Raw genomic sequence first — 144,179 nt, 5'->3', positions numbered from 1 at the left:
ACCCATAGTGAACCCCCATGTTTTTACAACTTTAGGGGGGTCTTACAATTTTTTTAAGGAAAAATTCGTAACTTTACGCAAATCCAACTACGGAGGCTCCCGTTTTCGTTAATTTTATATTGAATATGGGGATAAGCGGGCGCGCGCCCGATACTTTAACGCAGGTAAAAACTCCGATATGAAAGTGAAGTTAACGTTTCATATTGAATACCCCTCTTAGTGTATGTTACCCACATGACAGATTTAAAATTGGTAAAGCTATGTTCAGAAGTTATGTGTGGTACATATTCCCACCCAGTTGTGATGTCATTTTCAATGTTTCCTGCAGCAAACATATTATGCGGTTGTTTGATCATCTATACACACAATTAGATGAGAACAATATATCTGCACGGGTGTGATATAATGGATCAACAGTCAATAGGTCGACATCAATAGGTTGACAGGGACAAAAGGTCTACACAATTGTTTTTGCAATTTAACCTTTATCCTAATTCTCCCCCAATGCCTAAAGCTAACTTTTCTTGACCATCGCGTCCATCTTTTTGGCCCCTCGTTATAGCTGTGGGTGGTCACCCACAGCTATCAGGAAGGACGGCCCTGATTCAGAGCAAGCGCTCTGTCAGAGCGTCCGGCTCTGAATCAGGGCCCCAGTTCTAATGCTCACAGCTTGTCACCACATACAATAATGAGGATATCCTGTGAGTATATGGATGTGTGCCGGCATCTGGCTGGTACTTGTAGTGCGCCGAAGCTCGTTGATTCAAATGAGTATTGTAAAGGTGTTAGAATGGCTGACCGTCTGGGATAGGACTGCTGTTTGCTGGCGTCTGGCTTGTATTAATGATGTACCAGAGTTAATTGGCTTGAACGGTACTTGCAGGGACACTAAGTGTATCCAAATAAGCCACTGAGGTGGCGCTCACACGGCAATGGTGAATATAGCAAAAGTCCTCCCAGGTAGATGACATGGAGTGGCGGCTTTATTTCAAAAGACAAATGCCCGACTGACGCCGCAGTCAGATGATGGTCTCTCCTCTCCGTCAGTGAGGTGACCTTGTCCGCACTGGTGCTCGTCTTTGCTGCCAGTTAGTAATAATCCAGTCCGAGTTGGAGCCCACGCTTCTCCACGTGTTCAGGTACTCGCGGTGAGTAGCAGTTTGCACTTAGAGTTGTGAAGCCACTGATCACAGTGTATTAACCCCTTCCATGCGTTTCGCTCCCCTCTTGGAGCTTTTTCAAGATCTACCCTATAACTCTACAGCTGGGCATACACATCCAGATAAAATGGCTATCAGACCGACAGACATTTTATCTGGCAGCCTGCCAGCCGCAGATGTCCGCGGCATACACTGTGAGATATCTCAGTGTATCAGCACGTCATCTGTGCTCCGCCCCCGGGGGAGGAGACATTTCCCTGTTCCTTCCATGGGAAGTAACACAGGAAATGTCTGTCTGTCGGCCCCGGCTGGGCATACACTGCCCGATGCGGCCAACATTTTACCCCTTAAACATCGCATCGGACGGGCATGCTGAACAATCCGGCATACCCAACTGAGCAATATTTAACCCCTCAGTCGCCTGCACACACGCTACAATTATCGGGGCGATCCGCGGATATCGGGCAGATCGCCCCGATAATTGTAGCGTGTATGGCCAGCATAACAATGCCTACTCACAGTATCTGTTATAAAGTGGACCTAATCCCTGTCACTCTCACACCCTCTCCTCTGGCTACCTCTTCGCGTGTCCACCTGCAAGATGTCTCCTGCTGCGCCCCCACCTCTCTCTTCCTATCTCACTAGCGTTAAACATCCCGTGAAGACACACCTTTTCTTAGCTGCAGCCCTCTTCTTAACTCCTCTTTCATTACTCCTTCTACCCACCTAGCCGCCCCCCCCCGCCCTGGTTTCTTCCAGTTAGACCTTCAGTATTACCAACAGAGAATAATTCATTCTATTAGAGCTTATTCATGGCTGTATACAAATCACAAGAATTGTACAACAAATGCTGAATTGTGTTATTTGCCATTTATAGCAGCTGTTTATTATAGATTAATAATGTTTATATTTTGTAGCCTCTTGCCATGTACACATATTAGTATATCGCTTGCATGTTATAACAATTATATAGTTGGTATATCATTTTATACTGCTGCTGATATAGGCAGGGCTGCTTTATGACATAAGTGGGCCTCTGTACCCTAACACTAGGGGAACTGTAAGTTACTGAAGAGTCACAGATTGTAGAGAGAGATTTACCAGACAAATGTATAGAACGGATTTGGCGTTTCCCTTGGTACAACTTGTAGTGGGTAATGTGCGCTTGGATCTTGTTAGAATTTGAAGGAACTTTTTACAGGGTTACTGATAGGACTGTTTGGATTATGGATAAAGCATTACATTGCATTCTCCTTCTTTATTTGAGGGAAATCTCTTTTAAGATACCGAAGTGGTATTTTATCCTTCTAAAGCTGGGTACACACTCAACGATTTTTTTAACAATTTGTCAAGATTCCGACAGATCGGAACAAATCATTCAAATGAAATGTGTACACACTATGCGCGTTCCCGCGGTGTTGTCCCAGCATTCTTCAGGTCACCCTACATGCCGCTCAATCTGATAATCTCATCAACGATTTACAGCAAATTGTGCAGAGTGTACGATCTACTGGATAATATGTAATTCCAGCCTGGCGATGTGGACGTCACCTGAGGGGCACTCTCTGCTCACTCCTCTCCTCCATTTTGTGCCAAGAACATAAGGGAGATCTGCAGCACAGCGAGGGGATCACAATCAGGATCCATTCAGTGCATCAGGTAAGTAATGTCTACGCCTGCACCGCTCTATTCTCTCCTTTGTATTGCTGCTGATCACCAATGTAGTGATGTGCATACTTCTATTTGAAACCCTATTTTACCATGTGCTGCTGACCACATGTTACAGAAAGACACATGTGACCAGTTATGAGTTCTTACAGAGAGCAGCCTATCCATGGTTATATGTGACATATGATTGGACAGGAGTCCATGACATATTTTTTAGGTCTGTTATTTTTTAAATCAATTGGCATTTTATATTAGGTTTTAAGAAAATTTGTATAGGGCTTGAAAAAGTTATGCGGACCAAAGGGGTGTGGTTATGAGACCGCAGGCCGCGATGCCGCCGGTCTCAATAGACATTGAAATCCTGACAAGGGACTTAAGGTGTCGAAATACCGACGTCCATCTCACGATGCCGAAATGGCGAAGGACGCCAGCCCGAACAAGTCTGAGGCGCCCTTAGTGTTAGCCGCGGGGGTGGGGGTTAGGGAGCATAGCGGGGTTAGGTTTTGGGGAGGGGGGGGCAGGTTAGCCACCCCTAGGGGGGTGGGTTAGGGTACAAAAAGGGAGGGGGTTAGGGTTGGGGGGGATGATAAGTATACTCACCCGACCCGTCGGGATACCAACCATCGGGATGCTGCTGTCTGTATTCTCACAGGAGGCATTCCGACAGTTGGCATTACATACAGATTCCGGACCAAATACTATGAGTTTGTCAATGCTAAAGGTCAGCCACCATAGGAAGGAATCAGGGATGATGTACATCTATTGACGTCAATACAAAGGACTCCCAGAATCTAGGTGACAGCAGACATTTCATTGGACTCCTGAGATTTGTCCATACTTGCAACTGTTTGTTTTCTAGAGACTGTACAGCTAATGGACCAAGAGACAGAAAAAGTTTTTTTCTTTTTTTATTGCAGGAATTAGTGAAAGATACACTTCAAACTGATGCAAGCGATATTAATAACCGAGGTAACAAACAATAGTAAAGAACCAACAATAGTACAACTAAACTAAAGAATGTGGAAAGTAAAAGACAGATGGATCCAGTAGGCTACATGGCATGGTGACAATGGAAGGGGTTAGAAGCTGTCTGTGACAGTTTTGGCTCAGGAAGTACTATTGTGATATTTGTGAGGTCAGGAACCTTTGTAATACAGCAGTGTTCTGCAATGTAAGAAATAAAAGAGGACACTTGTCAGTTTTAGATTGGAAGATGGATGGAGAGATACAAAAGTACCACTCTTCATCGTACTGCCTAGGATTCCTACATATGGTCCTCTGGCAGTGACGCTGTTACAGCAGCAACAATAAGCACTTCTAGTGTACCTGTCTAATCCTTATCTGGTGACATTGGAATCAGGAGCTCATAAAATAAAAAACTAAAAGGATTTATGCAAATGTCACTAGAACGTGCAATAGGTTAGATTAGTTAGTGTGGAATAAAGTTACTGGTTTATCCCTGTCTGGTAGCGTAGAGTTTACTGGTGATTTCCTCTCAATTTGCAGCGGGATTTGAAGCAGTATATTATACATATATAACCACTTTAAATCCCGTTGAAAATTGCAGGCAAAGCGCCACTTTAACAAAATCGGACCCTACTGCATTTGGCCCTTCATCTCTTACAGCAAAAGTTAAAAGAAAGTGAAAAGAAGGTCATTTGGCAGTATTACAGTGAAATACCTCATTGTTATAGTTTGTGACTACTGTACTCTATAAACATACACGCTGTAATATAGTATGCTTCATTATAGAAATACTAAATTCTTATAGCAGTTAAACGTAAACCATATTTTAGAATGTTTTTAAAGGTCCTGAACTTGAATATTTCTGTCCCCTCAACTGAAATAGATGTACACCTAGTACTACAGTATTTCCACATTTACATCCTGCACATACATTTCTCTATATACATTGCTGCAGCTGCTCCTGGGTTAACAAACCTACAAGCAAATCCGTACTAAATACACAGAGAATATAGAGAAATATACACACAGGTCAGGGGAAGCCAATATCAATATTCACTGTTCAGATGAAGTAAACATTTCCAGTCTTCCATGGTACGTACTGATAGAATTCTCAGCAGAGTTTTGTTATTTTGGGCTCTGATGAAACCTAACATGACTTGTCTTTTAGAGAAATACGTAGGGAAAAATGGTGCATAAAATAATCTTTAGTAACTAAAATTAGGACATTTAAAATTTTCCCAATTAGAAATAATGAGGATGTTTTCAGCTTTACTTAGTCTTACTACTGCAAGGGTCAGGCATGGAAAGGGCAGGCATGGAAGGGTCAGACATGGAAGGGTCAGGCATAGAAAGGGTAGGCATATAAGGGTCGGGCATGTAATGGTCGGGCATAGAAAGGGCAGGCATGTAAGGATCGGGCATAGAAAGGGTAGGCATATAAGGGTCGGGCATAGAAAGGGTAGGCATGAAAGGGTAGGCATGTAAGGGTCGGGCATAGAAAGGGCAGGCATATAAGGGTCAGGCATAGAAAGGGTAGGCATGAAAGGGTAGGCATGAAAGGGTCGGGCATAGAAAGGGCAGGCATGTAAGGGTCGGGCATAGAAAGGGCAGGCATGTAAGGGTCGGGCATAGAAAGGGCAGGCATGTAAGGGTCGGGCATAGAAAGGGCAGGTGTGTAAAGGTCGGGCATAGAAAGGGCAGGCATGTAAGGTTCGGGCATAGAAAGGGGCAGGCATGCAAGGGTCGGGCATAGAAAGGGGCAGGCATGCAAGGGTCGGGCATAGAAAGGGGCAGGCATGTAAAGGTCAGGCATAGAAAGGGCAGGCATGTAAGGGTCAGGCATAGAAAGGGCAGGCATGTAAGGGTCAGGCATAGAAAGAGCAGGCATAGAAAGGGCAGGCATGTAAGTGAAGGCTCATCCTCCTCTAGAGTACAGATGGAATCATACAAAAATCAAATTACATTTTGATTTCTAGAATTAAAAAATGATTTCAAATCCTTCAGATACTACGATTACACCCATCAATGTCTTATTATAGTAAATTTTGACTGTGTAAAGTTTGGCAACAGGAGGTTTACAGTTGAAAAACTATAAGAAACAGATTAGATCATATTTTATATATTTAAAAAAACGCCCGATACACAGTATAGCTCCAAAGACACACGCACCGTTAAGTCACAGCACTTAATAGGTTAACAGGAAAGAACACTGCACTACTACCTACCACACAACTCCCACAAACCCTGTACAGAGAAAGCCAGATCCTGCTGACCCCATTATAAAAACAAGGTGTCATGACCACGGTCAAATGTTCCTAGAGATGATTGTGAATTTGTATGTATAAGCCAATGAAGGGTGCCACAGAGAAAGCACTAGGAATGTTAGAGATATCATTAGAGTATCCATACATAAACCCTTTGACATAAAATAAGACATGTAAGGCATTGGCCATAATTGTGTTGAATTTTAACCAAAAATGCACTGCAGTTGGCCGTCCATGCTATATTATACCACCACACAATAAAGCTACTTACGAGCCATATAAGCCAGCATAACGCACTACAGCTTGGTATGTTCTATGAAAGAGCTCAAGATAGTGCTGCTACCAAAGCAATAAAATGATGGTAGTTTGTCCCGTTGGCAGGCATTGTGCTTCTTAAGCTGCTCCTATATGTATTATTTTCAATGCCGTAAATAAGTGCACCCATTGAGACTTATAGATGTACTTAATATATGTTCCAGATCAACATTTTTGGTACTGTGACTAGCTTGGACTTTATTACTACTTCTCAATACACAGATTAGAACTTTATTTAAAGCCTAGTTCTTAATGCTGTGTCATATTCAAGATTTCAGCATGGTAAAAATATTGCTTGTTCATAAGGGCATAAGACTATTGGGATATTAAGAACCGTACAAATGTGTGGCTGGGATACAATTCATCAATATTAACGTACACTAATGCAAATTAATGTATTAAGTTTCTTTTTGAGATTTTATATACTCCTTACAGTATATTGTTTTTGTGGTGAGCACTGGGTGGAATTACTGCTGGTTATTTCTATTAACACACACCATATCCAACTAGCCTTCCACCAGGTCTTAGTAGATAGAGAACCATCATGTTTGTAGCATAGCTCACAATAGAAACACTCGAAGGTTAAACCCTACTATGTAGGGTGAATCAGCCAGTGTATTAACATTTTCAGGATTAATGCAGTAATCTTAAATATAATGCATACAATCTTAGATTAGATCTGTTGACCATGTTTTATTGATGTAAGTCATATTAATTTACTGGACTTATCTGTTAATTTGCTAGTATTGTGCGTTCATTCCTGGTAATTTCTACACCTATCCTCTTTTTCTGGTTGTAAAATTCTAACTATTGCTTCAATATTTAAACCAAAAAATAATTTTAAAATTATACATAGTAATAATTATGGCATGTATCAAAATAGTTTTTATTTTGTATCTACACACACCATCCGCTTACATATGACAATTCCCTTAACTGTTCATTCACTGGATTATTCTCCCAATAGGTTCTCCCATCTGCTGTACTTGAAGGGTCACCTTCATGTAAATATGTTTTATAGTGCACTGACTACTATCAAAGTTCAATTCTGACACTGACATTTTAATCCGCTTTATTGATTTGGAACTACTGTTAAGTGCACTGTACTTTAAAAGTTCAGCTAGGTCTCTAATGATATCTGTCTCAGACTACTTAGGCCAGCATTATTAGTTATGTAATAACAATATAAATACCTATTGTTTTAGCATAATGAAAATTACTGTAACAGACTATTTTGACTGAGGAAAAAAATCAACAGTAAAAACAGCTGCACATTCAACAATAGAATATTTTTTTTGTCTTCGATTGAATGGAAGACAGAGTAGCCATTTTGTTTTCTTGACAGCAGTGTTGATGTTGCTATAAGCAGAAGACTAACCTTCAGTCTACGTTTTTTTTTTCTTCCCATAAACCTTTTTTGGTATTGTTAACCATCTTATAACCAGTATAGTAAGTTTTTATGCCATGTTTATATTATGGCCGAAGTACTGACTTTAATCAGCCTTGCAGTTTTAATTCTGGTCTTCGTTATGTTATTTACATTTACCTGTATTTCTGATCACAGGATAGATCTTCTCACTTCATTTATTTATGTGAATACTTTTTGGGTATTGCTTTACTGTATCTGTGGAGTAACTCCTGGCTTCGTCATTTGTAGTGGGTTTAATTTACATGTAATTGGCGTTTTAGGTGACTGGATTCCCTAAATGTTTAATTCACGTGTAATGGTCCTCAGGCCAGCTACTCACTGGCATTTGTATCTTAAATACGAATGAAAATATGATTGAAACTTTGTTACAAATATTTTCACAAATTTTCATTGCTCCCACTAAGCTTTCATAGTTCATTTACAATGTAGATTAAACAAGGTGCGTTTATAAAACTGGAATGTGAAACAACACTAGTGACCATGGTCGTGGATACGGCAATACTAGAATTAATAGTTTTTCGTGTTACCTCTTCATGCATTTTATTAGGAATTACCCCTCTAAACCCATGTAATTACTAGAAGATATGAGGCCTTAGCACTATGTGCTATTAGCTGCATTATGTGGCCATTCATTTGCAGTAGCAGCAATATTACATGTGATAGGGTCACCTTCATGCCAGACCATGCTCATCTCTAACTCTTTAGCTAGGAGATAATTAATGATAACATTGGCATTACTACAAAGTGATAGAGCTTGCCCACTGTCTGACCACCTCTATAATCTCTACTGATCCTGGCTGCAGGTACATGATTTGGAGGATGCGGTTTTACATGGAAAACAATGTATATGTGAATGCTTTAGCCATATGCCTTTAATGTCTATTCTTTTACCACTGGACTTCCACTGCCTTCGTGATTAATGCACAGACAGAAATATGAGTGATAATGCACTGGATATCACACACAATAAGCAGTACGATGGAAAGAACATTGTTACATTGCTTTATTATTTGCTGGGAATGATTATTACAGTGTTGGATAACATTTTTATTTTCAGGCTTCACATTTTGCCTTTGTTTTATAAGTGGACTGCACTTTTCATATCTGTATATTCACAAAGCTGAAACCACTGGTTGATACTTCGCAGGTTGGTGACAATATATTTATATCCAGCCATGAGTGGATGCTGGAGCTTTGGTGTCAGAATCACAAAGCAGGCCAATGGTATACCTTCCAACTTGAGGGTTCTGTGCCGACAGTCGAGAATGTTGGCAGTTATGACCCACTCACCGCGGCTCTGCTTTACGCACATTGGGGAAGGTGCATCAAACCTTCTAAGGAGGACAAGTGGAGAAATTGTCCTTAGCAACCAAACTACTTCGTTATTATTTTATAGAATGTACTAGATAAAGGATATTTAGATGCAGATTGGTTGCTATGGGTAACTTTACCACTTGTCCTCTTCAGAAGGTTGGCTAAATCTTCCCCTATGTCCCAGTACATGAAGTACAACATTGGGATATATGCCAAAGAAGAGAAACTACTGCTGCTGCTTACAAAGGTTATAGGTTAGAGAAATCATTAAATCCATTAGTATTAACCCCCACTGGTATAACACTCATTGTAGCCATTAAACATGGTGCAATTAGAACACTGTGGTTCTCATTCAGAGTTGGATGTAAAACACAAGTTGTAGCTTTTTCTCCTGCAACTTGATCATTTTATTTTATTGCACCTGCACCTCTTTTTGGGATGCAGGTTTTGCCATATTTTACACTTATGGCTACCTATAACAAGGGACCTGGGACGGGGGATGGAGGAAGAATGTAAACACAGCCAAAGTGAAGTAAGGTCATGTCAATGTTAAATGCATCCATGATGGCCAAGACTTGTGGGTACTCAAACTCTGGTGCAAGTTGTTAGCCGATGATGACAGCCACGTCTGATTGCCTAACGTGTCTAAGACATACCCATTTGTGCAAATGTAGTGAAACTGCTGCGGCTGAGATCTAATAGTAGGAACATTGAGTACAGAACACTCGTTTGTAAAAATAAAATCCGATTCCTACTGTTTGGGAAGGCTGCTGCTATGTCTATTAGTGTGGCCTTTTAAGATAAAAACGTTAAAATGTTATATTTGTGTCTTGTTCAATTTACCTTTACCATTTGGCAAGTAAAGCTGGGTACACACTTGACGATATATCGTCTGTTGAATCGGCAAACTATATATCTTGACTGCATCGGTGGGTGTGTACACTCGACATTTCAGGTGGGCCCTGCAGCACAGCCGATATATATCTGAAAGATATATTGGTAGGTACGTCCGGCAGTGTGTATGGGTGAACCGTTGACCGCCCATACACTAGCTGCACGGACCGCCAACACTGACATCATAACCATATTTAAATGTCCGCCAAGTTGTGACATCAGGTCAGACATATCGAGCGGCTGATTGGCAAGTGTGTATAGCTTACAAATCGGCAGATTGATCCATAAGCATTATCTACACTTTCCTGCCATTTACAGCAATGTGTATAAATTGTGTGCTGTTTTTTTGAGTAGCTTTTGTACTCACCAAGAAGCCACACCACCTGTCATATTCCTGGTTCATCTGCACCTGTAATTATTATTACTGTAGTATTAGGGTGGTGGAAGGAATATTTGCGGCCAACTCTGCATTGCGAACAAAATGCAAATTTTTCCCTAGGCGCAGTTTACATTTGCGCTTAGATGCAAATTGCTTAGAGCTCTGAATAAGATACTGCGGTAGTAATGTAGTATCCGATCATGTTTTCATGGGCTGGAGCATTATACCGGTGAGGATTAATTGCTTAAGGTAAGCAAACCTATTTTGATGCAAGGCTATTATGTTAATCATATATAACAAACCATAACTTTCCATAGTGGGTTGTAAGATGAACATGACAGTAAGAGGAACAGACAGAAACAAAATATTTTAGAAGACTAATTGGAGCAATGTTGTAACATCATCATCACTGAATTACAAGTTAATGTGCATTTTAGGCAAAGTGCTTTTCTAGAACTGAATGACTGTTCTAAACAATATATTATAGAAACAAACCTACATTTGTAACAACAATGATGTTCCATAAACATAATGATAATATTAGCATGCTGACATAATATAAATGCCCATTAGCAAACAGAGGTGGCATCCCTTTAGGACGCAGGGCAGCTCCTCAAAGAATTCCGTTAGCAGTTAGCAGCATTAGAAGGCCAGACAAACAGCATGCTAACAATCTGAATGTACTTCTAATATGTATTAAGTGTACATATCAGTTTCAAAATAAGGCAGGTTTCTCATTAAAAAGAAATGGGAGCACCTTTCTACTCTGGGCGGATGCTCCCACGCACACTGCTAGCACCATGGTTACAGTAAACATTACAAGAGTGTTTTGTTGCAAAGATTCATGAGAGACACCACCATCAGCAGCATTTCATCTAATACGAAGTTAGTAAACACTCATTATTAAGTAAGGTACAATGCTTAGAGATACAACAATTTTTCAAATAAACCAAACATTGTTAACTGCAAACTTTATGTAACCCTCAACCAGGGGTGTATCTAGGGGTATGAGCGCCCCTGGCAAAGTAAGGGACTGGCGCCCCCTCCCCCTGTTGGAAGTTAGTAAACAGACACTGTGGTGGCTATACGGTCGGCGATTGCCCCCCTCCCCTCCCTCGTCATCTGGCACTGATGCTTCTGACTGACAGATCAGCAGCACAGACTTTTGACAGATAGAACTGTCCGCAGGTGGAACCCTCCCTACCAGCCGATGCCCCTGGCAAGTGCCATCTTGGCCAAAAGGAAGATACGCCTCTGCCCTCACTTTGTCATCTGATTCCCAAGTCCCTTTGGAGCCCTGTGTATTAAAACCACATTGTAAAAGCCATTTAGGGCAGAATATCTAAATGGATTTTGGCTTCATCATAACAGCTCACCCCATATATAAACCAGACACTATCTGTTTTACACAAATAAGTGATTTAAAAATGTAACAAAAATAGAAAAAAGTTAAATATTCACTTAGGTTCGGACCAGTGTGTGCCTGCTGACAGGGATTTGTGTGTAAACATTCCACTGTGAGGTCAGGGTAACTGGCTACTGGCACAAAATCATTACTCCAATTCTGAGCAGTAGTGAACAAGAAAGCATGCCCACACTATAGGCATTCACTCTAGCCACTGGCTGTTGCTCAGCTCACCCCCGTGAGGAGCGGCAGCTGGTGGCCATGCTGGTTGCATTAACACAAGATTACACATCTGGAAATATTTGCGGTCTATGACATTGACAATTAGTGTTACAGCTATAAACTCAAGAGGACTCATACTTTGGTTTGTTTCTATAACAAAAGTGTACAATAATTTAGTATCTTCTGTGATCTGTATATTACGGATCTATGGGTTGCAAGGTGTGTTTTTCAGGTTTTGGGGGGGTTTTTTTGTAGGCAAAAAGGCAGTGTCCTTAAACTCGCTCACATGGAATTGCATTAAAAATTATACAACCTACAAAAACATAACTGGTATGGTGCATTTAATTTAGAAAACAAAACATTATGCTATATAAATCAATAAAAATGACAAATTGTGGCTTATATAGGTAACACTATCTGGTGTAAATTATATTTAAAAGCACATATCTGTTGGCAGTGCACTTTTATACAGGTAAAATCATTTAGAGTATGGGTCCCAATATAATACACATTTCCTAATAACCACCAAAGTGATGGTATCTAAACTCATTTATTAGAAGCAATGACATCAGAACTCACTGTTTATACACATAACTGCAGTTTATACATATGACATTACTAGTGTATTATAATAACATAACACAAATGATAAATAAGATTCTGCTTCTTTGTAGGAAAAGTATAGGAACTTGTAAGACATCATTTTTATGTGCTATTCCATTTTAGGTATGGAGAAATTAAGACAGTGTTACGTGTCCAGTTAATCAATAAACAAGAAAATCCACTACTAGCAGCTAAATTAATAAATACTATGAAACTCACACATACATTTGCCATTGACAGAATATTCGTGGATTTGTTTTTTTGAAAGCTAATATAATGGACTAAAACTAAACAGCAGTTACAATTAGATAAAATACTTTTAAAGAGACGCTTATAGTAGCAAAAGGGTTACATACACATATTAATGCCCACTGTGTACAATCAATGGCTCTAGTGTCTTCTGTAAGTTACTAATATTTTTTACACTGGCTGGTGTTCTCCATGTTAGGTGACATCTACAATCTACATAGAGTACCCTAATCAAAATATAAAGTACATTATAACAAAACAATAAATATAATACAAATGATTTTTTATTTTAATGAAATATATTGCAAGGTTAATTAGATTCATTGTTAAAGCATTCTGCAAACTTTATTTTCATTTTAGAGTACTACGCTAAGTATTTAGGAGCTTATGAGAACACTGGATGTTTGAACAAAAATTGTTATCATGGGGGATTAATCAGAAAGTATGGGAACCATTACATAGGTGTATTTGTAAATGTTATTAATATCTCTTTTTAAAGAAAACATCAATTAACAATCAATTATTTTAAAGCTCGTTCATACATATAACAATGGCCAAATACAACTAGTGTGCACTTTAGACATGTTTTAGTGATGCTCTTTGCATACATTGTGCTTTCATCAATACAATCTATTGTACTGGTAACGTGTAAATTCATGAGAAATAGGACATGCTGTTTTGTATCATGTTGAATAAGCACTAAAATTTGATGATACAACGAACAAACCCATAAGAGACCATTCATCCTATATTAATGTGCTTATCAGGTGTTAAATAGCGGATGATAAAGTCATTGACCAGAGTTCTATTGCAGGATAACATACCTGCACCAGTAGGGTAGAAACAATATTTAGCTCCATACAGAATGTGATAGAATAATGTAACAAAATAGTCTCATAATTCCAAGCTTCAAGAATTTGGATTGCATTTAGTTGCAGTATACATTTGGCGTTTTATAGGTATATATCTGAATTGAAAAATGTAAGAAACAGTAGGAAAATAATAGTCCTAACAGAAAATATTCAGACTATTATTGGTTAGAGACCAGAAGGTGTTAGGGGATGTAGTCACCATCCCGGTATTCAGAATACCCGGCTCCAGAATCCCGACCACCGCCATCCCGACAGTCAGTATTAGGGTTAGGAACTAGGGTGAGGGTTAGGCTGCTTACGTACAAGCGTCGGAATTCTGACTGTCGGGATGCCACTGTTGGTATTCTGATCGCCGGAATCCCGTACCCAACCACTGTATTACACAATACATAACAAACAACAGTCAGCCTTTAATATTAATAACATGATGCTCTTTACTTTTTTTTTTTGGCTACTCCAAAGTGTTTGGCTCACCTCACTTAGCGTAAGTAACTTGCTATAAGCAGTTACAAGATCACAAACAATGTGTTTGTCCATATGTGTATGCACAAACGTTCCCCTAAGTCAGCCCCTTTATGAAATACACATGCTACAGTACAGCAGGTAATATCCTGGCCAAGGGAAATACACACAGATAAAGCCAACTCTTGTTTAGAAAATAGTGAAAAAATAAGCCATTCACAGCACACTCGTTCATATAGGCACTTTTTATTAATGGTTTTCCTTAATTTATCAAGTTGGTTTATCTGACATTTTAGAGGAGTGTAGAAGTGTTTTAACAAATGAAATTCATAAATATTAGACTGCTTCTTGTACGGCAATTATAAATATATATGACAGGAATGGGTGAGGAGTAAATGCAGCATCATTAGAAAATATTTCAGCTTCTAGGGATCATCTCTCCCAATATTACAGTGACATTAGTTATAGTATTGACAGTTAATAATATTGCGCTATATCTACATGATAATCTGCAGCACTATGATGAAGAGTCCGTGTTCTTGGTCTCTAAACATCCTCGTCATTTCATATTAGCCTGCTGCTACACTAATACCTATGGGGGGAATCCAGCTAGCCATGCGGTTTGCCGCGAATGGAAAAGCTCTGGGTTTTGATTCCAGATCTATTCAATAAAACTGCCTTTACCCTGCGTGGTAAGCCCTGGGTTAACGCACACTAACGCATTGAATCTGCATAAAATGTGGAATCAATGGGTTTCTCTGCATATTAAACCCCATCAGGGTACCTTTTATTGTGGATGTTTCCGTGCAGCTCCTGAAGCTGCCAGGAAAAGTCCATCTCTGGTCGTAACGTGTAAATCCTGCTAACTGAATCGGCCGGCTCGGGTAATTACAAGTAAAAAAAAAAAAAGGAGTGGTTACATCAGCTTCTGAAAGAGATCCCTGTTTACCTTGTATTATTCAATTTGTCTCAATTAGATGTATTTGTGGTTATTACTATTGCGGATACATACAGTGTGTGTGGTAGATAATTTAGAATATAATCTCCACTAAGACAGGGCCTGAAATGAATGATAAAACATTTGCTGTTACACTCTGCATAATATATTGGTGCTAAAAAGGATAATATTACTACTACTAATAATAATGTATATAATACTTTATAACAGTGATAATGAGTAACAAAATATTTATCTTTTTTTCACATAGTGGTTAGTATTTGAATTGCTTCTGACAAACTTTTGGTTGGTTTTAAACAGGCTATATATGGAAATTATACCTGTCAGCCTTATATAAGAGTCCTTGAAAAACTAAATTTATTATCAAACTTTAGACAACTTTAGTCTTATAGAGCATACACACGGTCAGATTTTTCTTCAGATCTGAACGATAACGATTTAAAAAATCGTTCAATCGTTCATATCTGAAGGAAAATCTGACATATCTGTCAGATGAACGATTTGAACGATGCGCGTTCCCGATGGTCAGATAACGATATCTGACATCAGATGTGTTTGCAGTCAGACTTGGACGATTCCATTCATTTTAATGCAGTCAAAAATCGTTCAGTAGTTCAAATCTTTGGTAAAATCATTCATCTGATAGATCTGACAAATCTTACCGTGTGTATGCTCCATTAGTTGTAGAGGGCGGGGCGCACATACATACTAACAAATAAAGTACATTGATTTACAAAAGTCTAATATTATACTAAGCACAGATACTTATCCATGTTGCGCTTCAAAACACAGGGCTTCATTTATTTTCATGGATATGTTACACAACAGGTTAGAAAGTTGCAGGAGGGCTTGTACCCAGTAGCAAAGTTGTATGCAGGTAGAAGACCCCTAGGTTTCATCAAGCAAGCAGGGCTAATATAGCACCTTGCCTCAAGCAGCAGATCATGCTTAGCGAAAAAGCTACTTCTTTGCCATGCTTTTAGTGCTAGCACTGCTGATCGCTGTAATGCCCGACAGCGCTAGGGAGATCTGCTGGATCTGGTCACATAAGGGAAAGGGATATTACAGACACTGTCTAGTCATTCAGACAAAGGGGTCTATGTACTAAGTTTTAGAGAGGGATAAAGTGAAAGAAGTTAACGTACCAATCAATCAGCTCCTGCCATTTTGCAAACACAGCCTGTAAAGTGACAGTTAGGAGCTGATTGGTTGGTAACTCTGTCCACTTTATCTCTCTCCAAGGCTTAGTACATAGACCATTGGGCTTCTATAGAATAACACTGTTTCATCCTCAAGAATACAAATATTTCATGAAGTTTTTACATATAGACCAAATAAACCTATTTATATCAGTTTCTATTTTGCAGCTTTACACAGGTCATAATGCAAATCTGGGGGTAGATTTATGAGGCAGGGGCTATTACAAGCTGTTTTTCTACAAGTTTGAGCGAGAAATTGTAAATGGCACTAATACTAAGTGCAAAGAGCTGTGTGTTTTGTACTTAATATTTGTGCAGCTTTAAATTTTGAACTCAAACGCGCCTAGAGGCCGCTTCAGAATTCTATCCCTTGATGCTGGTCATGGAGACTAATCGTTAATTCATATGGAATAAAATTCCAAGCGCGAGATGTGACAGACCATACAGAAAAATTGTGCATACATGATTTTTCCGCTCGTAAACAACCTTTCCCAAAATATTTGTGTGAATAGACATAACCACACTGCATAAGGATCATCACTTGCATAGAAAGGGAACTGATCCTTGTTTACATTCTGCAACTCTAGAATATACTGTACGAACATTAAAAGGTAAGTATTTTAAATAGTATATGTTGTGCAGCTCTGCAACAGCAATCACATGATGTCACTAATGCCCAGTTATGTGCATGTATATGTATACATTATCTACCTATATCATGATAAAGAGATAGCAGCAAGGGTTAAATATTAAAATATACACACTTATTTTATTACAGTCTAAAATAGAATGGTGCATTACTGAAATATATCTGTAAACAACGCTCTGTTGCCACAAAAGCCATAATAGATCTCTTATAAAAATAAAGCTTTTTGTTTAATTCTATAATAGTAAAAATGAAATGTACCATTACTCCAGGAGTAAGAGAGTCTTTATCACAAGTCATATGTTACGCATCCTAGTAGTAACGTACCGATCATCAAGATATACTTTCATATATTGTGTATGCTTGTTATTTTCTAGTATTATGCAGTCTCCGAAGGGTTTTTCATTTATTTGGGGTCATTTACTAACAAAAAGGCAAGTGTACAGTAGGCCAGTACAGACAACCATTAGCTTCATATGAGTTTTGCAATTAAAACAATATCTGACTGAACAATACAAACAGATATGATATTGTTTACTGCATTTTTGTACTTTTTAGAAAATGAAACCCACAGAGTATTCACGATGTCCTTCAAATACAATAAGTCATACATGCCGGGAGGGAGCAGCCACATCGGCATTACTGGGGGGCGGGGCCGGCCAGGTGACAAGTTGTTGCGGGCGGGGCGGAGCCTCGCGAGCGCATCATTTTGGTCCCGCCCCCGCTACACACTGCCGATATTACAGGCAGTGTGAAGCAGGGGGCGGTGCCAAAATGATGCGAATCGCGTCACCGCCCCCCTTCGCTGCCGGGGTTTTAGAAGTTATTGCGGTGGGACAGGAGGGATCCGCGGCAGCCGGGAGACTTGCCTGCCATCCCGGGAGGTCGGGAGCGGCACCCGATTTTCGGGAGGCTCCCGACCAAATCGGGAGGGTAGGCAAGTATGCAATAAGTGTTTCTTGACACACATTAATGATCACATGACTTTGTTCACGTGAGCTTATTACAGAATGACCCCATTTTTGAGGTGTATTTTAACCGCATACCCATGAGGCTGAATACACTATGAGCACATAAGAAGGGTCCATGTGTATGTACCATGAAGGCTGTATTTTTACGCACAGATATCTTTTACCTTAGTATCCTATAGCTGGCATGAGGATCACACAACCACATATGCCATCCAAGTGCAAACACACACAGGAACCTGCGACATCCCAGGCTAAACTTTGGGCACAATGGGCGGAATGCAATTCTTTCTAGCCCCTATCGCGCCCGACGGAGCTATTCAATTCTTGCTCCTGTCGGGCACGATGAGCTGCCAGCGCTACATTTCAGCTCGCAGCCCCTGGGGGATAAGAGCTGAAATGTGCGAAAAGTGACATGTTTGGGCGCCCAAACATCACTTTTCGCGATCGCGCCCAGCACTTTGGTCGGGTTTAGCTGCTTTACGCGGCTAAACCTGACCTCTATGGGCGCGATCAGCACGAAAATCTTGGACAATTGCATAGCGGCCCGCGATCTCCTGTCACTTTAGACGGGAGATGCGGGCCGCGAATACAATTGAATTCTGCCCAATGTGCCAAATTAGCAAGACATACATTATAATTCATATCTCGTCAATTAGAGAATTTAGACTGTGAATTGCAAATATAGCAAAGTGCTCCTATATTCGATTCTGAAATACCATCTAAACACAAATAAAACAAGTACAGTTTTACAACTATTGCCAATGGATTGAATCCACCTGTCCCTATAGTTTCAACACCACCATTCTGGAAAGCTTCCCTAATATAACCACCTATCACTTCCCACAAACTGCTGGCTATACATGGCTTCTCCTGGATCAGACTGCCTCTGCCAGACAGCCCATAGACACTGTAATCATTCTCTGTATGCAGCCACATGTGGTCTGCGTTACAGGTCCAATTTGGTCACACACATAGGAGCTAAATCACTTCCAGAGCAACAAAGGCTTGTTACACACCTCTCCAACGTTGGTTGCAGCACGCTGGTGGTGTAGCCACACAGTGTGTACGCTTGCCAACTTCCCTGATGGGCATTTCTTTCAGAAAATTGTTTTGTATGCTGCGTGCTTTTGAGACACCAGCCTCTAAGCAGACGGCATTAGAACACCTCACCCTCCCAAATTGCAACAAATGTCCTGATCACGACACAGTCCTCAGAAAACTACACTGTCCCGACAAAAGCAAGACGGTTGGAAGGTATGCTGTTAGCGTGGTCACGTGCCCCAAAACAATCAGCTTATCTTCAGCCACTTTGTGATATTTGGTCATTAGTCTTGAGTATGGTCTGAACAGAACAAATATTTTGATCCTGCAAATGTGCTCAGTTTATTACCAAAACTATTTATGTGCAAAACAAAAAAAACAAAAAACGTGTCGTTACGGGAACAGTATTTCTACTTACACATTTCCTCACATACAATGACCTGCTAGTTATTTTCAGACAAGGAAATATATACTCATTACTATATGTGGATCTATAATACCTTACATTTTATGTGAAAAACAAGCACAAGTCTCTGAAGAGAGACCGCAACAACTGTACTGACTGGAGTGTAAGGGTGCATCTAGTACATCGGGAATATAAGGCGCTGCCTTTGGGTGGGTTCTCCAACAAGACCCTGGCTGGTAAAGGTTAGGATACTGGTAATGGATTTACACAAAATGTAATACTGTATAGGCAAATCCTGAATAGGGTTAGATTTGCAACACTAGTAGAGAATATTGAGAAATCTCCATTACTGCAGTATATTTTGCAAGTTTATGATTTTTTTGTTACAACAGATTTATTTTGATCAATGTGACTGGTAGTCGTATGATGTAAACAGCATATAGGGGTGACAGCTGTGCAAGGTTATGAAATCTACGTGGGCCTTGAAGAACTATGTACAGTATGTTTTCACCTACACATAACTGGCTTTCTTTTAGAAGTTTGAATATTTATATGTGCTGGTCTTTGTATAACCAAAACATTGTTGTTTTCAGTTTTCCACTAAAACTTATTTAAGCTAATGAATGTATGGCTAAAATTATCACTATGCAGCTTAGGGCCATCGTAATCAGCTAAAAAGTTTTGCCTATTGCCGCTTTTTGCCTGTTCGGAACTTATTTCCAAATTCAATTCCAGCCGGAATTCGCCTAAGCGGAAACTCAATGCAATGTAATAGGTGAAAAAGTTTCTCCTAAGAATAGCAGGTGAAAAGTAGTGCAAACTCTGTTTTGGGGTGAAAACATGGGAAAACAACCCAGAACCCTTGGCGCAGTCCCCCAAAGGACAAATCTGGCAAAAAAAACCCAAAACCCAAGAACACCCCAAAAAAGTACTTTCATTTTGGGGCGAAAAAGTAAAAAGTGGGGGGACAAGCATGAAAACTAGAGAAATAGACTTCTTGGGGGTCTGCAAGGATGGGTCAGGTGTTTTTGGGATTGCAGGTGCATGCCGCAGGTGTGTTTTAAAAGTCTTTTAAAAGTTCACTTTAGAGACATAACAATAGGCTAGCACCCATTTTCAAGGGCCCCAAATTTGACTGGAATACTTGTTTTCACCAAAAAATACTGCTTTATGCCATTCTTCGCCACTTTTACAAAGACGCTAATAAGAAGCTATTTAAACAACTTAAGTACCCCAAACACTTTTATTGCGGCTTTTAGTACACATCTACATTGATTCCCTATGTTAGTGCATCTTTTTGTGGGGTACAGACTGATTTCCACACTTCTGATAGTACTTTCCGCCTGTTCCGCATTGAACAGGGCAAAAAGTGTGGACACGTCCGAAAAGTTATCTCCTCTGAAACAGGTGGAGGCGGAAAGTCGGACAGGCGAAACCTTTCCGACTTTTCGCCTCTAACTGAATACAGGCCTATATGTCTGTGTATTTGAAGGGCTATATTGTACACATTTGACTCCATATTTTATGTTATTAAACTAGTACACATGAAACAAGCAGGCATTTGCTTCTATTTTTCAAACAGCAGTTGAAAAATACTTTCTGCACTTATTTTTTATCTGCACATTTCCATTCTATTCCATTTGGTGCAGAGTGAGGTGCTAGAGAGAGTTTAGTGTTTTTGGTGTAGCACAAAATTAACCACACAGTCGTCATTTGTAATCCAACTTTTGCATTGCTGGCATCTTGCAGAATTCTCTATCTACGGCTATCACAATTAACATGTTCTAATCGTCATTGGAAAATTGTATTAGTGAAAATATACCCTACTGTCAAACAGTGTTTATTACTTTTATCTATACATGTTTTATAATGCACAAAACTGTTTAGAATTGTATTCATGCTTTGTGTTTATGTCTACCTCTCGTACGGCGCTGGGTACACCTTGTGTTGTGGCGCATAACAAATGTAAGATAATAATAATAATAATATAGAAAATGTGATCTTCAGAATATCTGCACTTCATAATTAAAACTCCCCACCTCCTGCCCCTAGTTGCTATACTACTTTAATTGTTTTAATGATTGACCTTTGAAGGAACATTCCAAAAAGCTTTACAAAAATTCTTCCAAGATTTAGGTTTCAACATTGTGTCTCTAAAAACAAAGCTCTGAATTGGTCTCCAGACTTGGAGGGGTAAGATAAAACTACTACATGAAGTTATGGGAGCATATGTCAATTAACAATACGCTACAAATATTTGTAAATGTTATTTACTACAGTAAAATACATCTTATGGATAGGAAAATGTTAAAAACATTTTTTATATACTGTGGGTGTACACATTTGAAGGAAATTAATAACAGTCAAGCACATCCACTTAAACAAGTGGCCAGAAATAGAATTCCGAAACACTTAAAAGCACAGACGAGGGAATCCTTAGAGATGAAATTCAAATAAACAACCCGATTGAAGTCGGCACACTACAGGTTTTGGTATGCTATAAGGTAAGCTTGCGCCAAATGCAGCCTTTACGTGGAGAGCCAAGACACAAAGGAGAATGCGGTGGCTTCAGCAGTCAGTCCCACTGTCCTCTATGTGTATTGAACCTAATGCATTATTGAGACCATAACCATGTATAAAATAGTGCAGCACCATAAATTACAGGTGCATATTGTACTTCTAGGTCATAAAATATTGATTTGTTTGTGTATAGTAGCTTTCAGAATGTAGGATATAAGACGATCATCCAATCCTGTGACACTTTCTTCCGCAATAAATACCCTGCTGCTGAATTTCTGGTCACTTGCCATAAATATTGTGCTGTGTAATATACAATATAATCCAATATGCATACATATTTGACATCTCTAATACATGTCAAGAGCAAAGATGTTTCAAATTGACTTTATCTAGCAATTGCAGGCTAAGTAACACAAAGTGGTAGTTTAATTTAAGCATGAGGCTCCGATTTGCTCCTGCATGCATTGCCAGATACTATGGTACTGCAAATATCGCTTATTGTTGCTTATAGCATACCATGGAGACACATTGCATGAGACTCATTGGGGCCTTGTGATTGACTGAAGTACCCTCAAAGATGACTGGAATACATAAAATGCATGATTTCCCTGTAAAGAAAACTAATGTGAAATAGCTAGTTTTAATAATTATATCTGTGTATGTTACCAGTAATAAGTATGTTGTATTGTAACTGGTTTAAGTCTGGGCAGATACCACAGAACTACCATAGACAAATTGGAGGAATACTCTAGCTTGTTACCTTAGCTCAAAGTAACACATTATTATATTAGTAAAGACACAAAAATAATCCACATCTATAAGAGGAATACACTTGTTAAAAATGTACAAATATACTTCAAGGTGGTAGTACTTAAAGATTTATAGACAGAGTATACTCATACTTGCCTACTCTCCCAAATCGGCTTGGAGCCTCCCAAAAATCGGGGCACTCCTGGCCCCCCTGGAAAAGTAGGCAAGCCTCCCGGACCCCCCCGAAATTTGCAGACAAACGCCCCCACAGAGTGGGAGTTGATGACGCGATTCGCATTATCATGACCCCGCCACCTGCTTCACAAGGCCTGTAATCTTGGCATTGTGTAGCCGGGGCAGGGTCAAAACACGCCCCTTCCGCACCTATTACCGGGTAATATCACGGCATCGCCCCCCTGTGCCACGCCACGCCTCTCCCACTTGGCTGACCTGGTTGCCCCCTACCGAAGGGGGCTGCCAGAATGTCGGCAAGCATGAGTATACATCTTCATTTCGCGTTCAAAAAGCTGCAAATAATTATCAAACAAAGCTTGTCATAGAAAACAGAGTCACACCATGAACTCAACATTTAACTTCACGTACCAAAGACAACATTTTGGGTGCAGATTCAATTACGTGTTCAGACGCTACTCCTGCTTGAATAGGCCCGTTTAGGTTAGAAGGACTCTATAAATCACAGAAAAAGATAAATGGGACTTTCCACATCTAAAACACATTGGCCCTCATCCAGACCCAAACGCGCAAACACCGTAGTGAGTGAGAAATTCAGTTGCTCCGGGGCTCGCTACAAACGGGGCGGCTGTTGATGTTGATCGACAGCTCGCCCCGTTTTGTAGGCGGGGAGGGGGGGTGGCTGGACAAACGGAGGCATTCCTGAATGAAAGCCTGCCGTTTGTGGGCGGCCCTACTGACTTCACTCGTGATGTCAGTAGTGAGCTTCCTGCTCTATTTGAGCAGGAAGCTCACTGGGGCTTGCGGCAGATGAGACCCTACCACAAGGGTCTCGTCGCGAGCCCGATGTTCGCGACCATCACCTGGCCGCTCGCAAAAGCGCTTAGCGAGCGGCCAGGAGGCCGGTTTAAAAAAGAAAAAGCGGCCGCCCTCATTCGAGCGCCTCTGAATGAGGTCCACTGTCCTTATAGCATTATTCAATCACTGTAGTCAAACCAGGGCTGTGGAGTTGGGAGACAATTTTGGGTTGTTAGAAATGTACAGACTCCAAAGCAATTCCTTCCCAGACCACAGCTCCTGCACAGCCAGGGCCAAAATGAGGGATGTGAGTGCAGTGACTGGTAGGGGAGAGTGGGGTAAGATGAGCCAGTGGGTAAGTTAACTTTACCAAACCAGGATCTGACCACTTAATCACGACAAGTGACGCAGGTGCAGAAAACGTGCCTCTGAGCTGTGTGCATATATTTGATTACATTCTTTATGTATTATGGGGAAGGTTATACTGGATGACAGAAAATAGCTGCAGGGTTAACTGAATCAATCCTTTGGGAAAAAGGGGAAAATGCATTACAGATAACAAGCTGGTATTATCCCTGGTAACATTTGCACTTCCTATCTGTAATGCATAAAGCTCAAATCAAGTAAACATGTAAAAAAATATTTGAGTGCCAGTTCACCACGCACAGGCTACAGTAACAGGGGAGAGCGAAAAAAAGCAGGTGTTTAGAGATACGGGGTGAGAATATAAATATCAATATTTGCATTAACTCATACAGGTGTTTATGATTCATCATTCCAAAATGTCACAGCCTCCAGATCAGTCTCATGTGCTTCTAAACACATGTGCCTGATCATTATCTTGCAGCAAAGAAACACCAAATGGCAGGAGAAAGTCAATAAAATGTTGTTGACTAAGTCAAAAAACAAACAAAAACAGAACTAAAAGACCAGCACAGCAGTATTTGTTCTCTGTTCTGAGAACATTTTGTTCAAAACAGGTATAAAATAGCTGCAAAATTGTTCTTACTATTCAATATACAGTTGCCATTCATGAAGGAGTCAGATTTGGACAGTAGTAAAATAGAAGGATCGTAGTTAGAAAGTTTGGCGTATGGATAGCCATGGAATAAATGATCACACTTATACATAAATAAAAATTAGAGATCCAATATGAAAAGGCATTTTGTAACATTTACAAATATGTATGTAATGTTCCCACATATGGCTGATAGTGAAGATATTACACTGATGGCAGTACCAGCTATTGTACACAGCCGTTACCGTATCAAACGCTGCTAAAACATGTGGATCATATTAGTGGCACTTCTATATAAAACAAATTGCATTTCAGGTATAGTGGTCTTTTCATTGTGCGGTGTTTCTGATACCCCTTACTCAGCATTATAAATACATATTCATTAGATTTTCAAGATCTGTTCCCTGTGAGATCATGAATTCTTAAGGGACTTATTAAATGACAATGGTGCTAAGTACTGAAATGTGCGGTGACCCTTGGAGACCAAACTAACACTGTAACAGTCTGCTACAAAAAAAAAAAAAGCAAGAGACCAGGTTGTTTGATTTGGGTTGGAGTACATATGCATTCGGTATGATTCGCATGGCCCACGGTTTAAATCCGGCAGCGGCAGCCCGACAGAGGAGGAAATCCTGATCGTCCTAAAGGTAAGTATAAACTAACCCTAACCCCCCTTCCCACGGCCTAAACCTAAGTCCCCTGGGGGGGTGCCTAACTCTAGCCCCCCCTTCCCCTAGCCTGACTAACGTCCCGGGGGTTCCTAACCTCAAGTCCCCCCCGGGAGCCCTAAACCTAATCCTCCCCCACCCCCGTGCGGCTGTCCGCAGCCAGCATCCCTTCGATCAGGATGCCGGGCGCCGGTCTCCCGGCGTCGGTAAAATGACAGGCGTCTAGATTAAGACGCCTGTCATTTAACAGTCGCCGGGATTAATTAGTCTGTAAGACAGCGGTCGGCATTGTGTCCGCCGGCTTCCTAAACGTATACCATTTGTGCATGTAACATTATTGCAACTCTAGGAAAAAGGCAGAACAACAAAATGATAAAAAGGAAATCGACCGGAAGAAATAAGGATATAGGATTTCCTCATCTGTTCTATAGTTTTCTTTAGAAGTTGTGAATAATGAAAAAAACAAAAAATATATAGATTTTTATTTAAAACAATGACGAATGGAAAGCTTATAGCAATTTGCTTTTAGATGTTGTTTATTACAGCAACTGCCCTGAAATTATTTCCGATTAGCAAGAAGCTGTTCTGTAATTTGGAGAGCAAAACATATTAACGTAATAAGGAAGTGTCAGTTATTTTCCTACAGCTGAATGTGAGTAATGAGAGATCAGTATATGGTGGAAACAAAACGCACTAATTCAGCCAACAACATCTACATTGCCACAACCATAGATGTCACAACTGACATACTGACATGTTCAATTTGGGAAATCACTTCAAATAAAAGCCAACAAGGTTTGGATCAGATTTCATCTTTTCAACCAACTCTATTGCTAATACAAAAACCATTTACTGAGATACATACTTTCATCAAAGGGGAATTATACTTGAAAAGCTGTCAGATCTGCATATCACTTGTACCATTATCTGAACAATAAATGTAGCCTAGTCATTTTTTGAATGACTGTTTTAATTAAACTGAAGTAGGACACATGTATTATGTCAATGTGGTTGAAACACTGAAGTTCGAGGTTTGTACATTTGTACATTGCCCTGTTGTTGTTGTTGTTGTTGTTGTTGTTCTGTCCTGTAGTATTGGGCCAGATTATTATCAGAGCCTGGATCTGCACCAGAGCCCAATGGAAAGATATTACCAGTGTTAAGTTACTGTTGTACCGGACTGCAAGAGATCATACAGGAGATAGCATACACGGGGTGTATTGCGATTAAAAGTATTGTCCCTTTAAATTTCGAGCTTGAACACATCAGGAAGCGGCAGCTTGCTCATTAAAAATATACCCTTTATTCTGTCTAGATCACATTCTCTTGCACAGTACACTTGATCTAATTTAATAAATGTCTGACACCATAATCGGCGGCTGCTACAAGAAACCTCTGTGGTAAGTGGAGCAGTGAGCGCTAAAGATTGCTATTACTGGAATGCCTTGAAGTCCACAGTAAGGGGTCAATCCAATTACACGCAATGTACTCGCGGGTGCGAGTAATCGCAACAATGGGCGCACTTGACGGAAGCCTGAATTTGCATGAAAGTGTTTAAAGCCCCAAAGTGCTCTGAGCAAAATTATACTAATTTGGGCTCGGTGTGGGTGGCGAGAGATGCGTGATGGTGTGCCACTGCCGGCATTTTAACGCTGTGGCAACGGCAACTCGCACCCTTCGTAAGCAATTGGATTGACCCCTTGGTGTAGCCAGTATATCTGGTAGCAGTGCAGTATGGGAAAAATGATTCTTCCAAGTGATATGATGTCATACAAACAAATTATTATTGGGTCAACATAGCATAGTAAAATATGTGTCGCTCGGGTTTTATTTTGTACCCATAGTTCAATTAAGAATAAATAATTTAAATTGCTCATCAATTTGTGAAAATTTAACATATTTGGGGACATGCAAAACACCAGTCTGCATCTCCAGTGCAGACGCACAAGCTAACACCACCATTTCCATTTACAGAAGCCTATTGCTTCAGAAGTACATTAAATGCCATAGGGGGAGAATTATCAAAACTTGGAGAGAGATAAAGTACTAATCAGTCAGCTCCTAACTGCCAATTTTCAGGCTGTGTTTGAAAAATTACAGTTAGAAGCGGATTGGTTGATGCTTTATCTACATCCACTTTAGCTCTCTCCAAGCTTTGATAAATCTCAGTTTTGTGCATAACAAAAGTGGAAGCGGTTATGTTGTCACTTAAACCATGAAGCAAAATTACTTCATTTGATGTTAGGATTTTTGTTTAAATTGACCAATACAAAATATTTTAGCATCAGTAGGACTGTGTGCTTTACACGTGCATCAAACTATGAGACCTTAGCCTTTATTAGTCTGACATTGGCTACAATGATCAGCGCTGACTTAGCTTTTGGGATCATTGTTAAGCTGGGTACACGTAAAAATTTTCTGTCCAACCATCCAACTAGTTGATTGGTTGGAATGAAAATCTGGTAAGATATGAAAGCAAATGACAATCAGCAATTTGCTCCCAAACGCTGGAAAATGGACAAAAACTGTTTGACAAAAATCTAAATAATTTGCTCAAACTTGTCTAACCACCATTTTCATCTGGTTTCTGGCATTTAGGAGCAAATTGCTGATCATCAGTTACTCCCATACGTTACCAGATTTTCATTCCAACCAATCAACTAGTTGGATGGTTGGACAGAAAATCTTTGTGTGTGTATGCAGTATTACATATAATGATTTCTAGCTCTTATGCTGGCCATACACCTGCACGATTTCGGGCCGATTGCCCAATTTTCTATGAGTCATAAGATGGATCTTGTGAAAATCGTGTATTATTTTAGTAAGATAAGATCCGATGCGCGTTACCGCAGCTCCTATAATCGTATCTTATGGTCAGATGTGCAGCCCATATGTTCCATCGTATCGTGTGCAGATCGTGCCGTTTATTTTGTTCATGCGATCCATCGTGCAGCAATTCAAGTCGCTTCAATGACTGTTTCCCTAATGAGCTTGTGAGACACAGGATCGATCATACGACAGATCCTGTGCTAAGAAAAACAACAAACATACTGCCGGGACTGCCAGGGAGCTCCGGGGAATTCAAGGGAAATCGTATGATGAATCAGATCTTATGCTGGTCGTGTAAGTGTATGGCCAGCATTACTAATCCTCAGATATTTCTGTAACTTGAAGTTATGGACAACATGTAATAAAGAAATCTGATTGGTCCATACAGGAAAATGAAACCTTTACATTTGGGCATGTAAAGCATAAGTACCAAACATTGCACAATTCACTGATGAGAACACATTACTGGGTAGAAACAACACCTTTCAGAAAGTTTCAGTGTTTACTATTTGGACACTTTGCTTTCATAATTAAGGCTTTTATCTATATTAAACACCAAGGTAGGCAGAGGGACCAGCAATGTTCAGCGTGCCTCTTACTAAGTTACGCTTATAGCATTAAAATGAAAATAAAAACCTAAAACTGTCGGCCACAAAGACGTACATATTTTCTTTGTTAAGAAAAAAAAATGGTTGCAGAAACAATATTCAATAATTAAATTAGTGTCATTATTCTAATAAATATAAAAAAATAAAAGTACTAGAAAAGCTTAACATTCCCACAAACAACCATGAAAATGTATATATTACATAGATCAAAATAAAATGTCAATTCCCCAATTCCTACTTTGTATGAAGGGTGCAATGTTGAAGAGGAGCTCTGCCTAGAGCATGGGGATATGAAAACACTTGGCAGCATACAGAATAAGGTGATTAAATCTAGTACAGAACTGCCTGGATAAAAGTCTTAAGTGGGCATTACTAAGGATGTTTCTTCCTTTTTTGAACATGAAGAAACATAACAGAGTAAGGGAGGCAGACTTTGATTCATTATACCATAATCGTTCGAACAGGACTCCAGACAAACCATGCGCTAGCTTTACTTACTCCAATGCTAACAAGGGCATTGCTGCAGTGCAAGGAATGAGCACACAATACCCTATTTAAGAAGGCTAGAGTTTATCCAGTCAGCTGCATTGGCTGATCATTGGGCACGTGCAATACCCGCTTGCGTTTTGCTACCTATAAAGATGCAGGAGGAATGAAGGGGAAGCACTGAGTAATGGGACTTGTGCATATGGATATGACATAAAAAGAAAATAAGAGGTGAAAGAAAATAGACCATGATCAGCTGTGCCACAAATCTTAACCCTCTTTTTTTGCACATCCTTCAGTTACATATCCAATACTCACATACATACGCACGCACATAAATATACATATACACATATATGTATTTCAAAAGTACACACGTGTGTATACATATATACATACCTGGACACACACGAGATAGGCTGTTTCTGGATTTCAACCCCTGTGCAGGTGGAGATTTACAAATCGCTCCAATATCACCACAAGGGGTCAAGAGGTCAAAGGTAATTAGATCAGTTTAGTCTTCCTCAATCATTTGTTGCTACAAGAATAAGCATTACATTAACTACATTTAAAAATAACTACAGCAAGTTTGGTCATACTGCTGTACCACAAGTAAATGATATTTTATGTCCTTTCCCAGCCATACTAAGCCCCAGTGTGTACAGATATGCTAACATTCTCACATAAATCCCTATATTTTGCTTTTCTTGTGTTTTTTTTTTTGCAAAGACAGCTAATGCTGCAGAGCAATTTGAGGTAAAGGCATAAAAGGGTTAAAATATTGGAAAGTAAAAGAAAGACAAAATATAAGCAGTGCATCCAAGTGGAGGCTCCAATACAACGATCTAGCAGTTGGCTGGTTTCATATTGCATAATAGTGCTGTGTTCCTCAATGATCTTCTATTCCCGGGACTAGCTCTCCCCTCAATCACTGCGCCTGGGCTTTAGTGCAAGCCAGGAGAGAAGGCAAGGGAGAGATGGGACGTCAGGAGAAAGTGAATCACCCTACAGGGCCCCGAAACCCACATGAGATCCTCCAGGTTCCTTGTAGTAAGTCAAACCTGCGCATGTTTGTGGGCAACAGTTGCTCTCATGCGAAGTACATGGTACGTAAGGTATCCTGGTGAATTTGCACAGCCTTGGCAAGGGCTTGCGGGTCCCGACCATTGCTTTGACCAGATACGTGGCTTCCTTCAGCACTAAAAAAAATGCAAAAATAAGTTTGGTTAGTAAAGCTTTGCATGAGTCTGCTGCAGATCATGCCACTGACACCGCTTGGGTACTTGTCAATTATGCCCATAAGTGTAACACATGATACTGCATGACAGTAGACAATACCTCCCTCTTGTCTCCCAAGTCTACTGTCTGGGTGTCATCCTTGAATCTACACTCTCCTTCACCCCCAACATTCAGTCCCTCTCCCAATCTTGCCACTTCCACCTCCATAATATTTACTGGATTAGGCCCTCCCTCACTAAAACTATCATCCCCACTGTGATCTATTGCCTTTATTACTGTAACCTACTACTCTCTGGCCTACCGTACTCTGTCTATTTTCCTCCTAGAACGTAAGCTCTCACAAAGCAAGGCCCTCTCTCCTACATTCTTACCCATGTAATTATTTCATAATAATTAAGTAATGTTAATCTGTAATTTGTAAACTAGTCAATAACTGTTTTTTCATATGCTATCCCCTGTGTACAGCACTACAGAACACTTGTAGCACCATATAAACAATAGATAATAAATTGCATATCTGAAAAGTAGGGAATAGTAAAAAAGTAAAATATAAAAGCCTGGAATAAATCAAAGTGAAGTAATATTTAATATACATAAGGGAAACAGTTCACAAGTTTTATGATTATTTCAGCTGCCAACATGGACTAGCCATTCCAGAATTTCAAGTGTCAACAAAAGAACTACTTTGGTTTAAGCAAAACATGTGTCTATTCCTGGAGGGTACTTTTCTTTATGCTAGTTATCAGTCTCTATAAAACAACTGACAGTCCATACAATAAATTTGATATTAAGGCTTCCGCACACCAATTATTGCTACAAGTAGAGGGAACAGACTGCTGCTAATGACAAAAAAACTCAAAAGATTATTTATGCCAGCTAGCACATTATTAAAAATACACCAGATATGATACATAAAACAGGTAATGGCATGGCATCCGGTCACACTGTTAACAGCTACTATGTCGACATTCATAATGTTGTCACCACAATGTCGACGTGGTTCAACAACACCACGTCGACATATTCACAACGTGAAACGTCAATATTCTCAGAATGCTGACACTTAGGTTTAGGTGCCGCCGGGAAGGTTAGGCACTAGGGGGAGGGAACACACTGGAACTGCCTGTCAGACATCTGCGCAGGTACTGCTCGTCACTTGGCCGCCAGGACCCAAAAGTTGCCGTTACAGGCGAAACTAGATAAGTGACTTCTGGACCACCAGGGATGTTATGTCGACATTCTACCATGATTATGTGTCAACATAACATACCACATCCAGAAGCATACTATTGTATTTCATGCTAGAATATGTAATTTTTTAATTATTGAATATTAACTGTTAAATTAATATACATATTACTTAAATTGAAATTATGTCTTTGTGCAAACTTTTCTGATATAAATATCATTGTTGCGGTATTTTGAACAGATATGGTAAGCTGGAACTTTATGGATGCTATATTATGGAGTTTTTAGAAATAGTTATACAATGGTCAAGAATAAATTTGCTCTAGTACTATATGATAAAACCCTCAGTGCTACAGGAAAGAGAGAGAAATAGCCTGAACACAAACATGTTTTTCCATAAATGACTCCCTTGCAATGTTCCCTCGTTAGTTTGGAAGACGCACAAGGCCTCAATTAGAGGGTGTCACATTCAGCTATATTTTTAGAGACGACCCAACACTCTTTTAAGGTCTGGACCATATACAGATGTGTCCTAATACATCTTTGCTGCAGTCACGCTAAAAAGCCCTTCTCGACACGCCAAGTCCCGTCAGACTCTGGTAGTGCCGGGCGTCTTTTTTTGCCGAAAATGTGTCGAAGTCGCAATGCGATGTGACTAGGACGCACTAGCAGACTGACTATTTTTTTTTTTTTAATGCAACACTTGTATATCTGTGTACGACTGAGTCTCTGAATCTGTATATAATGCTGCAATGTAGCAGACGCAGCTTCTTTCATTCCAAATTCCATTGAGGTTCATATACACACTCAGGTACACACACATATAAAAGTGTTGCAAATCAAATAATCAGCGCAGTCTGCTGGTGCGTCCTAGTTGCATTGCGAAATAGACAAATTTTTGCCAAAAAAAAGAAAAACACGACGCTAGCAGAGTAGCACGGGTCCTGGTGGCTCACGGACGCCAGGCAAGACGCGCAGCATGGCGAATTGAGGCTAGATATAGGAGTACTCTTCTGTATTTTTTGAAGGTGGCCAGGCACTAGGAGTCTCAGGAGTTCAGTGCCATTGCTTGGACAGAGAGGTAGTTCCCAACATCGTGGTCTCCAGTGCACACAAGCGCTGAAAGTTGACAGCTGTCTGATTTTTAAGTCATGCCCCCTACTACAATAAACTTGTAACTCAACTTACAATCAGTGCAAGAGGATTTATTTATAACATATAGTTAACTACTATTTCTATAATGTTACAAATGATGCGACTACCTACATGTTCTATTCTGAATATTTTTATATAACCTATATGTTATAAATAAAAAGTATATTTATTATTATATATATATATATACACAGGTTTTGGATACTTAAGATATTTTCAGCGCAGTAAAATAAGGTTTTTTTTCTGGTATATTTATGCAAGGTTGGTAAATATCTCTTTTTATACTGCTGTGATTATATTGGATTTCCCTAAGTGTTTAGCGCTGAGTAATGGGACTGAGCTAACCTCGTCTGTGTATCGGATACCTGTTACAGACTCGTGGCTTCCACTGATTACCCTTCTGTCTGCTAAACTACCCTTTGAACCTCTGTATACCAACCCAGCGCAGTTTACCTGGACTTCTGTTTATGCTATTTTTTTACATCTGTGTACCGAGCATGCTCTGTTTACCTGGACTTTTTTTTTTTTTTTAAATTGAGTACATTTTTATTGGTTTATAGAAATACATTAACAAATAACCAAACAAAATATATATACACATAAAACATATATATATATATATATATATATATATATATATATAAAAAAAATAAAAAATACCACACTATACAAATATTGGAATATTGTCAAAAATAACACCTGAAAAATTGGCAAAATCAACTAGATCCCAGCAAATTCTCAACTTATCACACAGCACATTACCTCCAACAAAGTAATAATCTACCTAATTATCCTAACAATAATATACCGGTCAATCATTAGGCAATGCACGGGCATAACAGGATTTAAGCCAACTGCTCCAGATACGTTCATACTTCTTCTCAGCTTTGCGACAAATAAACACATGTTTTTCATGTTCAACAGTGGTATGGACCAAGGACAGCCAAGCATTATAATCTGGTCCTGTAGGAGCCATCCACGACCGAGCCACACATACCTTAGCTAGTGTACACATATTGACAATGTATTGTTTAAGATATCTATCCACTACCTCATCGTCCATAGAGCCTAAACAGCACGTCAATGGCGTAGCTAAAGTGGGAGCAATACCTGTATTGGACAAAACTCTCAGAACCTTATTCCAAAAAGTGCTAACCACCGGACAATCCCATAGAAGGTGCCAGAAAGTACCGCTACTAATTTTACACTTAGGGCATATGTCAGATGCTCTACCCCCAAATCTCAGCAAACGAACAGGAGTTAAATAGGTACGGTGTAAAATAAACAGTTGAATCTGTTGAAATCTTATAGAAGTTGTGGAAATACAAGGAGCTTCTAGAGCATTATCCCATTCCGCATCACTTATAAGGCCAATATCTCTCTCCCACTTTGATCTAAGATGTGGTAAACTATCCTTATGATAAGAAGACAATATATAGGAGTATAAGTAAGAAAGCGTCTTCCGGGGACCTAAAGATAAAAGGAATGACTTCAATGGGGATATTTGAATTAGAGGAGGGCCATCTGAAAATTGAGCCGAGAGAGCATGCCGTAATTGTAAATATCTATAGAAATATGATTGAGGGAGATGATGAGCTTCTTGGAGTTGTGCAAATGATTTAAGAATTGAAGTGTCATATAAATGACCCAATGTAGTTACACCGTTAGAACCCCATGTCACCTCAAGCTGTAAAGAGGCCAGTTCAGGTAATATACGATAACTACATAGAGAAGTGTCTGGATCTAATCCCGTAAACTGTAGAATACTAGATACCAATTTCCATATCTTAATAGCTTGCATCAACAGGGGAGGGCCTTTCTGTATAATTCTACCCGCAAGCAAGGCCTGCAATGGTGTAAAGTTAGGGAAAATCTGAGAAACCAAGAAAACGTGCAGGGCATTAGGGGAGTCATCTTGAAGCCATAACCGTATATGTGCCATCTGCGCCGCATAATAATAAAATTTAAAATTTGGAAGAGCCAAACCTCCACCAGACCTAGATCGGGTCAGAGCTGCCAATTGAATACGTGGTCGACGATTCACCCAGACCAATGAAGAAAGAAGACTATTCAAACGCCTAAACAATGTATCTGTAATAAAAACAGGAGAATGCTGCAAAACGTACACAAATTTTGGCTGCACCACCATCTTTATTAAGTTAATTCTACCAGTAATGGTAAGAGGGAGCCGGTGCCAGGACAGAAGTTTGCCCTTTAAGTAGACAAACAGAGGCTCAACATTTAATACTATATAGTCCTTTGGGGAATTAGTTATCCAGATACCTAAATATTTAAATTTATTTACCCAACAGAGAGGGAGAGTGACAATGGGAACAGTCGGATACAACCCCCTAAGAGGAAGGATAGATGAATTGTCCCAGTTTATCTTAAGACCAGAAAAAATACCAAATTGTTCTATGACTTGAAGAACCACAGGCATAGCTGTTACATAGTCAGGCAAAAAAAAGTAATAAATCATCTGCATATAAAGAAACTTTGTCCATTCTATTACCCAATTGTAGACCTATAATATCATGGTGAGAACGTATAATACAGGCTAACGGCTCAATAGCCAATGCAAACAGGGTTGGGGACAAGGGGCAACCCTGTCTTGTGCCCCGAAACAGGGGGAAGGATGGGGAGATAAACCCATTCACTGACACCCTGGCAGTAGGGTTCGCATACATAAGCTTTACCCATTTCAAGAACACCGGCCCAAACCCAAAACATAACATGACCTCCCACAGAAAGGGCTACTCCACAGAGTCAAATGCTTTTGCAGCATCTAATGACAATAACAGAGGACGATTCTTCGCCATGGGAGGCCTGTAAGTGAGTGTGCAGCCTTCTAATGTTCTCCGACGTCTACTTGCCTGGCATAAATCCTGATTGGTCTGGGTGAACAATCGAAGTAATAACAGTGTTTAGCCGAATAGAAAGGATCTTAGCCAAAATTTTGGCATCTGTGGGAATTAGAGAAATTGGCCTATAGGAATCAGGGTATCTAGGGTCCTTCCCGGGTTTAGGGAGCACAACAATTATGGCTTCAGACATAGATGGAGAGAACAAATTCTCTTCATAGAGCCCATTAAACAGATCTAAAAGTCTTGGAACAAAGATACGAGCATATTTTTTATATATCTCTATGGGAATCCCATCAGATCCGGGTGCCTTGTTACCGGGAAAGGAACTAATCGCAGCATCTACCTCCTCCAGGGTCAACGGGGCATCTAAATACGCCCGAGGCTCTGATGACAATTTTGGAAGCCTAGCAGAAGCAACATATAATGACAAAGCATTCACGTCCTCAGTCAACTGTGTTTGATATAAGTTTTTATAAAATAAACTAAAAACCTCTGCAATATCTTGTGTAGATGTGACCATAGAACCCTCAGGCCCAATTAGTTCAGAGACAACAGCAGAAGGACGATCAGCTTGAACCAAGTGTGCCATAAAACTACCAGTTCTGTCAGCCTGCATATAATATAAATGAGAACGGAATAACAGTCTACGGTTCATTCTATCTGTCAAATGATCAGTCCACTCTGTCTGTGCAGTCAACCATTTTAAACGTGAAGATTCCAACCTGTCCCCCAAGTAATCCAACTCAAGATTTCTACAAGCCATCTCCAAAACACGTTCTTTTTCCCTATAAAATGTTTTTAATTCTACCCTTTTGATCAGAGACCCACGTAAATAGGCCTTGAAGGCGTCCCAAACATTAGCTACAGAGGCAGATCCCACATTGTCAGTGAAATAGCCATCCCACATAACTTCCAGCTCTGAACCTGCACCCATTTGAAGAAGCCAAGAGGGGTGTAGTTTCCATAAACGGAGACCTCTAGGACTACACATATTCAATTCTACTAGAAGTGGGGAGTGATCTGAGATTCCTCTGGCTTTATATTCAATGTTAGTTATATTAGGTACAATAGATGGGGACACCAGGGCCAAATCCAATCTAGAGAAAGAGTGATGCGCGGAGGAAAAAACAGGAGAATTGTTGTACTCCAGGGTGTTTAACTCGCCACGCATCAACCCATCCCAAGTCAGTTACAAACTTAGCAAAGCCCTCACCACCTTTAGAAAGAGAACTTGAAGACTCACGCCACTTATCCATAGACTGGTCCATTATATTATTGAAGTCTCCCAAACAGAGCACTGGCGTATCTGGAGAACGGGCCACAAATTCAGCAGCTTTTTTTAAAACGTCATATGAAAAAGGAGGGGGGATGGACACTGCTAACAATAAAATGGGCTTAGAATACAGTACACAATCCAGAAACACATATCTGCCATAAGGGTCAGTTTGGACCGCAGTAAAAGAAAAAGGGACAGATTTATTAATAAGAATGGAGACACCCCTGGATGATGAAGTATGCGAGGAGTGATAAGCCCATCCCACCCATGGTCTTTTTAGAGCTAGTACCTTACTCCCGACCAAATGTGTCTCCATTAGACAAGAAATATCAGGGCCATATTGCTTAATCATTTTAAAGACCAAAGAGCGCTTTAAACGATCATTAACCCCCCGGACATTCCATGTTAAAAGTTTCACCATTGTAATACATTGAACTATAAAGCATAATTGAAGTTACCTTAAAAATAGTGTGGTACAGAGAAAATAAAAAAAAACATTTGTAAGAAAAAGACTGGACAACCCATCCAAAACCACCCCCCACCCTGTATACCCACCCGAACTTAGGCATACTTAAACCCAAAACTAAACTAAACTACACTAAAACCCACAGGATACAACTACTCGATCCTTATAGGCGTAAAAGGCACTGGAATAAAAATAACCACCAATGCAACGGAACTCTCCGGCCATATTTTGACCAAAATATCAACATAAACAACAAAAGAAAAAGAAAAACCCTACCAGGAAAAAAAAAAATATATACCCAGTAAGGGGAGCGGGACATAGAACAATATCCAATCAATATCACAACATAAATATTATTATAGAAATATAAATATTGGAATATCAGAAAAAGGCCTATTTAATGTCGTAATGACACTAGCAATTTCTGGCCATAAACAAATATAATCAGCAAATGCAATCAGTACAGTCATTCCGGTGCCATTTGCCTGTTCCCAGGAGATCTCCGGTCCAGCCACGCCGCAGCCTCCCATGGTGTAGAGAAAAATTTTGACTCTCCATCCGCTACCACTCGCAGCTTAGATGGAAAAATCATAGCGTACTGAAGATTTAAATCCCGGAGACGACGCTTTATTGGAAGGAATTTAGCTCTGTCTTTTTGGACATCCATTGCGAAATCAGGAAACAGACATTTTTACACCGTTGCGTTCCAGTGGCCCTTTAACTCGAGCCAATCGAAGCACAGTATCACGATCCTGGTAATGAAGAAATTTGGCTATAAATGTGCGCGGTGGAGCGCCAGGCGGCAGGGGACGGGTAGGGATCCGATGCGCTCTCTCCACAGCAAATTGGTTAGTAAATGAGTCTCTGCCATATGTATCCCCCAACCACTTCTCAAGGAATGTTTCAGGTGAAGACCCCTCCTCTCTTTCCGGGAGACCAACGAACCGCACGTTATTGCGGCGCAGTCTGCCCTCCATATCGGAAATTTTATGCTGCATTGCGGACATTTGGGATGTCAGGGAGGCCACTTGAGCCTGTAGTGGGGTCTGGGAATCTTCCAGATTAGATAGACGTGTTTCTGCCTCCCCGACTCTTTCGCGGACCTGCTGGAGACCTTGATGAAGAGAAGATATATCGGATTGAACTTTCTCAATCTTATCTGCCAATTTAGTCTCGCAGGAGGTAACTGCTTCCAGCACTTGTTGCAGCGTAACTTCTGGTGATGAATCTGACCCAGATGCAGCAGGGGGAGGTGGGGTCACAGACTTGGATGTACCCTGGGGATCACAACACACTGGGGGCACAGGAGTAGAGGAACGGGCAAAGCGTTCCAGTTTTGCAGCAGCAGCATGACCTGTTTTCCCCATAGTATTAATATAATGTAGGAGAATAATGTAGGAGACTAGTTATAATATATAAATGCACAGGTAGTGACACAGCAGCAGCAACAGGCAGAGATTCCTCCAAACTTAGAAATCACTTACAAGGAAAGAAGTGTTGCTGAGTCCCACAGTTGCAGAGCTGACAGTTCTCCACACAGAGCAGGGAGAAATAGTGACTCAGAGATAACCTCCCTGACCCTGACTCTAAACACAAGCCAGGCAGGAGAAGCAGACCAGAAGCTCCCAGCAAAGCCCCCTTGTCAGGCACAGACAGGCTGCATAATACAGAAGCCAACAGGAGAGGAGAGGCCTGGGTGCAGCTCTGGAATCACAGATAGGCAGGCCCAGGGAATGCAATGGAGGCCCTCAAGAGCCACTCTCCTCACTCCACACAGCTCCAACCAAGTCAGCAGGTTCCTGGCAAGGTATGTGAGAGACAGCAGGGTAGTAACGTTGATATAGGGGTCTCAGGAGGGTTAAGCAGGATTATCAGCCGGAGAGCTCAGAGTCCCTGTGTCCTACACTATTGCTGCCGTGGCCACGCCCTCCCACCTGGACTTTTTATCCCGCTGTTCAAACCTGTCCATCAGTGTACCAGAGAATGGAGCTGTATTTGGGCTTGCTTGTCTTTTGCTTCTCTGCTCTAATCCACTCTCCAGTCCGCGATACAATCACAAATAATAATATATGTTGCAGAATTTTATTTACATTGCACAATTTACATCAAAATATAAATACACCATCTCAATCTTATGATAACTGGGACCCAGAGTAGTAATTGTCACACTACTATTAAACAGCCAAATAACGTAAAAACAAAAGTTCTTCTGTTTTCAGTAATGTCGCCATGTTTTACTTGCAGCATAGTTTCTTGTAGATACTAAAAGGTATGGGGTCTATTTACTAAATAAGCCTTGGATGGAGATAAAGTGAACGGAGATAAGGTATTAGCCAATCATCTTCTGACATTTTTCAAATACAGCCTGTAACATGGCAGTTAGGAGCTGATTGACTGGTACCTTATCTCCGTTCTCCATCCAAGGCTTAGTAAATAGTCCCCGTAATCCATTGCAGATAAAGTTAGAAAAGTAATACAGAAAGCAAAATCTGGAAGTTAAACCGGTAAAACTGAGTACTATACCAATATAGATCTTGTGACAGACGTAGATTTATCAGTATCTCGGCTGCCAGATATAAAGGGGATAGAGTTTAATGACAATACAAAGACCCAAATTCAATCTCTTCGTAATCAGCACCAGGGCTCGCTTAGTTCAGACCATCTTGAAAACCTCTCTGCAGCACAAAGTCAACTTAATGTAGTCCTGGGTAAGAAGGCTGCTAAATCATTCAAGTGGGATCAGCAGCACTTTTATGAAGAAGAAAAAAAAAATGAAGGCAGACTCTCTCCTGGCACAAAAACAACCTTGGAATGCCATCTCCTAAATGAAATATTTAAGCGGTTTGTCTATGTAGAATTAAGAGTGCAAAATATTTCCAAACCTTCTATTCAAAGTCGTATAACCTAGAAACCTCTCTCTCTCTTCCACCTCTGCCCTGGAAATGGAGACTGATGACTATGTGAACTCATGTAACTTCCCTACACTTGGCGCTGGGACAGCTGCATCACTCAATTCTCAAATCTCAAAGAAAGAGACCAGTGACTCTTCGGTTCATGAAAGTGGCTTCACAAGGGCCCAGACAGTTTGCTAGCACAATACAAAAAAAAAAAAAAAGTTGTTTTGTTACCCTCAAATAACCAGCTTTATTTCATTAGAGGGACCTTTGATTCTGCTACAACTAGAGCCAAAAATGCAGTTCTGTCTATCATAGGCATCCATCTCTCTGTGGAAGCTACTGGCCTATCTCCCAAATAAAGGTAGACTTGAAGCATGCAACTTGAATTCTAGTCAACAGACTTAACACTGTATGGCCATTCCTGATCTACTAAGATTAGGCATGTTTTGTCCCCAGCCACCAGGCTGCGGACTACAGCAGATGCAATATAGGCCTCAACCAACGTATGAAAGAGTGCAGGGAACAATCTCAATTTCTCTCTCTAGATGTACAAGAAGGCCATCAACTGCATTGGCAGGCCTATTATGGTAAGCTCTTCCCTCTCATTGTTCTCAGGAGGAGTTCCTCATTGGTATCTCAGCATTATACAGCAATTTGTGGGCCTTGTCCATGTGAATGGTTGCACTTCCACCTGACAATAGAGGCCACAGTCTCTAAGATACCGTTGAGTATCTGGGTAATAAGGGTGGTCTCCAGCAACTACCTAGATTGGCTGCATAATTCCCATTAGGATGAATATACTGCCAGGAATGTTGTATCTTTCACGTGTTGCCTAACAAGAGTCCACAAGGTGGTCCTCTAGTTTCTAAAAAAAAAAGGGTGATGTATTTTGTCTGGTCCAGGTGAAAACCTTGTATCTAATTCATGGGGCAACCCAAGCTTCTCTCCAGTCCTGACAGCCTTGATGTCTCTCCATGGTAAAAGCAGGTAATATACATCAAAGCAAAAACCATAACATTTTAAGGTTGAGCACTCCTGAATTGTGTCCTAAAACATTAAACTTTATTATTAAGAATGATTGTGGAAAAATAGGAATTATGTAATTAAAATAATTTTTACGTTAAGTATGCTCTATGTATTCTTATATGTATTTCCTTTCCTAGATTTATGAAAACAAGTTGTAGGACATTATGATGATCAAATTATTTCATGTCACCTAAACAATCTGTATTCTTGGTACTGAAAAGTCGCCTCTACAGAGGAGATTCATTGTCTTCACAACCATGATTTGTAATGTGCTCCTACTTCCATCACAGCTGGTGAAGCCCTGAGTTCAGAAGAATGGCCCAAAAGGAGTTGCTAAGTACTCTTATGTCTGTATTGAAGATTTTACACAGTTCTTTTCTGCCAAATTAGCGCAAGTTCAGATTTATCTTATTGGCTGTCCAAAACAAGTGAATAGGCAAAAACAATGTTTTTCAGATACGAACCTAACCAAGTAGAACCAAAACATTTATCTTTACTATAAATTACTTAAATTTAGGTGGGGTAATATGCGTCACGGCATGGGATGTGTGTTGGACAAATTGGGGGCAAAAGGGTGCTTTCCCGCACCTCTGGTGGAGCTGTGGACAGAGATCATCAGCCTGACAACCATTCCCACAGTAGCAGTCCTACAAAATCCAAAATTAATTTTACTTCTACTGATCCCAGAAAGGCATTCATATAAACTGAGCAGACACATCATTAGTGCAGTGCCATGTCAAATAGCATCACACTGTAAAGATCCCCACCATCCTACCATCAAAATGATGCGTGCTTGTATTTGGCATATAAAGCAAATGAAATATGTATCCAATTTCCAGGGAACTCCTCAGTCTCTTATTACAAAGTTTGGCATTCCTGAACCTCCTTCCTTAATCAGCTATAACAACTTTTAATCTTGAACTTCATCCTTAAGGGGTATCCTCAACTCTGCATTAATTCAAGTTAGTCCTACCTACCCTTCCCAGTTCTTCTCATTTGGTCACCCCTTTCCCATTTTATCCTCCTCTACCTTTTAAACAAAAAGTTGGCATTGTTTACTTAGCTTTTTGTCATCAAACTTGGGATATTTTATTTATATATTTCTTGTTATATGGAATATAAGCACAGTTGCTAACCTTTTGTGTGTGAGGCCATGCCTCTATATTATCTACAGCTCACTATAATTTCAATAGACAGTATACAAAGAAAAAAACAAAAGAAAAGAAAATCAATATATTAAACCACGGGTTGTACAGCTTATTTAACTTCCTAATGCTGGGCATACACAATACAATTATCTGTCAGATATCTGTCCAATCTGGCCGGTTGGAATGACAATCTGGTAGTGTATGGAAGCAAATTACATTTGACCGTGTGGTGCCAAACACTGAAAAACTGACAAAAACTATTATTAAAATTGGTTAAATTTGTTTGATTTAACCAGTTTGTCTGAATTACCATTTTTGTCTGTTTTCCAGTGTTTGTGAGCAAATGGACGATTGTCATTTGCTCTCATACATTACCAGATTTTCATTCCAACCAGCCAGATTGGACAGATGTCTGACAGATAATTGTATAGTGTATGCCCAGTATTAACTAGGTTGCTTTCACATTCAACCAAACTGATGTCATTTCGCATTAACTTTGATTAAAAACATGAATCAAATATTTAACTAAAATGTATCCAGTGTATTTGCTTATGAACAGATGTAAGAAGGTATTTATGTTATTTTAGCAACATGCCGTTAATATCTCTTATTTTATGAACAAGATTACTGTACACAGTCCAGACTTCTACAGAAAAGTAGATTTGGTGTTCCTATGGTTACCAGCCATTGTTTGCAGATGTTAACTCTTAAATGACAGTGGCACTATTGTTATTGACACTGACCAGTAAATCACAATGTATGTCCTAGATAGAGAACACAAAAACTATAAAATTCCGGACTGTCATAAGTAGATCTCCTATGTACTGTATATAGTGCTTTGTAAAGCGGTGGTTAATTTTTGGGGTTAGGACTGACAAGGGAGAGTATATAGATGGAAATAAAGGGAAAGGTGTATATAGCAGGAGAGAAAAATGAGGTGATGTAATAAAACGTTTAACCCTATTATATAACAGGTTAGTTTGCAAGATAAAACAACTACATAAAGAACCATCAATCAACAAATGTACCTGTCATGCTCCTTGTCCACAAGATGGTACCTAGCTCTGAATGCCACAAGATGGGCATAATAGGCTGGTGCTGGGATGGAGACTGATCTCGTGCATCGCACGTACGTGTGGCACAGCTGGTAGGTCAGCAGCTGGAGTTCATCAGCAGTGAAACAGTTATCATCCCACAAGACATGATAGTGAGAAGGCCTGCTAGTACCCTGAGGGAGAACATCCGGTCAGATATTATGTTACACTCCATGAGGGAGAATTAGAAAACAAGTTGAAATAAAACTACAGGTGATAAAATGCAAAAGAAGATCACATGCCACTTCATACACTTGTAACATTAATGTTTAAAATAGGCACACATACGAGTATAACATAGCCAGGACAAAGTATTTTCCTTATATAGATGCATCTACAACAACATTTTATAAGCTGTGCAATGTGTTTCATTATAACCTGTTCATAACCAAACAAATGATAGTAAGTGATTTCCATGACCAGACACATTTTTCACTTTTAAATTATTTTTTATTTCCTAATTTACCCACAAGTCATAAGGTCTGACAGTGATATAGAGAGAAGTCTTTTTCCTTTTAGTTTTTCTTATATTCCCCTCCCCAACACTCACACTTAAACATGTCTCACTTTTGTATTATATCTATGGTGTTACACTCTCTTGTGCAAGGTACCGCTCATCAGTTGTCTGAGTTTTAAACAGCAGTATCTAAACAAAAAAGTCAGGCCATACACTAGTCAGTTGCAGCATGAAAACACGCTCATTAGAGCTAATTTATTAAAGTAGAGCAAACAAACATTGTATCATCTTAAAAGGAGCAGACGCTTCCAGGCTAACAAATGCCCTTCTTCAAGTACAGAAAGATGTACAGGTGTATGTTTGGGAACTTAGACTGCAGAGACATATGAGAATAACAAAAACTCTCTGTATAGTGCTGAATAATAGTGTGGCGCAATATAAATTATAATAATTAGATCTCAAATATTGTATCTAGTTGTTCGTTACTATTAACAATGTGCAAAAGATGTCAGTCAGTCATTTATTTAATTGTCGATGTTGATTAAACCGAACTGACAACTGATTGTAATGAGCTAAATAGTGTTGTACCGGTAGTTTAAGTTTGGAGAGTGAAGCAGTGCCTCTGTAATATGACAGCTATAGCAGGGTTCAGAATGCTAGGGGAGATGGAGAAAGACATGTGACTATAGTGAAGCAAGCCGAAGCGACCAATCACAGAAAATTGACCAAAGTAATGCACATTTTCTTAATGCCAAAATCTAAACTAAACTGGTTTCTACTGCATTGTTCATTGAACTAATAATAAATCAAGGGTGAATATTTTAGTTTTATATAGAGTACTTATAGTATATAAATGATTTTGCTAGATTGTGCAAGCCAAGGGAATTGTGCTGCTTCATTTGCCAGCTCATGTAACAGGATGAGTAATACACAGGTGTCTGCAAGTTGGGTGAAAAGGAGAGAACACACTTTAGCTTTTGTAATGTTATTTCTAGCTAAATCAGGCCAGAAAGGTGTATTTATCATACTCAGTTACTAGGCAGTGCCCATGTCATAACATGCTGTGAGTAAATTAGTGTCACTATCAGTTGCTTCCGCCTTTGATAAAGGGAAATAGTAATCATAGATTATCAAACAATACACTGGCTCTCAGCTTTTAGGTCTCTTGCAGCAACATTTCTAAGATGAGACAGCTACCATTAATTCCTTGTTAGATTGTTTGGAGGTCATATTATAGCTCAAACCTTAAAAAGAAATGAATAAATTGTTATGGGACCTGCTAATTGTTGTCAGTGATGCAAGTAAAGCATGATGGACTGCTGAAAAGAATTCTGTTAATCTGAAAAAAGTGATAGAAAACCATAAATTTACATGAAAAATGTTTTCAATGTTTCTACAAAAAGGGAGGAGCATTGAGAAATCTGACATTTGTTTGCACACAGAATATAGGGGGGGGGGGGGTATTTGATAAAGTTGTGAGAGATAAAGTACAAACCAATCAGTTACTGTCATTTTCCAAACCTAGCCTGTAAAATATAATTAGAAGTAGATTGGTTAGTACTTTATCTCTCACAATTTTATCTCTCTCCAAGATAAATACCCCCTATAGTGCACAAGGCATTAATAAACCCTAATGTGTCAGATACTCTTTAGACACTACCAAATTATACATTTACATCCCAAACATAACATGAGAATTTATAAATATGTATTGAAAGTTTCTGCCAAGTTTTTCAATAATAAAGATTTTTTGGGACTTGGTGAAATACCCATTAGGCAGTACATCTCCTGTATGTTTCCCTCTTTATTATATCAATTTGGATGTCAGATATGATCTAATTCCTTACACCAAAGGAGAGGTGTTGTATCATGCTTTCCACAAATATATTACAGCGATTACTATACATTGTACAATTGTTACCTCTAGCTTTGCATTAAAAAAGCATTAAGCAGACTTCTCTAATCGTGCGTACACACGGTACGATAAAAATTAACAATAACGTTCACCGTTTTATCGTTCACTTTTAAGTACCAACCAACTTACCCACGACCGATGATGCACGTTCCAGCATAGACGATAACTATATCGTCCACCGGCCATGCATGCAGGCCAACCTGGATGATATCGTTATCTCTCCATTGGAGTCTGTGATCGCTGATCGTGAGTCGTTGGTGGTTCTTTGGTGTGTGGAGGAACGATAGCGTTATCACTGACTCAGAGCCAAACTACCTGTATTCCAGCATGGCTGCAGAGGTAAAAATCAAACTCATATGGATGTGTAATGTCCGTGTCTACAGTCGTTCCAGCTGGGATATTTCCACTCCTTCCAACCTGAAGCCAAGAAAGCAGAATAAATCACTAGAGCAAGTGCTTTGCAGCCTTCCAGTATGGATAATATATTGGCTTATAACACATAAGGTGATATTTTATATGTGTACAGAAATATACAGTGCCTTGCAAAAGTATTCACCCCCTTTGGCTTTTTACCTTTTTTTGCTACATTACAACCTGTAATTTAATTATTTTTTTTATCTGAATTGCATGTGATGGATCTGCACAAAACAGTCTAATTTGGTAAAGTGAAATGAGAAAAATATATATATAAAAAAGGATCTTTATAAATAAAATTCTGAAAATTGGCATGTGCATATATAATCACCCACTTTGCTATGAAGCCCCTCAAAAGTTCTGGTGCAACCAGTTACCTTTAGAAGTCACATAATTAGTGAAATGAAGTCCACCCGTGTGAAATCTAAGTGTCACATGATCTATCAGTATAAATGTAAAAGGTGGCTCGACAAAGTACTGACTTTTAGGAGGGTGAATAGTTATGCATGCTGAAGTTTTCTGTTATGTTGTCCTAAATATTAATATAAAAAAAAAAAAAAAAAAAAAACTTCACAGTTGTAGGCATGTTCTGTGAATGAAATGATGCACACCTTCACACAATCCATTTTAATTCCAGGTTGTGAAGCAACAAAACATGAAAAATGCAAATGGGTGTGAATACCTTTGCAAGGCACTGTACATCATACATGTGTATATACAAAATATGCACCAGCACATACATATAAAACCACTGACAGGTGAAGGAAAAAGTTATGGCTGATATATATATATATATATATATATATATATATATATAATGTGGGTGACTTTATACATGATCTGGATCTAGATAATGACTAGATATCCTTAGAATCTGAATATAAGGCAATAAGGCAGGGATTCCCAAACTCAATCCTTAAGGCACCCTAATAATCCAGGTTTTAAGGATATCCATGCTTGCGCATGAATCGTATAATCAAACTGACTGAGGTTTGAATGAAGTCACCTGCACTTAAGTATGGATATCCTGAAAACTTGGGACTGTTAGGGAGCCTTGCGGACCAAGTTTGGCAACCACTGTAATAGGGGATATATTATTCCTTAGGATACTTATGTGATATTAATGAACAGTGAAGTGATGACATTACTACTAGTCATTTACTTATGTATTTATATTTAAGTACCGGTAATTGACATCTAAATATTGATAGCAATAAAGTATTGTCTATTAGACTAAAATGACAATGGATATCACTTTAGAGACCCGTAGTCTGTAGACAAGCCGCTGGACAACAGGGTACAAGATTTTGAAGCCACTGACATTAGAAACACTCTGCTGGAGTATTTAATAAAATTAGTTGAATTGGTCATTTTATAAGCAAATATGACCCTTTATGTCTATTAAAACTAATTTTGAGAAGTGGAATCTGCAAAGAAGGGCAATTCCTTCAACTTGACAAATGTTCATAAAAAAGATTTCCTAACCTTGTACTGAAGAATACATCTCTAAAATGAGGGGATATTCTGCATTTTGTTCTAGACACTTTCTCTAGCATATACTGCATATTTAGTGCTTACTTGTTCTACTCTGTGGGTCTCACCATTTCAGTCCTTGTATCATAACACAGACTTTTGAAATTGTATAACATGTCATATGTACCCTTTCAGTTCGATCCGCACAGAACAGCCTTGTGTGATGTCTTTTCTGTACTACAATGTAGGTGATTCCAGGCTGGTAGTCTTTCTCCAGGCTAATGCAGGCTTCTCTGATTGCTAGCAGCTCATAATATAACACCTGCTTAAACACACAAAACAATCAAGTTTGTAATTAAAGTTTCACGATGTAAGTTACCTGGGGGGAATGACTACCAGAAAACAAACAATGAGTGGAAAAGAGAAAACTTAAGTCTTTCTTCAGCATGTAAAAAGCTGGACCTCAATATATGGGTTGATCCTCACACTGGAACTTATAAGGGTTGCAGAGTAACAATAGTCAAGCTTAAAAATTAAAGAAACAGTGCATATAGATATTTTCCACCTTAAACTTGTACACTTTATAAAACCACAGATCTGTGTGTGCAAAGACTTTTGCTGCAACCACCACCATCTGCAAACAGAGAAAGCAAACAGTCAATTAGACTAACCTGTCTGAACTGTCCTTCTGAGACCCCATCTCGATAGAAGATGATTCGAGTGGGTTTGAAGCGTGTGGACTTGTAGAACTGGATGAGAAGCTCCCGTACCATGGAAGCTAGGTCATGAATAATCTCCTGCCGCGGACGCTGCACCCTCACTGTCGCACAGTACCGGCTCGGGTGTGCATCCATACTGCCTACAACCTAATGCACATAGCAAGAGTCAAATATCTAACAAAAAGTTAAAACTTTACAGAATCAAGCCAACAGATTCAGCCCACGGTATGTATGAGATCTGTGCTGAAGCACATGATGTCCTCCTGTCTTCACAGGAATACCAGATTCCAAATTCTCCAATGCTTACACCACGCACACTCACAACAAGGAATATTAGAAGAGTCTTATACACATATACAAGTCAATTAGTCACAGTGACCAGTGCTATGCATAAGACTGATGCCCTCACTCAAATTAATCCTAATTGGATACAGCAGTGAATTCCGCACTAATTTGTATCCAAAAATGAAATTTACAATTAGTTTAAGTCATAAACAGGAGCTCTGAAACAATTGCAACTTACAGCAGCAATTGAAGGCTTTTTGCCGTCACCGGCAGGAGGGTGAGTAACGTCTGCTCCCAAGAAGATAACAGGTTGTTGGAACACAGACGGTCTACGGAAAAAATAGACATATTAAAAACATTCAATCTCAAATAAACTGGCAATTGAAGATAGAAATCGTAAATTGTATTAGGTTACTATGTTTAAAGCATTGTATATGTACACAGAATGGCTGATGCAGAGTTGATAGAAAAATGGACGTAAATTACTTAAAAGCACTAGCAAACATGCATCTGGAGATGCCAAGCATGTGCAAAAGACACTCCTCCTAATAGGCGTTTATTCAGTTAATTGCTGGTGAGCTGCATTTGCATGAACATGCTCTTACTGACATGTGCAGGAGATTTAACGCCTCTGCCCTCCTACATTCCGCCTCACAGCTGTATGGAGTCATAGGTGACACAACCCAAAGCAAAATATAGAATTGGGTGGCATTCAATGTTTTAGTATGAGCCAAACTTAAAATTACCGATATACCAGCAACAACCTCTTGCATCCCCAAAATGATTTCAATGGTTCCAGACTCAATGCCGGGTAAACGATTGGCAGACAGTTCGGCTGTACAGCCGACAAGACAGACCAATTTGTGGTGTTTGCAGGTGTGCATACACAATTCCCAACCAATATATCTGGCCACAGGAACTGGTAGTGAAGTCATGTCGGCAGATCCTGGAGCGGGCATATGGGTTGGTAGGTCAGTCTTCCACATAGGCAGATGTGCAGGATGTATCTGAAAGATATATTGCATCTGCCGTGCTGCATGGCCGAACAAGATATATCTGTGAACGTTGTTCATAGATATATCTCGTGCACACACTGGTCAATGGATGAGGTGATATATCGGTCGTCTGCTGTACGAATGATATTCATAGGCCAATATGTACCCATCATTAGGCTGTCTCAAAGAGGATGAGCAAGTGCCAAATCTCCTTATCTGTGGTTTCCCAATCTCAAGAATCTACACCTACTCAACCAGTTTGTAATAGGCTGAAAAGTAGCATCAGGCCATTGGCAGATCCAGTGAAACACACAGTCCCAGTAAATTTAATTTCATTCAAAGTTTATAAAAAAACAGGAAGACCTTTAGATCATGCAGTAAAATGAAATATATGGTCACTTAGATTTCCAGGTATACATAACAAAGTAACAAAAATGAAACAATCAAAAGACACTAAAGGGGACATTTACAAAACTGAAGTTTAAGCAAATTTCAGGTTCATGGGATTTGGTGTGTGGTTTGTAAACTGCAATTTTTAGTAAAGACAAAGCTGCTAATCAAATCATATAAAACAGGTGTCAAACTGCATTATAGATTTTGTATCAAGTGGCGGCTTGCAAACTACCACTTATTTGTCAGGCATGGTTTTAACAGGCCAAATAGCCGAAACCGCATGGTGTTTGAGTGATCTCACCTGAAACTGTAAAAAAAATAAGTAACTGATGAAATTAATAAACAGTTAACCTGCCCTTACATTACCAAACACTACATCTAATTTAGCATCAAGCCTGGTCGTCAGCAATGAGCCCCTCATAGTACTCTTAAGTATCCAACAGCCAGGGTTACCAGGAGGGGCCCTGGGCTAGTCAGCACTGTGCTAGTATGCTCTTGATGCAAATGCCAGATCATTTTCCCAGGCAACCCAGTGGAGGAGACTAATTGCTGAGTAGGGTGGGCTGTTAGAGAATGTAAGGGAGGGTTCAGATTTTTTCTTTTAATAATACAAGTGAGCCTGGCAGGTGGCACCCGCCCATAGAACAACTGAACAGGTCCTCCACCCAGGCAAAGTAAAGTAAATATTCTGCATGCGGTTTAAGGCTTCGTATACTGCCATACATTGGATGCAAGCTGCAAACTATACCGCTCTTAAGTACATTTGACCTCATGAAGTTTAGAAATTATTTTAAGTATTCAGTAAAATGAGACCATTCTGTTCTTTTTAGAATTATATTGCAAAAGTGCATCACACAGACAAGAAAAAATAGCCGCAGCTGGAGACTACAAAAATAGATTAAGTGAAATAAAGCATTTAAAAAATCTCATCTGCAGTCCCATCCCCGGAAGAAACAATTAATACAAATATCATCTTACCGTTGATGTGGGACTAGGATATTGTTAATACCTCCCAGTTTGACATTAATTTTTAGGCACAGATTTGAGAGAGTTTGAGGAGATGTTTTTATTACATTCTTCACCTGGACGCACTGTGTAGCCATCCCTAGTAACGTGTCTCCAACTCGCTTTACCTCCGCTGAGAAAACAAACAGGGAACAATGAGCAACAATAGGGAACACATTAGGACAGTGCTAGCATGAGTAGTTGCACCTGCTGAGACTTGAACAAGCCCATCAATAAATTGTTTGTTTTTATTTATAACCACATGGACACTGTGCCAGAGGTTCAGGTACAGTGCTGGGTTACAGTAATTTTGGCAATGTTTCAGAGAATATAAACTCCACCACAAGGAACGGCACTCGGAGGCTTGAAGCAAAAAAGATCTGTGTATTACCCAGTCAACACATGTTTCAGGGATACAACCGTATGCGTATTGCTCACATCACGAGCGGCAGAACTAAGTTCCCAGATTTAATTGATGTTTTGATTCAAAGGTTTTTGGTCCGTGGTTATGATCTGAGAAATTTGATGTTACAAAAGTCCAAAGTGCTTGACATGTCTAGGGAAGAGTTACTTAATCCAGCTAAAAGGACTGGACAACGGTTCATTCCTTTGACCAGCAATTATACAGTAGCCAGCCCTATTATTAAAAGAGCCACTAAAGCTTTATGGCCTATTGTAACTTCCGATAGTGAATTACCCTCATTCAAAAACATGCGACCTCTGGCAGCATTCAGAGGAGGTAGGAATCTAAGGGACAGGCTGGTGAAGACAGATATCACTGGCCGGGGTGTTGCAGATTTACCTAATTTTTACCGTAAACCACCTGGTTGCTATAAATGCAACAATTGTACCACATGCTCTTTTTCGATTGCATGTATATCATTTAAACACCCCATTAATAATAAGTCCTATGATATCCGTCATGTTTTGACATGCAGTAGTACACATGTGGTATACATGATTGTATGCCCATGTGGACTTAGTTACATCGGTCAAACAACGAGAAAATTCAGTGAGTGCATGGCAGCTCACCATTCTGCCATTCGTCTGTCACTGAGTGGCAGAACCATTGACCAACCGGTGGCGAAACATTTTAAGGAAAGAGGCCATCCACTTTCGTTACGTAGATATTTCATGATTGACCATGTACCCCCCTCTTTAAGAGGTGGGAACAGGACTAGAAGACTTCTTATTAGAGAAGCGCAATGGCTTGTTCGTTTAGGTACTATTAGTCCTAGAAGACTTAATGATAAAATCAATTGGAATAGCGTCATTTAGGTTGGTTAGTTTTCATTTTCTTCTTTCTTTATATATTTTATATATTGGTTAACATTGATTGTGTTGTCTATATAATTAACAGCATAGTAGTACTTTAATGTATTGCATGGGGTTCTCCTCGATTATAAAAGAAAAATAAGGCACTTAACTTACCATAGACTGGCGTTTTTCCTGGCAATATGACAATAATGAGCTGAAGACCAGAATATGTGTTTTTGAGGTGTCTGAACATTGGCTCCACACTGTCCGCGCCCTGCGCGTATTTACAGAAGCATGGCTGTCCCTGGATGGGCATCCCAGCATCCTTAGAGATCTTCCGCAGCTGGTCAGTGAATCCCCTGTAAAGCATACAATTACAGTCACTAAAAGCTAATAATTGGTCACATTTACAGGTACTAAAATTAACCAAAAAAAGAAGGGCATCAGAAAATTACTCTAAAGACATGTAAGAGATTCAAAACATCTATAGTCCTATTAGGGACTGATTCAGAGATGGACAGTATTGCCGTCCAACTAATATTCTAATATAGCAGGAGGTGTCTGTAGGAAATAAGACACCTCCCGCATGCATCTGTGATCCGAATGCAGCGTCTGTAGATGCTGCCTCGGATGGCCATTGCAACCATCAGTACAATGGGGTCCAGGAAGCCTGCGTCATACGAGACAGACCCTGAGCTCGGCAGGCCCGTTTTGGAGAATGGTTCCGGTCACCGCCCCCCTGACACCGCAGCATGTCAATCATGCTGCGGCTAAGGGAGGACAGAGCAATCACACAGGACCTGTCCTGCGCCTACACAGATCCAGAACCATCGGAGATGTATGCAAACCATTAGGTTTGCGTAAATCTCTGAATCAGGCCCTTAAGCCTTAAGGATAATTTCCCCTGTAATGAAAAGTAACAATGCTGGTCAGTCAAGAACAACACTATCCAATGAAAGGGCGAATTCAATTAGCCGCGAAAAGCAGAGGTCGATGATTTCGCCTCATTCGCCTGTTTAGATGCAATGTTTTCACCATGCGAGTCCCCGCTTATCTCTGTATTCAATTCCAAAACAAGGGAAAACGCGCGTAGGCGAATGTATTTAATAACGAAACTAGCGAAAAGGACAGCAAAATTTGGGGAAATCAGTATGTACCCCAAAAAAAAGACTCACTGACCTTGGGAATCAATATACAGTAGAAGAGTATTAATAGCCCTAATAAAAGTATTTAGTGGTCTTAAAATGAGTCAAAGGGCTGTTTTATGCATATTTACGTAAGTGTGGAAAAATTATATAATGCAATGATTTTTGAGAAAGATAAGTACCGTAGTTAAATTTTGGGTACATGTAAATGGGTACTAGTATATTTTGGTGTCTCTAAAGTGAAGATTTAAAAAAAAAAAACTAAAAAATACACCTGATGCAGCCTCCTGCAATCTTAAAAACACCTGTCTCATGCATACAGCCCCCCAAAATACCTAGCCCCCTACTTTTTGCCCATTTTTCCACATTTTTTTAATTTTTCACCCCAAAAATTATTTCTTTTTTGGGGTGATTTGATTTTTTTTTTTTTAACTAATTAGTCATTGTCCAAAGGGTTCTGAACTAAGGGCCTGATTCAGAGCCGGACGCTATTTGCGCTCGCTCATTCAGAAAAAGGGGCCAGATATTTAAATAGAGCGCTCGCTCTTTGCGGTCTGTTGACCCCTCTATGTCTGAGCGAGCGAACGAAATATGCGCTCGCTATTTTGTAAAAACGCCCCCTGGCCGTTCGCATCATACGTCATCTCCGCTATTTATTAGATTAATCGAGTACATCGAAAGGCGACTGAACTGCTCGCAGTGCTTGTGGTTGGATTTTCCTACCGCAATCATGCGAACAGTTCAGGCTAAGAAACAACCAAGTGACGTGGCCGATGACGCTGCTTTGTTAATTATGCACACCCTTAAAACGCCCGTTTTGACCGTTTGGCACGCCTGTGTTCGGATCTCCACTTCCCGTTTTCAAGCACCTTCCCCTGTTACCACCCACAAACGCCTCATCCTGTCACTCAAATTAGCAGGCACTCGCTATTTTGCGAACACACGATTTCCGACCGCAATGACTGGTTGGCGCATGCGCATTACGACCCATACGCATGAGCAGATGTGCGAACATCGCTCGGAGCGAACGAGCGGCCGCTTACGAGCGGCTCTGAATCAGGCCCTAAGTCCCCAAATTTTATGGATTTCGCACATCTTTTCTCCTGCCTTTTGCTGGAGAAATTTTTTTGCCTATGGAGTTTTCGCCTAGTCTAAAACGTCCTGGAATTGAATATGGTGATACTTTGAAAACAGGCGAAAAGCACAAATCGCGGCTTTTCGCCTCTGATTGAATTCGGCCCTAGGTTTACAATTTTACAAACAATCTTTCAAGCTTGAATTATAACATAATAGGCTCAAAACATTTAATTACTTGACTGCATTCTTTGTTATAAGCCTTCCCATATCCCTCTATTTTGGAGAAAAAGAGAATATGCAGTATACACAGGTCATTTAAGCCCAGCCCATGAAATGCCTTACTTCAAGATTTCTTCTCTGCACTGTCTCTGTGTTGCAAAGCATGCAATGGCCCACATCTTTATCTCCACACCAGTGTGGAACTGTTTGCCCCGCATGTCCCAAACTCCATGGCTCGGAGTTGCCACTGTGCGGTTCTTCAGAAGGAAGGAAGACGTGAGTCAGAGAAAAAGAGAATAAAAATCAGATGCATACAGTATTGAGATCATGTATTTACCAGGACATACTGTAAAATGGCCATCACGAAACCACAGTAACCTCTCTGTATATAGGACTGTGGATTTTAAAAGTTGAATATCTATAAAATGTCTAAAATATAATTAATTTTTCTTGAACTGGACAGAAATCTTAATGTATGGTAGATATTCAATAAAAATAATACAATCTGATTGTACAAAATTCAGTAAGCAGAAGATTTTGTTTTTTTATCTCAGTGACTTTAAAATATTTTGCGTGCTGTAATTATATTATTATTCACTATATAGCCCGATCTCCAAAAAACCTGTGTGTGTCTGGCAACTTTCTCGTATCTTAGCTAAAAAATAATTAATTTTGTGTAGGCTATACCGTAGGAAACTATAAGACACCTGCAATAACGTATTGGTATGTGAAAGAGCGGAACTTTTGTGGAGCACTAACAGAACCCAGAGAAGCCAGAAAATATCTTGCCGCTTGACCCAAAAACCGAATAGCAGGAACTTTGATCATACAGTGTATGGCAGCTATAACGGGTGAGTGTTTAAGATAGCAGACAGGAACATACAAAACATAAGTCTATAGATTACATTTCATATATACATTCTTTTATAATGAAATGAAAATCTTTTCCAGTTTAACTTTTTCCATTAAGAAAAAAAAACCCTTAGTGCACAACTAATTTGTAGTTAATTTTAACTCTCAAACATTAATCTTTCTCTCAATGGTTTTTATAATATTTCAGCTGATACATAAGATGAAAAGACGTGAAATATGTCATAAGTCAACATCTTGACAAAATAATACGTTTAAGCTACAAGCGAGAGAAATCCGTAATAAAAGTTTAAAACCTCAGCTTTAACATGCTGGTGTACTATGGTGCTTATGGCGGTGTCACATGGGTGCTTTCTGCACTCAGGACATATCAGCCCACTTCATGAATTTAAATGAGACCGTTCTATTGTCATTACAACTATGGCAGCCTTTATGAAACGTGCCCTGACAACATTGTGAGCTTGTGATAGCATACAGAGCGATGTTGAAGATCAAAGATGCTAACATCATACCCGATATTAAAACAAAACATGAGAACCAATGAGAAACACACATTACGACCATGTGGAAATATACATGACCAGTAAAGGTGTAATAAACATCTTACACCACCATTTTTATTTGCTTTAAATATTAAAATATACTATACATTACATACAATACTAGAAAATATTGACAGGTGCTGGTATCACATACTCTCCCTCCATATTGTAACATTGGTGCTGGAAGTACTCTCCCCGTCACGTGAGCCATTTCGTCCCGCACCTTAAATTGGAATTCTTGAACAAATGGATCAGCATCATAATTTGCACTTCTAACCTGAGTAATGAAAAGTCATTATTACACACTTCTAAATTCAAGTTTACTAACATTAAGCAAACTTGCAGCTTTATAGAACAGAGACGGACACAAACACTGATCATTTTTGCAGCAGCATTAAAGTTGTTGGACTATCCATGGCTGATCTCATCATTTTAAGGGTATGTCCAATTTTTGTTTTTTTTTGAAAGAGCAAGAAAAGCAAACATTTGAAATTGATACACAATATATCACAGGCTATGTAACATTAAGTTGAATAATACAGGTTGAGCCTCCCATATACAAATATTCCGAAATACGGAATATTTTTAGCATGACTGAGATAGTGAAAACTTTGTTTTTTGATGGTTCAATGTACACAAACATTGTTTAAGGTACACAATTATTAAAAATAAAGTATAAAATTACCTTCAGGCTTTGTATATAAGGTTTATATGAAACAAATGAATTTCATGTATGTACACAAACTTTGTTTGAGCCACAAAATTATTGAAAATATTGTATAAACTTACCTGCAGGCTGTGTGTATAAGGTGTATACAACGCATAAATGCATTCTGTGTTTAGATTTGGGTCCCATCCCCAAGGACTCATTATGGGGGGAATTCAATTCAGAGCGATGGTGAACAGCCGCGTAAGGGAGCTGCCGCAGCTATTCAATTCAATGCGCTGTGTGCCTTGTCGGGAAGCAGGTAAGTTAGAGAATGCCGGTTCTCGCGACTTAACCTGGGTGTTAATGCGCGGTAACCGGCATTCTCTGACTAAAGTGGCGGGCAAGCGGCTGTTAGCGCCGCGCTAAGCCGGCAAACAGCTGCGTACCCGCCACTGTTGTCTGATTTCTCCTCGCATCCCCAGGGGGGTGCGAGAAGAAATCCTTTGCCCGCCCAAACAGCGCACTGAATTGAATAGCTGCGGGAGCTCCCTCCCGCGGCTATTCACCAACGCGCTGAATTGAATTCCCCCCTATGATATACAAATATTCCAAAATACAGAATATTCCGATATTCAAAACACCCCTGGTCCCAAGCATTTTGGATATGGGAGACTCAACTTGTATACAATAAATAACTGCAGTGTTTATTTATAAAGTATGTACTACATGCTTTCTTTCTGTGCTCTGCAGCAGGTTGCCATGTAAGACGGGAGAAGCTTCTCTAACCAGCAGGTAGAATTTAAATGACTACTTGGCAGACTTCATACACGGGCAGGGACAGCACAATCAGCTTTATGACCTGCATCAGATCCCGTCAGGACAACCTGTCCTAAAGATGTGGAAGGAGCTTGAGCTATATGTAGTGGAGTCACTGGAGTGGGGAGGGAATACATTGCTTATGAGAGCTGCAATGGAATGTCAGAGTAACACTGAATAATAGGTTGTACTTTTAAGGTTCATATCTTAAAGTAAAATCTCCCAGGTATTGCTACTATCAGGCACACTATACCCTGAAGGAATAATATTATCTTGGCTATGCAGAGTTGCCTTCCTTATCCTCAGATAGAAGTCATTTTTGGACTCTCTGCTTAAGATTCAGGAAATAGACAACGAGTGGTTAGAAAAAGACAGGCATGTCGGACTGATTAAACACGGTTTTCTGGGAGTCCATAAATTAGCCACTGTGCTCATGCATGCAGCAGGAGAGCCCGCTGTGTGTCTGGAGAGCCGCTATGTCTGCGGCACTTTAGACTTCCTCAAAAGGCTGATGGCTGCCTGGTATGTGTTCGATGTTTCCGGTTTTGTGCGTTAGCGGCGGATGTAAGATGCTTTCAGTGGGCATCACTAAGCACTGGACAATGAGTCATTAGCATATTTTTGCAACAGCGATCCATGGGAGATCGTAGCTGCAATGGCATTTGCGTGCACATCTAAATCAGGCCCATAATACTTCTTTTTCCATAGACTTTGAACATTTAATAAACTCTGTGGGGGGGGGGATTCAATTGTTTTTTCACGGTCAATGCTCCTGTCTAAAGCGACAAGAGCTATTCAGCTGGGCGCGAGTGCCGCAGGTGCCCATTACTTATCGCGGATGTTGTGCCCAAATACACCGGGAGTGGATAGACTTGTGCAAAATACTGGACGCGCTGGCCATAAGGAAATTTTGGGCACCCAAAGCAGACTTTGGGAGTATTTCTGCTCGCCACCTCAGGAGGGTACAAGCACAAATAATGGCGTCCAGCAGCACAAACAGTTGAGTAGCTCCTAGACAGGAATTGAGGCAGCACAAAACTGAATTCCCCCATGAGTTGGATTCTCTCCCCGTTTAATGTCAATTGTAATCCTTAAACCGGGGAGAGACCCCTTAGACCAGGGGTGGGGAACCTTTTTTCTGCTGAGGGCCATTTTGATACATAACATTATTTGCAGGCCTGATGCAGGCCACGCTCCCTCCGTGTGATGTCACCCAGGGGCAGAGCCACAATCGCCGGTGATTACAGCAATGCCCGGAGCATACTGATGATGCTCCGGGGATCTGTAAGGGCAGTGGTGTGTCCGTCTGAAGCATCCTAAGGCCGCTCTAGGCAGCGCTGCTGCATAGATTCAGGCTGCAGGGTGCCGATCTAGGAACCCTGCTAGTCAGATGAGGCTAGCAGAAAAAAGCTCAGAGGGCCAGACCAAATGATTCCGGGGGTCTTATACAGCCCCCGGGCCTGAGGTTCCCCATCCCTGCCTTAGACCCTGGCTTTAATTGATAGATATAAAAGGGCACCATGGTACAAACCCTTATTCTAGCTGAATATATCCATCGGGGAGAGGATGCAGTATAGGGATGAAGGGTATAGCAAACAGCCTTACCACCACAACATTGGATTAATAGGAGTGAATTTATATAGCACAAACACTATTTGCACATAAGGTGGATATATATATATATTTTAACACAATCTGCTATGAGAGTCTGAAACAGCAGAAGTACAGTACCTGTCTAAGAGGACACCTGCTACTTCATTGTCTCCCAGGGCTAAATAAAAGGATCGCCCTCTTTAGAGGTGATGTCCACTTTTACCTGTCACATAATGGCTCAGCTACAAATTTAAGAAACTTTTAAGGGAATTTAGAGACTACCTTCTCTAGATCTTCTGACTTATTTCTTTGTTTCAAATATGAGAAAATTCAGCTGAGAAGTTGCAACAGTGGTGACATTTACAAAGCCTAAGAACTGTACTCATGAAACTAAAGACCTAGAAAAACAATCTGCCTTGAGGTAAACAGCATTTTCAATAAAACATAAGTAACATGCTCTAACCCCATGTGCTATAGAAACTATTATTCATTGCCATTGGCATAAGGGACAGGGCACCAGATGCTATCTCATGCAGTGGTCACTGAAGTCTACAAGACTGCCACAGACCTGGAAAGCATAAATAAAAGAAATGACAGTATTCAGGGAAGAACAACTACTTATCTATACATCACAAAGGAACAACTCACCAGCCTGCTAATCTCCTCCTGCCTGTCTGGGGCAGACCGAGCTGTTGCTTTGATCATAGTGGAGGTCTGATTGTCAGTCAGTTTCTTGATGCATCGCTGGCCAGCTACAATATTACAGACCTGTACGTAAAGGGAAGAAAACACATTAGTACAGGACAGATAATATTTACATTATAACGCCACTGACAAGCATGATGAGCTGTAACTATAAGTCTGCAACCTGAGTGACTTTACATCAGAATGCATTTTGTAAGTTTTCAGGCAACACTGGTGATTGGAATGAAATAAATGCCTCAAGTTCTCAAAATAACTATGAGCATTTAAAATAGCTTTGTCTGCAAGCAGGTGTTCCTTACTTCTAGAGGCAGGTATGTGTGTTTCTGTTCCTGTCCAACTTGCAGACAGGGCAAATGAGGATATTTCAGCTGGAGATTATACTTTTCCCTAAAGTACTGAGCGACTGTCCTTTCTACGGTCTGCCCATTCTCCAACTGTAAGGGGAAGCTTGAAAGGAAAAAAAAAAGAAAAGGAAATAATCATTTTATATACAGCACAATAATAAAATAGGGTTTTCAGTACAGTAAGCCACAGGTCAAGGAATATTAAAATTACGTTAAAGCAAGAATAGAAAGTACTCAGTAGCCTTGCCCTGTACAAACAGGATTTTTGTGAAATACTTTTCTCTTACACCATTTGGGGGGGGGGGGGGGGGCACTACAGTATTGGGTAATAGAGGCTCAGACAGGTTTAAATACTTGATTTGAATCTGCACAAATTCTGAATACGCTAACCTCATGCCCCCATAATCTTATAGCAGCAAATCATTTTAAAGGTGATAGGATTTAAAGTGACAGTGTTTTGAAATTCAGTGGCCAGACCACCAATTGATAACTGAACCTCTTCATCTTTCCTGAGAAGCAAAAGGAATGAAATCCAGGTTCTCTCACCTTGATGATTTTAACCAGGAGGAAAAATAATCTGCCCCCTTGTGGTGAAACCAATTATATTGTCCTGTTCAGGGCCAATAAGGACACTGCCTACAAAAGGAAGGGATTCCAGTTCTCTTGATTCTGTATCGGCTTCCCAGAGCATACACCATACCGCAACTATTCAGGCCAAAATCCTGTCTCCAAATTGTTCAGTACCAATAGCAGCCACTATCGGATTCTCAGAACGATTCTGGATATGGTCAACCAAAGTCACCATTTCCAATATTGTTTAGTCCGCAGTGGCTCCAAGAAATACTCTAGCAGCAAATTATTACATCAGTCACATTTTTAAGAGATGCTGCATTAGAATACTTAAAAGTCCATGAGAAACTTGGAACTTTTTATCAAGTCTGGTCCAAGTTTCACATAGCACAACTACTGAGTTTTCCTTTTAAACAAAGAAGTGCAAGGATCTGTCATATCTTCACAATCCTGAATATCAAGCAACTACAGAATAGCTAGTATTAAGATGTACCCATAAGATGTGCAAAAGTCTCTAACTCTAGACAAGTAGTATCTTCTATGTCTAACGACTCCTTTTCCTGAAGAAAATTTGGAATTGGATAACTCCCAGGATTGAACCAGAACTTTGGCACTGTCAAGGATTGGGATTTGAAGCAGACTGCAACATCTGTTCTACGGAGAAAGAAAATCGTACCAGGCACTGCATCAATTCTGTTAGGCTATTTTGGTGCTGTGGTTTGAGGCCCCCAAACTCCCTGACAGAGAGGTATCTGACAAAAAGGACTGTTTTCAGAGATTTCGTAAGGAGAAGAAGGAGGGAAGAGCCCCATGGTCACATCCCCGCGATTTGTAGTACGTTGAGTGAGCTCTGCTATAGAGTGGATAAACGGTTTGGTTGAGGCAATTGTGACATTTGAGCTGTGTTCCCCACAGGCGTGCCTGTTTTAGGGTCCAGAGCCTTACATGCTGCACAACAGGTGTCTGTTTCAGTCTGTCATAAGAAATATCACAGATTTTCTGCCACACAAGACTTTACAATGGAACAGTTCCCTTTATCTGATATGACAGAAAAGAATGAGAGACAGCTATAAGTGCACCTATATGAAAGAGACTGTGTCCCTACACCGACAGTCCCATACCACAACTGGATGTTAAAGCACACAGAAATTACTTCTCTGAAGGTCATCAAGAAGAGTAGGTCAGTAAAGAGCCTCTGAATTTAGCCTGTCAGTTCTGATGGGCTTTCCTGGGAGGAACAGCCCTACCAGGAGGTGCTGTTGCGGGGATCACATCTTCACCATAGAGCTCAGTCCAGATGTGGCCACTTTCCAAAAAAACAGATTCCCTCTAATGTTACTCTGTCGCTAGTGTGGAGTTGCTTAGAGAACTAGCCCCCACCTGACTGACACTGAGCCCCCGAGGTTCTGCACCAAAATCATCCATGCAGTACTCTCAACTGCAGCCATTGGATCATGATCCGTTAGTCTTTAAGCACCCGATGACACCAAGAAAGAGGGGTCACCAGTCACTACCTGTGTCAATATTGGCTGCTCCCTCTTCCAGAATTCATCCAACATTGGGAGCGAGAGTTCGGCAGTGAACCCTTCTTTCAATTTGCACCACATAGCACTGAAATTAAATAGTGAAATACATAAAAGAAACTACTATAGCCATAATGGGCATAATTCTGGTGCATAAGCATCCAAGTCCAATGGGTACTTATTTTAAAATAAAGCTCTCAGAAGGGAGATGAGTCTTTGGAATATGTTCAGGTTCAAATTAAGTGACTGACTCCAGCTTGAGCCTCTATATACAAATATGGTAGTGTCTTCCAATTGAATGTTAGAGAAGTAATTCCTGAATTTAGTAGTTATATACTCCTGATTTTCCGCTCTCTGCCTAACTGTATAGCTCTATATTGTTCCTAGTCCTGCCTCTTCTCCACAGCTGATTACAGATGTGTCTACATACATCTTACTTCCTTGCGCATTAACCGGCCCTTCTAGTCGCGCCATGCTGTGATTCGGTAGCACAGAGCATAGTTTCATGCAACTTTTTACATTTGAGTCTTATTCGTAAAGCGATGCACATAGGACGCACATGCAGCTTCTGCTGATTAAAATGATATGCGGCATGCAGACACTGTAATGTAGCATTTTGCATGCAGATACACCAGCACTCGCACACAGAATAAGGGCGTGCCAAATATTTTAATCAGCAGAAGCTGCTTGTGCGTACTATTCACAGACGCATTTCAAGGTAAAACGCTGCACTTAAAAAGACGCTTTGCACTACCGCGTTGCACGGCGCTCACGCGTTATGTTTAACATGACTTGTAGCACACTGAAATGAGATGTATGTGGACACATCTGTAGCTGTCTTAGGGGAGATATATCAAGGCTTTTAGACAGATAAAGTGATCCCATAGCAACCAATCAGCTTCTGTCATTTTATAGACTGTGCTAGGTAAGTAATAGTTAAAAGCTAATTAGTTGCTATGGGAAACCTCCACTTTATCTCGAAGGTTTTATACATATCCCTTTCAGTGTTTGAAAAGAGCTGTTCAGTAGCGATTGGTGAACCTGCAGCACAAATGCAGGGATTCATGATGGAACACAATGTAATGCTGTTCAGAGAAGCAGGGAAAGGATAGTCAGGAGACTTTAGCTTCTAGACCCCTAAACGCAAGAGTCAGGGTTTACTAGTCACAGTTTTTTATACTAAATAAGTCTATAACTTGAATGGCCTTGTAGCACTTTACGATTTTCTACACATGGTGCTAAAATACAATACAATTAATAATACAATAATACATTAGGGCAGTGGTTCCCAAACTTTTTTGAATCACGGAGCCCTAGAGTATCAGCATTGTTTTCACGGCACCCCTAAGCCAAATGTTTGTTATTGAGAAATCAGAAAAAAATGTAGTAAAGTAAATTGTGCTGGTCATCCTCAGGCTCAATTATGTGGTGGGGACAGGTTTGCACTTCTGTTTGTCCACATATTTACATTACATTGACCATAAATCATTTTATTTTCTGGTAGACCACCAACCTGATGCACCCCTGCAAGTGTCCCGGTAATCGGTATGAAATACCGCCGGCCGACTCCTGGCAGCGCCTGGCCGACCACAGCAGAGTTCCTGGCAGCGGAAGCCCGACAGCGCTGGAAATCCCGATCGTCGATAGGTATGTTCTAACCTCCCCCCCAAGTGCCTAACCCTAATTCCCCCCTTCCTCACTGCCTAAACCTAAGTCCCCCGAGGCCTAACCCTCCCTCCCCCTAGCCTAACTCTAACCCTCCCGGGGGGGTGCCTAACCCTAAGTCCCCCCCGGGTGCCCTAAACGTAACCCTCCCCCCCTCCCCCGCAGCTGCCCGCTCGCGGCGCCTGGCATCCCTTCGATCGGGATCCCGGGCGCCAGTCCCCGGCGTCGGGGAAATGTATCTACATCTAGACGCCCGGCATTTCACACTCGCCGGGATATGACAGTCGGGAAGCCGGCTGCGGGTATTAAGGCAGCCGGCTTCCCGATTGTATACCGTGTCCCGAGGCACACCAGGGTGCCTAGGCACACAGTTTGGGAACCACTGCATTAGGGGATTGTTATTAAGATGAAAGTTTACAAGTAGTTCGCAAAAAGGATCATGGGCACCCACAAGCAGATTAAGTACTATGGATATAAGCTATGTACATTTTATATAAATATATAGAAAAAAGGTAACTGTAGTTCTCATACCAAGGGGTATATATAATAGCCTGGGAACTGCAGACAGCGGTGTGTCCAGTGCGAGACTGCTCGATGTTTTAAAGTAGCAGTCATTTAAAGGTTCTCCCAGCATCTGGCTGCGATAATAAAACATTCTGAGTTTCATTTCATATTGCTATGTAATCACAATAGGCCAAACTCCTGAAAGCATTGTTGTGCAATTATAGCATTTACAACAAGTTCAAAATAATGGTCTGAACATAGAATTTTTAAAAAGTTCAGAATGGTCAAACCACACAAGGTGTAATGGAAATGTTCTTTTCTAGAAAACAAATTAAAAATCAGCAAATATGACTTTCTTTAGTAAAAATGTAAAGAAAACAAAAATGTGTGCATTTAAGAACTTAACCACTTAAATGACGATTTCTCCCCCCACCCCCAAAACAACTTAATAATTGGCGTGTTTAGCTTTATTCAGTAAAGTTTAAAATGTATTTGCCCTTGGCCAATAAATTGTAACCCCCCCCTCCCCATTGACAATAGATCCCAAACATTACCCCCCCCCCCCTCCAACCCTGTGAATTGTGCATTTTTTTTTACCTTCCCTCCCCTGCCCAAGTGACTTTATTGGGGCATTACCCCCCACCACCATGGGGCATTACTTCTCCCCCTCCCCCACATGCAGAGCGCAGTAGAGGGGGGGACTGATGATCAGGAACTGGTGGATTTACAAACACAAGGACATGCCCATGTCACTTCCATTACTACTCCATTATTTATAATGTGTTTTGGTGTAGTGGTTTCTGACTGCTGTGCACTATCCCCCAAGATGATATTTAAGAAAAAAAAAAAAAAACATTTTGCATCAAAAATGTAATTTATTTCTAGAATAAAAAAAAAAAAAAAGACACAATGATATGTTGTGGAGCACTTGAAGGGGTGCCAAGCGTTGGTGGTTCAGGATCAAATCAAGTTATTTATGGTCAATGTGATTGGCAGCCACCGGCACTGTCATAAAATATGTGGCAAACAGAAGCACAACCCTATCCGCCACCACATATCTGAGCCTAAGAATGACAGGTAAGCACGAATTACGTAATTCTATAATTTTAGCTGGTCTTCTCAATAAGAAACATTGGGCCTAGTGGTGCCGTGAAACAAGTGCTGTTGCTCTAGGGCGCCGTGGTTCAAGAAAGTTTGGGAACCACTGCTTTACCATGATGTTTTTTAGACAGAGGATAACATTATAATGGTGGCACAGTACTGTCCTTTACACCCAAAGACTGTAATTATCTACACATTGGCCCTCTGCTTGAAAAGAAACCATTACCATCATTTGATATAAATGCATAACACACAAAAGCCTATTTTAGGCTTACGTTTGATGGCTGGCAGGCCTCCTTGTCACATTGCAAACACGGTATTTCCGTCTCATTGTTCCACAATGAGTCACTTCAACCTTCAGACCTGTACCAAGCAGATATTTTGATAACCACATTAATAAGGAGTTCATGCTGCAAAATAGCTGCATAACAGTATGTGCATCAAATATATACCCAATAATAACAGAGGATTTTCCCACTGTGACAGGACGATAGACCAATCTTTGCTTATTGCTGAAAATTACGGTAACTGTACATTGCACCTCTATGGGCTACGGAGGAAAATCTGCAATGCGCATCTCCGCGAGTTGCCAGAAAAGTGGTCAGAATGCCATCAAATCGGGTGATTTCTAGTAAAACCCTTCTTGGTACTTTGGTAAATGTCTCACCTGGACCCCACCAATCGCATTAAGCAGAGTCTCATCTTCTCCAGAGCCATGCAGTATTGAAGATAAGCAGGAGAGATCCCAGTTATAAGTGTTGGGACCCTGAGAGATGTGATGAATGGTGGTCAAAAAGGAAGGCCCCCACCAAAGTGCCATTACAAAGGGAGGTACTCAAAATGTCCTTTAAAGAGGAAACTCCTTTAATAATAAAATAGATATATGGCAAACAATTTGACCATGTGGTGTATAACTAATGTGTGGCATCTCATTCAAAAGAAACTAAGGGAATACAGAATAATCCCTAACATATATGTGTATCCTGTGTGTATGGATGAATCATTCGCTCAAAGCACAAAGGAAGGGATGTAATTCTACTTTTAGGACAAATATAATTCAGATACCCTCCAAAAAGTATTTACTGATTGCCATTTAGTTTTTTTCCCCGAAGGAAGACAGAGTAAGACTACATGTAATTACCAATGCACCTGAGCTTCAGGTACTTACCCTTTATCTCTTTGGTGAATTTTACCCGGTGAGAATCAGTCAGAGGTCGCGGTTGTTCATCAATGTTATGAATATCTAGAACTTCACACATGAACTGGATTACTGGTTGTGCTTTGTAGAAGGCAGTGGCAGAAACTGTATGGAAGGAAGCATAATGTAATGTACACAAAATTGGTTTAATGAAACAGATTATTCTCTTAATGTGTAAATGTATTGCAATACATTACAGAAACTATCTCCAGTATCATAATCCCAATCATTAATAGACAGAATAGGCAGGAAATCGAAGCATTAAATGCTGGCCATACAAACTAATAATCTGCTACCATCTTGGCTACACAAAGTGGCTTAGATTGGGCCTCCCGGGATGAGCAGCCAGACCTCATCCATGCTTCACTGTAACTGTTCATGCACTGGAAGATGATCATACATAGGCCAATTGAGTTTATATGCGGTCATGTTCTGACTGCATTTACCTGCATATCAGATATTGGTCAGGTTGTTTACAATCATATCACAGGGCATACAGATAGCAGGCTAGCATAGCTTATATGGTCAGGTTGTTTACAATCATATCACAGTGCATACAGATAGCAGGCTAGCATAGCTTATATGGTCAGGTTGTTTACAATCATATCACAGTGCATACAGATAGCAGGCTAGCATAGCTTTGAAAAATGTCAACTCAGTCATTTAACATTTATTTTACTCTTTCATGTCCCTTTAGATTCTAAAAAAATAAATAAAACAAAAAGTCAAATTTAGAACATTTATTCATTCTGAATACACACAAATGAGCTGATCGGAGTTGGGAGCAAAGCAAAAAAGGAGCAACTCTACATTTCGACAAACCATGCTGAAACGTAAGAGGTGCAAATACATCTATATTTTGCATAAAAGGTAAAAAATGGCTGCTATTGCATGTAGCCCACAAATACTGGACAGCTTTATTTCTACACTGCAAGTTAGAAGAACTAAACTACTCTTAATATCTCTGCACATTTTATATCTGCTCCATCTGTAGTGCAACATGGTTTTGCCCAAGTACAAATTTGCGCTTTTTGTTTGTTTTGCTCCAAAGTCAATTGATTGATGGTTTTAAATATGCACATTTATTTTATTTTTTAAAAGACCTTTTTAGCTGTTACCAGACCCAGTTGAACACCAAGCACTGGAAAAAGAGGTGTTAAATAAGTGGTTTCAAAATAAGCCCCCTGCAATATATGTGAGATAATGCATAGGACCCACGAAAAGAAAAGGGTAAGAAACACCAAATGTCTCAGAAAGAGCCCAAACTGATCAGCATGTAAACATTTATTATATATATATTCTATATTATAAATATTATATTTATATAAGGGCCTGATTCAGCAAGAATCGCAGTTACTAATATGCACCCAATCAGCCGTTTGTTTCGTTCTGCACATGCATCGCACTGTGTGCGCGATCTAGCCCACGCAGACTGATTGACAGGAAGCACAGTTTGTGGGTGGTGACAGGGGGGTGGATGGGGAATGCAGGCATGCCAGTGTGTTTGCATACCGTTGCAGGGGCATACATAAATTAGTCACTGCGAGGCCATACGCAGTGCGAGATCTCTCAGCGTGCGTGGAAGTTAGCAATTTCTGAGTAAGGTCTGAGCTTGTGCAAGGGTGAGTATGGGTCCGATGTTAACGATTATTTCGCTATGTTGCTAAAGTATACGGATGTGAGTAAGGGGAAGTGGGCGTCCTTATGTTAGGCTGTGATCGCAATGCGAGTGCAATCATTTGCATATCACGCGTTGCGTGCGTATTAGCAGAATAGCAATCCTTGCTGAATCAGGCCCTAAGTGAAAACATTTTGGGGGGACATTTCCACATAAGAAAGTCCATGTGCTGTGGAACTAAGGGTAGATCTGTATAGAGTGCAAGATGTGCTGTCCAAGGGACCCAATACTTAAGCTGCATACACACACACAACGATTTTTTGAACGATTATCGTTAAACGATAATCATTTGAAAAAATTGTTCACTTTCTGAGTCAAACGATGAACGATTATTGTTCATGCGCGTTCACGTTTGTAGTTCAGTCAGACTTGTCAACTCAATGATTTTCATTAAGTTAATATGCAAAAATCGTTTGTAGTTCATAAAAATCGTTCATTACATTTAAATGAACAACTTTAGAAAACGATTTTAGTTCATTTTTTCAAGGTAGAAAATAGTTTACTAAAATCGTTCATTAACTAAATCGTTGTGTGTGTATACAGCTTTATACTTACCTTACCGCCAACACAGCTGTAATTTCTGGGAAAATGGTGCGTGCACCGTAGACTCTGGCACAGTAATAAAGTCTACTCGGCATATGCGTCAGCGAGAGCGCGGAGAGCCCACACTTGGGCTCCTTCCTCTCAAACTGCCCCTGTGTGGAACTGGATAATACACTGAAGTGCCAAAAGTCATGGGATAGCAGTATGTATAGGTATTGGTAGGTGGAGTCACTGTATTATGAGGTCTTGAAAATGCCCAGACCTGCATCAGTTGTAATCTGAAATCTTGTGAGTGAGTTTGAACACCGGCCGGGCTGCTCATGGCAAAGCGACGTGAATTATCGGAGTAGGAAGGGGTATGATAATGGTTGCTCAACAGATAGGACATTCCATTTCTGAAGTTGTGCGGACATTCAACATTCCTCAATCTACGGTGTCAGGTGTGTACTGGGAATACCTCATGGAAGGCATTATCACCCACCATGGACAGCACAGTGGTCGATGATGGGAGCTTAATGATCATGACCTGCAGCGTCTGGCCAGAATTGTCTATGGTAAAAGACAAGCGACACTGCTTGATGACCATTTGCAGCCCTAAAGGTGCATACACACACACACCGATTTTGTAAATGAAAGATTTTAGTAAACAATTTTTTCCCTTGAAAAAATGAACGAAAACAGGTTACTAAAATTGTTCATTTACTAAATGTAATGAACGCTTTTTATGAACTACAAAAGATTTTTGCATATTAACTTACTGAAAATCGTTCAGTTGACAAGTCTGACTGAACTACAAACATGAACACGCATGAACGATAATCGTTCATCGTTTGACTCAGAAAGTGAACGATTCTTAGAAACGATTATCGTTAAACGATATTGTTTAACAATAATCGATCAAAAAATCGTTGTGTGTGTATGCACCTTTATGGACTTCATGTACCCCCACAACATTGGAATATTCCAACAGGATAATGCACCAGTGTCATTGGTCCCAAACTGTCCTGAATTGGTTTGAGAAGCATTCTGGAGACTTCCGAAGAATGGTGTGGACACCACATCTGCCCGACATGAACCCAATCGAGCATTTATAAGACGCGGTGGAGAGGTCCTTTCGGACCCAAGATCCTGCATCTACAAATATCAGGGAGCTGTGGGAAGCTATCCAGACGGCATGGGTCAACATCGTCCACTTGTGGAATCGATATTATTTTGAGTTGCTGCATTTCGTTGGGTTAGAGGGGGTCCTACACAATACTAGGCATCTATCCCATGGAAGACGTATGACATATCACCGGACCTAAGCCTGGCAGATGAAGATCCCGACGGCACCTGATAAGTATCCTAACCCTCCCTTAGGTGTGCCTAACTCTAACCCCCCTCTCCACGCCCTGAGCCTAACCCTCCTGGGGGGTGCCTAACCCTAACCTCCCCCCGGGGGTGCCTGACCCTAACCACCCTTCCCGTAGCCTAATCCTAACCCTCCCAGGGGGTGCCTAGCCCTCAGTCCCCCCAGGAGTCCCTAAACCTAACACCCCTCTCCCTAGCGCGCGTGCGCACCTAACAGGTCCCGACACCCGGCTTTCCTACGTTCGGTACGTTTCGGCGTGGGACTGATGATAGGCGTCGGTATTTAGACGCTTATCATTAGTCCCCTGTCAGGCTTTCACAGTCGGGAAGTCAGCGATCGGCATTTCAACCGCCGGCTTCCTGACTGCATACCCTATCCCATGACTTTTGGTACTTCAGTGTATATCTGTTAAAAACGGGAAGCCGACGGACGAAATCCCGACCGCCGGCTTCCCGACTGTCTAATCCAGGCAAGTGTCTAATGACAGGCGTCGAAATCCTGATGCCTGTCATTAGACTTGCGCCAGGAGCCCGACACCCGGCTTACTGATCGAAGGTAAGCTGGGCGCGGACAGCCGCGGGAGTGAAGGGTTAGGTTAGGGGCTCCCAGGGGGGACTTCGGCTTAGGCACCCCCAGGGAGGTTAGGTGAAGGGGGGGTTAGGGTTAGGCACCCCCTGCGGGAGGTTAGAGTTAGGCATCCCCGCCCAGGAGACTTAGGGAAGGGGGGGGTTAGGTTTAGGCACTTAGAGGGGGGTTAGGGTTAGTTAATACTTACCTTTGTACGTTCAGGATCTTCACCCCATGCGGCCGGCGGTAAATTATACCGATTCCGTCAAAAACAAGGTTACTGTACTGTACCTACTTGTAGACTGAAATTTTGCTCTGTTCTTTAACAGAGCATTAGAAACAATTTCATAATTTTATAGACTTAATGATCTTTACTGTAGAATGTCACTTTTACAGAGAATTAACGCTATAAGTTACATCTAAATTGAGATGTAGCAAGCAAAAGAGAGTACACCTCCTTTCAGAAATAATGGCCCTCATTCAGAGGCGGTTGCAAGAAGCGAGAGCTCGCTCGCTCTGAATGAGGGCGGCCGCTTAACTTTTCAAGTGCGGCCTCCTGGTCGCTAGCTAAGCTGTGGGTTACCACCCACAGCTTAGCGACCGACCAGGTTGATGGTGGCGATGGTCAAGACCATCGCGACCATCGGGGCTTGCGATGAGACCCGAAGGTTGAGTCTCGGCAACCGCAATCCCCAGGGAGCTTCCTGCTCTGATCGAGCAGGAAGCTCCCCACTGACATCACTGCTGATGTCAGTGCGGCCGCCCACAAAATGGCAGGTGTTCCTTAAGGAACGCCTCCGTTTGTGAAACCACCCCCCCGCCACGCCTACAAAACGGGCCGAGCTGTCGATCAACATCGACAACTGCCCCTTTTGTAGTGAGCTCCGGAGCGAGAGAATTTCTCTCGCTCCGGCGCTTGCGCAGTGCGGCCGCTGCGCCTGCGCCGGGCCTAAACATCGACCCAGTTGCGAGCGCTCTGCGCTTCCGACCGCGTCTGAATGAGGGCCAATGGCTCTAATAGAAATGAGCATTTCGGTTTTAGCTCCGATCTTCCAGTCAAGTACGATTTTCAGAACAAGGCAAAACGTCATCTTTCACGGACAATGATGGCTTTTTGCCTCGTTCTAAGATCCGAACTTGGCGGGAAGATCAGTGCCATAACCAAAACGCTCATCTCCATTTTTTTATTTAAAGGTTTTTAGCAGCAGATATCTGCAGTTAATTTATATCACCAAAGTCTAAAAATAAACTCTTTGCTTCCAACTATCCGTTTCCTAAACTTCTAACACGCTGAAAATGTACATAGAGCAAAATTCAGTAATTTAGTGATTTTTGCCGGCTGGGATCCACGACTGATTGACGGCGGGTTTCAGGGCAAAACCACTGTATTTACTATAGGTTGTTTTGACCTGAGCTGTACCCTGCCATCGATCTGCAGCATTTCTCAAATGGGAGACAAAGTACAAAAACAATGCGATTTATATAGTGCAGCACGGTTATAAAATGTATAACTAAACTGGTACAGTAGTAGCAAAATCAGGAGCAGAAAGAGGGTGGGGCCCCCTGAAATCCCTACAAACCGGCTGTTAAAGCATATCACTAGTAGTAGCTATTGAGGCAACTCTTTTGGGGATTTTTGCAGTGGTTTTACAAGCAGTCCCTTTCGAAAATATGGCGCTATATATTCCTTCATTTAATAAAAAAAATGGGGACGTATTTTTGCTTCTAAACTGTGGTTTGGTGACAGATTTCATCTTAATAAATCACCTGGAAAGCGCTAAAATCCTTTTGGTTTTGGAAGCCTATGGCTTATTTGAATAAATGCTTTTTTCCTTAACAACTAAAGGAAATAGGCAGGCTACAAGACTCACTACAGACAAGTACAGTATCACACTTGGACTACTGCAATGCACTCTACTTCGGTCTCCCTGAAAAAGAATTGTTCTGCTTGCAGCTAGTGCACAATAAGCAGCCAGGCTGTTACCTAACCTGTCTATTCTTGAAACATAACCCCTGATCTCCAGTCTCCTCACTGGCTTCCTTTAAGATGTCAAATCTGTTTCATGATTGGCTTATTTACATACAAAGCCTTTCCAAATCAGGATCCTGTTTTGGCAGGGAATCGGTATGAAATACCGCCGAGCCCAAAAAACTGGGAAAACTTAATGACTCGAGTATAAGCCTAGGGTGGGAAATGCAGCAGCTGGTAGTGCCCCCAGTAGTAATCCCCCCCCTGGTAGTGCCCCCAAAAATGTGCTGAAAAACTTGGCTTATACTCGAGTATATACGGTATATAGTTTTACTGCTCCTACTCATTGGAACGTCAAAAAACACTGCTTTACTCAAGCACTTGATTAATGCACCATTATTTTCTTAATGGCCAATACTCAGCTCTCTTTCTATATTCTGTTAATCTTTAATGTGTTTATTTCGCATAATTGTGCTTCTGCAACTGAAAAGTATTTGAGCTAAAATATATGTTACTACTACAAACTAATGGTGGCAACACAGAATGATCAGTCTTGGAAAAGTAGTTGTTTTGAGCAAAATGACCACTAAATCGCTACATGTGGGGTTCAAGATGACAAAATTAAATGATGCAAATAAACCTATAGTCAGGTGCATAAATATTGGGACATTGACAGAATTTTCATATTTTGGCCTCTATTCACCACCACAATGGCTTTGAAATGAAACAAACAAGATGAGCTTTAACTGCAGACTTTCAGATTTAATTTGAGGGTAATTACATCCAAATCAGGTGAACAGTGTAGGAATTACCACGGTTTCTATATGTGCCTCCCACTTTTTAAGGGGCCAAAAGTAATGGGACAAACTAAACAATCCTAAATCTAACTTTCACTTTTTAATACTTTGTTGCAAATCCTTTGCAGGCAATTACAGCCTGAAGTCTGGAACGCATAGACATCACCAGACGCTGTGTTTCATCCATGGTGATGCTCTGCCAGGCCTCTACTGCAAATGTCTTCAGTTCCTGCTTGTTCTTGGGACATTTTTCTTTCAGTTTTGTCTTCATCAAGTGAAATGCATGCTCAATCGGATTCAGGTCAGGGGATTGACCTGGCCATTGCATAACATTCCACTTTTTAGCCTTAAAAAACTCTTTGGTTGCTTTTGCAGTATGCTTCGGGTCATTGTCCATCTGCACTGTGAAGCGCCGTCCAATGAGTTCTGAAGCATTTGACTGAATATGAGCATATAATATTGCCCGAAACACTTCAGAATTCATTCTGCTGCTTTAGTCAGCAGTCACATCATCAATAAATACAAGGGAACCAGTTCCATTGGCAGCCATACATGCCCACGCCATGACACTACCACCACCATGCTTCACTGATGAGGTGGTATGATTTGGATCATGAGCAGTTCCTTTCCTTCTCATCACTCTGGCACAAGTTAATCTTTGTCTCATCTGTCCATAGGATGTTGTTCCATAACTGTAATGGCTTTTTTAGATGTTGTTTGGCAAACTCTAATCTGGTCTTCCTGTTTTTGTGGCTCACCAATGTACATCTTGTGGTGAACCCTCTATATTCACTCTTGTGAAGTCTTCTCTTGATTGTTGACTTTGACACATATACACCTATCTCCTGGAGTGTGTTCTTGATTTGGCCAACTGTTGTGAAAGGGTTTTTCTTCACCAGGGAAATAATTATTTTGTCATCCACCACAGTTGTTTTCCGTGGTCTTCCGGGTTTTTTGGTTTTGCTGAGCTCTCAGGTGCGTTTGTCACACCTAGAATCAACTCCAGACCTTTTACCTGCTTAATTGATAAAGAAATTACACCTGTCCATGAAATAGCTTTTCAGTTGATAGTCCCATTACTTTTGGCCCCTTAAAAAGTGGGAGGCACATATAGAAACAGTTGTAATTCCTACACCGTTCACCTGATTTGGATGTAATTACCCTCAAATTAAATCTGAAAGTCTGCAGTTAAAGCACATCTTGTTTGTTTCATTTCAAAGCCATTGTGGTGGTAAATAGAGGCCAAAATAAGAAAATTCTGTCAATGTCCCAATATTTATGCACTTGACTGTATTTGTTGAACCATTCTGTGACAGTAGTGCTTGTGCTACATATGGTCTGATCGTTCTACACCTAGTGTACATCCCCCTGAGAGAGCAAATATCACCTACCATGTGTTTCCATTTTTCTGTCCTAAAGATACTCTGTAAACCATTTATAATTCTGAACAGAGAATCTCATCCCTTATAAATTAACATAATTGGAAGCTTCTACATTGCTTACTAGAGGCAGTAAAATAAAAATATCACATATACGCAACAGAACAGTGCCTCTAGTTACCAAAATCTACTTGTCCATTGGTATTATAAAATAATAGAATAGTTAGTTTAGCTATACCCAAGCCCTTTTCAACAAAGCTTCTATCAGACATGAAAAGTTGTGTTAGAAAAAAAAAAAAAAAAGGATCGAAGTCCAGATCAAAATACATCAGTTCTCATCACAGTATTTTTGGGAGTTATGTTCGAGCATATAGAGTGGTATAGTAACATTGCTCTGTCCAAAAGTTTCACTGACTCATGTGCTTCCTTCTCTCAGTCACACGCACCGTTGTGTTTTGCTTTGGTTTTTATACTTTACATGTGTGTGCTCAGAGTTCCAGCTGTATATAATGTTGATGCTTTATAAGTACTATATAATAACATCTAAATTATGTACAGGTTACAAATCAACAGTCAGAGAAGAGTTGACTAGGGAGGAAGCAACAAGACGGGATGAATAAAGGCCCAGGAATGCAGGGGGGCTTTATTGTAAGTCTCTTATCCAACAGTTTAGAGAAAGGAAAAAATAGAAAGAAACTGGGAGAGTTGTGAGTCATGGCCACGGATGTCACTTGTGTAGGTTACACAGGGTTTCCAATTACTTCTCCATTTAAAATGAGCCCACACACTAGAAGCAAGGAAAAACCATATCCATTATGGGTAGAATATAATACATTTAGGTGAATATTGAGGTACAGTTCAGTGTGTATGCTTTTTCAAAATAAGAGTTGCATTGCAGCACAAGTTATACTTTAGCAGAACAATCCCAAACATTAAACAAAAAGCAGAGAGTCACATTATTTATTATTTTACTAATACTATCTAAAAGGTTTAAAAGGGATTTAAAAAACCCATTAAACCTGTATGTATTATTTTAAAAATGTACTTTCCTGGCTTTGCAGGTCTTCAGAAGCCCATGGTGCTGATACAGCTCAGAGCTCAGATAACAGCTGTGACATTAATGGAGAGGCCCAATATGTGATAGAGCATTACCAAGACAGCAGTCACTCACATTTCTACACTGCCACAGGATGATGCAAGACTCTGCCATCCTAAGGTGGCATCTTGCAGAAAAGAGATGGGATATATAGTTACCTTTATAGATTTCATTTTAAACATTACATTTAAGATCTATTGTTTAACCTAGCAATACAAATACCCCCTTTTTCACCCATTTATTCTTTTAAATGAGAAACAAGTGAACAATTGTCACTTTGGTGATTGTCTCCCTATGTAGCACCGATGATCCCACAGTATTACCACTCACCAGCTTCTTCATGCCAATGATCTACCAGGGTCACAGCCTGGTTTTTAAATGCAAAATGATACTGCTGGATATGGTCAACATGATTTTTATACTCCAGTAGCCAAAGGTGGATCACTTGAGCACACGAGGAAAGGATCTTGCTAAAGGCTCCTACATACTAGACGATATTCTGAACGATTTGACCGATTCCGACGCATCGGAACGTCAAACTGCTGAAATCGTCAAATGTGTACGCACTATGTGGGATCCGTGGCGCCGTTCTTCCTACATGTACAAAAGATCTGAAGATGCGACGATCTGTCAATCTCGTTAACGATTCCCTGCAGATCGTGCAATGTGTATGCACTACCGAACGACCAGGCGATATGCTTACATTATATCTAACCTCCACACGATGCAATATACATTGTTTGGTCGTTGCACTAGGTCGTTTGCCCGGGAGTTCAATAGAAATCGTTCACAAAATCGAATCGTTTCCGAGTCGTCTAGTATGTACCTAGCTTAAGTAAGGAGGGGGGGGGTCCCACGCTGTGCATTTACTACACAGCAAGACGGTTCTTTTTAAAACATGCACTTAGACTTTAAACTTGCACTTCAGCAAAAAAAATTAAAAAATGATGTGTTTTCTTATCATATCATTCTAGTTTACTCCAAGAGGGTACTTGAGCTGTTCGGTTTACCTTACAGCTTTCTCCCAGCAGCTATAATTTATTTACTAACTTTTTTTTTTATGTAGCACCACCATATTCCATTGTGATTTACAATTTGGAAAACCTTAACAGCAGAGAGATATGAGGATCCTGGTCGCAAGCTTGCAATCTATCATTGATTTATAGATTGGTATCATTGCGATAACAAGGCACTTGCCAGTCACACGGCATATGATGTAATAGTGTCCCAGGGGGGCCTTCTTGTCAGAACAATCTGTCACATAAGAGTCTGGCAGCCATAGCATTCACCCTCGCAAAGATTTTGCAAATGTACTAAGTTAGAAGGGTAGTTTAAAACTGTATTTAAACAAAGAATATAATGTGTTTTAGGTAGGAGGAGGTTATTTACTGCTAAGTTTGCAGCTAATGAAGAATGGATTAGCACCTCTCAAATAGGAAAGCATTTAAAGAAAGGAAAGAGTAGGAGGAGTGCTGCAGCAGGAATAATGCCATTTTGGAAAGAGGTTGTAATTTCTTGTTAAGGTTCTCCACAATACTAGTCAGTGGCTATAAACTGTCTATTATATCCCCCATCACCACATACACAGCTTTCACTATTTCAGGACTGGGCTCCAACTCCACGTGGCTGACTACACAGGGACAGGATTCAATTAGTTCTCTCCACTTTCCACGGACTCTTGCCCTTTCTTAGTAAAATGGACTGATGCCCCGGAGAGGAGGGATGTAAAGGTGTCTTTAGACAGTCAGTTCCACATCACAGTGTATATACTGTGGCAATGCGCGCTGACATGCATGGACCTGCCCCCAGTCAGGGTTTGCCCGAGGCCACCACATTGCATTCATTTCAACAGACTGTCCCGAGCAGTGTGCGTCGAACAGCAAAGGAGCTCATCTTCCACCGATTCCTTGCCACTGCGAAAGCGTGCAAACCAATCGTACACAAATTTTCTACTCACAGCCTCCTGTCCATACACTGTCACCAACATTTTGTGCGTCTCCGTCGCCAATTTACCCAATTTGAAGCAGAACTTAATGCTGTGTCGTTGCTCCATTGCTGTTCGACGCACACTTCTCGGGACAGTCTGTTGAAATTAATGCAATGGCAATGCGGTGGCCTTGTTGCAAGCGTTGAATACAGATATATCAGACCATTCACCAAACTTTTTAGACAGACCTCGTGTATCTAAATCAGTGGTTCACAACCAGGAGTATTTGAAACATTTTCTGTAATGGTGGGGCAGCCAGGTCGGTGAAGCAGGAAGGAGTGACGCGTATAGAGGGGGTGTGGCCGGGGATACTACCCTGCAATGGAGGCGGGACAGGGGGCATAGCAGAAAAATCGCATCATTTTGGACCCGACCCCGCGCCTCACAATGCCGAGGTTTTCGGCATTGTAAAGCAGGGGGCAGGGTCAGGGTGATGCGATTCAGCGCTAATCGCATCATCGCCCCCACCCCCCCCCCCACTGCGGGGTGATTCGCGGGGGGTCGGCAGCTGGCCGGGAGGGTTACCTTCTTTTCCGGGTGGGTTAGGAGTGGCACCCGATTTTCGGGAGGTTCCTGACCAAATCGGGAGAGTAGGTAAGTATGAGTAAGAACCTGATGACAAAATAGAAAAGTCTATCCATGTCTAGTATAATATGTTGACTAGGTTTAATGTCAATTTATACAATTCATTCTATTCTTGTGTTTTGTTTTTTTTGTTTTTTACATCTTGAATATAGCCAGGCTTGCCTACCCTCCCGATTTTGCCGGGAGCCTCCCGAAACTCGGGTACAGCTCCCAGCCCCCCGGAAAGGCAGGCAACCCTCCTGGCAGACGCTGTTCCCCCCCCCAGCCGCCCCTGGGACCGAGCTAATATACCACCAGCACGGACTCACAGATCGACTGCCCATGCTGCATCGGTAAGAAGCACTTTACTATACAGCTCATTTAGCAATACCTATGGAATTTAAGAGAATATTTCCACTGCACAGAGCAGAGACATTGTTGCACTCTCTCAGGACAATATTTATCAGTTACCATCTATTTGCAACATATTTGGAACTTTGTATCAACAAATTATTAATAGAGGATTCATTTTGGATAATTTATCCCTGATATTGGGACTTTGTATATTTTTATTTATTTATTTTATTCATTTTTCCCTTCCTAACTTTAGGAAAGGGAGTTCTGTTATAAGTGTCTATTTTTAGATCATCATAGTAACTTATATGATGCTGGGATCCAGTCATCTATGTTAGTATCATACTATCTGTCTAAATAAATTGTTTACACTTTTACTATATATAATATATGTGTGCGTATTCAGTATCCATTGTGATTGAAATAGCGCAGTTCCTTTTTTAAAAGTTTTAAGTTTCCCTTCTTTCTGAAGAACTACAGAGTTCTTTTTGGAACAGCTGCTAATCAAACCCAATAGATCTATTTTGGCTCTATTAGCGCCGACTGTTTTTTCCCATTTTATATGCCATTCTAGGTACCCTGCTAGCCAGATGAGGCTAGCAGAAAAACGCTCAGCGGGCCATACCAAATGATTCCACATTGGGGGGCGGGGGAGAGAAAGGTATACTTACCCGACCCCTATCGGGATACCAACCATTGGGATGCCGCTGTCGGTATTGTGACAGGACGCAACCCGGTAGCCAGCATTACATACCGATTTCCACAGAACCATATATAAGCAGCACTGCTCACTGAAGATGTCAGCTTGTTCACTTCCTTCACAAATTCCTTATGGAGCTCAACAGAGGCCACTGGAGAGCCATGATCTTCTACAACTAGAAGAGTGGTCTTGGTTTTGACCGACTGCGAGCTGCTTTTGGGGAAAAAACACCATCCTGAACCACTGTGTTTAAGTGGTTTGCAGAACTCTGGCATGGGAGACGGTCCCTGGAAAACGAGGAACTCTGCGGCGACCGGTGTTCGCTATCACAGAGGACAACGTTGCTGCCATGCGGGCCATAGTTAAGGTAGACAACAGAGTGACTGTGGCCCAAGTAGAGAAGGAGATAGGCATCTCATCTGCTCGATATTCCACGAAAAGCTTGGCATGAGCAAGGTTTCGTGAGAGCAGGAGGCAGATCGGGTTACTTGGAGCTGCAACATGCTGGCCAGGTTTGATGACTGTTGCTAAAACTCTGTCTGGGAGATCATCAGTGGCAATGAATCCTGAATCTACAGTTTTGACCCTGAGACCAGACAACAGTCGGCTCAGTGGACCCCATTTGGAGGTGCGGCACCACAGAAGTGCTGACAAAACTGCAACATGGCCATGCAGATGGTGGTTGTTTTTGTGGCCAAGAATGGTCATGTAGCTGCTGTGCAGCAGCACACAGTCCCTGAGGACTGGTACGCCAACCAATGCCTGCCGCAAGTGCCAGAATCCATTTCCAGGTGCCGTCCAAGAACTCATCACGACAATGCACCTGCCCCCAAGTGGTGGACTTTCTGGCACATGAACACATCCAGGAGCTTGGTCATCCGCCGTACAGTCCAGACCTGGCCCCCTGCGACTTTTTCATGTACCCACAAATCAAGCGCAAGATGCGTGGGGATTCGTTTTAAGGTACCGGAAGTTGCAGTGGAGACCTTCATCCAGCATGTAGAAGACATACCTGCTTCAGACTGGTCCAGCTGCTTCACCAAGAGGTTTGAGCGCATGAAACTTTGCATAGGCTCCTCTGGCGAAAACTCTGAAACAATGTACTGTTCACTTTGTTTGTAAATACTTTTTGTGCATCCGGAAACTTATTGCACACCCCCTATGGTTATAACACATTCCAAAGATAGAACTTGTTTAGGCAATATGGTTTCCAGTAAATGGTGTGATTTTTGTCCCCTGCTTATTAAGATCTGGCGGCCAGTCATCTATGGCTTAGTGATTACCCAGCACATACAGTCAGGTGCATAAATATTGGGACATTGACAGAATTTTCATATTTTGGCCCCTATTCACCACCACAATGACTTTGAAATGAAACCAACAAGATGTGCTTTAACTGCAGTCTTTCAGATTTAATTTGAGGGTAATTACATCCAAATCAGGTGAACGGTGTAGGAATTACAACGGTTTCTATATGTGCCTTCCACTTTTTAAGGGGCCAAAAGTAATGGGACAAACTAAACAATTCTAAATCTAACTTTCACTTTTTAATACTTTGTTGCAAATCCTTTGCAGGCAATTACAGCCTGAAGTCTGGAACACATAGACATCACCAGACGCTGGGTTTCATCCCTGGTGATGCTCTGCCAGGCCTCTACTGCAAATGTCTTCAGTTCCTGCTTGTTCTTGGGGCATCTTCCCTTCATCAAGTGAAATGCATGCTCAATCGGATTCAGGTCAGGGGATTGACTTGGCCATTGCATAACATTCCACTTTTTAGCCTTAAAAAACTCTTTGGTTGCTTTGGCAGTATGCTTTGGGTCATTGTCCATCTGCACTGTGAAGCGCCGTCCAATGAGTTCTGAAGCATTTGACTGAATACGAGCATATAATATTGCCCAAAACACTTCAGAATTAATTCTGCTGCTTCTGTCAGCAGTCACATCATCAATAAATACAAGGGAACTAGTTCCATTGGCAGCCATACATGCCCACGCCATGACACTACCTCCACCATGCCTCACTGATGAGGTGGTATGTTTTGGATCATGAGCAGTTCCTTTCCTTCTCCATACTCTTCTCTTCCCATCACGCTGGTACAAGTTGATCTTTGTCTCATCTGTCCATAGGATGTTTTTCCAGAACTGTAATGGCTTTTTAGATGTTGTTTGGCAAACTCTAATCTGGTCTTCCGGTTTTTGTGGTGAACCCTCTATATTCACTCTTGTGAAGTCTTCTCTTGATTGTTGACTGACACATATACACCTACCTCCTGGAGAGTGTTCTTGATTTAACCAACTGTTGTGAAGGGGTTTTTCTTCACCAGGGAAATAATTCTTCTGTCATCCACCACAGTTGTTTTCCGTGGCCTTCCGGGTCTTTTGGTGTTGCTGAGCTCTCCGATGCGTTCTTTCTTTTTAAGAATGTTCCAAACAGTTGATTTGGTCACACCTAATGTTTTTGCTATCTCTCTGATGGGTTTGTTTTGATTTTCAGCCTAATGATGGCTTGCTTCACTGATAGTGACAGCTCTTTGGATCTCATATTGAGAGTCGACAGCAACTGATTCCAAATGCAAATGTCACACCTAGAATCAACTCCAGACCTTTTACCTGCTTAATTGATAATGCTTCGGGTCATTGTCCATCTGCACTGTGAAGCATTTGTTTAATTTCAAAGCCATTGTGGTGGTCAATAGAGGCCAAAATATGAAAATTCTGTCAATGTCCCAATATTTATGCACCTGACTGTAGCTGCAAGATCTGGAAGTTTCTTTGGATAGAAAGTACAAAACTTGTGATCCTTCCAATAGGTGAATTTGCAATCAGAAGCAGCTAACTAGTGCTTGCAATGATCAAGACCACCAGTGTGTGCACCAACCTGCAGACAGACACCAGACGTATATGCGTCTCTGTATGGGTTGGCATCATCATTTCTGTTAGTCTGCCCCTTCCCTCCCTGTGCCATAGCAAGTGTAAGTGAGCATATTTGCATGCAGCTTTTTAGACATAAATACTTAACATTTGTGGACTGTACATTGAGCAAACAGTTGGACACTCAAGTCCACATCAGGCCCAATGCAGCGTACCAAGGCATCCATGTAATTTAGTAATTTTATTTTATGCATGTGTAGGAAATCATACTATGTTTAGTGGACTGAGGAGCCTATTTATCAGCACCAGATAATTCACATATCTGCTGCTGCCCCTCTATTTCCGACCGACAATGAAACCCCCATAGGTTTTTATGGGCGCTGCTATGCAGTCGGATTTACCAAGCATTGGAGCTTGGCCCCAATAGATAATGCCATCTGCAGACGGCGTAAGTCCATAGTAGTCTATGGCTACTATATTGCAAATTGTTATAGAGAGGGATCCTTCAATAACTGCGCTCGCACAGTATGCTGCCAAGAACCCGATCTAGGAAGCAGCATGATAGCTTTACGCCATCACACTGCTTCCAGCTCTTCCCAGGGACAGGCTCTTATTGGAGCCCATCTCCTGGCAAGAGCAGAATGGTAAATTCACATGAAAATTATTTATCACATCCATATAAAAAATGTGGATTGCAAAATATATGCTCTTAAATGATCTGTGAAATACTGATATGACAAGTTCTTAGGGTACCCTAATTGTGCATGTTTTCCAGTTCTCCACACAGAATATAGGACCTGATTCAGCACGGATCGCAAGTACGAAGACGCACGCACTCGGCCGATTTTCACGATCTGCGCATGAGTCAAATATGCATTGGGCGTGCACAAACCAGGCGCTGCGATCGGGAATGCAGTACGCAGGCAGTACGCAGACCCATTACCCAGTGATTGACAGGAAGTGCCGTTTGTGGGCAGTGACAGGGGGAGGTCGTGTCAGTGCGTTCGAACGCCGTTGCAGGGGCGTGCATAAATTATCTACAGCGAACCCATACACAGCATGAGTATTCGCAGCGCGCAGGAAGTTTAGCAATTCCTGCTGGAGGGTCAGGTCAACCACTATTCTGCATATTGGTCTGATGGTTCTCGATTGTACCGATGTTTTCGCAATCTTGCACATTATTATGGATGTGAGTGATGGTAAGGGGGCGTCTTTATGATGTGCTGGGCATCTGCATCTTGTACTGCGCTGGCAGTGGGTATGCATTCATTAGCATATTTTTCGCAGCAGCCGAGTGCGTGTGATTGCAGACTTGAGATCTGTGCTAAATCAGGACCATAGTTCTATAAAGTAGTAATAAAACATAATCCAGTATGAACACAGCAATGGGCCCGATTCAGCAAAGAATGCAGTTGCTTATACACACGCAATCGGTCGATTGTTGCGTACTGCGCATGCATCGTAGTGCGCGAACTAGCCGCTGCGATTGCAGAGGCTATGCAGATCCATGGCAGCGTGATTGATGGGAAGTGCGGTTTGTGGGTGGTGGTCGGGCGAACGCAGACATGCCAGTGTGTTTCAACACCGTTGCACAGGCGCGCATAAATTGCAATACCAGACCCCACCTGAAGCCTCATAGCGTGCACTGAAGTAAGCAATTCCTGAGTGAGGTCTGACCTGCCTTTACTGTGCGTATGGGTCCGATGTTACCAATTGTTTAGCTATGTTGTCAAAGTATACGGATGCGAGTAAGGGGAAGTGGGCGTTCTTATGTCAGGCTGCAATCGCAATGTGAATGCAAACATTTACATATCACAGCTGATATTAGCACCTGCGTTGTGTGTGTATAAGCAGAATAGCGATCCTTGCTGAATCAGGCCACATATTAGTTTATAAGTCAGATAGGCTTTATTTTATAATGCTACATTTATGCAGGGAATTATTTGATTTACTGTATTGCTGATCAATTTGGGTTGCTACTGTAATTTGGAATAAATGAAAGAAATAACTGGAAACTTCTTTAGAGTGTCAGTTCTTGAACAAAAATGTAGTGGTGGAAGGATTTGGGTTTTAAGGAAGATATCCTTTTGGGAGCTTTTAGTCATTTTTGGATATACCCACATAACATATGATCAGGTGGGCATTATCATGACAGAACTATTGGGCCGGCCAAGAAAAGGTAGTCTACATTATAGGGTGAGGTTCCACTAGAAGAAGTTCCCACATATATACATTACAGTGTAGCAGAAAGACCAACAGTGCCAAGGATATGTACGATGCAAATCCTATAAAGTGTGATCAAAGTAAAAAATTATTGTGCCTTATGAAACACATTACAATGGTGTTCAAGCTTACTGGAAATTCTGGAAATCCTGATGACATAGAACCAGCACACAGCTGTTTTATACATGGTTAAGAATAACCGACATTCCTTAGTAACATCTAGAGCTGTGGGATTAAACAGCTATTTTGGTCCATACTGTAAGTGAGCAACACACACAAAGATGTGATGTCTGCTAACAGGTAACATAACATGGAAGGATAGCCAACATAGAAGTACCCTATATATAAAATGTACACACTATCACACACACAGTGCTAGCTGGTGTCCTATAACGCACAGTGTCATTGTGTACCTTCACGGCAATACCTGTTTGAACTCCTCTGCATTCTGCAATGTATCTTTTGGAAATGGCTAGAACTAGTTCTGGGCAATGCCAGTGTCTGGGAGCCGTGCTATATCACAAAGTGCTGCTATTGCAGCCAAAGCCACACTGTAGTGAAACTCCCCTTCAGTGAGTACAGTAACACACTTCTAGCAACAGTAACAGCATGTTACAATATTGTGTCTGTGAGCTGTAATCACCGGGAACCTTTTCTAATGGTTCTCATTAAACACAATTGAGAGGGGGCTACCAGAGCCAGTTTTTAGTGCAGAGGAAAAGAAGGACATGCTTTGGTTGCCAGGAGGCATTGCAATATCTCCATGGCAACCAAGATTTGTCCAGCCCTAGGCTACAGACATATTTTGGATATTGTAGAAAAACGTGAAAGAAATGTATTAGTATTTAAAATTAAATGCAAAAATGAATGTTTTGATGCACTGTTCAATCATAATATTGCTACTTCTTACCATCTATATTTAGCATCATTTTCCACATGGCAGGTCGGACAGATTGGTGAAATCCAAACCAGACTTCTCTTCCCCCTCCCAGAGGGTGATCATACCCTTCTGGAGCAGAGAAAAAGGAGCGTCCCACAGGGGTGTACCTTAAAATAATACAAAAGAAAATATATATAACGATACACTAAAATAAAACAATATTACCTAATAAATTCAAGAAAAACAAAAACTAAATGTTGAACAAGTGGCAAAATGAATGTTTCTAAAGGATCTACTTAACTGGTAGTCCACCACGAGTAGGAGTGCTGGCACCACAATTCAGCTTATGAACAAAGCTCCTGTGATGATTAACAATATCTTACATGCATGTGACCCCACAAAACTACTACACACCATACCAAAAAAAAAAAGTATTACACGACAGTCTTGGCCCCAATTGAATAATATTTTATCCACCCTTCCGGCAAAGGCATCTGGCTGAGAATTTTACTCTTTTATTCCTTTCCAGCATTCAGGGTTACCAATACTGCAACCAAAGTAACACTTTTCTATAGAAAACCTATGGTATAAGGACACAGGAGAGTCTAGCTGTGGCGCTAGACTAGCAAAAAGCAATGTAGAACAATATGAAGCCAGTTTAAAGCTAAGAAAAATCTAGCTACACGGTGCAAACTTCAACTGGAAAAGTCATTTTGAGCTGCATTGCATCATTGTAAAGGAGACAACATGAATTAAAGTTGTGAGGGTGGTGTGGCATAGCCCTATTCTAAAGAACAGCACAGCAAAGCTGGCCAGTATGTGTGTGCAGTAAGCAAGAGCATTCAATGTTTGCCCAGCATGTAAAAACACGTTTCCCATTTGCTCTTTTTGCAGAACAACATAGGTTTGGTGGCGGTTTTGCTATCCACAAATTTACCAAGGCCAAAACCTCTGCAAACCCGCCATCAAAACAAATTTTTAGAATAGAATAGAACAGGGTAGTCATTTAGAAACCTCCACCAAACCCCCAGGGTTTAGAACCCACCGTCAAACCGCCACTAAACAGCCGGGGTTTAGAGCCCGCCGCTTAGTAAATTTTGCCCATAGTTTGCCAAGCTAAAAAAAAAAAAGATTTTACTCACCATAAAATCTCTTCCTTGGAGTCTATCTGGGAGATGCCATTACCTCTGGCTTATGTACAGTGAGCTGTGGAGTCGGGCACTAATTATGGCTGGCTCCCACCACCCCCTATATAACCCCTCCCCTTCCACTAGAACCTCAGTCTATGTTTAATAAATCTGGAAAAAGACCCACGGAAGAACTAAGAGAACCAGAAACCCAACAGGTAACTTGTATGAAACCAAGGAAGGGAGGGATCCCTGCATCCCCCAGATGTATGAAAAATGAAATACAATTTTTACTCTCTTGAAAATCTCTTCCTTCGAGTCCATCTGGGGGATGCCATTACCTCTGGGATCTACCAAAGCAAGCCAATTTAAGGGGAGGAGCGTTGGAACCAGACGCACTTAGAATTTTTCGGCCTACACTGGCGTCCCTCTCTCCAAATGTATGGAAGCAGTAACATTTTGTGAAAGGGTGTATGAATGATCAGGTGGCTGCTCTGCACAGCTGCTCTACAGAGGCACCTTGCCGCACAGCCCAAGAAGCACGAGTCAAGTGGGCCTGAATGAAGCAGGAACCATCACATTTGAAGACAAATATGCCTGCCGGGTGGTAGAAGTGACCCATCTAGCAATGGATCCTTTGGAGGCTGGCCAGCCTCTTTTTGGTGCAATCAATCAACACCAACAAATAATCCGAAAACCCCAAAGACGCAATGCGCTCCAAGTAAATGCGTAACGCACGTACCACATCCAACAGTTCTAAGGAAGAAGCTTCACTAGTCACTGAAGCCTGGAGAAAGGCTGGAAGGACAATATCCTGGTTAATGTGGAAGGCCGATACCACTTTAGGGAGAAAGGAAGGTTTAGTGCGTAACACCACCCTATCCTATTGAAAAATGAGTAGCGGAGATTCACAAGAAAGAGCTGCTAACTTAGATAGACTTCTGGCCAAGGCAATGGCCAAAAGAAAAATAACCTTCAAAGTGAGGTATCGCAATTCTACAGATTCCAATGGCTCAAAAGGTGCCTTTTGAAGTGCCTCCAAAACTAAATTCAAGTCCCAAGGAGGAACTGGCGGGACATAAGGAGGCTGTATGCGAAGAACCCCCTGCAAGAAGGTTTGAACTTCAGGAATGGTGGCCAACTTCCTTTGAAACAGGATCAACAGGGCCGAAATTTGTCCCTTAAGAGAGAGGTCAATCTAAGGCCCTTAACCAACCCATCTTGCAGAAAAGATGAGACAAACTGAACCTTTTAAGTTTAAACTTGTGTTGTTCACACCAAGAAATATATATCTTCCATATCCAATGATAAATCTGAGAAGCGAGACTGGTTTGCGAGCCTGTATTATGGTTTTTACAACAGGTTCAAGATGTTAGAATCAAGAACCATGCCATCAAAGTCAAGCTGGAACCCAACTTTCTGCCCAATGAAGGATGTGAAAAACATCCCTCATTGCTCGCCAATTGCGTGTGCCACCCTGCTTGTTTATATCAGCAACTGCCGTGGCATTGTCTGATTGAATTCGCAATGGTAGGTTCCTTAGATGGGATTAAGCCTGAACCAATGCATACCAAATCGCCCTTAATTCCAGTATATTGATGGAAAGAGAAGCTTCCTAGATGGACCAAATACCCTGTAGAGGCATGTCTAGATCCACCATCCCCAGCCTATTAGGCTGGCATCTGTGGTGACAATGTCCAATTTATTACTGACAACTGGCAACCCCTGTTCAGATTTGCATGCTGCAGCCACCATACAAGTGACTAACGGGTCTGCAGAGATTATCTGAACATCTGCCTGTATAAACAAGGGTCTGACTTTACCCATCGATGAAGCAATTCGTTTTGCAGTGGTCGGGCATGGAATCTGGCGAAAGGAATGGCTTCGAACTAAGCCACAATTTCTCTCAGTAACTGCATAGCCCTGAGGACTGAGATATGAGGCATCTGTAAAATTATCCTTATTCTGGATTGACTATCCTGAATCTTTTCCTGCGGAAGAAACACTCTGTGACACTGGGTGTCGAAGAGAAGACCCAAAAATACCATCCTCTAAGATGGAATTAAATTTGATTTGGGAAAATTGATGGTCCAGCCGAATCTCTGGAGCATAACTATGGTAATCTGAAGATGTTGTTGCAATAGGGCTATTGAAGGTACCCTTAGCAACAAATCGTCTAGATAAGCCAACACATCGCTGCCCCCTGAGGTTGAGAATGGGACGAAACGACCCATCTGGTTTGTCTACTAAGATAGACTGGAGTAAAAACTCAGGCCTTGCTGTAGTACAGGAACCGGAATAATTACTTGGGAATCGGAATGCGCAGAAATTGCCTGTATGAGAGCCGTGATTCCACAACCATCCACAGAGTAGTGGAAAAGAATCTTTCTGGAACAGGACCCACCAAATCTAAAATGTAAACCCTGGTTACCAGTCCACTTATCCAAAAATCTGGGTTGGATTGAATTCAAGTTTCCTGGAATCTGAGTAAGCGGCCTCCCACCAGAGGTCGGCTCCCGTGTCAGTCATGTTCATGTGGATTGACCGGCTGACTTAGCAGCAGGGCAACGGGGACATCACAGTCCCTGAAAGCACCTCTATGGGGACCCCTAGGCATACCCTGAAAGATTCCCCTGCCTTAGACCAAAAGGAACGAAACCTACGAGATCGAGATTTTGGTTTTGGTGTTGATACAGGTAGGTAAGAACTTTTGCCTCCCGTAACCTGAGAAATAATTTTAATTAATTCTGGACCAAACAGAGAACCTCCTTCAAAAGGTAGTGCCTCTAAAGCATGCTTGGACTCTATGTTTGCCTTCCATGACCTAAGCCATAGAGAAATTCTGGCGGAAATAGCCAAAGCACAAATATGAGACTGTACCTGAATAGTGTCTATTAAAGTATCACCTATATAGGTCAGAGCCTCGAAATTTAATCAGCTAAAGAACTAGCTTCAGACAAATCCTCTGATTGAAACCCAGCAATCATCTTGGCCATCCAAGAATTGATAGCCTTTATCACCCAGGCGCTGGCCAGAACAGGCCACAGTGAGACCCCTGACAAAGTGAAGTACAGCCTCATTCTTCCTATCCATAGGATCCTTAGGTGTTACAGACGGTTGTGGGGATATCAGTATTCCTAACCAATCTAGCAATAGGAGCATCCACCATGGGTGGCGTTTCCCAAAGCTCGGTATCCTCTTCTGAAAAAAAATTGGAATCAGGTTTTAACCAGGCTTCTCTTAATATTTCTCCAAAATGTGAAAATTCTGGGAAAACAGATACATGTTTCTTCTTACATTTAAAGAAATAAACTGAACTAGTCACTGGAATCACTGTTTCCTGAAGATTCAAAGTCTCCTGGACCGTATCTACCAGTATAGACACACCTGAATAAGAATGGAAGTCATCCTCCCAGTTTGAGGTGTCTTCCCAGTCATAATCCAATTCCCCTTCTTCCTGGGAAGAGGCGGCTGAAGCCTCATCTCCATGAAAATCCACTGAGGACTGACCTGAACGTCTCTTAGTGGCTGTGGTCCCTGCTGACTTTATCATTTTATTTAGGGACGTTGCCATCTCAGTGAAACAGCGTCCCATATCCTGGGCCCATCTGGGCTCTACCAAGGGATCAGACAAAATAGGAGTTAGAGAACAGGGTAACATAATTTGCCTGAGAGTGACGACGTAATTCACCTATGGCCTCAGCCATAGACCTGGCCCAATCAGGCATCACCGACTGTTCAGCCGAACTTCCCGGTAATGAATTTCCTTGTGAATAACCAGCACAGAGCGACCCTGGGTCCATAAAACCTTTTGGCAACTTTTTATCACATTTTGTACAAATATAAAAAGTGACTGATCCCTGTTTTTTGGAACCCTTGTCTGATTTCTCCATACTGAGAGAGAAAGACAACTCTAACCAATACAGATAGCTAGCTACATTCCTCTCTAAAGTGTACGACTGTTTGTTTGTTTTTTACCCAGAATAACCACTGCTTCTGAAATTATAGCAAACGTGAGAAGGCTAATAAAACGCTAAATCACCTATCTGTTTAAATGCAAAAAAATAAAACCAGACTCCTTGAAGTCCACATTCACTTGCACAAAAACAAAAGGCAAATAAAGAATCTTCAGTACAAAACAATGTATCTTACTGCCTAAATTCCTAAAGAAATGGTGCAGTAAAGTTGCTTATATACACATAACAATGTTATAAGACCACCATACATCACCAGGTTAACTACCAAAAGTAATAATCCTAGTTTAACTGCTCATCTGATAAGAGACAGTCATCGCCCTGTAATATGCAGTGAGTTATAGTGAGATATAGGAATCCAGCAGCACTCAAACACCCGCCAAAATAGTGTTTGGTGCGTGGACTATGAAGCACCGTGAGCCTACTGTCACTCAACTTGCATTGCACTGCTTCAGTCAGGACGGCGGACGTCATCATAGGCGTTCCCTAGCCGTCGGCGTCTCCCTCTGGAGATCCACAGCACTTGTGTACAGCGGCTCTTAGCGATGACGTCATAGGTGGCAGGCCTGCACGTGCAGCGGCGCCTCGTCATGGGAGCGTGGCCAACGAGCTGCCCTCTCCCAAAAAGCCAGCAACATGCTCTTGTTCTGTAAACTCTCTCGGCCCAACAGCTCTCGTGGAACTGGCGCCGCACCGCCACGTGAGTGGTAACATGCCCGGCCACTCTGCTAAAGCGGTGTGCCGGTAAGCAGTAATACAGCAACCAGGTTTTCACATAAGAAAATGTATCAAGCTTACCTTTTTGCCAGCGGCCCCCTCAGATGTGCGTCTTGTATGGAGAGAGCCCCAGGGACTATGTAGTTTGGTGACTCTCCCAGAGGCCGTCTTTAGAGTGGGACACAGGGTTCACACAAACCCTCTATTTTTACCTAACTCTCACTCTGCTAGTGCTTGCCGCCTGTTGCCAGGGACTAAGCACCCAAACCAAAATAGGAAAATAAAGAAATTAAACCTAAACTAAAAGAGCTAGGACCTAGCTAGTGCCTTACTCCAAGGCCCTAAAAACAAGACTGAGGTTCTAGTGGAAGGGGAGGGGTTATATAGGATGTGGGAGTCAGTCTTAATTAGTTAGTGCTCGACTCTACAGCTCACTATACGTAACCCAAAGTTAATGGCATCCCCCAGATAGATGAAAAAGGAATTTGCCCAACCTAATTTAGAAATATATCTGCCATTGATTTCAGTTTAAAAAAAAAAATAATTTTTTCTCTGACCGGCCACCTACTTCATGGAGGGCAGATGTCGTAACACTACATCAACTGCGTGGACAGGGTTGGTGCTTATTGGCTTGTCCAGTTCCAATGGTTCAGGAAGGGACCTCCCAGTGAGTACCTCATGCAGCAGGTGCCAGCTTATCCTAGAGACAAATTTTATGGAGACCTTGAAGGGACGGTCTTTCCCTCCTTCTCCTGGTAATGTTACATCCAAATCCACCTGGCAAAAAAGTAAAAATACATATAAAAAGACGTGAAGGACAACATTTGATTGCCTTTAGCAACACATGGAGATGAACAGTAAATAGCTGGATGGAACTCAAATGCTGCTGTAGCCTCTCGACCCCCCGCTGTCTGCGCATGCCCAAAAGAAAAGGAGGCCATGGAGGGCTGGCGAGAGGTATGTATACATACACACACATATACCTAGATATACAAACATACAGTAATCTTCTGATTTTATGCCCTTTGTTCAGTGCAGTTTCAGTATAGCATTTGTCCTTTGCCCTTGCACCTTTAAAATTCGACTTTACGGTACCAACCAACGTCATTCCAGTGTTCCTTAAGTGACCTGGATGGTCTTCCTGCTCTATTATCTCCCTACACGTTTTCGAACTGCGCACTACAACATTCTCACAGATGGATCATGCACAGCATACAGAAGCAAGCACTGGACTACAGTAAACTATGCCTGGACATTCTCACCTGTACTTCCATCTGCATAGGCCCGGGGGGCTCTGCAACGCACACAATGCACAGAGTATACTTACCTGGTGTTAAGCAGGTCGCCTCCTTCTCCCCGGCACAGTCTTCCCAGAGACATTTTTGGAAACATGTTGCAGCGCAGTGAAAGCAAAGACTCTGGCACCATTCCAGAGCCTTGTTCTCCTGTGCATATGTGCCAACTTATCAAATATCACTGGGAAGTTGGTGCCATGGAGAAGGGGGGACCCGCTTGCCAGTGTGGAGGGTTTCCCCTGCCAGTTTTGGATGGGCTGGGGGGACCCACTGCTTAGAGGAAGAGTTAATACACTCATGTCCATCTATGTGTTGTCTGTAAAGTGCAGAGCTTGGGCTGATTGATTTAGACCGATGTTATGGAGAAACTAATTTTTGTTCAGTGCTGTTTTGCTTAGCACTTGAACTTTCAGGAACAAGCAGCAAAGATAAGATAGACAGACAATGCAATGCTCAATAACGGTGAGTCTTTAATTTAAGAGCAATAAATGTTGCCAAAAAAACCCCCAATAATAATAATAATAATAATAATAATAATAAAGTCAGACTTGTAGAATTTTGATTGTCATAACATTATGGTACATAAAAGCCTCAATGAAGACCTAACGAGCCCCACAGTAAAAAAAAAAAAAAATTGAAGAATCCAGTGTCAATCAAGTTTATCACTGTTCTCCCCAGACATTTTTTCCAGCCAGGTGGCATCAAGAAGTAGCTGGGTGGGGACCCTTCGCAATACTAAAATGTTTTAAACCCTGACCTTATAATGATTTAAACTTGAAATAACATTTTATATATAAATTCTCCTCTTCTTATTAGAGGTCCAGTCATCTGTTTACAAAAAAGCTGCAAAGTCTGTAGGATCTGGTCCTATTTATACAGCTTCCAGATACTGACCCCACTTGCAGGCTCCCAAAGTGCCGGGTGGTGCACCCGCCAAACAGCCTGGGGAGAACACTGTTTATATACCATTAGGGATACCTCATAATCCATTGAATTGACACGGATAGTGCAGACATATAAACAATATCTCTGATGAACTATGATACATCTTAGGCGGTTTTCATATATGGATTCTCAAATAATAAATCTGGCTTAGAAAATGAATACTGGGATACTTTAAGCCACTGCTTAAACCCAGCCCTCTCCCAAGTTGTCATGTTTACATATATATTATTGGTTTTTAATAAGTTTAGTGGAACAAAAATCAATAAATAAAGCTCAATATGAACAAGTTATGGTGATAGGGTGTTGTGATAAGGAGGGACAATCAAGTAATAAATTGTGACTTGTAACTGGTCCTCAATCTCCCCCACTGCTCGCCTACAGCGGGGGATGTGACTGAGGAAAGAGTACATTTTCCGAGGTGTTAGTGCAGTTAAAAGTTCACATTGCAGGAAATGGAAAGCAAAGAGTACAATGATATAAACTCAGCATTATTAAACTGCACTTTAGGGGAACAAGCATATCCTACTCCTATCAGCATACACTAATATCAACTAATAGCAAGTTACATAATATGATCTCCTATATGACTGTTTCAGATCAGGCATAGAAAGAAAGCAGAAAGGTGAGTGGTGGGTTCAAAAATATCCACACAAAATAATATAAATGTATCACAATATAAAACGGTGTGTTTGTTACTGAGTGCAACAAAATCATTTTGCACTTACCCCAGTAGATGCTACAGGCAGTGGATTGGCGGTGTATAGGCTCCTTTTGCCATCATAAACTGGTCGACGGTCACCAAATATGGTGACTTTGAAATGCTGGACCATGGAATCAACAACCTCCCTGGTGAAAAAGGAGAGTAAAATTAACAAGTAGTGGCAAAAAAACCCTAGTCCTCAGCTTAATTGTACAATTATGGGTCTCTATTTTGCATCTCTATCTACTTTATGACCAAGAAAGCAAAGTAACATTTGTCCAATTGTTGCTAGCCAAATACTAATGCCGGGTTCACACTAGATGACATTGTAAACTAATTTGCTGATAACGACCAATCGTTATGACAAATTTGTTAAGTCGTCCAGTGTGTATGGACAATGTTACTGACTATGTGCTCTCCCGCGCATAGTCAGTGACCTCATCCATTGAATCTACAAGTAGGTCCGATGGGCAAACTAGTCAGTGGGGGCCATGTTGCCAAATGCAGCATGGCCCCCGTCGTCGTTCCTTCGCTGCCATCATCGGCAATGGTGTATGCACTTGCCAATGTGGGCACCCCGCCAGGTCCCATCGCGAGCGAGGTCGTCTAGTGTGTACCTGGCTCAAGGGCCTGACCCTTAGTTGGATGTACAACAGTTGGCGCAGAATATTTTGCGTGTTTTTGCACAGCGCATGCTCTGGAACAAACCATACAGAGTGGTAAGCATTTCAATCACATCTTCACTTGCAACTGAAAGGATGTAATTTGGCTGTAACAGGGCACTCGCAAAGGGGAAGTTCAGTGAAGTCATGTCAACAGAATATGCAGAGTTAGACCTTTTCAGGTGTATCATTTGTACCTAGCAACAAAATCAGTGTACGGATATGGGGAGAGTGCAACATGAGAGCAATTACGGTCGTTTGTGTTTCAGGTCCCAAATCTTGGTATATAAGGTATGCTTTGGATGGGAGCATGTTAATTAACTTCACTATCTCTGGTCAGAGCTTTTCTGATAGACATTTAGGACAGTTCTCAGTTGATTTTATCATAGGAACTTGTGTGACTATTGGTGTGAGCAGACATGTAGCAATATAAACTGGGAGTTGTTCATCTATCCATCCACCCATGCACATATCTGCTAGACTGGTTCCATGGTTTAGATTAATTTATACAACTGGCTAAAAACAGACATAATTTATCTGTGCAGCCACTCCCCTAGTAATCTATTCTGTATGTTTATTTATATTGATGTCCCAATAGAACCTCTTCTATATTAAGTATTATATATATTCCAAAAAGTCTGGCACTAATTATCAGCAGGTGTCATCAGGTCAGGTGCCCTTGTAATCATTCCAGGCTGTTATATAAAATAACACACACAGTTTAAATATTTGTTTGATAGCAAGTGGCAATAATGTGTCCAGGAACATGTGATAAGATTCTTGCATGCATCAAAGAAGTTACGATAGGATTTAAAAAATAGACTTTGGGGGCGATTCAATTCAACGCGATGTGAATAGTGCCAGGAAGAATTTCCCGGGGCTATTCAATTGTCCCCATTGTACCCTGCACTTAGTTGGGAGGTGCCAGTTACCACGTGTTTTCAGACGCAGCAACCGTCATTTTCCGACAAAAGTGCTGGCCCCGATGACGTTTGCGTCGCGCTAAGCCAGAAAACAGCATCGCAGCTGGCACTTAAGCTGAACACCTGCATGCACCTCAGGAAAGTGCGAGCAGAAATCCTCTAGTCGGACTTAACAGCATGGTCAATTGAATAGCTCCAGGAACTCCATCCCGGCGCTATTCACATTGTGTTGAATTGAATCACCCCCTTTGTTTCCAATCCTTGTGAACCATCTGCTGCACACTTTTTGGAGTCGATCCCGTTAGCCGCGAAGATCTCGCCGGCGCGAGTCATTGCTGCAATGGCCGCACTTTACGGCAGCCTGGATTCGCGGAATTCCACAGATTCGGGCTCAGAGCGGGCCGCGAGGTGCCGGTCCGTTGCCGGCGTTTTAACACCATTGCAACTCGCACCCTTCGCGGCTAATTGGATTGACCCCTTAGTGTGACTGAGAAACAGTCACAGTTAGTGCACTGCGATGCAGCATCATAGCCTTGAGAAAATGATGCCGAGACCTTCTAAACAACAGCATATATGGACTTATAGGTGGCGAGATCAAAGCTTTTCATTTGGGCACTTGTTTTGATAGCAAATTATGCACTTTTCTGATATACAATGCTGATTGCGAACACAAATGTATTGCTGCTATGATCCTATGGTGCTGCATCACACTGCATTAACTTTGACTGTTTCTCATTGGAACTAAAAGTGTGCAGTTAGTTTACAAGGATTGGAAATGTGCAATTTCTCATCAGGAACGGTGTCCTTTGCTAGACATAAAATATATAAGTTGTGATGTATATCACAGCTGCTGGTTTTGTGCTAAAGTTTACAGCTATATATACACAGTATACGTTTATTACTTTATACCATGCACATTACCAGACCTATAACTGAATAGTCTATGTGCATTTGTGTAAGACTGGTCCTTTATATTAGTACACATAAAAGTATAGCTTATACAAAGGTGTGCCAAATCATTAACTCCAGACTGACTTCATTAATGAACTGTCAGGTAGAGATCTTGGACAATGCTATAGTTAATATAGAGCTCATATCTGCTAAGCTGGTACATAAAGATAAAAGTGGATTTGTGCGAAGGCTGGAGGGAGGATGGGACATTTATGAACATTACATGGAGGATGCACTTCAGTGGAGGTATAGTACACTGGCATAGCATACAGTGGGGCAGAAGTACATGGTGCAAAACAGGGAATAGCAAATACAGCAAACAGTGATGCAGTTCGGGCATGACATATATAGGTGAAAAACGTTTGTAATATGAAATGCATTGAAATAATAGATCCATGTGTTTGTTCGGTGTCTGATGAGCACCACTACCCATGGACATTATGAAGTTGGCTAAGCAGCCTGTACAGCAGGTTATAAAACATAATATAATAGGAGTGAAAGTCCTGGGGTGCCATATGTATTAACATTAGCTCTTACCGGTTAACTCTACGAGGGCATTTGTCTGGTTTAATATCCACCTCATAGAGGTAGACGTCAATCTTTGGGATTTCCACTTGAAAGCAGTTGGCCAGCAGTTTGATGGGTTTCCCCATGGTGCCATAGCCAGGCCGTCTGGGCACCACGAAGAAGGGCTGCGCCCCCACGGGTCCTGATACAGGAAAGAAAACAATTAACCATTTGTATATAAGAGAAGTAAAATCTGTCAGTTTAAAATTCTCATGACATCCACTCCTAAAATCCACTTGTGACTTTGTTCTAATATGCTGGCTTTACTTATTATTAGAGACCACATGGTCTACTGTATCACCGGTATCAGAAACTCCACAGCTGGCATCTGGGACTTCACAACGCCGTTGCCGACTTGTTTAACTGCTCAGAGACTCTGCTTGCCAAACCCACCTCACTGGGCACCAAAGGGGTCCAATCTGATTATTACTGGGCACCTCTGTACAAAGGTGTCGTGGACATTATTGCCATTCTCACTGGTTTCTATTAGTTGCATTTTCAACACTAAATTCAGCAAAAGCCGGTAGTGTATTTATTTTACATTATCTTGGTTGCTACAGCCACAGTTGCACACAGAATACATGCATGCCACATATAATTTGAATCAGCAGAAGCTGCTTAGGTGTCCAATTTACATAAATTTGGGAATAAGATGCATTTGAAGGTAAAAAGTCACACAAAAGATGCTTTGCGCTACCGAGTCACGCCACAGCATGGCGCGACTAGAAGGGCTGTTTAATGCGCAAAGTAGTAAGATGTACAGTATGTTGAGACATCTGTAATTTAGAGATACACTGTTATCCTGCTGACTTGCGACTAGCTAATACCCCTTTTACACCGGAGCTAAAACCCGGGTTTTTGAAGGGTTAACCCGGGCAGCTCCCTGGTGTAAAAGGGCAGAGGGTTGGATCGCCGGGTCGAGTGACCCGGCAATCCAACCCAGGTAACTAGCAGGGTTTAACACGGGCGTAGCCCGTAAAACCCTGCAAAGGGAACAGCGCACTCCGGGTCACGATGACCTGGAGTGCGCTGCTAGCCGGCCGATTGGTCCGGCTTCAGTGGCGCTTGGAGATGACGTCATCTCCAAGCGTTTATTTTCACTCCGCAAAAGCCGGGTCTATGCAGACCCGACTGCGGTGTGAGCGGCGCTGACTCGGGAATATCCCGAGTCAGCGCCGGCAAAATTCCGGGTCTGATCCGGATAGGAACTTTGTTCCAACTCCGGGTCAGACCCGGAATTTAGGTGGAAAAGGGGTATTACAGTGTCAGACTTTAGGAGCGTCATTTGTATTCTGGATTCTCTAATTTTATTAAGACTATTTCTTCATATAGGGATTTTGTTGTCAGCTGGCGACCTTCTTTGGAATATTTCTGACACATAAACATATGTTCTTCTGCTTCAATATTTAATTGTAATTTTAATTTTTTTTTATTGTGCTTATGGGGGGGAATTCAATTGTTTGTGCCAGTGGCTGTCAGTAATGGGCACTCAACGGAGCAATAGCCGCCGGCGTTCAAACCACGGACTTATCAGATATTTCTGCTCGCCACCTCAGGAGGCTGTGAGCAGATATGAGTGACAAGCCTGCGGTTTGAGCACCCAAACTAGGACTGTAGACGGGTTTAGTCGTTTTACACAGTCTAATAGGTCGCAACAAGCACGATAATTAATGGGCACCCAAATACAATTTAATTGCTACATTGGGCGCTCATTAATTACCGCACTTAGAAAGAAAAAAAAATTGAATCGCCCCCATTGGGCATGAATCATATCAACGCAAATCGTATTGCTCCGGGAAGGAGCTCCTCTAGCTATTGAATTCAGCGTGCTGTTATGTCGGAGAATGCCCATTCTCGCGCCTTAAACATGGTGTATAGTCGCGAGAACCGGCATTCTCCGACTAAATTGTCTGGCATGATGCTGTTTCCACAGCGCTAAGGGCAGAAAACAGCATCACACCAGGAGATTTGTTGGATTTCTGCTCGCACCCCAGAAAGTGTCCGAGAATAAATCTTTAGTCTGGCTTAACAAGGCGCTGAATTTAATAGCTCCGGGAGCTCCTTCCCGGCACTATTCTATTCGTGTTGAATTGCCCAATTGTGACATTTTATTATACTATTTGGTTAATAAATTATAATTTATCCATTTTTGTTAATTCCCTCCTTTTCTAATGCATCAGTTATTTTGTTCATGTCACAAGTGAAAGTAGATCTACTGGATCAAATTTGTTTAGATTGTAAGCTCTCAAGAGAAGGACATTCTTCCGTCATTTGCTCAGAAACCAGTTCTACATATGTAGGTATTATGACAGCATATGTAACTGTGAGCTGCACTAGGGCAGAGACTGATGTAAATTATCAAATACTCTCTGTAAAAAAGCTGTGGAATGTGTTTGATAACAATAACTTGATATATTCCTATGTTCCCCATATGGTACCTGGGAGGAGGAAAAGACGTAGAGAGGATTAAAGTAACATCTTGAAAGCCCGTGTTACCATATTTGATTCCGATTATTGTCTGCTTGAATAAGTTATCCAATTAATATGGTACGGTTTTAATTCATCATTTTAAGGACATAATTTATCATATCGTATTGCACTATTGTGGATTCTTGTCTTTATGTTTTTTGGGTGGTTCATTACGGAGCACCTAAACCTAGAAATCCTGACACTGGAGATCCAGATTTAAGCGCCAAGTGGACTGGATGATCATTCTGGTATTTGTATGTAAAACTTGATAAATAAGACTGATCATCCTCTCTCATCACTACACATCTACCATGCTACTCTGTCCCGCAGTTCCCTGTACCCTCTAGAATCCATTTCATAATACTCTCCCTCACCCCACAAAGCTTACACCAACACCTTCACCTCATACATCTCAAACCCTCTTAACTCAGCATCCAACCTTTTAAGCACATCTCACTCCTGATAAAAAGACGTGTCCTGTGCACCTCTCCACGTATGAAACACCCTACCTACCCCAACCTTCAAATACGCTTTCTTTATTAAAGTCCATCATACTACTACTTAGTGCCACTCATTGCATATAACCTACTATATCCCAATCTATATCCTACCACTCATTGTTTTTGCCACTGCATTTCTCTCGTACATCTATATAAAAGTTATGCTGGGTAACACTATGCAATAAATGCTGTTGTTCAATAAACACTCTGATCAGACAAAGCGATCAAATCACAATGAGCAATTTCTAGCCAAGTATGCACTTTATTCAGATATTTTCCATGAGATCGGAAAGAGATAGCGTGTGCAGCACATTAGGGGGGGTCATTCAGACCCGGTCGTTAGCGCCGATGCGCTCGGTCCGGGTCGATGGCCCCCCATAGAGCATGCGCACAACGGCGCCGGCGCCATCGTGCGCATGCGTGAGACCCGCTACGACCGACAGCGCCAGTCGTAGCGGGTCTCGATCCAAAGGGGGCGAGCTGTCGATGTTGATTGACAGCTCGTCCCGTTTTTAAGGCGGGCCGGGGGGGTGGCAGCCCAAACGGGGGCATTCCCATGGGAACTAGTGATGTCAGTGGAGAGCTTCCGGTTCTGACAGAGCCGAAAGCTCTCCGGGGCTTACGACAAGGGAGACCCTACCCTAGGGTCTCGTCGTAAGCCCCGATGGTCGCCACCACCGCTTACCACTGCAAAGGAGGACGTCTTGAAAATTCAAGACGTCCTCCCCTCATTCAGACCGACCGCACGCTCTGTGCGACCGGCTCTGAATGAAGTCCTAGATCCCAACCTCCCTATCTGACCACTGCAGGAGCATTTGAAGCAGTTTATTGGCTAATGCTCCCGTATACACAATATACAATTATCGGCTGATCATCCAATTATCGGCTGACCAGCCCAACAATTGGATCGTGTTCACCCAATAAGCACTCAGACATAAGTGGGTTACACCCCAGCAGATGCTGCAACTTTAAACAGATTCCCACCATTTGCCCTCTCCCCAAGTCAAGGTGCCTCATCACTTCTGGAGTCGTTGGGATTTATTAGTGTCATCATAGGATAAATGCACAAACAGGCTGAAAACGGCCAACTGTGTTTATCTACTAACCACATTTATGACAAGGACTGAAAATTATTTTAGGTGCTTAGCAGCTATTGGCTCAGTTCTACATGCAAAGCTATAATTGAGGTATAGTAAAAGAATTGGTACAAAGCCACATATTAAGCATAACAATACATGGTGCGAGTCACTATGTCTTTTGCCTTTTTATTCAGGTTCGTACAAATATGTGAAATTCCAACCTCCGTATCCTGTGTACCCTTGCAGTGTACTTGTCGCATTAGTAATTAGAAGATTATGGAAATTTTAAGAAAAAAAAAAGTCTCTGACAAGACGCCTGGCACGGCTAAATCTGATTTGAGATGTGGACATATATGGAAGATAATAGACTACTGCAAAGAGAAAGTGGGATGTATTACATAAGATCCATGAAAGATCCAGATTAAACAATAAGCTGTTTCTACAAGAAAAATTAAGACAAGACATAGTAAAAAAAAAAAAAAAAAACAGATTTATAGAGAACATCAACATAAAAAAATAAATCCTACATGACAACATAGAAAGTTAAAAAATCACACAAGGGACCATGTTTTAGATGCATTTAGATTGACTAATATGGAAAGTAAAGCAACAGAATTTCCAAAAGGGTCAAGCAGATAGTTAACAACAACGCTCGCTGATTTCTTCATGTGCAAGTGTTGTTTTAACTTTCAAAGCAACAGAAGTTTATCTGTCTTATTCCGGCTATATAGATTCAGGAGCGACTATTACAGTAAACTATGTGCAATATGTTCCTAGCTTGGAAGGCACACTGGCCCATCCAGACAAGTTATTGCTCACCTCAGTCAGATGACTGAGCTGTCGGGTCAATTTCTAATGGCATCTGCTCTGTAACTCCGCCCACTGACAGCTGCTGAGCTGCGCCCAGTGGGTTGCCCTGCTGTATCGCTGAGGAGATTCCGGATTAGTGCAGGAACTCCTCAGCAGTGTCTGCTGTGCTCCTATTGGCTGAGTGACACAGTCACTCAGCCAAGCAGAGCACATACACTCCCATCCCCACACAGTGACTGTCCAGACAGGAGACTGCTGGATTCAATTTCAGGCAAAAGTTGGTGCAAGCCGTCGCTCCGGGTCTTGCACCAAACGGGGTGTGCTGTCGATGTTGAGTGACAGCACGCCCCCTTTGGTGGGCGGGCCGGGGGGGTGGCTACCCAGACGGAGGCGTTCCCATGAGAACGCCTACCCTCTGGGGGCGGCCCCACTGACATCACAAGTGATGTCAGTGGGAGAGCTTTCAGCTCTGTTTGAGCCGAAAGCTCTCTGGGGCTTGCGGCAACGAGACCCTACCACAAGGGTCTCGTCGCAAGCCCAATAGTCGCGATGGTCAAGACCATCTTCCTGGCCGCTTGTTATAGCTGTGGGTGGTGACCCACAGCTATGCGAGCGGCCCGGAGGCCGTTCGAAAAGTTAAAAAAAAAAGGACCGGCCCTGATTCAGAGCGAGCGACCGGCTCTGAATCAGGGCCTGTGTGTATAAAGTGTATATGAAGCATAACTGAATTTTATGTATGTACACAAACTTTGAGTCACAAAATAATTGAAAATATTGTATAAAATTACCTGCAGGCTGTGTATATAAGGTGTATATAACACATAAATGCATTCTGTGTGTATATTGGGGGCCCATTCCCAAGATATTTCATTATAATATGCAATTATTCCAAAATACGGAATATTCCGTTATCCAAAATACCCCTGGTTCCAAGCATTTTGGATATCGGAGACTCAACCTGTATTGTCAACAGATAAAGAGAGGAAAGGAGGTGGTGAGGGGGTTATAGATGGGAAAGCGGAGGAACAAGGAGTTCAATAATTAAAACAAAGTTATGTTAAATGCACCATCAAACAACATTCACAAGACTGTAGTTAAATATTTTATATTCAAGTTATTTACGATATATCCAAAGAACCACTAAACCCCAAAACTGAAATTTTTAGATATGAACCCTGAAGATGAAAATGTCACGCACACAATCCACTACAGTTCTCCTTAAATTAAAGTATCGCCAACCCACTTCATTAAAGACAGCTGAATCTCCTTCCAGATCTTTAGGACCCTGTCAAAAAGCTTATACTGTGTACACACAGAACGATCATCAGCGATAACGATATCGCTGAACATTCTTCCATTAAAAATCCTGGTGTGCTGGATGAACGATATTGTTCATCCACACACCCAAAAACCACCAATGACCGACGACTAACGATCGCGGATCCTTATGGAGACATAACGATATCGTCAAGGTTTGGCTGCATGCATGGACGATGGGTCGATTTAGTTAGGAGCGCACATAGTTGGTCGGTCGTTGCATACACACAGAACGATATGAATGATATCGCTATCGTTCATATCGTTAAGATTTTTCGTTCCGTGTGTACTCACCTTTAGAATGCATTAATTGAAGTTACTGTGACATCACTGTCCCTGTCCTAGTATATGAGGAAACCAATTCACACAGTATTTCTGCAAGGCGAGAACTCCAGACAATCACTGTTTGCGTGTTGAAATGCACACACCATCCCCTCCATCTGACAGGGTGTCTGCTGCTGAGGAGTGAGCTTGGTGGATATATTTAGTGAAGTATAAATCCTTTTATTTCATGCCTGTATAATATTATTCTATATCTATAGAACAATGTTATAAATATTACCCAACTTTCTAAGTTTATACATTTTTCTACCACCTACAATAAAACTGTATTAACAGACACAATCTAAAACTTTGTGGTAAAAAAAAAATGAAGCCGCTATATTGCTAGATTTTATTACTGACAGTACACTTTAAAATATTGCTCACATTCAAACAATAAAAGTTTTTTTTCTGTCTTTATTATCGTAAAGTTTAGCGAAATGACAGAGCTCTGTGTATGAACACAAGAAAAAAAAAGTTATTTTTTCAACAGATTCAACTTTACCCTCTGCTACATGGGACTGCCCACTCTATGAAAGAAATTTTCTTAGAAGGGGCCCCAGATTTTCACGTACATATTTAAAGATCCAATGTGAGCTAGGACACATTGCTGAAAAATGAGCTCATCTATTGGGAAAGGAGGGGAGTGGGGGGGGGGAGGAGAGGTATTTTGGGTAGTCTGGAATTTCCTCTGAAAAGATCTGAGCTTATAACCTACAGTACTAATGTAAAGGGTTAGTCCCCACCCACTTATTTGGGGAAAAATACCTTACACACAACTACACAAAATCATCTTCGTTTTTAAGACCAGCAGAAATGCCCAAAACTTTCATGATCACTTGCTGCAGCTAGCAATCAAACATTTTTACAGTAAACAGTGCTGTGGTCTTTTAGGATTTCTAAAAATAATTTTAAAGAAGAAAAAAAATGACTACTTTTTTTTTTATGAATTTATGGGTACACAAATTTTGCTTGTATGAGGCAACACGAATAGTTCTATTTTTATCAAGTTTTTGTTTGTGCATGCAAATAAACATAGATATAACACAAGGTTGACATGGACGAAGATCGACAGTTACAAAAGGTTGACATAAAAATGGTTGACACATTGGGGGGGTTAGGGTAAGGGACTTGCTGGAGGGTTAGGCTGTAGAAGAGACGGCTAGGGTTAGGCACTTACCACAAAGATTAAGGTTAGGCACTAGGAGGGACGGTTAGGGTTAAGATTAGGGTTAGAAAAAAAAAAAAACATATGTCGACCATTCCAATGTCGACCTTTTGTAGCTGTCGACATATTGCCGGTCTACCAGTTGGTGTTGATCTTTTGACCGTCCATCGCATAGGTTCTCAAACTTGCTCCTCAGGACACCAAACAGTACATGTCTCCTCACAGAATCACAAGTGAAATAATTTGCTCCACCAGTACATATTTTAAAATGTGTCAGTGAGTAATGAATACACCTGTACTCCTGCTAGGTGACCTGGAAACCGTGAACTGTTTTGAGTCCTGAGGACTGAGATTGAGACCCACTGGTCTGTCTAATTACTGTAGCTCTTTTAATCCACAGATATATCTGTAGATCGAGTGATCTGCAGATGATGGTTGTTTGTACACACTGAACAACCATCATCTGTGTTCAGTGTGTAGGAAGGGCTGCATGTGTACGGGTGGGCTGCAGACCACCCGTACACACTTGCCGATGGACAGTTATGTCTGCAGACAGATCGGCTGTGCAGCACATCATGTAATAACATTAGTATATGGAGTATAATTCATGATACAGGGGAGCATTTATCAAAGCTGGGAGAGAGAGAAAATTGTGAGAGATAAAAGTACTAACCAATCACCTTCTCCAATTTACATTTTGCAGGCTGTGTTTATAAAATGATAGTTAGGAGCTGATTGGTTGGTAATTTTTTTCATTACAATTGTATCTCTCTCCCCAAAGATTATAAACGTATATTTGAGGTATGTGTAAATATAAAAATTCAGGGAAAACAAGTCCTGCAAACAATGTAGTCTTATGAAATATAGATTTATATATTTCTTTGTAATCACAAAGCAGCACTCTAATCCTTTGTCTACATTTAATAAAAAAAAAAAAAAAAAAAAGTTTAAACTTGACCTTTAAGTTTAAATAAACATTTAGGGGCCTAGGTATCAAGCCGTTTTTTCACATAATATTATGCAGAAACTACACTTTCTGCATAATTTCATGTATCATTCCTATGTACTAATACACTGTAGCACAATGCAGGAGATTTCACAGAAATTCCTGCAAAGTGCTAATTAGCACTGCAGATCCTAGTTCCCATTATTATTCATGGGGACTACGATCTGACCCCTATGTACTAAACTCCAGCCAGTTCCGGAGGCTGCGCAGTGTCAGCTTCCCCCGAGGAAGTCTTTCACTTCTGTGAAATACCTCCTAAATGCCGGGGAAATAACTCGCGGTAACTGCAACCGCTGTCCCTGCAAGTTCCCCGTAGTACATAGCCGGGATATTTTTATTAAAAATTAAAATATCCCCGGTGAGTTCGGTACATAATAATTGGTGATTAAGGGGCCTATGTATCGAGCCATTCTTTTTACTTAAAAATTATGCAGAAACTGCGCTTTCTGCATAATTTTATGTATCGATCCTATATACTAATAGCTCAGAAATCTCCTGCAAAGTGCTAATTAGCACTTTAGATCGCAATCCCCATTATTATCATCAATGTGGACTACGATCTGACCCCTATGTACTGAGCTCCAAAAAGTCAAGTTTTTCGGAGTTTAGCACCGGTAGTTTAAACCATCTTCAGATGGTGTAAACCATTGTTTGCCTATGGGTGCTCCAGGGGTAGGAGAGAGATCTTTCGATACCCCTGCAGCACCCAGCCGGGGAAGTCTTTCACTTCAGTAAAAGACTTCTCCGAAATGCCGGTGATATAACGCGTGGGAACGTTTACCGCAACCGCTGTTCCTTGCGAGCTCCCGGTAGTACATAGACAGGCTATTTTCATTAAAGGTGACAATATTCCCGGCGAGTTGGACTGTTCATAATCGCGCCAGTACCGCGAATATTAATACATAGGCCCCTTAGAAACTATAAAAAACAGTTACTACATCTATTAAGTCAAACATGTAAAAGGTGTATATTATTTAATAACAGTCCAACCATTAAAAAAAAAGAAGTTAATAATACAGGTCACATAAATATAAAATTACAGTTTTGTTTTTTGTCTTTCTTTTTAAAAGTGAAACAAATTCATGGAGCCGGAGTATGAAAGAAATGAGTATATGTGTCACAGAGCTTCTGAAGCACACAGGGAGAGCTTTCCATCACATTTTCCCCATCACACAATGCCGCACACACAGCTCATTTCCCTATGCCTTTCATAAGCACACTGAACTTTCCCTGATCCTGGCCTCAAATGCCTTCTGCACAGAGAGGCAAGTCAGTGAACCAGAGTGAACTGCATGCAGTGAAAGCAATACTTAGCAGGAGCAGGATGGAGCCACTAGCTGCAGAGGAAGAACAATGTAACCCCAAGATCACCGGGGCCATATCTGGAAAGCACCTTTTTTTTTTATCAACAACTGATTACAGATCAGACACTTTTGTAGGCAGTACACACTGAGAATGCCACTTATGCAGCCTAAGACAGATAATAATCACAAATGCTATCAAATACAAATGTTAGTATTAAGTGTAATTTGTGGTGTGTGTATATTTGAAAAACATATTTTTTATTTCCCCATATCTAGATGCTGGATTTGCGAAAATGGTCTATTTAAACTAATAATAAAAAGCAAGGGATGCTGTATGCTCAGGTTGACATTCATACATGAGATAAAATGATTTACAGCTACACCATTTTATCTATCTTTTAAGTTACCAACATTATAAAAGTTTCGTAGCGACAAATCGCCTACATCACTCAGAGTGTACAGCAAACTGCGCACTTCCGCGGTCTCAAGCAACCTGTAAGTAAGTTTATGAAGGACGGAACAGTGATTGTTCCGTTGTTCATTAGCTCATTCCACTGTGTACGGGCAATCCCAATTTAAGGGCATTCGTTCCGATGTCAGAACAAATGCTCGTTGCTCAAGTCTGTACCCAGCTTAACATTGTGATCTATATAGGAACCAGCACATGCCAGAATGAGAGAGTAAACCTGAGAGCAGTTGAATAAATCTACATCAAAATACCAAGTCCAACATACTTTTTCCAAAAACAATATACATAAACACACAACTATATATATGAGGGAGGACCTAAATAGTAAGGGAATATGTGAGGCCATGTCCTCAGTAGAATATGCACACATTTGACTTTGCAAAGTCCAGGCCTTATAGGTTATAACTTATAACTTGTATTTTTTCCCTCTAATCCATAGATTCTACCTTTGTATATTTAATATATATATGTGTACACCCTATTGTAAATTACAAGGGTGTATAAAAGACAAAGAGGCGTTCTGAGAACATCTAAAAAGGCACAGAGGCCCTGATTCAGAGCCGGACGTTCTGACCAGAGCGCTCGCTCTGAATCAGGGCCGTCCTATTTAAATGTGGAGCGGCCTTTTGGACGCTCGCATAGCTGTGGGTTACCACCCACAGCTTATGCGAGCGTCCATGATGATGGTCGCGATGGTCAAGACCATCGCGACCATCGGGCTTGCGACGAGACCCTGCGGTATCAGAGCCAAAATCACTCCCACTAACATCACTAGTGATGTCAGTGGGGCCGGACCCAGACGGTAGGCGTTCCCATGGGAACGCTTCCGTCTGGCAGCAACGCCCCCGGCACGCCCACCAAAGGGGGCGTGCTGTCAGTCACCATCGACAGCACGCCCCCTTTGGTGCGAGACCCGGAGCGACAGCTTGGCTGTCGCTGTCCGGGTCTCGCGCATGCGCACGACGAAGCTCCCTCCGTCGTGCGCATGCGCATTGGGGTAACATCGACCCTCTTGCGAGCATCTGAATGAGACCCAGAGCACAGCCTCTATACAAGTCAAGGGAATACAGAGTTAAGCTGGGTACACACCTTTGCGATCACTCTTTGGGTGTGATGTTTCGATCGGCTTCCAATCGGAAGTCCCAACCACAATGCAGATATGCGCATATACATCTATACAGTCATACTTGCAACCTTCGATCCCTAACTGCCAAAATATTTAAATAAATTGATTATACCTCCCACGGAGGCGACGCTGCTGCTGGTGTAGAATCGCAAAAACGGTGGAAGGTGCGTACACACTGCACTTCTGGTCCAGTCTGGCTCGGTCAAATCGGAATAATATTAAACTGCACATATGTGATCCTTCGATTCGACCAGTTTTTATCCAACAAAACTGATGGAAGGTGCGTACACACACTATTCGAATGAACAGGTCAAAATCTAAAGAACGGTCTGACTATTGTATAGGTGTGTACCCAGCTTAAGTTGTAATGTCTGTAATTTGTTTACAGTATGGGGCATACTGTTCCTTATAACATAATTTCTTAATGAACAGCTTCATTACATCATAGCTCACTAATGCTGGCCATACACGGTGCTATGCACCGTGTAGTGCGACTGCCGATCTGTCAGCAGACGGATCATACTGTCACTGCCGGCATTCATGCGGTCCCTGCAGACCGCACGATATGCCGGCTCCCCCCTCCACCATTTGAATGGGATCGTACATCGCATCCCAGGTCAGATGGTTTTACAGGAAGACCTGGGGATGCGATGTACGACCCCTCGGGAGCGCGCAGCACGATATCAGGTACGATATCGTGCCCATACACGACATGATATAGCACCTGTATCGTGCCGATCTGTCGGATTAGCACGTATATCGTGCAGTGTATGGCCACCTTTAGAGAGATATAGATATATATATATATATATATATATATATATATTTACACATACACACATATATACACATACACAGTCAGGTGCATAAATATTGGGACATTGACGAAATTTTCATATTTTGGCCTTTATTCACCACCACAATGGCTTTGAAATGAACAAACAAGATGTGCTTTAACTGCAGACTTTCAGATTTAATTTGCGGGTAATTACATCCAAATCAGGTGAACGGTGTAGGAATTACAACGGTTTCTATATGTGCCTCCCACTTTTTAAGGGGCCAAAAGTAATGGGACTATCAACTCAAAAGCTATTTCATGGACAGGTGTGGGCTATTCCCTCATTATATCAATTAAGCAGGTAAAAGGTCTGGAGTTGATTCTAGGTGTGACATTTGCATTTGGAATCAGTTGCTGTCGACTCTCAATATGAGATCCAAAGAGCTGTCACTATCAGTGAAGCAAGCCATCATTAGGCTGAAAAATCAAAACAAACCCATCAGAGAGATAGCAAAAACATTAGGTATGGCCAAATCAACTGAGGCCAAAATATGAAAATTCTGTCAATGTCCCATTATTTATGCACGTGTGTGTGTGTGTGTGTGTGTGTGTGTGTGTGTGTGTGTGTGTGTGTGTGTGTGTGTGTGTGTGTGTGTGTGTGTGTGTGTGTGTGTGTGTGTGTGTGTGTGTGTGTGTGTGTGTAATATATATACACATACATACATACACACACACACAGCTGTGAGGCACGTTATTCATAGGCAGCTGCACCCGGTCCCCTCTTTAAGAACTCTAGCAGCAGAGACCATATCTATATACTGTATAATCAGCACAAAGACAGGCACAATCTTCCCTGTAATTAATGGTCCAGGTGTACAGCAAGAACACAACAAAGGATAAGTTTACATAGGCAAAGAAAAGAAGCAGGCACTCAAATGGGACTTGATGAGAATTTATCTTAAATATAGTGATGGCTCAGGAGCTACATTTCGGAGAATCCAAACTTCATTTGCAAGACATATACAATTATACATACACATACACACACAGTATATATACATACAACAAAAGCTCCTGTAGTTTGGCACTCACACAGATATAGTTAACACTGCTCCGATACTCTCTTCACATGTAAAGCAAGACAAAAAAAAAAGAATTCAGCGGCACTCAAAGGGTACGATTCATTCATTCTCCGACATAACAGCGCACCTGATCTTCCCCCCTCTCTACTGACTCGTATCTCCAACTGTCTCTCTGCCATTCCTTCCTGGATGTCCCAGCGATTTCTCAAACTTAATATGTCTAATGATATCGTTATCGTTCAGTCGTCCACTTTATCGTTCATTTTTAACCCCAGAAAGATGAACGATGACGCGCGTTCCCGCGGGTCGTTCGTTATCATCGTTCATCGGGCTGACATGCAGGCCAACCTGACGATCTCATCAGGTTGCTGCATGTCAGGGAATGGGGGAGAGAGCCCGGCGCTGAACGATATCGTTAATGATATCGTTCAGCGGCTGTGCTCAATGTCATGAACGACATTGAGCACAGCCTGCCGGGGACAACACTACACGATATCGCTCAGGGAGCATATCGTGTAGTGTGTACCCACCATAAGACTGAGCTGATCGTCTTCCCACCCTCCCACATAACCTCATTTCCCACTATTTCTCTATCAATAGATGGCATAACTATCTCATCTAGTCCCCAAGTGCGCTGTCATGGAGTCATCCTGGACTCTTCCCTCTCCTTCAAACCACAAATTCAGAACCTTTCACAGTCCTGTCGTTTCCATCTCAGGAATATTTCCAAGATCAGACCCTTTCTCACCAAGGATGCCACCAAAACCCTCAAACATTCACTGGTCAACTCCAGATTGGACTACTGTAACCTCCTATCTGGCCTCCCCAATTCCCAGCTCTATCCTCTCCAGTCTGTCCTCAATGCTGCTGCTCGGCTCATTTTCCTCTCCAAACGCTCTACATCTGCCTCCCCTCTCCTACAAGCCCTCCACTGGTTCCCGAATCCAATTCAAAGTTCTCACACTCAATTACAAAGCCCTCACCCATTCCTCTCCCATTTACATCTCTGGTCTCCTCTCCCTTCACTCTTCTGTCCGCCCTCTTCGTTCACTTAATACACATGCCAATTGATTCATGCCTTTCGTGCTGCTCTCCACCTTTGGAACTCCCTCCCTCTCCCAATCACACTCTGCACCTCTCTATAATCATTCAAACAAGCTCTTAAGACCCACTACTTCATTAAAGCCTTCCAGCTCTCAACCTAACTTGCTGCTACATCTGCCTTCCTCCCCGCCTACCCCATCTGTGTCACTCCTGTTTGTCTGCCCCTCCCTTTTAGAATGTAAAGGGGGGTATCCATTAGGCGATTTTAACAAGCAATTGCATGATAACGACGTCGTTATCGTGCAATCGCTTGTAAATCGCGCATGCATCGGGCATGTTTTGGTCGGAATCGACCAGCGATGCGCGTGCCCGCTGGTCGCTTCAGACACCCGACATCGCCCGTACATGCTGGTCAACCTGACGATCTCGTCAGGTTCAGCATGTGCGAGAATATGGGATGTGCCTGGACTGAACGAGTGAACGTTCAGTCTAGGCACATCACTAGATATACAAACGAGAGCACGGCTGGAATATCGTAATCGTGCTCTCGTTTGTATATCTATTAGTGGGTTCCCGCCTTAAGCTCTTTCGAGCAGGGCCCTCTACCCTCTTGTGCTTCTCCCGACTGTATTTTCATTTATCTCTTACTCCCCACTAGGGCAACTGACACTTGGCTGCTTATGCGGGTGTAAATGTCACTAATACACAGTGTACTGCATTGTATTGTAAGTCACTGGTTGTTTGTTTATGTACTTTGTAAGGCGCTGCAAAAAACACTTGTGGCACTATATAAATGATAATAATAAAAATAAAAACAACAACATTATTATTATCATCAACAACTCCGGCAGCTCCTTCCCAGCGCTATTCAATTCTAGTTGAATTGAATCGTGCCCAATGACTTATGCAAAAGTTTTTTGTATTATGTTTCTATCAGCCATTGTTTCAGGACTCGCAGTTTGCCTTGATAAACTTGAAACATTAACTTATGGAAACATAATACAAGAAACATTATTTACAGATCATTATACATATCCTTACATGATTAATAATAATAATAATAAATCTCAATGGCAGAAAAGCTTATTTAACATAGCTTATTAACACTAAGAAATGCAAAATGAGAAAACTATATCATAAACAGTTAAAACAATACACCCATTACCAGTTAGGTCACCCATATTGGTCCTCGATGACTAAGCGCAATGAAGAGACTACTGACTCATATTAGCGATTCACCAGTGAATCATATCCCCTTTGTGTAATGGTGGCTGGTGTGTAAGGAACTTCTGCAAAACCCTCACACAGAGAGCCTATACAGAAATATGAATATTGGGGGAATTATCTGTTATGGATGTCATCTAGGTCAAACGGTCTATTCAGAGCAATTGTTTCATTGTTATGGAAACTGATTTACTCTTACATTGTTATGAGTTGCTATCAGACTGCTTTTATTACTTTATCGTACATCAGTTCACTGTTTAAAATAAAGAAGCACATATTGTTTCCAAGCAAATAACAAGTGGGGGAGCCAACAACACTAGAAAAACAAACAATAAAAAACAACTGAGAGAAAAGCAACCAGTCAATATAGCTGTTATGGCGGGTATCCACTTGTAGCTATACAAACAAGAGCACGATTACGACATTGCTCTCGTTTGTATATCTAGTGATGTGCCTAGACTGAACGTTCACTCGTTCAGTCCAGGCACATCCCCGCACAGGCTGAACCTGACGAGATCATCAGGTTGACCAGCATGTACGGGCGATGTCGGATGCGACCAGCGGCCACACGGATCGCTGGTCGCTTCCGACCAAAACATGCCTGATGCATGTGCGATTTGCAAGTGATTGCACGATAATGCTTGGTTAAATCGCTAAGTGGATACCCCCCTTAACAGATCACATTCATTTTAGCTCTATATCATGGTTCTATGCCAGCCTAATTCATCCTGAAAAGGAGTACATAAAGGAATAAAATACACCACCAAAAGTTACATTTACAGATACATGACAAGAGAGTAAGCAGCCTTCTAAGAAAATGACTGCACCCAAACCATAACAGGAGCATGTGCCCCAGAGCATTATGGGACCAGAACCCTATACTGTGGAAGAAAGCACCTGGGGTTGCAAAGTTCCTTAGGCTGACACCATGGTGAAAAGATAATGTGCCCCATCTGACCAGATCACCTTCATACACTGTTTGATAATCTACAGCCTGTGATCTGATGAGCACTTTATTCATTGCAACCAGACAATGAAAACCCACAATGAAAATTAGGACTCTTTTTAATTTGCTAAACTGGCTACTTGTACCACATGTTGATATTTGCAGGCAATTGCTTCATAGCTACTTACCTGTTTAGCTAAGCACTTTGAATAGATGCACAGGTATCATGACCCTAAAATGATGATGGCAAAACACAGTGGTCGGAGCCCCTAGTAGGTTATGTTTTCCATGGATGTATTAAAATAGGTCAGTTAGAAATTAATAAAACTTGTGCACCAGCAAGGAAATCTGGAAAACATGAACTGTTAGGTGTCCTCAAGGACTGTCCTAGATTATGCGCTTCCATGCACTATTGCTGAAAAGATATTCCCTTTGAAGTTCCATGTCAACACGGATGCTAATGTAATTTTAATAAGCTGAGCTGCCTTGTGCACTGAAGTGTAACTAATGTGCCCCAAAAATTACCCCGCCCCCCTTTTAAAGTCACCAGATGCAGCCTTGCTAATCAGTATTATAGGCAACCAGTTCAACATTTTTTACATAACCCTGACCTTGGTGGCAGGTTATATGCTTAGGTAATGCATAAGGCACACCTCTATGAAAGCTCTTCCTTTCTTACTTATGTCATTTAAACAAGTGTTTCTATTATTTCGATGCCATCTGTATAAAACCCCTCATACTTATCATGGCTTCCTATCACGTACTGATACATATGTGGCATTTGCCAAACAAAATGCTCTGAACACAGCTAAACAAAGGTACTTCTCTCATTTCCATTTAGGCTTCTAATGTCAAATGCCTTTTCTAATACATTCAAATCTCTTCTCTATCCTCCCAAACCAATCATTACCATCAATGCCCAAGTTCTAGTTACCAACATCAGACCAGACTGATAAGATCCAACATGAAATCATCTTCATCGACTAACAACCTGCTCAATTCCTTCCCTGCACCTTCTCTTCATTTGATCTAAGTGAAGATTAATGGGCTGTTGCTGAGTGAGGCCAAAGCCAGTTTTTGTATAGCATAACTTACATAATATCACTGTGCCCATGCTCAGAAGAGAAGCCGCAAGTGTTTGCACCTTTGCAGCTTTGTTCTAAGTACAGTAAAAGTAATTGCTTAACACACGCAGACTGGCACACAGATGTATGACAGTCACCAGCGAACCAATTGCAATTGTCTGATTGTAAATGCACTGCTGCCAGATGTTTTCTTGGGCATATTTTGTCTGTGTGTGTATTCTACAAGATTTTATGTTACTTAAGATGGAGATTTGTGTCGGATTTGTTTACATTTTCTATAAATTTTAATCAAAGCTTGATAGATAATGTAGATTTCACAAGTACGGGTGTAATGCCGCATAACCACTACGATATGCTCCATGAGCGATATAGTCTAGAGGTTGCCCTGCAGTGACGGGTTCAATGTCGTTAACGACATTGAGCATCCACACTGAACAATATCGTTCAGTGACGTCACCGGCCCTCATCCCTGTATTTGCAGAACCTGACAATATTGTCAGGTTGTCCTGCAAGTACATGCGATGAAAGATATAGTCAACGACCAGCGGAAGCACACATTGTTGGTAGTTGACTGCATACTCACTACACGGTATTGCGGATGATGAACGATAACAATATCATTATCGTCCAATTAATCGTGTAGTGGATACGCGACATAAGTGTATGAGATTTGGGGCACAATTAAGTCCAGCTCTGCACCCAGCCCAAACTATCTAAGCTCTTCTTGTCTTCAACCCTTCCACTTGACCCCATACCTTCACAAATCAGTCGATCTTCATATCGTGAGTTGGATTTCATTCCCTGTCCACATGTGTGAAGCCCAATAGATAGGAATCAGTCATCGCAAAATACGTGGTAATGTGCGTTTTTATGTACTACAGCACATTTTTATACACTACAGCAAGTTGGGGACCCGGTTTTTAAAACTCAGCGGGAAACGCTGGCTGAGTGTGCTGCCTGTGTGCGTGCAGCGCTGCAGCAGCCAATCACCGCCGGCAGCATTTTCTCCACCAACCACCGCTGGCAGATTCACGCTGCAGCAGCCAATCACCGCCGGCGGATTATCCTCAAGCCATAGCTGCCGGCAGTGTCTCTTCAACCAATAGCTGCCAGTCGCCTGACATCACCCACCCCTCCTTCTGTGCCTGCGGCGCCAGTGCGTTCTCCAGAACATGGATGGACTCTGCATCCACCTGTGAGACAGGGACAGCAGTCAGGAGGACTCGGGTCTGGAGCTGCTGGTAGGACTCTCAGCATGTACAGGGGATGTGCTGCTCTGACGGCTGGTGACATCGAGGAGACCCTGAGCTCAGACAAGTCAGTCACTTACAGCCTACGGTCATCACTGTGCATAGTCCCCCCTAACTCCTACTGTGTGACCATGTGCATCCCTCCTAACTCTCCCTGACTGTGTAACTGTGGCCACCCCAGTATCCGGTCATTAGGTCTACATTGTCTAGATAGACAATGGAAGATAGACAGGTAATAGATAGACAGGGTCGACACACTAGTAACAAGGTCGACAGGTACTGAAGGTCGACAGGCAGTGGGTCGACAGGATCAGAAGGTCGACACACTAAAGGTTGACCGGTAACAAGATCGACAGGTATGAAGGTCGATAGGCAGAAGGTCAACAAACTAAAGGTCGTTAGCCCTAATCTTTACCCTAACCCTCCTCCTCCCTCCTGGTGCCTAACCATCGAGGTAAGTGTCTAATCCTAACCGTCGGAGGAAGTGCCTAACCCTGACACTAGTCCTAAAAATATTTTAGATATATATATATATATATATATATATATGTCGACCATTTGACTATGAGTGTCGACCTTGATACCAGTCGACCTTTAGTGTGTCGACCTTCATACCAGTCAATCATTAGTGTGTTGACCTTCTGACCCTGTCGACCTTCATGCCTGTCGAGCTTGTTACCAGTCGACCTTCTGACCCTGTCGACCTTCAGTCCCAGTCGACATATTGCCTGTCGGCCTTCTGTACCCGTCGACCTATTGCATGTTGACCTTCTGTACCTCGTCAATCTTGTCACCAGTCGACCTTTAGTGTGTTGACCTTCAGTCCCTGTCTATCTATTGCCTGTCTATCTTCTATTGTCTACCCAAGCTATCTTGACAATGTAGACCTAATGATCCACACCCGGCCACCGCCCCCCAACCCTGACTGTGTAACAGGATGCAGCCCCCCTGACTGTGTAATTGTGTGCAGCCCCCTCTAACCCTGACTGTGTGCTGCTTCCCCCCTAATCCTGACTGTGTGACCATGTGCATCCCCCATTAACCTCCCTGAATGTGTAACTGTGGCCATCCCCCCCTAACACCGACTTGCCAACCCTCCATAACACAGACTTTGTAACTGTTCGCATCCCCCCCCCCCCGACCCTGACCATGTAACTGGGTGCAGCCCTCCCTAATCCGGACCGTGTAACTGGGTGCAGCCCTCCCTAATCCGGACCGTGTAACTGGGTGCAGCGCTCCCTAATCCGGACCGTGTAACTGGGTGCAGCCCTCCCTAATCCGGACCGTGTAACTGGGTGCAGCCCTCCCTAATCCGGACCGTGTAACTGGATGCAGCCCTCCCTAATCCTGACCGTGTAACTGGATGCAACCCTCCCTAAAACTGACTGTTAAAGCAAGGTACACACTTGACCGATATATGTGCAGATCGAGTGATCTGCAAATATATCTGCAGATGATGGTTGTTCATACACACTGATCAACCATCATCTGTCATCTGACCGCGGGTCCCATTGGCCGGGAGGCGTGTCGCACCCCCCTCCCTGCAGTCTCTGCTGCAAGTGTATGGGCAGTACAAATCGCTGGAACGCACTGGCCGATGGGCACCCGATATATTGACCGATCAATTGATCTGCCAATATATCTGCCAGTGAGTACCCAGCATAACTGTGTGCAGCCCCCCCTATTCCTGACTGTGTGAAAGTGTTTACCCTCCCTGACTGTGTAACCGTGTGCATTCCTTCCCTAGCCCTCAACTGTGTAGCTGTGTGTATTTCCCATTTACTCTGACTGTTAAATGTGTGCACTGCCCACCTTACCCCAGCACTGCCTGTCCATAACCTCCTCCTTGCCCACAATACTGCCCTAACTATCTACCTTAACTCCCTCCCTACCCTTAGTACTGCCTGCCTCTAACCTCTTCCTTGGACCCAGCACTGTCGCAACTGCTGTCTGCACTTACTCCTCCCTATCCCCAGTTCTGCCTGCCCTTATTGCCCTCTGGCTCTAGCTCTAACCCACTGGGCATGTCATCATAAATTGACATTTTAATGCTTGAATATAAACAAATCTCCCTCTACTTAAGTGGTGCATGTTTTTCTGGTCTCCTCGCAGATTCACAAGTGAAATAATTAGAACCACTTGTGGATCTTTTAAAATGCATTGGTCAGCAATGAATACACCTGTACTCCAGCAGGGAGGGGTTGGGTAATGGGTGCTGGCGCTCAGAATCCCGACAGTCAGAATCCCGTCGCTGGCATCATGACAGGGTTAGGATACAAACACCTGTCGATAAGGATCCTAACCCTACCTCTAAACTTAGCCCTCCCCGCACCCTAAACCTGACCTTCACCCCTAGTGCCTAACCCCTAACCCTCCCCCTAACCCCATTTCTTAACGTCAGGATGCCAGCTACAGATTCTGACCCTGGCATTCTGAGCATCAGCATCCCCACAACCGGAATAACTACAGTCTACAGGGAGATATGGCTAACATACAATGTTCCTGTGTCCCGAGGACTGGATTTCAGAAGCACTGCTCTACACAATGCTAGATGTTTGTTTTTATAATCTAAATTGGTCCATTTTGATTTCTTAGAAGCTCCATAATATAAACATTTTGTACGTAAATGACAAAGACTAAACAGATTCAGTAGGTTTAAAATAAGGAAAAAAACCACACAAGAAAATGTGTATCCTTGGGAAGGGGATTCTAGGCTTCTAACTAGATTTACAGCATCTATCGTGGGAGGTATTGCTGCAGCTACTACAAGGCTCAGCTTTGTCATACAGCCACAGTAAAACCTCTGGTGTTCACACTGAAGAACAACTGCAAAATATTGATGCAAGTACACTTTGAAACTAGCTGGGATACCAGATGTCGCCCAGGTTGAAAACTGGACCCTGAAGTACACCTGCAGCCTTTATTTGTTTACATTGCCTCGCCTATAACCCCATTCCATTGATCCTGAAAAGGACCCGACTGCCAACATGCATGCAAACAGTGGCGTAACTACCGTGGGTGCAAAGGGGTGCGTCTGCTATGGTGCCCAAGCTACCTCTGTGGCTCGTCACTCCCCCTGCACCCAGTCACACACAAAAGGTGTTGTGTCAGTGGTATTGATTTGGTGCCGGCCCGCCAGCTGATTACAGCTGACGCACCAGCAGGCAAAGATGGAGAGACAGCGCCGCCGGTTGCAAAGAAAGTAGAGCTGGGGGACCAGCAGCCAATTAGCAATGTAGGTTCCTAATTGGCTCGCGACCGGCACCAGATGCAAATTGCGGCGGCGCTGCCTGTCCATGTCTGCCGCTGCGCCAGCTGTAATTAGCTGGTGGCCCGGTACCAAATCCACACCTGCTGGCTGCTGATGGCACAAAGGGGGAGGCGAGAGGCTGCTGGAGGGACATGGGGAGGTGGGCATAATGTATAAGGGGCATTACTGTGTGGCATAATATGTAAGGGGCACTACTATTGTGTGGAATGTGTTATATGGGGAACTACTAAAATGTGGCATAAGATGTAAAGGACATTACTTCGTGGTACAATGTGTAAGGGGCATTGCTGTGTGGAATAATGTATAAGGTGCACTACTACTGCATGGCATATGTGTATAAGGTGTACTACTGTGTGGCATAACCTGAATGGGGTCTGTGTTGCATAACCTGAATAAGCGTTGTGTGTGTGCAAATCTAGGTATATTTTTTACCTCTAGGGGAGGGGCCTTTTTAGATCTTGCTACCTGGCACACAAAGTTCTAGTTACACCCTTCCATGCAAACACAGAAAACTGACTAATATATATGGTCACTTTAAAGAGGACTAACTCTGGATTTTATGAACTTGCATGAGTCAAAAGCTGGGTATCCAGCATTATTGGCAGCTGCGGGACCCAGCATCGGTAAAGTGCATGCACACTTGCCAATGCCGGCAACGACAAACGATGGCGGGAGCGGGGCCATGCTGCATTCCAGATTGTGCTGCAAATACAGACTACTGGGGATATCGTTAACGACCCTCAGGAAAGCGCATCGTTAACGATCAAGTGCGTACACAGTAGAGGATTAAATGAATATGTTGTAAAGATGTGTCGTTATCTGCAATATCGTTTCAAATATGGTCTAGTGTGTATGCACCTAAAGTTTGACACTTGCTCAGACTGTGGGGTTAATAGGATAGCTTTCACACAGGTTTTTGGCAGACTGTCAATTTCCACTTGAGCCATCTCCGGAACCTGTGCAATTTAAGAGTGTCCCCATTTTTAGGGATTCTGGGCCTGATTCAGACCCGCTCGCGAGCCCTGGCAAGCGGGTCGATGTTGCCCAAGTGCGCATGAGGGAGCCGGCTCCATCGTGCGCATGCGCGAGACCGGGAATAACGAAGGCCAAGCCAGAGGGGGCGTGCTGTCGATGGTGAGTGACAGCACGCCCCCTTTGGTGGGCGTGCCGGGGGCGTGGCTGCCCAGACGGAGGAGTTCCCATGGGAACGCCTACCGTCTAAGGCCGGCCCCACTGACATCACTAGTGATGTCAGTGGGAGAGCTTTTGGCTCTGAGAGCCAAAAGCACTCCTGGGCTTGCGGCAGCGAGACCCTACCGCAGGGTCTCGTCACAAGCCCAATGGTCGCGATGGTCTTGACCATCGCGACCATCATTTTGGCCGCTCGCTATAGCTCTGGGTGGTCACCCACAGCTATGCGAGCGGCCAGGAGGCCGCTCCAAAAAGGAGCAGGGATGGCCCTGATTCAGAGCGAGCGCTCTGTCAGAGCGTCCGGCTCTGAATCAGGGACTGTGTTAACAGTGTGTGGCCCTGACAAAGTTCAAACCTAGGCAAAAACCTAATCCTGGTCAAACTACACCACCATGCCAAATTTGGTGGAGCTAGGTCCAAAACTCTGTCCGTGCATAAAGGACAAACAGCCAGACAGTTTCTTGCTTGTTATATAGACAAAGTGCCGTATTCAATTAGCTGCGATCATTTCGCCACCGTCATTTCGCCACCGTCGGCAAAATGTACTACATCACGTGTTTTGGACGCAGAAACTTACTGGACACCCCCCCCCCCCAGATATTCACCCTATTCAATTTCAAAGGACGCGAAAACGGGACCCGGCAAAATGCATACAGGCGAAAAGTGCTGTCAGTTTTAGGGAAATCAGCCTGACACCCCCAAAAGATGTCCCCGAATAGCCCTACTGAAGCTATTTGGGGAACTTAAATGCTCTCAATAGCTGCTAATTGGCGTCTTTGCACATGTGGGGAAGAATAGCATTTAGCAGTTGTTTTATGGTGAAAATAACTAGTCCCAGCAAATTTGGGGTACATGAAAATGGTTGCAAGCACAGTTAAAAATCGCAAAAAGGAAAAAAAATGCACATTCAGCACTCACCTACCAAAAAAACACCTCCCCCATACTAATAGAATATGGCCCTAAGAGAGAAGAGTCAGAAGAAATTCCTACCGAGAAAAGATCTGGGTGCATCTTCTATACATCAAAAATAGAAAATCTACAGTGTGATTACTTAATGACTCACCAATTTTCATGTTTTTTTTTTTTTTTTAAGGTTAACATCAAAGATGATTATTAATTCACCCCTTCAGCTCTGCTTGAACTACAATTCGACCCAGAGACAATGGTCTACCAAGACAATCCACACTAAAACCTCCTTCACTTGCTTTGAAATCCACATCATCCATCTCATATCATGGCTAGAACAATTATTTCCTATATTTTACATACGCCACTACAAAACAATTTTTGGTTAATTCCTTGTTTGGCATCTCCCAGTTGACACCCCCTTGACCCAGTGTTCTCTTCCAGTAGCCTCCACTGCATCTTTAGCTTTCCATTTTGGGAGTTTATTTACTAAGCATTGGTTTCTAAAATCCGGCGCTTCCAATCGTGTTTATGCCCGATATTCAGGGTTGGAAAAAAAAACAATGGTTTTCTGGTTTACACCAGTTTTTTTGCATTAATGTTTAAATGAAAAAAAAAAAAAAAAAAAAAGATTCTTGCTATGCATGATCAATCACGTTTTAATGCTTTCTAAAATTAACAAACCAAAGTTATTAGGGTTTGATATGATATATTTGACATCTTTCAATCAAACCTATTTTAGACTAAACATAATTAAAACATGCAAAAGCACTTTTCAGAGAAACACACAAACACAAAAAAGGAGTGTCACTGGCATTAAACATTTTGAATAAAAACACTAGTTTAGAGACCTTTTCAGTTCCCAGCCTGTTTCGAAGCTTCTAATGAACTAAACTGAAAGAAGAAAAATTCTTTCTACACTAGCTGAAGATGCTTGAGCAGTCAGAAGTTGTTAAATAATGGGAAAAACATAGGGGTTAACTTTTTTTTCAATAGTGCTTTTTTTTGCTCGTCCACCATTCATTACTTGTGACACCCCAGAAACTAAGGGGTAAATTTACTAATATGGGAGTTCTATTTAAGTAGTGATGTTGCCCATAGCAACCAATCAGATTCCAGTTCTCATTTACCTAGCACCTCCTAGAAGATAATACCTGGAATCTGATTGGTTGCTATGGACAACGTCACTTCTTAATAGAACTCCCATCTTAGTAAATTTATCCCTAAGTATTTCTTTCTAGCACTCATCTCAATAGGACTGAAGGTTTTGAATTGAAATACAAAAGGTAAACATGGAAACCATGAGGTGTTTCTCTGTATACTGCCTGTTTTATGTGCTGGTGTTTACTCTTTAAGATTGAGAATATAATGCTGCATACACATGGCCAGATTTTGTTAAATATCTGAACGATAACGATTGTAAAAATCATTCATATCTTTGACATGTGGAGCATGCATCGACCAACGATGTGCGCTCCCGCATGTCAGATAACGATATCTGACAGACTGTATTTGTAGGAAGATTTGGACGATTTCATTATTTTAATACTGTCAGAAATCGTTCAATTGGTCATCGTTCACAAAAACGTTCAAAACGTTGATGAAATCGTTCATCTAGCAAATCTGACTGTGTGTATGCACCATTAGCTGTGTTTTTTTCCCTACCCTATGGGATTGATGGGGGAGAAGTCTTAGCACCTCTCTTATCTAGTTCATACTGCCTATATCTTTGTAGTGTGTGATTTACTGCATTGGTTCAGCTTACTCCACAAGCAACAAGAATGTGGAATAATACCAGTCACGGTGTTGTGCCTGCAGTCTCAGCATGATTAAAAAAAAGTGTTGTTTTTTCAAAAAAACTGTTTGGTTTAAACCATCCAACCCTGCCGAAATTTAAAAGCGTAATGACTTTACAAGCAAAACACAGCTAGTAAAAGCCATGCCCTTTTAAATTTTGGGTATAAACATGATCGGAAGTGTCCCAAGATCCCAATACTTATGCTGGCCATACACGCTACAATTATCTGGGCGATCCGACCAATATCCGCAGATCGCCCCGATAATTGTAGCATGTGTGCGGGTGACCGAAAGTTAAATATTGCTCAGTCAGGCATGCTGGGTTGTCCAGCATGCCCGTCCGATGCGATTAAATATCAGCCGCATCGGGCAGTGTATGCCCAGCCGCGGCCGACAGACAGACATTTCCTGTGTTCCTTCCCATGGAAGGAACAGGGAAAGGTCTCCTCCCCGGGGGCGGAGTGTAGATGTCGGGCTAATACACTGAGAAATCTCAGTGTATGCCGCGGACATCTGCGGCTGGCAGGCTGCCAGATAAAATGTCTGTCGGTCTGACAGGCATTTTATCTGGCTGTGTATGCCCAGCTTTAGCAAATAAACCCTGCAGACTTTGTGCTTTCTGACCTCAACCTACTGTCAGCTTCAACTTACCTGATACTTGCCCCCACCCCACCACCTAAATACACATGCACACAAATGCCTAAATGCTCCCAACCCGATACACTTGTTAATTTCAGAAGTACTTCTCTCTGGAGAATAATATGAGATATGGTAAGAACTTACCCTTGTTATCTCTATTTCTACGAAGTCCATAGGGTTCCACAGGATACCTTGGGGGGTATAGGTGTGACGTCAGTCGCTGGGCACCATAGAGTTAAGCTTTTCAGCCTCCCAGGATGCACTAGGGTCCCCCTCCTATACCCCGCCCCCGAGCCAAGGCACCTCAGTTAGTTATCAAGCCATAGGCCGGAGGAGGAGAAGGAAGAGAGAGAAAAAAGATCTGGACACATACAAGAATCACATTCTCACCAGAGGGAGACGGAAAACCGGTGACCAGAGCAAAGCCCATCTGCAGCACAGGTGCGACAGGGCGGGAGTCCTGTGGAACCCTATGGACTTCGTAGAAATAGAGATAACAAGGGTAAGTTCTTACCATATCTCATATTTTCTACTTCAGGGTCCATAGGGTATCCACAGGATACCTTGGGGATGTCCCAAAGCAGTATCCTTTAAGGGTGGGGACGCTCCTGTGCAGAAAGGAGAATCCGCCGCCCGAAGGAAGCATCCTGAGAGGCGAAGGTGTCAAACCTGTAATACCTCACGAAGGTATGGACAGAGGACCACGTAGCAGCCTTGCAGATCTGAACTGCCGAGGCACCACGTCGAGCTGCCCACGAAGGACCCACAGACCTAGTGGAATGAGCCTTCAGAGAAGGAGGGACCGGTAGGCCTTCATGAAGATAAGCTTCAGAAATAGCCATACGGATCCAGGCTGCCAAAGTTTGCTTTGAAGCAGGCCAACCCTTCTTACGGAAGCCATAGAGGACAAACAAAGCGTCCGACTTCCTAAACGAAGAAGTGCGGTCAACATAAGTCCTTAAGGCCCGCACAACATCCAAAGAGGCCTCACCCACGGAAAGACCCGGTGAGTTAAAGGCCGGAACAACTATTTCCTCGTTAACATGAAACTGAGAAACAACTTTGGGAAGAAACTCGGGCCGAGTGCGGAGCACTGCCCTGTTCCCATAAAAAACCAAGAAAGGGGGTCTACAAGAAAGAGCCCCTAACTCAGAAACACGTCTGGCCGAAGCAATGGCCAGAAGGAAAACAGTCTTAGCTGTTAGCCATTTAAGATCCACTGAGCCCAGTGGTTCAAACGGCGGTCCTTGGAGAGCCCTCAGGACCACAGCCAAATCCCAAGGCGCCACAGGTGGAACAAAGGGCGGCTGAATGCGGAGAACACCCTGCATAAAGGTGCGCACATCCGGGATTGTAGCAATCCTACGGTGAAACCAGACAGATAGGGACGAAACCTGTACCTTCAAAGAAGCAAGGCGAAGCCCATGATCTAGTCCCGCTTGCAGGAAGGCGAGAATCAGAGACAGACGAAACTCCCGCGGTGCATAACCTCTCGGTCGACACCACTGGAAGAACGTATGCCACACGCGATGGTATATCCTCGCGGAAGACGGTTTCCGAGCTCGTAACATGGTACGCACCACAGAGCTGGAAAACCCCCGGGACCTCAGCATGGCCGTCTCAACAGCCACGCCGTCAAAGACAGCCGAGTCAGGTCCGGGTGAAGGCAAGGACCCTGATACAGAAGGTCCGGTCGTAGCGGCAACCGCAGAGGACTGTCCACGGACAGACCCTGAAGGTCTGAGAACCAGTGCCGTCTGGGCCACGCGGGAGCTATCAACAGGAGCGTCCCTCCTTCCTGTTTGAATTTCCGGATTACCCGTGGAAGAAGGGAGACCGGAGGGAACAGGTATGCGAACCGGAACGTCCACCGGACGGACAGAGCATCCACCAGAGACGCCCCTTCGTCTCTTGTGCGAGACCCGTACACCGGCAACTTGTTGTTGTGCCGAGACGCCATGAGGTCGATTTCTGGAAGACCCCACCTGTCCACCAGTAGTTGAAAAACGTCCGGGTGCAGGGACCATTCCCCCGGATGAACGTCCTGGCGACTTAGAAAGTCCGCCTCCCAATTTAGCACTCCCGGGATGAAGACCGCTGATATGGCCGGAAGATTGCGCTCCGCCCAAACCAGGATCCGAGAGACCTCTACGAGAGCCGCCCGACTGCGAGTTCCTCCTTGCCTGTTTATGTAGGCCACGGTGGTAGCGTTGTCCGACTGGACCTGCACCGGGCGACCCCGGAGAAACCGCTGTGCCTGCTGGAGAGCCTTGAAGACCGCACGGAGTTCCAAGATATTTATTGGAAGCTCCGCTTCTGTCGGCGTCCACCTGCCCTGGAACAAGTGTGGACCCGAAACTGCTCCCCAGCCCCGAAGACTGGCGTCCGTTGTCAACAGGACCCAATTTGGAACCCAGAACGGACGTCCCTTGTTGAGGTGGGTCGTCTGTAACCACCACGCAAGGGACAGGCGAACCTCCTGGGTGAGCACAATCGTCTGGGACTTCAGAGACTGAGGCAGCCCGTTCCACTTGGACAGGATCAGGTGCTGCAGAGGTCTGGAGTGAAACTGGGCGTATTCCACCATGTAGAACACCGACACCATGGAGCCCAGTAACCTCATCGCCGAGTGTAAGGACACCCGGCGGCTGTGCAGGCAACTGCGCACCCTTGACTGTAAAGCAGAGATCTTGTCCTCCGTCACGAAGATCCTTTGCTGTCCCGAGTCCAATAAGGCTCCAAGATGCAGAATCCTCCGAGACGGGATTAGAGTGGACTTCTGCCAGTTGATTAGCCAGCCGTGCCGTTGCAGCAGTGCAATGGTCAGGTCCAAGTGGCGTAACAGGAGCTCTGGAGATCCTGCCACCAATAACAGGTCGTCCAAATACGGCAACATGCGGACTCCCTGCAGCCGCAGAGAAGCCGCCATGACCGCCATTTCTTGGTGAAAACACGTGGTGCTGTTGCCAGGCCAAAAGGTAACGCCCGAAACTGGAAGTGGTCGCTGCGGATTGCAAACCTGAGGAACTGTTGATGGCGGAAAAGAATAGGGACATGCAGGTAAGCGTCCTGTATGTCCAATGACACCAAGTAGTCCCCAGGTTCCAGCGCCAGAATGATGGACCGTAGGGTCTCCATCCGAAACTTCGGGACCCGCAAAGACTTGTTGAGTGCTTTGAGGTTGAGAATCGGACGATATGACCCATTGGGTTTCTGTACCAAAAATAGATTTGAATAGAAACCCTGGCCCCTCTGGGAGAATGGAACAGGCACTATAACTCCAGCCTGGAGCATAGTGTGCAATACCTTCCGCAGCTCCGTAGCCTTGTTCCGGTCTGATGGGAGACCCGTGGTGAAGAAGCGAGCCGGGGGTCTGTGCCGGAAGGAGAGGGCGTATCCTTGGGAAACCACCTCCAGAACCCAAGTGTCTGTCGTAGTGGTCGACCAACACTGGGCGAACTGTAGCAGGCGGCCTCCCACCCTGGGATCCCCCAAAGGGAGGCCCGGACAGTCAGGCCGCAGGCTTGTCATCTGGCTTGGGGGCCGGACGTCTGGTACTCCATGCCTGCTTCCGGGGCTTGACCGATTTCTTAGGGCCAGCCTGTCGAGGAAACGACTGTGGTTTGGGCCTGCCCTGGGCCCTAGATGACCGAAAGGACAATGGTCCCGAACCAGAAGGAGCAGCGGCCGACGGGAGACAAGCAGATTTGGCTGCCGCCAGCGTGGCCACAATCTTATCCAGATCCGGACCGAAGAGAACTTCTCCGGTAAACGGCAACGCTTCCAGACCTTTCTTGGAATCTGCGTCCGCCTTCCAGGATCGCAGCCACAAGGTGCGACGAGCAGCTACCGCTGCTGAAGAAATTCTAGACACCAGAGTACTAATGTCTAGAGCCGCCTCGTTGATGTAGGTGGCCGAATCACGGAGATTGCCAATCAACTCCGCCTGTTCGGCCGGATTCAAAAGAAGCCTCTAATGAATCCGCCCAGCGCTCCATCGCTCTGGCAACCCAGCAAATGGCCATAGCCGGCCGTGCTGCCCCCCCTGCAAGGGAATAAGCGGACTTGAGGCAGATTTCTACCTTGCGGTCCGTAGCATCCTTAAGGGAGGACATGGATGGCATCGGCAATGTGGCACTACGGACAAGACGGGTCACGTGAGAATCCACCTGTGGAGGGGATTCCCACTTAGCAAAATAATTATCCGCGAACGGATAAGCCACCGCCAGGTGTCTCTGCGGCTGGTATCTTTTGCCAGGTTGTTTCCACGCCTCCTCTAAATGGTCCACCAACTGACCCGAAAGAGGAAAGACTGTGGCATCGCCCTTCACATCTTTGAAAAAGGCATACTTAGATTTAGCCGCTGGGGGAACTTCGTCCTCAATCACCAAGGCTGTGCGGACCGCCCGAATAAGTCCAGGAATATATACTTTGGACTTAGCATCAGCGTCCTTAGTATGGAGAGGTTCCTGATCGTAAGGATCCAGAATCTCCCCATCATCAGACGTCCCTTCGTCATCCTCATAAGGAGCGGACAGAGACACCACCGGCCTTTTATGAGGCCGCATCACAGACTCCCCTTGCAACACATCCGACAAGTGCTGTACAGAACTCGTCAGGGAGTTAACCCACGCTGGCTCCCGAGAACCCGGGAGCGGGGAAATAGGGAGACTGTGGGGTACCACCAATTGTCGTGGGAACCCCTGCATGGGTGACGATACCACAGACTGCTGGGACAAACCCATCGGAGTAAACGCGGGCTGCGGAGCTAACTGGCCCACTAAAGCTGTTAACGCCTGAGCGAAACAAGCCCAGGGCGGCTCCTGTACCGGTGCTGTAACCGTAATAGGCCGCGCCATGGACAAACACTGCCGGCAAAGGCCCTCCGCGCTACCCTCCCCCTCCGCTAACGGTACTTTGCACGTGGTACACTGTAGCCGGAGGGGAAAATCACTTTCAGACATGATGGCACCACGTATGTGACCTCTCTCACCAATTAAGTATTAAATAGGCGAGAGACCACCCTGCAGCACCGCACCGCAAGGGCTTTAGCAGAAGAACAGGGACAGTAATAAAGCTGACAGTTTAGAGAAGAAAAGTTACAGGCAGCGCTAGCACAGTCACATACAATGCAGAGAGATAACAATTCCTGCACTAACAGCGCTGATCACTCAACTACACAGACACAGGGCCTGGTAGGACACAGCGCTGCATACACAGACCTGAGCCACAGCGGAGGAGAGGTATGCGGGGGGACCCAGACCACGATGCTTCCGTCCAGCGCTTCCAGCAGCGTTCACCATGAGTTCTGGAGAAGATGGCCGCCGAGGAGCAGAGAGGAGGCTGGCCTGGGGGAGGAGCGCTGCCACAGGACCAGTCGGCAGCATGCAGAGAGGGCTGTGTGCAGCGGGGGAGGCGCCGGCTGTGAGACAGGGAAGGCGCGCTCCCCTGGCATGCATTTAACCCCTGGGACGCCGCAGCGCTACCGCTCTGCTGCGGTCCGCTGTCCCAGGGGGTAGTGGAAAGCGCAGGTTGGTCGCCTGGCTCCACGCTGCAGCCAGTCCCCAGGGAGCCCCCTGCCTGGGGACTTAGGACCATGTGACCAGCGGGGACCCACCGCGGGACCCCGCTGCTTACCTTTGTCCCCCTTGGATCCGGCCATGGTCCGGAACATCTGGGGTCACCGCTAGCTGTGACCCCAGATGCTCACCAGCATCCCCGGATCGGTACCGGCGTTCTGGTACCGGCGGGGGTGTAGGGAAGACAGCATGGACGTCAGGACTGACTGTCCATGCTGTACATCCAGATGTGCAGCCACAGCTGCACTGAAGAAAGCTTCAGGGGCTCTTCTAGCCCCCCACTCCGACAGGTGCACCCGACGCCGGCCGGGCACCAACTAAACTGAGGTGCCTTGGCTCGGGGGCGGGGTATAGGAGGGGGACCCTAGTGCATCCTGGGAGGCTGAAAAGCTTAACTCTATGGTGCCCAGCGACTGACGTCACACCTATACCCCCCAAGGTATCCTGTGGATACCCTATGGACCCTGAAGTAGAAATAAACGAATACATTTTGTGCACACAGTGTGCAATTACAGCCAACTTGAGTTTTAATCTTTTCAGATCCAAACCAAATACAAATCCACTATCTGTAAAAATGATCTTGCACTGCTAAGCACCAATGAAGATAATATGGGATCGGTATGAAATTTACGCTGGACGCAAGTCCGGTGGTTCAAATCCTGATGTCGGAAGACCGGCACCAGTGAAGATCTCGACAGCAGCTAAGGTAAGTGGTAAGTACTAATTAACCTAACCCTCCCTCCCTTAAGGGTGCCTAACCCTAACCTCCCCTGTAAGTGCCTTAACCTAACCCTGAGTCTCCCCGGAGGGTGCCTTACCCTAGCCTCCCCCATGGGAGCCCCTAACCTAACCCCCCCCCAGCGCTGTCCGCGCCCTGTTTACCTTCGATCGGGATGCCGGGCTCCCAGCGTAGGTAAAATGACAGGCGTCAGGATTTCGACACCTGTCATTAGACCCTTGCCGAGATTACACAGTCGGGATGCCGACGGCCGATAATATATCACTCCTATACCAACTTACCTTCAGATTTCTAATCCTTTTAGATTAGGAATCTATATAATTTCTCTAATATCCACAGTGTGGGCTCCACACAGTCTTCTAGCCCCGTCGCCTCCCTACCAGCTGCACCAACTGGCCCTTTCTTCCTCACAGCTATGGGCCGGATTCAATTAGCGGCAAAAAGCAGAGATCGGCGAAAGGCGCAATAGAGGTGAAGTTATCGCGTACTTTCACAATGCGCACTCCCGCTTTTCACCCTATTCAATTACAAAACAGGCAAAAACGCGGACGTGCAAATACCGCGAATTGTAAAACTAGCAAAAAAGACTTTTTTGGGGGAAATCAGTCTGAACACCAAAAAAAGCAAAAGTGACCTTGGTAATCAATATAGAAGTGTATTAATAGCTGTAATATAAGTATTTGGGGTTCCTAAATTGAGGCAAATGACTGTTCTATGCACTTTTGCATTAGTGTGAAAAAAATTATATAAAAGCAATTTCTTTGGTGAAAAATAATTGTTGTTGTTAATTTGGGGGTACATTTAAATGAGTAGTAGTATATTTTGGAGTTAACAAAGTGCATTTAAAAAAAAAACTGCTGCAGCCCCCTGCAATCCAGGGATAAACCATACTGCAAAAAGGTATGTGCTTTAATAAATCAGATCCTCCAAAATGGTTAATATCAGAATAGTGTGCCTTTAGCTGCTTAGCACATAAAAAAAATAAAAAGAAAAAACTGTAAAGTTATCTTCGAAGGGACGATTAAAATGCTTGAGTTGATGCTGTCAGTGCCGGGTGCCCGACGGAGCAATTCAATTGTTGCTCCATTCTGGAGCGAACAGCCGCTGGCACCGGAATTTCTGCTCACCCCCTCCTGAGGAGGAGAGCATAAATGTGTGAAAAGTCCGTGGTTTGGGTGCACTAACCTGAACTTTAGACCGGTTTAGCATTTGCGAGATAAGCGCAATAAATAAACAAACTTGAATTGCAACATTGGGTACCCATTAAATTACCGCGCCTTAAAAAACAATTGTCATTTTTTTTCATTGAGAGCTATTTTATATAAGGCAACTTGTTTTTTTCTATTGATTTTAGCGGTCATATCCGGCAAAATACCCGTTTCCAAATCAAACTGCTGTATCGATACAAAGTATAAAATAAAGTCCCTAGTTGGAATCTGTTTGTTTGTTCAGACTAATCTCGAGAACAACCGGACGGATTTTGATGGTGTTTTCACTACTCTATAGAGCATTTGTCGAGGAAGGTTTAGGTGTTATGAAACATGTATGTATGACAAAAGGAAGCCGAGCAGTGACGATTTTAGTGAAACAAGTCAATGAAGAAACAGCCGTCCAAGTGCTTTCTTAGCTTCCAATTCCCGGTAAGAGCCTGCTTTGGCATGACAATAAATAAAGCACAGGGGCAGACACTAACGCAGCTTGAGCTGACCTAAGTGGAGACTGTTTTAATCATGGACAATTTTTCGTGTCACGTCAAAACTAAGGGGTTTATTCATGTAGATCTGCGGTACAGAATTGTTACTTATCACTAAAGATCGCATCAGCTCGATGCGATCTATAGCTTTGCCAACTAGCAATTCATGTACTCTGACCTGTTTGGAGGAGCGATGCGGTAAATCCCGGTGCAGTGGTCCGGTCTCCTCTTTTTCCTTTACAGTTATGCGCGTGCGCTGTTTTGAACTCCTCTCTGCGAATGCGCCTGGCGGATCCTGCCTAAGAGCGAGACGACAATGGGGGCAGTGGGCAGTCAGCAGTGATGCGGCATATGTCAGGTCAACTAATATATAGCGGCAGGGATGGAGAGAGAGAGCAAGCTGGCAGCGGACAGTCAGCAGAACACGGAGGTGGGTGACCTGGCACATGCAGTTCAGAGTAGCGGTGGTGGGGGAGCATTTTTTCTTTCTTACTCCCCTGGGCTCCCCTGATTGGCCGGTGACTGAGAAGGGGGCGGGGAGAAGGCAGTGAGACAGGAGTCTTCCCTGCTCTTCTCCCTTCAGGAGGCACATTACGCCGTCCTGAGATGGCACATTTTTTTGTAGACGCAAAACTGAAAGCTGAGCTTTCTGTGCTTCTATGAAAATCGCTCTCCCCATAGTACTGTATGGGAAAGCGATATCTACCACTGGAGAGATCTCCGAATTCTCCACGGTAACCCCTTCTATGAATAGGAGAAAGTCCATAGGGAGACAATGGGGTGTAGGTGGGACCTTGGAGAACCGAACACCAAAGCTTTTCAAACCCAGGATTCTCCGGTACTGTCCCTTATACCCCGTCCACAGCCCAAGGGCAACTCAATTTTGTCAATAAGCCCAAGGCAGGAGCAGGAGAAGAGAGAAGGAAAACTTGTACACTGAAGAATCACACTCTCACACAGAGAAGGAAACAAGTGACAAAGAGAAGAAACCCATAGAAGCCAAGAGCGTCAGGGAAGGTGCCCTGCGGACCCTATGGTCTACATATGGAGACAATGGGGATGTCCCAAAGCAGTTGTTCAAGGGCGGGAACGCTCCTGAGCTGATAGGAGAATCCTACGCCCGAAAGAAGCATCCTGAAAGGCAAATGTATCAAAGGCATAAAACCCAACAACAGTGTGAACAGATGATCATGTGGACGCCCTGCATAGCTCTTAAGCTGAAGCGCCACGCTGGGATGCCCACAAGGGACCCACAGAGCGAGTAGAATGAGCGGATACTGTAGCTGGCACAGGAAGGCCAGACTGCGTGTAAGCCTGTGAGATAGTCATGCAAATCCATCTGGCCAGAGTCCGTTTGTTAGCTGGCCATGCGTTCTTGTGGGATCCATATAGGACGAAGAGGGAGTCTGATTTCCTGATGGAAGTAGTACGGTCCACATAGATCTTTAGAGCACGGACCACATCCAAAGAGGCCTCACCTGCCGAGAGGTCTGGTGACTGTAAGGCCAGAACCACAATTTACTCATTTAGGTGGAAATGAGAGGCCACCTTGGGAAGGAAGCCCGGGCATGTTATAAGAAACGCCCTGTCCTGGTGAAAGATTAGAAAGGGGAGTGGCATGAAAGCGCTCCTAAATCAGATACCCTATGGGCAGATGCTATAGTCAAAAGAAACAGAGTCTTCGCAGTGAGCCACTTGACATCCGCTGATTCCAGTGGCTCAAATGGAGGTTCCTAAAGTCAGTAAAGCACCACTGACAAATCCGTTGGAGCCACAGGAGGGACAAAGGGAGGTTGTATAAGTAGAACACCTTGCAGGAAGGTGTGAACATCCAGTAGAGGAGCAATTCTGCGCTGGAACCAGATGGATAGAGGAAAGACGCGCACTTTCAGCGGTGCTAGGCGGAGGCCTAGATCTAATCCAGCCTGCAGAAAGGTAAGTATTCTAGAAACCTTAAAAATTTGAGGGTCATAGTTTTTAGGAGCACACCATTGGAAATATATATGCCATATTCTGTGATAAATTCTGGCTGGGGCCGGTTTACATGCTCGGAGCATGGTCTGGACCACATAGCTGGAAAATCCCTTAGCCGTTAGGAGGGATGTCTGAAGAGCCAAGTCGCTAATGGCAGACGGGCTAGGTCCCGATGTAGAAATGGACTCTGAGACAACAGGTTTACTCGTAGAGGAAGTTGAAGAGGAACGTCTAGGGGGAGACTCAGAAGATCGGAGTAGCAATGGCGTCTGGGCCAAGCCGGAGCTATCAACAGGACTGTGCCCACTTCCTGCTTGAACTTCCAAACAACTCAAGGAAGCAGGTATATTGAGGGAAATGCCAAATGGACGGTCAATTTCACGGACAAGGTATCCACGAAGGCTGCTTCGGGGTCCCTTGTCCAGGTTCCATTTACTGGAAGTTTACTGTTGTGTCTTGAGGCCATGAGATCCACATCTGGCAGACCCCATATGTATACCAGGAGCTAAAAGACTTCTGGATGTAGAGACCACTCTCCTGCATGCACATCGTGATGGCTAAGGAAATCTGCTTCCCAATTGAGAACTCCCAGGATGAATACCGCGGAGATGGCGTTCAGTCCATGTGAGAATGTGGGACACTTCTGCCATTGCTGCCCAACCTCAGAGTGCCTCCTTGGTGGTTGAGGTTTGCCATTGCCTTGGCGTTGTCGGACTGTACCTGTACTGGCCTGTCCTGAAGAATATTCTGAGCCAGAGTGAGATCTCTGTAGATGGCTCGAAGTTCCAAGATATTGTTTGGTAACTCTGCCTCGACTGGGGTCCAGCGACCCTGGAAGGAGTGTTGGTAGGTCACTGCGCCCCCACCCTTGGAGGCTTGCGTCCATGGTGAGGAGAGCCAATTCCGGGATCCAAAAGGGGCGACCCTTGTCTAAACAGAATGTGTGTCATCACCAGGCTAGGGAGAGGCGAACCTCCGGGGGGAGGCCCATCATCTGGAATCAAAGTAGATGGGGTAGCCCGTTCCACCTGGAGAGAATCAGGTGTTGAAGGGGCCTGGAGTGAAACTGAGCGAACTCCACTATGTCAAAGGTGGACACCATTGATCAAAATGTCTGCATTGCACCGTGAATTGACACTCGGCAACTGCGGAGCAGTCTGCGCACTCAGTGTTGTTTTAAGGAGATCTTGTCTGTCATTAGAAAAATCCTCTGAACCTGAGAGTCCAAGAGGGTTCCTAAATGCACCATTCTTTGAGAAAGTGTCAGGGAAGACTTTTTCCAGTGGATCAGCCACCCGTGCATTTGTAGAAAGGCAATTGTTACCTGCAGATGGCGGTGAAGAATCTCTGGGGAGCTGGCCAACAGCAAGAGGTCATCTAAGTACAGGAGTAATCTGATCCCTTGACGACGAAGGGAGGCCGTCATAACTGCCATGATTTTGGTAAAGACCCAAGGGGCCGTTGAGAGCCCAAACAGTAGGGCCTGAAATTGGTAATGCTACTGTACGATAACAAACAGGAGATATTGTTGATTAGAAGGTGCTATATGTACATGTAGGTAAGTGTCCTGAATGTCCAGACACACCATAAAATCCCCATAGTCAAGATAATAGAACGGAGGGTTTCCATACTAAACCTGGGCACCCTGATAAACTTGTTCAGCATATCCGTGGGAGACCACTTCTCTTATCCAGGCATCTAAGGTGGTCTGACGCTAAATCTGGGCAAATTGAAGAAATCGGCCTCCCACCCTGGGAGCCCCCAGGGAGAGGACCGCCCAGTCAGGCTGTAGGCTTGTCTTCAGAGTTGGTAGGTGGACGTCTAGCCCAGGCTTGTTTGGCTCTAGGCTTGGAGGCCTTGGATAATGCATGCTGCCGTGGAAAGGACTGACCCTCAGCTTTTTCTTGAGGGCGAAAGGACTGAAAGGATGATGTCCGAGGCTTTGTATTATATGTAGAGGGGAGGAACGCCATCTTGGAAGCTGCCAAAGTAGTCACAATTTTATCTAATTCTGGACCAAATAGGATATCCCCAAATTAAGGAAGAGATTCTTGAGCCCTTTTTGAGCCTGAGTCCAATTTCCAGGAATGGAGCCAAACAATATGGCGGGCCACTACCAAAGTAGCAGATATCCTGGAGGTCAGGAGAGCCGTATTCATAGCTGCTTCTCCCAAGTAGGAGGCTGCATCCCTAATGTGAGATATGTAGGATAGTTGTTCCCTTGAAGCATCAAGGGAAAATGTCTCTTCTAGGGCCTCAGCCAACTCTCAATGGCTTTTGCCACCCAGGCCGTACCCCTACATGGATTTGTGACAAGCTTCTATATGCCTGTCTGTAGTCTCCGTCAAGGAGGTGGCAGTATGTATGTGTAAGGTGGCATTCTAGACCAGACATGTTACATGAGAATCCACTGCTGGGGGAACTTCCCATTTAGTGCAATCCGTAGCTGGAAGAAACTTAAACGTTTTGGAATTTGAAACATTTTACCGGGCATATTCCATGCTTCACTCATGTGATCAGATAGCTAGGAAAGGATTCTTCCTTTATTTGTAAAATATATTTTACAGCTCTCACAAGAGAAAGTATTTTTAATTTAGAGGGTGAGTCATAGGACCTCATTCAGAGGCGGTCGTTAGATGCAAGCGGTCGCACTGAATCAGGGCGGCTGCTTGCATCCTGAACGCCCGCCTCCTTGTCGATCATTAAGCTGTGGGTTGCCACCCACAGTTTAAAGACCGACCAGGTTGATGGTCGCGATGGTGATCACCATCGCGACCATCGGGGCTTACGACCAGACCCTAAGGTTGGGTCTGGGCACTCGTAAGCCCCAGGGAGCTTTCTGCTCTGATGGAGCAGGAAGCTCCCCACTGACATCACTGATGATGTCAGTGCGGCCGCCCACAAAACATTAGGCGTCGTTAAGGAACGCCTCAGTTTTGGAAACCACCCCCCCGGCCCGCCTACCAAATGGGGCGAGCTGTCGATCAACATCGACAGCCGCCCCTTTGGTAACAAGCTCCGGAGCGACAGAGTTTCTCTGTCTCTCCAGGGCTTGCGCACGCGCAGTGCGACCGCTGCGCAGGACTAACCATCGAGTCGGTAACGAGAGCATCGGCGCTTGCGACCGACTCTGAATAAGGTCCAGAGTGAGAGTGGTCTGAGTCTTCTGCCTCCCCAGACGATATATCAGAATCAGATAACTGGGTGGACTGGGAATATAACACAGCATGTTTAGTAGGTAAAGGCTTTTTCTTTTGCAGCATTTGCTGAAAAACTGTAGAGGTATTAGCCAAACTCTGTACTGAGGTAGACAAGACAGTACGTCTACCCATGGGGGAGGCAAAGGATTTGCAGGGAATACCTGCTGTGGCCATCCCACAGGGGGGGCTACCACAGGGACTGCCAAGTGGCCCACAATCTTTGTCAGCACCTGAAAAAAGCCAGCCCAGGGTGGGTCCTGAGGAGGAGACACCGGGGCTGAGGGGCCGGAATCTGTGCAACAATTAGTACAAAGACCATCCTGAATGAGGTCCAATGGGGCTAAGCCCGCTGAGCAGGACTTACAGGACACCAGAGTAGGAGCAGCAGCATCAGCCTGCTTGTTATTCTTTCCTCTGCCAGACATAGCCACAATAATAATAAAACACACAGTATGATACAGTGCAGTGAACACCCTGCAGTATGTGTAATATGGAACAGCATAGTGTGCAACCGCGCTATATAGTAGGTGACAGCCCTCACTAATATAGAGGAGATGCGAGGTACAATGAACCACCTATACCTAGTATGTCAGGGTAAATTAGAATAAAGGGAAACGTATAAGAGGACAGTATAGATAGTATAGATCAGCGCAAGCACAAGTCACATACGCAGAGAAAAAAAAGTTATATATCTGCAATTGGCACTACAATCAACTACACAGACCGCAGTGGCTGGTAGGATATAGTGCTGTATAACCTGGCCCGTGGGAGAAGTATACAAGGAAACTGGCCCCAGCATTCCCGGAGACCTGTGAAGCAGAAAATGGCTGCCGCACGTCTCTGAGGGGGTGGAGAGTGAAGGAGGAGCAGCTCAGGGAATGGCTAGACCACAGTGGCATGGTGCCCTGAGCTAGGGGAGTGGCTGCAGGAAGAGCGCCTTCTCCCCGTGCTGACTTTAACCACCAGGCCCCTGGCCGGTAAATAGGCCTCTGCGCCAGTATAATAATGCCCCGGTGGCCTAGTGGAGTCGCGGGCGCACCAGTGTCCACATCAGCGCCTCCGGTCCGTCTCCTGAGACTGGAGGCTACTGCGTAAAGACGCGTGCCCCCGCAGGCAGGGATCCGCATTACTTATCCCCTATTGTGATAAGTAATTCTGTAAATGTTCATTAACCTCTGCAGTGCTATAGCAGGTTTGTATTATTACCACTTATTTATATAGTGCATACATATTCCGCAGAGCTTTACAGAGGATATTTGGCCATTCACATCAGTCCCTGCCCCAGTGGAGTTTACAATCTATACTCCCTACCACATATATCGCGAGTGCTGGCGCTCTGTTACTGCAGAGCAGCCCGGCATTTAGCACAAACACACTAGGGTTAATATTTGTCAGGAGCCAATTAACCTACCAGTGTGTTTTTGGATTGTGGGAGGAAAGCCACGCAAGCACGGGGGGGATTATACAAACTCCACACAGTTACAGCCATGGTACTAATCGAATCCAGGGTCTCAGGGTTGTGAGGCAGTAATGCTAACCATTATACCAACCATGGCTGTGAATGTCTTCGGGAGAACTCTTCATATTTGTATTACCTGAAAATATGTTGGACCTATTTGTGGTTAATTAAAAGTGTAATTAATATATTTTCTCTTTCAATTTATTTTGTGTGTATTATTTTTTTCTTAATTACTACTAAGTTATTAGGACGTAAATAGTTATTAAGTTGTTTAGACCTAATTACTTAATAAACAGAAATGTCAGGTATGTATTTTGGCCTAGGTGGACCGTGAAAAAATAGCAGAAACTCTAATTGCACTTATCGTGGGTTTCTGCTCACACCATCCTGCGGGCATTGGGGCTGGTCACGAGTGGCAGGTGCATCGTAATTGCAGCACACCCGGCACATAGCACGGGAGAAGCTGTATGATGTGGCTAAATTGTACATTCTCACCCGAGAAAGGGTCTGGTGCCGCAATCAACTGAATAGCTCCGATGAAGTTTAGACTGGAGCTACAAAAAATTAACTCGCCCCCTAAGGGTGCCGAGAACAAAGGTGAAGAACCACTGTCAACTGACAGTGACATCAATAAAAATCTGCAGTTTAATAATATTCACCACACTTGATAATTTACATCAAATGTACTATTTCTAGAACAGCTAAGGAATTTATTTGGAAGTACATTACTTCTAAAAATTGTATAATAAAACATTTTATTTTAGTCATTTAGGATATTACTTAAAAGAACTCTAAATTCTGCCAGTCTCTTAAACACAATAATACATTTGCATACACAAATCTAAAACCAATATTTAGGGCACGATTCAATTAAACGCGAAGTGAATAGCACCGGGAATGAGCTCCTGGCGCTATTCAATTCTGTGCAAAGTTAATTCATGGAAGGCTCGTTCTCGCACCTTAAACAGGGTGTTTAGGTGCGAGAACTGGCTTTTCGGACAAAACTTCCCAGCGCAATGCAGTTTTCCCGGCGCTAAGGGCCTAAAACAGCATCGTGCCTGGACTTTTGTGGGATTTCTTAGAAATCCTTAGTTGGGCTTAGCAGCACGATTAACTGAATAGCACCGGGAGCAGATTCCCGGCACTATTCACTTCGCGTTGAATAGAATTGTGCCCTTAGTTTGATAAAATAAAGTAAAAGCTCGCAGGTCTAAACTACTGCGGAGCTCATCATAATGTATTACAAGGTGCGTTTCCAAAATTTGTTTTACATGTTTACTGAAAGAAAATATTTCATGGAAGAAACTATATTTGAAGTTTGATGGTAAACACTGAAAGAAATGGAACTCTACCAAAAGTCTGCTGGCAGTGCTGCATTTATTGAGGATTTATCCCACAACCTGCTCTTCTCCACAGAACCCGTTACTAGTAGAAATAAGGACCATGGATGACTATGACAGGAATAGAATCTCCACTACCTGATACTCCAAAGACCAAACTGTGCTTGAAGTCTTTTTACCTGCGGTTCCGATTTCCATTCATGGAGGTCAGTGTCTGGCTGTCCCGAATCTGTGGATCCCAATCTGAGGGTGAAAGGATGGCGGGTCCTTTATCCACAGCCCTCTGCGGCTCTTTCCTCTGTTAATGGTCCTTGGGCAATTAGTGCAACTGTCACTATGTAGGAACTCCCTGTGACATACTCCAGAAAATGGCACTCCTGTTCTAAAAAGACAGACACTGGAAAAGCTAATTGCTGATTGGCTACACTTTTATGGATTCCTAGTTTGGCTCTCCCTCCCTTTGATTGGCTGGCTTTGGTCACTCTTCACCCTAGAGCAGAGAGGTGCAACCTGATTGGCTGACTCTTTTCACACCTGTAATGTCAGCTGGAAGGCGACAGTAGAGCAGCAGTCGGCTGGGATGAGGGTGGGGTGGTGGCCTGGTCCAGCAGCTGACTTGCCGTTGCCGTGGTGATGGCTGAGTCACCTCTTGGTCCTCATCTCTACCAAGGCTGTATGTTTGTGGATTGCCAGGCGCTGATTGGCTGTCCCGCACTCTCTGTCCCCCTATTGGCGGCTCTCGCTACCTGTCCTCTACTCCGAGCAAGCCATGAGTCAGGAGGAGGTGCGCTGTGATTGGCCGGATTCCCCCTCAACCACCTGAGCGGAGTGAGAGGAGCCGAGCTGTGATTGGTCGGTGCTGGCTGCTGGTGGTCCGCTGGTGGAGACTGATAGGAGAGAAGAGGTGATCGGCTAGTATGGCGCGCTGCTTCCACGTCAGCCCTTGTTATTCCCTGCACACTCGGCTTTAGTTTAGCGGCCGCCGGTAGCTCTTGGTCCCCAAGTAGCTTCTTTCACTACTGAGGAGGAGTTAGGTCCTGACGGCTCCCTCCTCCAGCCCCCTCCCCCGGAGGCCGGACATCGCGTCAACAAGCGCTTCACTGGAAGACTCTCCTACCGGTAACATAGCGCACATCATGCGTCACTTCCGGCTACAGGAGAGTTTGTATTTGTGGGTCCTGCGCATGTGCGCTCATACTCGGGCGTGTGCTGCGCATGTGCGCTCATACTCGGGCGTGTGCTGCGCATGTGCGCTCATACTCGGGCGTGTGCGCGTACGCAGCATTGACGTCAGGCGCACGCTGGCTCTCTCAGCTGGTTACACAGTGACAGTAGTGTCACCCTGTCCCGCGCCTGGGTGGCTCAGCGATCATTCTGTCCGCGCTGCTGCTGTGTGTGACATCCCCTGGGCGGCGAGTGCCGCTCGCTGCGACCCTGCAAGTATCCCTTCTGTATCCATTACTGATACTGAGCTACCCGTTTCTCCCGTTATTCGATTTATAACTTTATACTGACTGCTGTGCTGTCAGAGAACAAATCACGGACGGTCACTTTTTGTTTTATTCTTTGTCACCAACAGCTGAGTTCATTCCCTGAAGCCCCTTTCAGATCTCAGCTGTCAGTAACCTGCCAGGGCCCATCGCCTTCATTCTGCTCTGAGCTAATGCAACCTGCCAACAATCGTTTTTATTTCCCTAGCACAGGTTAGACTACGAGGATGAAGTTACGCTTCTTATTCAGAACATGTTATATTAAAACATTTTTATCAAATAGAATCAGTAAGCTGACATTGAATAAACAAAATATGGTATCTATTACACAAATTTCAATTGTACTTTGCTTGGCCCACAAAGCTTTTGGGCATGAAATAGGGTGGTAAGGTGGTCACAGGGACCAGATTTTCTATATTTGCATGGTAAAGACTAGTTCCACTTCAGTTGTACCCCTTTTCCACCTAAATTCCGGGTCTGACCCGGAGTTGGAACAAAGTTCCTATCCGGATTAGACCTGGAATTTTGCCGACTCGGGATATTCCCGAGTCAGCGCCGCTCACACCGCAGTCGGGTCTGCATAGACCCTGCTTTTGCGGAGTGAAAGTGGTCGCTTGGAGATGACGTCATCTCCAAGCGCCACTGAAGCCAGACCAATTGGCCGGCTAGCAGCGCACTCCAGGTCATCGTGACCCGGAGTGCACTGTTCTCACAGCAGGGTTTCACGGGCTACGCCTGTGTTAAGCCCTGCTAGTTACCTGGGTTGGATTGCCGGGTCACTGGACCCGGCGATCCAACTCTCTCCCCTTTTACACCAGGGAGCTGCCCGGGTTAACCCTTCAAAAACCCGGGTTTTAGCTCCGGTGTAAAAGGGGTATTGTATCTGGCAGTGACGTGCACTGAGGGCGGAAGTGTAGTTTCCTGTCCACACAGTGCACAAAAAAATAGGGTGGTAAAGTGGGCACAGGGACCAGATTTTCTATATTTGAATAAGTAGCTGTAGTTGTGTATATGATTCTATAGCATAAAATTTGGATCACAGAACGGTCACATTTAAGATATGAATTTTGGAGACTGCAGAAAGGTTATTGTTCACTAAGAATAGATGAAGGGATGTAGTCGGCATCCTGGTGTGCGGTATACCCAGAGCTGGCCCTAGGCATAGGCATTATAAGCAAATTCCTAGGGGCGACTAGAATGCCCAGGGGCATCCGATGGCTCTACTGCTGCCCTCCCCCTGCCTGCCGCGATCGGAGCTCAGCTTCGATCGGCAGCTCAGTGTTTGGCCAGGTCAGGATGAGTTTCTGTACAGAAGATCACTCTGGCAGGGCCGCAACTGGAGGGGGGGGGGGACTGGAGGAGCATGTGTCCTCCAGCCCGGCGCCACAGGGGGGCTCCAAGCCGGACGCCCGCTGAGATGTTATTACCAGCGGGCTCCCGGCTCCTTTCCTGCAGCGTCGCTGTAGCCGGAGGCTGGAGTTCTCTCCTGAACTCTAGCTTCCGGCTCTCCCCATGGGCACTATGGGAGAGACGTCATGACGTCTCTCCCAAAGATCCGAGGAACCGGAGCTCACTACAGAGCTCCGGCTCCCGCAGAGAGCACTATGGGAAGAACGTCATGACGTCTCTCCCATAGTTCCGAGGAGTAGCCTGGCGGACAGGACGGCGGTGGATGCAGGAGCGGGGATTAAGGTAAGTGGTTTTTTTGGTATAAGCGGCACTATAGGCAGGGGCGGAGCCGTGGAGGTCATGCTCCAGGCACCATCTACGACAGAAGGCGCTGAGTGGGGGTATCAATCGGACAGCAATCACTTTTTTAATATACCGCTGGGGATCAGTCCCCGGCAGAGTGGAGACTAAACAATAGCTTAGCCGTATGCATCCCTCTATCGTGAGTGCCTGCGGTCCTGCTTCTATGGTGCCTAACCAGTCCTCCCAGAGCCCGCCTTTCCCCTTGCACCCAATCACGATGCCCCTTTGAATGATAACCATGGGCCACGCTGGGCATGCCCCTCCTCCCAG

The 144,179-nt window shown here is 43.0% G+C and overlaps 1 protein-coding gene across 2 annotated transcripts; it reads right to left on the bottom strand.

The window, feature by feature from the left end:
• Positions 1-29,038: 29,038 nt before the first annotated feature.
• On the bottom strand, positions 29,039-141,733 carry LOC148542845 (protein argonaute-3). 2 transcript variants are annotated; one of them, XM_088460299.1, is made up of 19 exons: positions 140,847-141,733; positions 97,872-98,043; positions 94,824-94,944; positions 92,427-92,635; positions 86,071-86,207; positions 67,050-67,184; positions 66,157-66,244; positions 60,474-60,621; positions 60,118-60,237; positions 56,566-56,688; positions 55,123-55,256; positions 52,733-52,917; positions 51,275-51,434; positions 49,147-49,237; positions 48,576-48,770; positions 48,092-48,229; positions 46,333-46,434; positions 43,580-43,779; positions 29,039-30,491 (listed from the first exon to the last, which is right to left on the bottom strand). In XM_088460299.1, exons 1-19 carry the CDS (start codon positions 140,863-140,865, stop codon positions 30,383-30,385), a joined length of 2,586 nt encoding a protein of 861 aa, XP_088316425.1. In that variant the 5' UTR covers positions 140,866-141,733; the 3' UTR covers positions 29,039-30,382. The 2 variants fall into 2 exon arrangements, with proteins under 2 accessions (XP_088316425.1, XP_088316431.1); XM_088460305.1 differs by having other exon boundaries at positions 48,092-48,226.
• Positions 141,734-144,179: the final 2,446 nt, after the last annotated feature.

The sequence above is a fragment of the Taudactylus pleione genome, unplaced genomic scaffold (assembly GCF_031769625.1).
Source record: "Taudactylus pleione unplaced genomic scaffold, aTauple2 ptg000007l, whole genome shotgun sequence".
Classification (NCBI taxonomy): domain Eukaryota; kingdom Metazoa; phylum Chordata; class Amphibia; order Anura; family Myobatrachidae; genus Taudactylus; species Taudactylus pleione.
The sequence above is the reverse complement of the archived record's forward strand: the minus strand, read 5'-3'. Positions and strand labels throughout refer to the sequence as shown.

Bases quoted from the DNA above. Each gene is read 5' to 3' on its own strand.
- LOC148542845 (XM_088460299.1), bottom strand. The intron at 52,918-55,122 runs GTAAGGCATTTC...TATGCTTTACAG, and splicing joins TGCAGAGAAGAAATCTTGAA to GGGATTCACTGACCAGCTGC. The intron at 30,492-43,579 runs GTACATTTGTTG...CATTTTTTTTAG, and splicing joins GTGGACAAGGAGCATGACAG to TGCTGAAGGAAGCCACGTAT.